Genomic DNA, 111,711 nt, shown 5'->3' with positions numbered 1-111,711 from the left:
AGTATGAAATCTTAGAAAATCATTCCTAGGTATGCACTGAAGGGAAAGAACCCGTCGAATCAGCCCATGTCTATACAACAGAAGTGTCCGCTCTGTGTGGTTAGTGCTGAGAGTGGCTTCTGACTCAGAGAGATCGATGGGCGACAGAAGAAGAAACACTGCCAAGCCTGTGCCATTCTCACAATAGCCAATATGTGTGAGGCTCCTGCTACCTCTCCTTGATTGGCTTCCTCATGTTACAACCCTCACCTGCACCAAGCCCGATGTCTTTCTCCATGGACGGGTCTCTCCGAATAACGTGTCCAGAGTCCACGAGACAAAGTCTCATCCTCTTTGATTCTAAAGAGTATTCTGATCGCACTTCCTTGTTCTTCTGACATTCCGTGGGAGAATCAGTATTGTTCTCTAACCCCATCATCCAAATGTATCTCTGGATCTTCAGTCTTCCTTGTGGATCATCCAGCTTTCACAATCGCATGAGGTGATTGAAGAAAGGAACACCCTGGTCCTCAAGGTGACATCTTTGCTGCTCTTGAAAGCATTAAAGAGGCCTCGTGCGGCAGAATCACTCAATACAAGACGGCATTTGGTTTCTCGACTGTGGCTTCCATGGGCATTGGTTATAAATGACATCCTTGGCCACTTTGGTATTTTCTCCATTTCTCTGATGTTGCTTATGGGTTCCATTGTGAAGATTTCAATGTTCTTTATGTTGAGGCCTAACTCATAATTGCCATCAATAAGTGGTTTGAGTCCTCTTCATTTTAAGCAAGCAAGCAAGCTTGCGTCATCTGCAATGGTCGTAGGTTACTAATCCATTTCCTACGAGCCTGATGCCACATTTTTTTTTTATTCATACAATTCAACTTTTACAATTATTTGTTCAACATACAGAGTGAATAAGGATTGTAAATATGAAATCACTGAAATCTCAAATTTTCTAAAGATGAGATGAGTTAAGGTTTGTTTTCTTAATTCTCAAATGCTCAAAGATATAATTAGAATATGATGGCAAATTAAATATTGGGGTTTAGAACATAATATATATTTAAATATACCAGAACCTGCCTCCCCCCCCCCCCGACACACACACACAATACTCTCACACGTGGGCAGAAACATCCAGTGCCTGAGGAGGGAGGGGAGCTTAATTTCCAAAAAGATCTTAAAAGTGCTCGAGGGATGGAGTAAGGATCAGAGCAGAGCTTCGCCTTTCCAGGAGTTCTCTCTCTCTCTCTCCTTAAACCCACATTTTCCTCTGAGAAATATACCATCTTCTTTCTCTTTTGAGACACTAGAAATGTCTCAGTAGATTCAATAAGTGTCTAAAACCACAAGCTTGTTCCCAGTAATGCTTTTAATGTAGATCATTGTGTTGTGTGGCTGATCCTGACTGGACCCTCCTTCCTTACACATGAGGCACTGGCATTGCTTTGGTACCTTGGAAATGCCCAGTTGGTGCTAACGGAGTCCACTTGCAGAATTGTGTGTGTGCATCCTGGACCACCAGGCCTTGAGGACTATGATCCCGCTCAGAGCAGCCAGTCCACAGAGAAGACTACGTGGTAGGTCCTACTGTGAGACATGACATCCTTCACTGACCCATAGACCTACAGGGGACAACACTGGAGACACAGTGTGGGAATTGTGCCCAATCTGACCCCACCACACCAAGGCAAAACACTTAGGGGGTGCAACAGAACAGCAAGGGAACGGAGCGGCGAGGTCCCCAGGGAATGCTGAAGGTGGACTTTGGGGCTAGAGCATGGTGCCCAACAGACTGGACTGGAAAATACTCCTCAAGGGCAACAAACTGTCCTTGAACTAACTACAAGCCTTTCTTTCTTTTGTGTTTTGTTTTGCTTTTTTGTCATTGGTTTGTTGTTGTTTTGTTGTATATCGTTGCTTGTTTTTTCTCTGTCTTGTTTTGTGCATGTTGTCTCTGTAGGTCTGTCTAAATAAGATAGGCTGGATGAACAATCTGGAGGAGAAAACAACGGGACCGACAGTTCTGGGGGGGCATGGGAGAGGAGGAGGTGGGGGGAAAGGTAGTGGTGTTAACAAACCCAGGGACAAGGGAACAACAAGTGATTCAAATTGGTGGTGAGGAGGGTGTAGGAGGCCTGGTAGGGTGTGATCAAGGGTAATGTAACCAAGACGAATTACTGAAACCCAAAGGAAGACTGAGCATGATAGTGGGACAAGAGGAAAGTCAAAGGAAATAGAGGAAAGAGCTAGGAGGCAAAGGGCATTTATAGAGGTCTAAATAAAGGCATGTACATATCCAAATATATTTACATATGAGGATGGGAAAATAGATCTATGTGCATATAGTTATAGGTTTAGTATTAAGGTAGCAGAAGGATATAGTGTCTGGGTCTTAAAGGCTTGAAGGTAAACAAGCAGCCATCTAGCTCAGAAGCAACAAATCCCGCATGGAAGAAGCACACCAGCCTGTGTGATCACGAGGTGTCGAAGGGATCAGGTACCAAGCATCATCAGAACAAAAAATCATATCATAGTGAATGAGTGGTGGAGTGCGGAATGGAGACCCAAAGCCTATTTGTAGGCCACTGGACATCCCCTTACAGAAGGGCTGGGGGAGGAGCCGAGCCAGTCAGAGTGCGATGTAACAACAATGAAACATACAAGTTTCTTTAGTTCCTAAATGCTTCCTCCTACTCCACTATCATGATCCCAATTCTACCTTACAAATCTGGCTAAACCAGAGGATGCACACTGGTACAGATAGGAACTGGAAACACAGGGAATCTAGGGTGGATGATTCCTTCAGGACCAGTGGTGTGAGTGGTGATACTGGGAGGGTAGAGGGAGAGTGGGTTGGAAAGAGGGAACAGATTACAAGAATCTACATGTGACCTCCCTGGGGGACGGACCACAGAAAAGTGGGTGAAGAGAGATGTTGGGCAGGGCAAGATATGACAAAATAATAATTTATAAATTATCAAGGGTTCGTGTGGGAGGTGGGAGCGGGGAGGGAGAGGAAAAATGAGAAGCTGATGCCAGGGATTTGGGTGGAGAGCAAATGTTTTCAGAATGATGAGGGCAATGAATGTACAAATGTGCTTTACACAATTGATGTATGTATTGATTGTGATAAGAGTTGTATGAGCCCCTAATAAAATGATTTTTTAAAAAGATGAAGATTTAGACTCCGTAAGGCATTAAAGTCTCGGAAGCCCACAGGGCAGTTCTACCCCACCTTTGAGGGCCACTCTGGGTGAGAATGGACTCAGCGGCAGTGGAGTTGCTGGTCTGGATACTGGTACTTGCATAATATGTTTAAGTTAACAAGTGAACTACAGTGCAAATCATTTGTACCAAGGAAAGAATCCAGTTTGGAGGAAAACGTTCATTTTTCTGGAGACTCATGGTTTTAAATCTCAGATTGATTGGCCGGGTTCCTCACCAGACATGACCTCAGCGGCTTTAGCTTGTTCCACAACTGAAATCCACCCTAGAGTGACAATGTTTGGCTTCCCACAACACTTTGCAAAGAATGTGCTGTAGTGTCTAAAGATAACCCCAGGAGAGATATGCTAAAAAAAAAAAATTCTGAGCAATGACAACGGCCTTGGGACACGAGTCCCTGACTTTTGGAGGTGACTTATTGGGAGGGGAAAACCCTCCAGTGGAAGCTTGAGTGGCTTGAGGGCATACACAATATATCAGTGCTGTGGTTGATTCCCAACATGCCTCTGTCATTACTGGAGCATGGGTGAATGTGGTGGAGGTGGTGGTGGTGGTGGAGGTGGTGTTGGTGGTGGTGGAGGTGGTAGAGGTGGTGGTGGTGGAGGTGGAGGTGGTGGTGGTGGTTGAGGTGGTGGTGGTGGTGGTGGTGGTGGTGGAGGTGGTGGTGGTGGTGGTGGTGGAGGTGGTGGAGGTGGTGGAGGTGGTGGAGGTGGTGGTGGTGGTGGTGGAGGTGGTGGTGGAGGTGGTGGTGGAGGTGGTGGAGGTGGTGGAGGTGGTGGAGGTGGTGGAGGTGGTGGAGGTGGTGGAGGTGGTGGAGGTGGTGGAGGTGGTGGAGGTGGTGGAGGTGGTGGTGGAGGTGGTGGTGGAGGTGGTGGAGGTGGTGGAGGTGGTGGAGGTGGTGGAGGTGGTGGTGGTGGTGGAGGTGGTGGTGGAGGTGGTGGAGGTGGTGGAGGTGGTGGAGGTGGTGGAGGTGGTGGAGGTGGTGGAGGTGGTGGAGGTGGTGGTGGAGGTGGTGGTGGAGGTGGTGGAGGTGGTGGAGGTGGTGGAGGTGGTGGAGGTGGTGGTGGTGGTAGAGGTGGTGGAGGTGGTGGAGGTGGTGGTGGTGGTGGTGGAGGTGGTGGTGGAGGTGGTGGTGGAGGTGGTGGAGGTGGTGATGGTATGGTGGTGGTGGTGGTGGTGGAGGTGGTGGAGGTGGTGGTGGAGGTGGTGGAGGTGGTGGAGGTGGTGGAGGTGGTGGTGGTGGTGGTGGAGGTGGTGGTGGAGGTGGTGGAGGTGGTGCAGGTGGAGGTGGTGGTGGAGGTGGTGGAAGTGGTGGAGGTGGTGGAGGTGGTGGAGGTGGTAGAGGTGGTGATGGTGGTGTGGTGGTGGCAGTGGTGGTATTGTGGCGGTGGTGGTCGTGGTGGGGGGGTGGTGGTGGTGGTGGTGTGGCGGTGGTGGTGGTGGGGGTAGTGATGGTAGTGAGGTGGGGGTGGGGGTAGTGGGATGCCGGTGGTGGGGTGCTAGTGCTGGTGATGGTGGGGGGGGAGATGAGAGGTGGGGGTGGGTTGGGGTGGGCGGTGGTATGGTGGGGGTGCTGTGGTGTTGGTGATGGTGGCGATGGCGGTGGTGGTGGTGGTGGTGGTGGTGGTGGTAGGGAGATGCGTTTGTCATTTCTGGATCTGCTTTCCAGGGAAAAGATAGATTGAGGGTGGGAAGGGACAGAAGAAGTTCTCTTTTATCAACTTCTGTGGGCTGTGTATTTTCAAACCACTTTGCTACTGTCAACATGTATGAGAGAGAGGCCTGCGGGGAGAGCCTATTTGCTCCCCTGGCCTGTCCTCTGCAAAATGAATAAGATACTTGGGGGTGCAGAGTTTACAGAGAGAATTCCACCCCTCTTCCAGAGTGATGTGCAACATCGTTAAGTGGCTAACCAGCCCGAGGAAACCCTGTTCCTATCTCGGCAGAGCGCCGTGGACTTGTGAAGAAAGGGGAAAGGTGTTTTACAAGTACAGCTGGACTGGGGAACACCGTTAACGTCACTGGGTCATGCATGCGGCAGAGGTTGCGAGGGCAAACGTGGTGGTATGCAGACATACATTTATTCCCCCTTACATTAAAATGGGGTAGAAGAGGGATGAGTGACCAAAGGAAAGCCAGAGACAACAGTAGGCCACTGTGGGTTCTTCAGAATTGTTCCTGACCATCTCAGTCCCTCTCTGCCCAGCCTTTGGCGGCCAGTAAGAGAAACAGCACCTTGCAAATGACTATTGACAACAAGCTGTAGAGAATCTGTTGTGACTCTCGCGTGGCGGCAGCAGGGCACCAGGCCCATCAGAAGGGGGGACCTTAAGATCCAACGATGTGAGTGAGAGGCAAGTGGGTGTTGGTGGAGGCTGACCGGTTGGTGCAGAGGAAAGGCAAGGCCTCCTGCTATTCTTTGGGTCTGACCTTTTGACAAATCTTCCTTCAGCAAAAATCAGCCCTGCAGGGTCAACAAGAAACCAGTGGCTTTGAGAGGGAAACACAAAACTGGTCAAGCACTTGTTCCTTCCTCTAGTCAGTCAACCGATGGATATCTATGCGGTACCTATGCATTGGATTGCTAACTGCAAGGTTAGCAGTTTGAAGCCACCAAGAGAAAACCTCTATTCTGCCGGAGAAATCCAGGGCTTTCTACTCCCATAAAGAGTTAAAGTCTCAGAAACTCACGGGGGCAGTTCTACCCTCTCCTATAGGGTTGCTCTAGTTGGCATCAACTCGATGGCAGTGAGTTTGGTTTTTGGTTTTGTATAGTCAGGTACTAGGGGAGGTACTGGAAAGAATCAATCTGCTTATTCTAAGTACCAATATTTAAATATTTTCTTTATAGAGAATCCACTCCATAGTCCAGCGTTATATCTAAGTTACACAGCTACATGCCGCATGTATTTTGGGGCGTAATTTCTAAGTCACTGCTCCATTATTCACCTAAAGGAAAGCACTGCTCTCTCTGTACATCACGGATCGTCCCTTCTCATTGGGCCCACTGATGCCACGCACTCACCGTGTGTGCCCACAGAGGGACACACCACCCAGGCGAGGGGTGAGTTCAGACGCTGCAACATACTTTCATAAATTCACAGCAGGCCGCTAGCACCACTCACAATAGCTCGCTTCTGTCCAAACGAGAGCTTCCTGCGGACATCACCAACGGACAAGGAAAAGACTGGGCTCAGAGTCACACGGGCTCATTTTCCAGGTTGGCAATGAAGTATGACTTCTCGCAGGCTCATTCATACAAGCGTATGTAACTCAACGACTTGCTTCCCCGAACACAGGCAGGGCTACAACATTGAACATTCTTCCAGGCCAGCGTGTGTGTGTGTGTGTGTGTGTGTGTGTGAGAGAGAGAGAGACCCGTGTGTGTGTGTGTGAGAGAGAGACGTGTGTGTGAGAGAGAGAGAGAGACCCGTGTGTGTGTGTGAGAGAGAGAGACCCGTGTGTGTGTGTGTGAGAGAGAGACGTGTGTGTGTGAGAGAGAGAGAGACCCGTGTGTGTGTGTGTGAGAGACGTGTGTGTGTGAGAGAGAGACACCCGTGTGTGTGTGTGTGTGTGTGTGTGTGTGAGAGAGAGAGAGAGACGTGTGTGTGTGTGTGTGTGTGTGTGAGAGAGAGAGAGAGAGAGAGATCCCAGACACTCCACGGAGGAACCAAATGGCCATGACCTAGCTCTGTTTCTATATGAAATCTCTGCTCCGCTATCAGAATGCAGCTCCAACTTCCCTGGGATTACTGGCCAATGTCAATTTGTATTATAGGTGTGGCTCCTGCATGGACAGCAGGCTCCGTTAAAAAGAGAGACTTCAGAGTTGGCTTCATCTCACACATCTGTATCTGGGTCACAGACATCTGTGTCTCCCTGAGAAACACACATATATTTGTTCACAGTCCGACAGAGAAATAAGCTCCTTCTTAAGCAAGCGAACTCCCCATCGCTGGAACAAAGCCTTTCCTGGGGCTGTGGGGAAGATGCCCCAGCACTGGGTGGGGAGGTAGAGCCTTCTGGAAAAGTGAGGATGTTAGGATTGAGGGAGCCACAGCGCAGCGACGCCTAGCGAGGGAGCCGTTCTTCCGTTGTGAGCTGTCTGGAGAAGCTAGGCTCGGATGTGTGTGCCTTTGAAAGTAGGATTCAATGGAAGGTTGTGTAGGGTGACCATGGAGACAAGCATCCAGCGCGTGAAGCTGGTGTGAGGGCCCAGGACATATGGTCAAGGTAAGGAGCAGAGGGTCGGTACCCTGACTGCCCAAAGAAGAATCTATAAGCTATGCCCGAACCTTGCACAGGAAGTTGCTGCTGCCCACACTACCTGGCATTGTTTGGATGACTCCTGAGCCAGCCCCTGAAGGTCCTCCCCCGTCCCCCCCATAGCAACTCTGGGCACCCCACACCCGGCCAGCCTCAGGGAAGAGCCAGTGTTAAACTCAACGCTAACTGTGAAGAAAAGGGCAAGGCCAGACTCTTTACATAGGGTTTAAAGCACACCCATTCTGAGGCCTTGCTTGGGAAAGAACTTTTTCAAAAGCAAATTCTCCTCTAAAAAAACTATCCTTTTACCATCCTCCTCGACCACCGCCACCACTTCGAAGCAAGATGGTTCCTCCCTTCTGGTCTGAAAGAGCAAGCTTTGTGCTCAACTAGTGTTGTTGTGGCGTCTGTGGGCGATGATACCGCTGTAACCACAAAGGAATTCTCTGCGGAAAGTGTCTCAGCTGTGGCTTATTACCATTAGAACAAATTACTCAAAGCAAATTGTTAGCAGACATGTTTCCATAATTTTTAACTGGTGGCAATAAATAAGGGCCATTCTCTTTCAAGTACAGTACATTTCTGGGTTATGAACTTCCGACGGAACAGTCTCTGACTTGCCAGTTAATGGTATATAAATTTGTCCTCACTTTGAAACAATTTATTAAACCCCTATTGCCAACAAATTCCCCATCACAGCCGGCTGCACGCACAGTTTTTAAATCACGGAGAAGGAGGCTCTTCTTGCTCTACAGTCCGGTTAATAAAAAATCGCAGAGACTGGTTATAATTTGCTTACAAATCTCACTGAAAGACAGTGTTGGAACAAGGAGCCAGTTGGTGGCCTGGGGACTGCTGCACATGTGAGGTGTGGCAAGGCCAGTGTCCACTGTCTGGGAAGGAATCCCCTTGGACCAGGGCCCCCTTTCAGGGGTTGGGTGTCAGTCTGGAAGCTTCGGATTGCACACTGTCCCTACAATGGGGCCAGGAAGCACAGGTGGTGTGTGGGTACAGCTAGAGCCTCACTGCTGGGCTGGCACAGCCAGGTGGAAATGAGAAACAATACAGGTGGGCAACCGCCACCTCGACAGTCTCGAGGGTTCTTGTGCCACCAGGGAGCCCAGGCATGTGACGAGAAAGTTCTAGAAGTGTGTGCGACGATAAATAACTCATGCCATCTTCTTCACAAAACAGGGTTTTAAAAGAAAACACCACAGTAGGTTCTTTCTGATCCTGCATCTTGTAATCTGATGTTTTAAATTAAAAAAAAAACACTAAAATAAAGTGCAGTCAAGTGCCTTGCCCTCTCTTCCCCACTGGAGAGGAAATGAAGGGCACTTCACCGAACTAACGAGAGAGAGAGAGAGAGAGAGAGAGAGAGAGAGAGAGAGAGAGAGAGAGAGAGAGAATAGCATAATGTCTGAGGCTCTGAGATTTAGGGCTACTGTCACATGTCTAAGGAGAAAGCAGTAGTTCTGGTAGCGTGTGAACTGCAAGGTCCGCAGCTCACTGTTCTGTTGATATCTCCTCTCTCTCTCTCTCTCTCTCTCTCTCTCTCTCTCTCTCTCTCTCTCTCTCTCTCTCTCGGAAGCTGGCTATTTCTTTAGGATGGACACTGAGTCCCTAATCACCTCTGGGTAATTTCAGTTCTCTTCAGAGATGTGACAAACGTCTCTGAAAACAATCTTTTTTAAAAAAAACCCAAACTTCTAAGATGTTATTCTAATTTGAAAAGAAATATTCTACACAAAACTGCAAACATATATGATTGCAGCTTAAAGGCTTGGGGGTGTGAGAAGACCTTCTTGTGTAGTGCTTTCCTGAGATTGGTGACGTCATCCTCCCTCAGTGGCTTCGTCCGCCAGCAAGCTGGCCCCTCTCTGCCCCACGCATTCTGCCATCGTGCTTGCTGCCCCTGAAGAACGTCTTCCTTCCTTGTTCTTTCCTGCTAAGAGTAAAGATCATTGGCAGCTCCACTGAAGGAGAATTATGGGAGCCTTTGTGGTGCTTGGTGTTGGGTTGCTAACCGCAAGGACAGTGGTTCAAAGGCAGCAGCCACGCTGAGGGAAAAAGATAAGGCTGTCTTCTTACATAAAGATCTGGAGTCTCAGGAATGCTGTGTAGAGATGCTCTGAGTTGGAATCTGCCATGGGGCAGGGGGTTTGGGTTAATGGGTGGGAGGCACTGAACAAGGTCCTCATGTAAGCTTCCCGGCTCTCCAGGGGCTTCCTCAGGGAGGCCTACAGAACCACAGGTCTGGTGTCTCCCGTCAGCCTCCTGAGTGGGTGGCCCAGAACTTCAGAACCATCTAGCTCACCAGCTGCCCCTAGAGCACGCTTTGCTGCACCTCGTAGTAGCAGCAGGTCAGGTCCCTGAGTGACCAAGGAAGGAAGAGGCCTTTTACACCACCAGATGGGCTTTCTGACAGCCCCAGCTCCTTCTGAGGCTTTTCCATGACAGCTTCAAGCAGCACACACACACACACACACACACACACACACACACACACACACACACACAGACCCAACCGACACCGATCACCTAAAATCATCACCAAGAGAATGATGCGCTTCTCAGAATATTTAAAATGCCGTAGGCAATCGAACTGTGTCTGGATTATTCTTTCTTTCTTGAGTGTGTAATTGGAAATGTTTGAAACAGGGATGTGTGCATGCACGCGCGCGCACACACCACACAGTCTAATTTGGAATTATGCAAAACGATATCATTATTTGCTGACACCTGAAGTCAAGCTACTGCCGGTGAATAACAAGTGCCACATGTGTTCGAGTGTGAGGCCCCGAGTAACCCTCGTCTGGAGCAGCCTGACACGCGAGGCCGGCCACTTTACGGGGCTGTTTAGAGGAAAGGGCCCGGCATGTTTTACATTCGCTTAGCTATTTAGTGGCCTGATTTGACAAGATTTTTTGGAGAAGGGTGAAAATTAATTATAATTGCAGCATGGCTACCATAATTCGGTCGGCTAATTGCATTTCCGTGCAAAAGCGGGCAAGGAAGACGCGTGTCCTCCCTGGGTTATTCTCTGCGACGGCAGCCCTCGTTTTAACGCGGGTTTCAGAAGTCAAGCCTGAAATATCATGGCTTCAGCGAGATCGCTGCTTAAAGTCCAATGCCAAATGTGGTAGCACCTCCGTGGGAGCAGTTCCGTGGGCATGTGGAGATGGCTTCCTCTGAGACTGGAAATGGGAAGATCTCTCTCTCTCTCTGAGCCCCAGCTTCTTTTCAACATTTCTTGGGGCTCATTTGGGAGCCCCATGTTCCTGCCTTTGTCATGAGCGGGCCCCCAGAAGGCAGCTTTGAACGTGTACTGTTGAAAGTCCTGCGGTGAGGTAGAGGTTGATGGAGATGTCTCCTGGCGGGGCCAACGATTCGCACACTCAGCTGCTAATTGAAAGGTTGGAGGTTCAAGGCCACCCAGAGGTGCCTCAGAGGGCGGCCTTGGCCATTTACCTCTGAAAACTGAGCTTCTGACAGCCCTAGGGAGCCTGGTTCTGCTCTGACAGACCCGTGGAGACCAGGAGTTGGAACCGACTGGAGGGTGAGCTGGGGTAGGTTGATGGAGGAGGTGCCACCATATGGGGGGGGGAGGTAGGCGAGAGAACAGGTTGCCCTGGGATCCTGCGGGCCTCGCTGTGGATGTGGGCAATTCTGAACATTTAAACTGCCGGAGGGAAATCATCTAACAATGATTTGGATTCACTAAACCTTTGGTGAGCCAAGTCTGGTTATCACTTCCAAATCTAGAAGACTGTCCAAAGCTCGATTCAAAGTAACTGCTTGTGTGTAGAAGCCAACAGCAAACTCTTTCTCCCCGGAAGACTCACGCTTCTGGCAGCTGGCAGGTGTGGGGCACTCACAGCTCACTCCCCTCTGCCCCGTGCTGAGCTCAGCCACCATTCGCTCGGGGAAACACGTTGCTGTGCTGTGCTTTCTCAGCTGTCCCTCACCGCACTGTCTTTGCAGCAGGTAGCACGTTGTTTCTTCTGGTCTTCAGCTAAGTGTGAACTGATTCACAGATGGTCAGCAGGCTGTCTATCAGGTCTGCCCTCGAGGTCGTATAGGTGGTATTTTGTGCGAGGACTCCTGGCCAAGGGGTGAGGGCCTGCCCAGTTCTTCTGGATGGACACCTGCTCAGCCACAGTTCAAGGGGATATGTGCTTTTCCTCATTCAGATTTAGGCTAAGGGAGGTCCCAAGTTTTCCTGGACACCCCCTCACCCCGAGCCTCTCAGAGATCCCCAAAGTCCGTATCCATCGCCTCCCTGCCCCCCGTCCCTGCACTGAATATTCTTGAAGGAAGAGAATGGCCCGGTGACACTTCAAAGCTATGTTCCCTGCCCAGTCGGGGAGAGGAAACCAAAAGAGAGGGGAGAAGGCCAGAGAGAACCGAGAAGAGGCTGCCCTTCTGCAAGCCACTGTGGATGCATCTGCTCAAAGGGGGAGGAAATCCATTTATTCCTATGACTCCACAGTGGGGAAAGAAAACCTCTTTGTAAATGGAATTCAACCCAACAGCAGCGTGCCTGTGTCTTTGTGGAAGACTAGCAAGTTTAGCCACAGATACGCCACAGCCCCGCCATGTCAGTAGAAATCAATATCCCCCCTTTCAAGGCGTAGCAGAGACATCTTGCTTTCAAAATAAGCACCCATGATTACATGTCAGTAACCCTCAGAAAGGCCCCAGGGTGCCAGGGGACTCTGGGAAAGAGGATGCTTCCAAATGCTTGCCCCTGCAGAGTGGGCAATACCATTGGGAAATGAGCTAGCACCGTCGGGGAGGCAAGAGGTGATTCTTCCCAGGCCACCACCTGTGCTGACTGCGGTGTCTGTTGGCTGTTCTGTGCAGCCCAGCCTCTGTTCACAAGCCGCGGGGCAGAGCTGACGCTCCATGAGCTGTGTGCCCTCTAGTGGACACACAGTCCTGTAGATGAAGGACCAGGGAGGGCGGGGTGCCGGCGGGTGCTTGCCTGCTCTTTCAGACAGTAAAATAATTCAGGTTTTCCAGATAGTGCAAGGCGAGGCAGTCAGCCTCAGAAGACCCCTTCCAGGGTGGACTCGGGAAGGCTCACCCTGACTAGGTCTCCAGGGGAGCATGAAAGAGGCCCCTTCCTTGACCCGTCCAGGGCTCTCCCTGTCCCTGTCCTTCGGCTCCCATCTTCTCCTTATAAAACTTAGACCCACACTCAGAGCAAATGACATCCCAGGAGCCGTCAGAGGGATAGGTTTTTTGGGGAAAAAATTATTGGGTTTTTTTTTGGCAAATTGTGAACACGCAGAGAGCCTTTCGAGAGGGCTGTATTGAATGTTTAAGAAGGCAACGGTGCATGAGTGTTTTTTTTTTTTTTTAAAGGCCAAGACCTGGTGGCTGCTCCCTTCGAGAGGAGAATCTATCCCGTGGTGGTAAAGTAGAAAATGACTTCTCCAGCGTAGTCTTGGATTTCTGTCTCCATCTTTTAGAACTTCAGAACTTGGTTTGCTTCAGCTTCTCGATGTGGTAGCAGAGTTTCAACGCAGGCCCCAGCTTCAGGCCGAGGTATTTCATGACCATGTCGCTCTTCAACAGCAGGAGTGCGTGGCCGTCGATCTCCTGTGGGGAGAGGGTCGGCGGAAAGAAGACCCAGAAGAGAGTCACAGTCATTCCCTAGAGCAGTGGTTCTCAACCTTCCTAATGCCGCGACCCTTTAGACAGTTCCTCATCGGGCGACTCCTGTGAAAGGGTTGTTTGACCCCCAACGGGGTCGAGACCCACAGGTTGAGAATCGCTGCCCTAGAAGCTTAGGCTAAGGTTATGGGGGTGGGTGTTAAGGGCATGTGGATTCATTTAGATGGCATATCCTCTTGAAGATCGTCTTAAATACCCCCACCCCATAAAACAACAATAATAGCAACCAAGTGGCCACTTGCGTAGTCCTACACCCCCCCCCCACCATGATTGGTAGCGTCATATATAACGCACCCATGTTCCCAGTATCCCATACATACTGTTTACCTTCTCATTCAAATATGACCCGGGTGGGGGGCAGAAAAATTACACAGTAAAAACCGACAGTTGCTAAAATTAGCAGTCATGGCCATCCCTGAGATTATTCCTTATTCCAAAATGTAAGGAACACCTGGACATGCCGAGACATGAAAAGTACTTCTAACCCCGAGAATTGCCTCTGAGATGAAAAACATGAGGTTCACACTAGACGAGACTTCTTAGAAACTATGACTGAAACTAGCCGTTCAGAGGAACTACCTGGAACAAAGACTGCAAAACACGCCAAGGTCATCAAGCCCGAGATACACAAGGACTGAAGGCCCCTGCTCCTGTACGGAGCTAGTCTCAGAACCCCAGAGGAGCCGCTCTACCCTGTCCTGTGGTTCCTTTGGAGCTTTGTTGTATTGTTTAGGGTTTCTACAAGTACACTTGGTTCCTTTAATCCTCCAAGATGTTTCAGGAAGGGGCACATTCATGGCTTGCCTGCATCCAAAATGTGTGTGGAAAGCAGATGTTGGGCAGGAGGAGAGAGGGCACTCTCTAAGAGGCCCAGCAGGAGGGGACAGGATGGACAAACAACCTGAAGGACAAACCCAAGTGGTGGTTGTGCCCTGAGGAGCCTGTGGCTCTGGCTGGCCTCTCATCTCTGGCTCACTGGAACATTCCCTTAGGCCTGGGTCAGTCACAGCCGCAGCTCCCTCCTTCCACAGCCCTCTACCCTCCCACCCCGGTTGGAGGCCAGGTCCATCACTCGCATACGTGCTTTCTGAAGAGCTCCACATGAGGCCCCAGAGCCTGCGGGTCAGCGTCCTTCACGAACCGGACCACATCCTCCACTGTCCAGGTGGCGGGGTTCCTGGCCCTGGGCCGCCGGGGCTCCTGGCCGCCTGCAGAAGGACTTGAGGCTGCGTGGGTGGAGCACAGAGAGGGAGACTGTGAGGCGGAGGCTTGGGGACCCACACCTGCCTGCGTGCCGCCTGCCTCTTTTGACCCGGGAAGGGGCTCCCCCGCCCTCCAGTGGCCTGGCTTCCTATGGGTGAAAGCACCCCTCACACCCCAGGAACTGAAGCATTAGAGAAGGGTTTCCATCAGAAGGCTGAACCCCTCATCTAACAAACGGCCATGCGCTACCGGGAAGGAGCTGCCCTGGGGCTCAGTGATTAAGCACTCCGCTGCTACCTGAAAGTTGAGAGCTGGAGCCCACCTGCCACTCGAACCCCATGAAGCAATCCTACTCTGTTCTACTTGACAGGGCTGGGGAGGACCCCACAATAGGTATTTTTCTCCCTGGAAGGACGAATGTGCATTAGACTACCCCTGGATCGTGGCTAACCTTTGTCAGGTGCCCAAGAGGGAGAGGCTGACTCCCCATCTGCACACCTCCTGTCTGGGTGCACTTGCTATGCCCAAATGCTGCCCCTCCTCCACCTTTCACTTCGCTTGAAGAGCCAGTGGCCGTCCAGGTGCCTACCTCACAGCAACCTCATATGTGCGGGCTGGGCCTGAACCCCACACAATGGTCAACAGCAGAGTTTGGGGGACATAGATTAACAGGGCTTTCTTTTGAGGTACCCTGGGGAGGGCTCGGATGGACAAATGTTTGGTGAGCAGTTGAAAGCTTGAACAGTTGAACGACACGGGGCTCCTTAACAAGCCACCACCACCAAAGCCTAGCTTGTGTGTCATAAAAGAACTGATGTCACGCTCCGTTTGACTTCTCCTTTCCAAGCACGCAGTCCACTGTGTAGGTCTGAGGGGTAAATAGTCGCAGGTTTTTAAGACAATGCCCCCCCGCCCCCCCCCCCCCTCTCTCTCTCTCGCTTGAATGCCATTCATTTTCTTGGTGGCACATCACACACACAATCAGAACATACTCCCTGAGGTTGCACAGCCGTCCCAACAACACAGGGGCAGTCTCCCAGGAACCCCGGTGTAGGTGGTTCTTTTTGCTTGTCTTATTTTCCCTCCCTCCTTAGCTCTCTGACGATCGCCTCTGTCACTCCCTTCCCTGTGCCCAGCCTCACCATCGTCTCCAAAGTCTTTTTCCTTTGGTATGGAGCCGTTTCTCTCTCTTCCTCATTAATAATGGTGTCATAAAGACGAGGCTGGCTGGCTTTGCTGAGCTGAGTGTCGTCTGACTTGTCCAAGTCCTGAGGCGTTTGACAGACTTGTCACTGCTTTTTAGGAATGCGGCATAGTCCATTGCGTGTATGTATGAGGGTTTGTTTATAGTAATCCAAAGTAGTTGTTATTGTTATTATTATTATATGCAGTTCCATAAGTAACCAGGAGATTCATCTTCCTAAATCCCATGTTCATTAACTCACGTCCCTGTTCAAATGACTGGTTCCCAATTTCCCACAGAAGAAAGCTTGGCCAGGGCATGGGCCCCCAGCAACCTTCCTTTCTGTGCCCACGACTTCCTGTCTAGGTGAAGAATCTGGCACGTAAAGTGGCCACCTTTGGCTCACTCCTGCAATCCCCAATTCTTCATTTCCTAGTGTCTTTCCAGCACCTTTCCCTAGCAAAGCACAACCCAACCCACAGGAAGCATGCACATTGAAACTTAAGGTCAGGTTTGCCTTTGTTCCTTGATTCTGAATCCTAATCCTAATTGTTTGCACCTAATTGGGGTTGGAGAGTCTACAGCCTCTCCTGTTAAAGGCAGAAGTCAGAAAGCCGTAGCCTCTGAAATGTCTTCCTAGCCCTTGATTGTGCTGGCCTGAGAGGGAGAGCTGTTATATTTCTGAAGCGTTGCAAATCCCAGGGAAACATGTCCCTGTGAACACCTCCTACCAGAATCTCAGGTCAATGTTCCCCCGAGAGGGAAGGCTGAGAGGTTTGGGTGACTGAGTGGCTTGTGTGGGTTTTAAAACCTTTAGATTAGCTCTGCAGGGGGAAAGCTCCAGCCCAAAGGTTGTGGGGCTCAAATATGAACAAGAGCCTTAGGAAGCTGGGAGTCTGGTCTCTATTAGGGGTCAGGCTAGAGGAACGGAGTGTAAAGCCTGCCAGAGGAGGAGAGAGAGGAAGTGTTTATGGAAGGGAGGTGTGGCCGAGCCTGCGCTAGTGTTACCCAACGTCTTTATTCCACAGCTTTTGTAACGTGCGGGAAGTCCGTCCCAACTCTCGGTCACCCATAGGGCACAGAAGCCCCGGCCCTTGGGCTGCGTTCTTGGCTGTAAACTTTTTTATTATTATTAATCATTTTATTGGGGGGGGCTCTTACAAATCTTCTTAACAATCCATCCTTCGATTGTATGTATGTAGGTATGTTGCTTGGCTGTGATCTTTAAAGAAGCAGAGCGCCAGGTTCTTCGCCTCCAGGGCAGCCGGAGGGTGCCAGCTGCCAACCTTGTCGCTCCATCGGAGCGCTTAACCATCGTGCCCCCAGGCCTTAGGTAAGAAGCCGAAGCACGGCCAGCGCCAGAGTCGAGCGTGCCGAAGTCTCCGAGACCATACGTCTTTACGGAGCACCCAGCCTCGGCTGCCTCGCGGGCTTGAGCTGAACCCCTTGGTTCCACCTGCTCTCCTTTCTTTTGTAACAGTGTCCCGGATTCCCGGGCTCGTGGCTCGCATTTCCCGGCGCTCCTCGCAGCTCGTGCCACGTGACTAAGCTCCAGCCAATGAGGTGTAAGCAGACGTGGCGCCCTCTCCAGCCTATGGCTGCATTGCCCTCCCTGCGGAGAATGTGGCTGACTGGTAGCTAAGGTTCCATCCAGCGCCCTGGTTAAAAGAGATCTTTGGGGTTAACGGACCCACAGAGGATGAATCATGGCGTTTTTCTTCACCAGTTTCACAAAATCTCAACAAGGATCTCCCACTGCCCCACTACCCTGCGGTCCCAGGAGGCAGAGCGCCTCTGGGCATGGCCAGACCTCACAGTTCCGTCCTTCTGCCAATGAGAAGCAAATCTGATTTTCAGAGTGTTAGGCAGGAGGCTCCAATCTTCCTAAATGACATAAGGAGACAACTCGTTCTCAGGAGGTGCTTGAGAGGAATGTGGCAGACCTTGAGGATCTCCGGATCTCTGGCCTCATCCAAGACCCTGAGGCTCTCCTGGGACAACCTGGACCGAGGGGCCATTTCAGAGCTGCGTTCTGCGCCCAAGGCTGGACCTATCCCGATAGCCACAGAGTAATTCCAGGAGAACCAAGGCTGGAGGAGATGGAAATGAGGGGCAGCTGGAATGGGAGTACATCTCAGAGCTCAGGTGGAAGGGGACCCGAGGCACTGTGGCGACGGGAGCAGGAGGCTACTTTGAGACCCTTTGAAGGGTCCGGGTTCCACTAACCCAGTATCTCCAGAGGGACAGAGATGGGCCAGGCCACTATTGAGCAAGTGACAGATACTCTCTGCAGCCAAACATTGTGGCATAGGCTTGAGTGTAGTCTGAACTTTTCACCGCCTGGATGATCTGGGGGACCATGGGGCTCAGTGGTAGAATCCTGGCCTCCCATGGGGGGACTTTGGTTTAATTCCCAGACGAGGAGCCTCAGGCACAGCCATCGGTTGAGGCTTATGAATTGCTGTGATGCTGAGCAGGCTTCTGCGGAGCGTCCCAACAAAGGCAGCCAGGAAAAAGGCCTGGTGACCCCTGCAAACCCCCTCAGTCAGTGAAACCCATAAATGATAAGGCCTCAAGTACATGCGGCCAGCATGAGCCACGGGCCAACTCCATAGCAGGTGATCTTGAATGAGGGGATAAATAACTCCTTTCTGCACAGTGGCAATATTCTCAGGGTGGTGGGATTATTTGCTGTAAAGCCAATGCTGACTCATGGCGACCCCATGTGTGGGGGGGTTGTACTGCTGCCACGGGGTTTTCTCAAGGCCATATTGGGTCACCAGGCTGGTCTCCCCAGGTGGGCACCCACCTCTAACTTTCAGTGTTTAGCTGTCTGAATCACCCCAGGAAGCCATGGTCTCAGAAACATGAGCCAATTTCAATCAGATTGCTGTCTAGGTAGACGAGAACTGGGTTGAGTAAAAGAGGTTGGATGAAAGAGACATTAGAGAGCAGCTTGAGTGGCGAGGCACCAGGATGAGGGTTGTGACAATCCGGTGGCCACACGAAGGCACTGGGCACATGACTGCTTGTTAAAAACCTAGTGCACGTCAGATGTTATGCTAACTCTAAGGATAAACCCGTAAGGTAACTAACTACTGATCCTCAATTGCTCAAAGATGCTGGATGGAACCAGGCCTTCTCTTAGAGATCAGATGGAATAATCTCGCTCCCTTTTTAAAAATGGGCCTTTGCCCATCCAAATCTTCTACGTGGACATGACAATGTCTGCATGATGGTTTTCAGGAGTGGTCTTTGGGCACTTTAGGCAAGAGCCGCCATGGCCAGGGGAATCTGTGGTCTGCCCCTCAGAGGATCCTTCCTCTCAAGTCAGGTGAGAATACGTAGGGCCAGGATCATCAGAGGGGTTTGAGGAATGTATGGAGCTTCACGGATCCTAAAGCAGCTCCTTTGTGAAGCTTATTGGGGCCACTGCTCCGGGGAACTGAACTCTGAGCAGAAACGTGGCTTCCTAAGGACGACACAGCCAGCTAGCTGAGATGCTACATTGGAGTAAGTTGGAGACTCCCTGCCTCCTTGGCCTGGGGTCTCCTTTCTTCAGATGCGAGATGGTGGGCTGTAATCAGTTGGGGACTGTGTTCAAGTGGCCTGAGACCACTCCACCTACTTGTGTGGAACATTTCTTTAGCTCTTTCTATGTAGTGGCCTTGTGCCAAATCCAGTCCATCTGCATTATTCTCAGGTCACTGGCCAGCCTGCCTACTCACTAAAAACACGCAGGCACTTTTGGCAGTCGTGCTCGGAAAGGCTCATGTGCAGAGGATGAACTATTCGAGTCACCTGACAGGCATGTTCCCACTGAGGTTGCATCGGGCAGATTCTCCATTGGCTACGAAAGTGTTCACACATGGCCTGGAGGACATGGCTGTGACTCATGAGAACCAATTATACGTGTGCATGCCCTCAGTCAGTCCTTCCAGCAATCCTGTGCCGCAGATCCTAGGACTTTGCAAATGCTTCTGCTCTTGCAGGTGAAGAAACTGAGGCACGAAGAAGTGCACACTTCCCAAAGATCACACAGTCAGGAAGTGGGGGATCTGGGATTCCAGCCCAGGCAGTCTGGCTCCACAACCCGTACCATCACGCACTGTGCTGGCAGACTGAAGCTTAACACGGATTTTTAAAAGCCATAAGTCTGAACGCACTCCAAACGATCTTTGTAGCGACAGGATTTTGTACATTGCATTCCAACAGGCTTTCTCTGGGGGGATGGCGGGCGGGTGTGGAGTGCATTTTGCTTAACTTGGATCATACAAGGCCCTCTTGGTGGTACAGTGGTAACAGCACTCGGATGCCAACTGCAAGGGTAGCTGGAACCCACCAGCTGCCGTGTGGGGACAGACATGGCAGGCAGTTTGCTTCCATAAAGACCTGCAGCCTGAAGGGGCAATGATGAAACTGGGACACAGTTCATGATGTGGGTGGATTTGTAGGACGTTGGATGGAGTGAAAAGGTCCCTGGGGGTGTCGTGGCTGCACGTTGGGCTGCGATCTGCAAAGTTAGCAGTTTGAAACCCCCGGCTGCTCTGAGGACGGCAGGGGCATTCTACTCCCATGAACAGTTAGTTACCTGGGCAGTTCTCCCTGTCCTGTAGGGTTGCTATGCGTCAGCACTGACTCAATAGCAGTGAGTCGTATTGTTGTTGTTTGGTTGGTTGGTTTTAGGTAGGACCTGGCAGTATTCTGTTGTACGCAGGGTCCCCAAAGGACAGGACAATGCTTCATTCTGTTGTACATCGGGTCGCTATGAGTCGGAAGCGATTCAACTGCACCTAACAGCAGCAGCCACGCGTGTGGATCCTGCATATGGCGTCTACTGTACGAGGGAAAACTCCTTACCCCAATCCAGACACTTCCCCGCCTCCCTTGCAGTCAAGTGCAGGAAAACGAGCAGCCCTTGCCAACCGACCATGAGCAGGGGTGGTGGGCGTTCCTCCTACACACACTCCTCTTTCTGCCCACTGCAGGCAAGGGGCTTGGGGCCAGGGGAGGGGCTGGGCAACACAATGCAAGGAACCGGGCTCCCCGCACCAAGGAGAGACACCCCCCTGCAATCCTTAAACCCTAACGCACACTTCTGTGGTTTTTGAGCCAATGTCCATTGGGATCCATGGATTCCTACAGCTTCAGCCTATGTCTACAGGTCAGAGGCTGCAGGTGAGAGCCTTGGACAACAACAAAGCCCCGTGAAGGAGCCTGTGGGAATGCTCCCCCCCCCCCCCATTCTTCAATCTCCACCCGCTGCAGGCAGGGCCCCGGGCCCAGGCAGAGGAACCCAACGCATGCATTACAGTACCACATCGGCTTCCTTCCAGAGCCGCCCCGTCTCTCTTGGGGCTGGACGCTGGGGGCCTTGGCCCCGATGCCGAGGGGCCTGTAGCGGGCAGGACGCTTGTGCAGACACCACTGCAGGTGGCAGCGGGGCCTCCCCTCAGGCGGCTCTCTCCGGAGTTCTGTCTCTTGCAGGACATCGGGGAGGAGGGGGTCTGCCAGGAGCTCCTGTGGTTAAAGGCAGCGGCAGAGGTGTTGGGGTCCACACTGTAGCGGTTCATGCCGACAGGAGGGTTCAGCAAGCGCTCCTCCCTGGGGGTCGTTCTTGCTAAACAGGAAGGCAGTGCAGAGAGGCAGAGATCAGAGGGCAGTTCAAGTGGCCGCTGGTGGCTTAATCGTCCCAAACTTCCCCCGGTGCCACAGTGGCCCCTTTTGGTGTGGGGTGTGGGGATGCAGAGAAAGGCACCCCACACCATCACTCCCTAAAGCACCCCCCAGGTAAGACGCTTCTCTCAGGGCCTGAAAAGACAGCCGTACCGTCTGCTGGGCTCTGTGAGCCACACCTGTGGCCAAATGGCTTTCTCTTCTTTTTCCGCTCAGGACAGAGTCCAATGTACATTCGGAATCACGGGGAAACCAGGAGGAAGGAAACAGCCTACTCCTATCCACTGATCAGCTTCACCGGTCCCCAAACGAGCTCATGCCCACCTGGTCCCACCAGTCATCATTGGTATACCAGACACCTTCAAAACAGGTCTGACATTTCCAAAGAAAATGTAACCGAGTGACCACAACAACAACAACAAAACCCCAGCCGCTTGTCCAAGGTTGGTGCTAGGGAAATGCATTGGGGGCCGCAAGATTCAGATGTCTGCAAGCGCTAAGACATAAACATGGCCGTCAAACCCCACTGACTGACGGTGAGCCCCGGTATGGGAGAGTCCAGCTGGGCTCCAGGGAGTTTTCAACAGCTGCCTTTTGGGAAGTAGATCGCCAGGCCTTTCTTCCCAGGGGCCTCTGGGTAGAACTCCCCAGAGTTTGGTCAGCAGCCCAGGGTGTTCACTGCTTGCACTTTGCTTTATTTGGGGAGGCAGTAGATGACCTCACCACTGGGGCGCACAAGGTTCTTGCCCTTGCCTGCAAACTGACGTCAGGGCACAAGTTCAGCCCTTTTCAGGGAATTGTGAAGCCACCTCCGAGAGTGATGCGCAGTAAAGTCTGCCAAGCCCGACTTTAGCGCTGGGGCACAGGTGGCACCTACAGGGTGGGGCCCCTCTACATGGCACGGTCCCTGGCCAATGCAGGGCCGCAAGATGCTTCCAAGAACCTCTGCTAGGCCAGTCCTCCCAGCTCTGCCCTCTGTGCTAGAAAGAAGGAAGAGACGAAGAAGGACCTGCTCAGAAGCTCTGGACTAGGCTGCCTGCTGAACCAAACGATGGAGAGGGAAAGGAAGTCCAGCACACTCTTAAGCCAGGGTCAGGCTGTCCTCATACAGCCTTTGTGTTTGATGGGACAGTTCTCACATTTGGAGACAATGGCACTTTGGTACATGTGACTAAGCTACACACAGGGTCTGGCATGGTGGTCAGCATCGAGTTGTACATAAATATTTGCTGAATAAACCCCTGGGCCGGAGCAGCCCGGAGACTGCCCTTGGCCGGAGCATGCATTAAAATTCACAATACAAAGGACCAGCCATCCATTCTCAATCTGGGTTTGTGATCCACAACGACAACATGGAAGGAAACTGTCCTCTCGGTATTACAAGGTGTGGTAGCTCCATGTCAACCATGCCCCTGGAATGCTGGGAGTCTAAGGTGGAGAATGGCCATAGTCTGCCCACCTGTACTATTGGTGAAGAACACATAGATGCTTAAAGGCGCATTCTCTTATGATAACATGTGGAAGCGGGGAACAAGGGACTGTGGGCCTTACTGGTTTAAAGATCACTGACAACCACAGGTGGGACCAAAGGTAAGAAAAGCCAGCCTCCGGGCTCTGATCCAAACGAATTAATCAGGAAATAAAACCGACTTCAGAGACCATCAAGCAATGACTTTCCACCCAGCCAAGGATGAGCCAGTGACTCCGCAGCTGGCCCAGGTGCAAGGCCATCTGGGCCGGTCACCACGACACCCAGAAACGGCTCTGCTGGGGTGCTGGACCCGGGAGGAACACGAGAAACATGGTCAAGTGCGCAGGCGCCGCTGGCTTTCTGACTGACTGTATGGATCTGTTTGGTTCTGATTGAAACAATATTTCCCTCCCCTTTATAAATCACAGCTGGGGGTCAAAGTGAATCATGATGATGTCATCAACATGTAACCACAAGAGGAAACCAAAGGACGTTCACATGCACCTAGCATGGCATTTCCCCAAATGAACCCACCCTGGGGCTCCAGGTGACTTCAGGGTGCACGTGCATGAAGCTTGTCTGTATTAATAGTCCTATATTTGAATGCATATGCAAACACTATCCACAGCACATGGACTCAGGATTCTCCCGATGCTGGATTGTTACTGGAATTGGGTTCTTGTTTTACCAAGAGAAAGATTTACTTTGGAAAGACAGAAGGCATCTGAAGAGAAGTTTGCTTAAAAATTCCTAGGAGGATGAAAACCTTACCAGCCAATACAGCTGGCCCAAGTATTTCTTTCTCCCTCTATGCACATCAAACATTCTGAAAGGTTGCCGTAGGTGGAAATCCTTGGAAATTTCCATCTGAGGTAGCAAGGGGTTCTGGGAAATGTAGTCCCAAGATGCCATGGGCTCCACGCATGCTGTCCAAATCTCCACCTTCCCTCCCTTGCCCAGTCTCAGTGCCATTGCTTAGGATGAGCGTAAAGTTGGAAGAAATGAATCCACTTAAAGAAAACCACGAGGTAAGCAGTTGTATGGGTTTTGTGCAGATATCACAAAAACTGTGAATGTGTATTTGGACAGCACTAGGCTAGCCCCACCTCTTGTCAGGCAGGCTGGTATCGAAAGAGAAAACCTCCGTAGATACTTGAGCCTTTTAATTCAAATCTTTTCAATGGCCCTCACAGGTCACCATATCGCAAACTCCACTACCCATGAGTTCTAGCTCACATCTAACCCCCATTTCTTCTTGTTTTAGGTTTGTTCTGGGAGGAAAAACAAAACATATCCCCAATTTAAATATATTTAGACTCCTTTATTAAGTCTTAAGCAGGACCAAGACAAGACAAAGACCAACCACCATTATGGGCATCAACAAGAGGCCATCCTGAGGACCAAAGGATTCATGGGAGTGTGGCTAATTTTAGCATGAACTCATCAGACTCTTGGTTGGTGGCAGATCAATTCCTGGTCGCAGGAATTCCTTATCGCAGACGGGACTAGGGAAGCAGGAAAGGGGTCATGATGGACCTAGACACGTGTACAGGGTTGGTTCTGGGGCTCTCAGACCACACAGTCCTAGTACCCCACCCAATTTTCACTCAGGGCATGCCCAGGAAGGTCCCCAAAAGGCGAGACTGCCCCTCTGGGCCCAGCCCTGGGAGTCAGAAGCTCTGTGCACCGCCATCAAATGGTCAGGAAGAACTCAAATAGGAGAACTATGTCAAGACTGATAATGGCGCCAAAGCTCTCACTGTAAACTATGACCTTCAACAAACCAAGTGAACAGAACGCAATCTACAGTGTAGTTTTCTAAAATGACTGGATAAATATGCTCTGCTCAACGTCTCTGGGTGGGGCCAGCAGTCAACATGCTCAGCTGTTAACAGAAACAAGGTGGAGATTTACGTTGACCCAGAGGTGACTCAGGAGGAAGGCCTGGTGATTTCTTTCTGAAAAGTCAGCCATTGGGGATCCCGTCGTACACAGGTCAGCTCTGACGTTCAGGAGCTGCCTTGAGTTGTGATTGCCTTAACAGTGATACCTGTACTTTTCAAAACCCAGAAGACCACTAATTTAAAAGACGATGAATGCTCATCTTCAGAACTCCCGGCAGCTTAAGAATTTAGTTGAACCGTGCGGCACATGGATGGCTGTTAACCTCAATCCACTGCTTCAAGTTGGCTTAAGAAAAGGAGCACATCTGTCATTAAAGAGCCACGTTTTCCAGGGACTTGCGACTGCTGCTGAGTGAACACCAGAGGGGGCCAGCAGACCTGAGATGGATGGCTCAGTTTCCGGCTCCGGAAGTACCCAGCGCTGGCAAGTTCACAGTCATTTCCTCCTGGATCCTCTGCTCTGAAATAAGCCACCTCCTCAGTCCTCGCCTCTCATTAAACAAGGAAAGCCAACCCAGCCTCGATGCGAGGCATTTAATTGCCGTGGAGAATGCCAAGGAAGCAATGCAGAAAGAAGCCTTTTGTTCTGCGGCTTCTCTAACCCCCTGCCTCTACCCGAGGGACTAATGAAGCTACTTGTAAATCATTAAATCTTTCCTCCAGAAAAAAGAATCAGCTTTTCGAACACCCATGATAGCATGCTTCAACAGAGGCAAATGTGCAGGCTGCTCGCAGAAGCCTGCCACGGCGTCAGGACTTGGTCTCTTGGGAACTTTGGGGAGGACCTGCTGTTTCTCTTTCTCCAGTGCTACTCTGCTGGTGGACCGCAGTTCCCCTCGACCGACCGCTGCACACAAAGCCTGCCTATTGTCGCTGCCAGTGAACCCCCTACAAGAGTTCCTATCCACCCAGCCTCGAGGGAGGCCTGCTTGCTTGTGAATCGGAACCGTGTCTGTGACCCCATGTTTGGGGCATGAAGCCCAGGGGTCTGTGTGCTCTTTCCCTTGCTCACCCCACCCAGCCCTCCTGGGAACATCCTGTGTTCTTGGCTTTCAGGTCCCCTGTACAGCCTGGGAGCCCTGGGGGTGCCGTGATGATGCACTGGGCTGCTAACTGCAAGGTCAGCAGTTAGAGACCACCACTGCCCTGTGGGAGAAAGACGGGATTTTCTACCCCTGTAAACAGTTAGTCTTGGAAAGCCCCAGGGGCAGTTCTACCCTGCCCTCTAGAGGTGGCATTGAGTCGATAGCAGTGAGCTTGGTTTGGGTTTTGGTACAACCTATTCCTGCTACACAGCTCCTGACAAGCCCGCTTGTGACATTCTTTGGACGTAGTGTCAGGAGAGAACAGTCCCTGGAGGACACCGTGCTCAGTAAAGTAGAAAGACAGTGAAAAAGAGGAAGGCCGTCGGGGAGCTAGATTGACACCGTGGTTGCACCAACTGGCTCATAGGAACAGTGGTGAGGACGGGCCCGGGAACGGACAGTGTTCCATTCTGATGCGCACGGGCCACTTTGGGTGGGAAACAACTCAGTGACACCTAAGAGCAACATCCCTGGGTCAGTCCTGCAGAGGAAGCCTGAACACCTGGCACGCAGAGAAGCTCTGCAGGGGAGGGGAGCAGAAAGCAGACCCGGGCAAGGGGAGGGCAATCAAAAGCCAGACAAAAGGCTGGGCACCGGGAAAGCAGCACAGCAGGCAGAGGGTGCCGGGAGTGGCAAATGACGCCCCAGCTAAGTCTGTCTCAGGACCCAAGGACTCATGCTTGCAGTCCAGCGAGTCCGCACTATTTATTTTTATTAAAACAAGACCACGGACACTTCACTTGGATTTTGGAAGAGAATAAAGTGCTGAAAAGCATGACCATCCCCATCTGCCAAGTTTGCTTCACATCATCCCGTGTGTGTCACCTAAGACCGACAACCCCCACCCAACTCACTGCCATCGACCCCCCAGGACAGGGTAGATCAGCCTGTGTGAGTTTCCAAGACGGTAACCTTTATGGGAGCAGAAACCCCCACCTTTCTCCGGAAGAGTGGCTGGTGGCTTCAAACTGCTGACCTTGCAGTCACTATGCCACCAGAACTTGTGCATTATCCTTAGTCATGTCACAGCAGCCCCGATCTCAGAGCCTCAGCCATTATGTCCTCTCTCTCTTTCACACACTCCACTCTCTCTCTCACACACACGCCCCCTTCTAGTCCCCACCGATGTCCTCTCACTAGTCCTAACTTCCCAGTTAGTGGAGCAGCTGCACCAGGTGAATCTTTTCTACAATCATTGCGCACACACACACACACACACACACACACTTCCTCCAGAGCGATTCTCTGACGCTTAGTAGGTCTGCACTGTCCAGCAGGGCACCCAGCCTTCCCCAAATTGGCAACAAGAACAACCAGCAATCCAGCCAGTGGACCAGTGTCCAGATACCAACCGCTCAGCTCAGCTGCTGGAGGAGATGAAAGCACCACATGTCCCAGACCCCTGCGCCCAGCCCTTGTGTTGCTGTTGGGGCGCCACTGGGTAGATATCAATTCACAGCCATCCCCCGTGACAGAGTAGAACTGCCCTGAGGGAGGGGGGGTTCCAGGCTGTGGTTTGTTTGTTTTTTCTTTCCTGATGCTTAACCAGATGCCATTCCAGCACCTAGCCACCCACCCAAGAGCACAGCCAGGAGCAGGAAGAGGAAGAGGGGCACGCGGGAGAGGCCCCAGGAAATGACAGCAGGAACCCAGCTGAGCTAGACAGTTCTGCCTCTCTGCTCTGAGCCCGGCGACAGCTGCATCATGACATCTTACCTGGGTCGGCTGTGTCTCTGCCAGCAGGCAGCCCTCGTACACGCTCCGCTAAGGTGGGTTCCAGTTCCCAGCGCGTGCTCGGTGCTCTGGGGACTAGAGAGCCTCTTCTGCCTGGGACAGCTAAGTGACACACACCTCTGGGACTCGAAACCAAATTTCCTCCTGGCCCTTCAGCACATCCTCACCCGGAGCCTCTTGTGGTGGCTTGCAGACTTCTCTTTCCCTGGGCGCGGTCCCGCCCCTTGTCCCCTTGTTCTTGCTCAGATAAGCTCATCGTGTTTTCCCTCAGGACCCTCTGTGGCCTCATGTCCCAGCCTTCCTGGTTCAAAGGGCACCAGGCCACACCACCTATGAAGTTCAGCATTTCATTCACCTCAATTAAATTTTCCATTAACTTGCTCTCTGGTCAGTATAGATTTTCTCTTTATGCCTGTCATTATACAGGGCAGGCCACTCAGCCCTTAGAGTCAACCTTGTGACTCCAGGCTGGGCCATTTAAGTCCATTTATATTTTTTCATCCTTTAATGAGATGTGCAGAAATGAACCATAATTTTAATGCCTGACACCCACATTTCCTCAGCCCTCCTGGATGCTGCTGCTCTGCCCAAGACTTGATACTTCATATGACTGTTTTCCTTCCTGGGAAATTTTGACTGAAGATAATTCGGACCAAAATCTGCTGTGTGGAATAACACGTGCCTTTTCGTCTCAGGAGGGAGAGAAGGTTCCATAGCCTGCACCCGCCTGGGCTCAGAGCTCTGCCCGCCTCTGCTCCCCAAGTCCCAAGGGAACCCGCAAGGGGTGGGGGAAGGGGAAGGTAAGGGGCACCTCTGGCAGCCATGGTGCTATTCCGTCAACAACTCTGCACTTCGTGGTCTTCGGGGAAATGAGAAATCATCCTTACTCAAGAGTCTCTGGATCTGTGTCCAGTCCTAAAGGGCTGTCCCAACTCTGAGAAAGGCTCATGGGCTTTCTAGGCATTATGAGCCTGTCCCAGTTTATGTTGCAAACATGTTCCTGAGAATGCATGTGAAAAAAAAATCAGTGGTATCCTCTTAGCCAAATGGGAGTGTCTTCTTTCAAGGGCTCGTGGGACACCCACGCAGCGTCCTTTAAGAAAGCGGATAATCGCTAACCATCATTCCAGTCATTTATTTTAGGAAGCCGTCTTACATTCGGGTCTTCTTGTAGCTCAGAAAAGGAGCTCTGTAATTGAAGCTGGCAGAGGGGCTCACCCCGAAGAGCCTCTCATCAGTGGGAGAATGCAACAACATTCCATAGATCAGCAGTTCTCAACCTGGGGGTCGCAACCCCTTTGGGGAGGTGTCAAACAGCCCTTTCACAGGGGTCGCCCAATTCATAACAGTAGTAAAATTACAGTTCTGAAGTAGCAGCGAAAATCATGTTATGGTTAAGGGTCACCACCATGTGAGGAACTGTATGAAAGGGCTGCGGCATGTTTGCTGGGATAGAAAGCCCAGTCTTTCCCCCACGGAGCTGCTGGTGGTTTGAACTGCTCACCACGTGGATCGCGGCCCAGTGCATAGCCACTACACCACCAGAGCTCCCTTCTATAGAGATGTTAGAGTGGGATACAAAGACATGGAGGCAGGGTGCTACTCTGGACGCCCACACACTGGTTGTCTCACGCAGGCCCCGTGACGGGGGTACTGCAGAGCCCGGTGTCCTATCTGAGGCATGGACTCCATGAACAAAGCAGGCCATCTGGTCCTCAAGCGGAGCATGACAGAGGGTCATTTAGAGGGAGAACAGAAGAACAGTGGGAAGCTCCAGTCTTAAGAATGCTGCCAGAAATTTCTGGCGGAAAATTCAAAGACTACTCCCCTTTAGGAGCCCTGGTGGTGCTGTCAGGTAAGCATGTCAAGGTCAACAGTTTAAGCTCACCAGCCACATCAATTGAAAAAGATGAGATAGCCTGCTCCCATAATGATTTACCACCTCAGCAACCCTTTATAAATAGGGTCACGGTGAGTCAGAATCAACTCATTGGCAGTTGGCTTGCTAGCTTTCATGTTGGATTCCCCTTTGGAAATACATGGCCTCGTGGAAAGCTAGCCATCTTCTGCATAGCCATTCTCTGTAGAACCAACCACTATGGCCAACACGCCTGGTGTTCAACCAGCAAACACTTCGGATTTCTCAATCAGTCAGACACCATGAGGAGACTCTTACTCCAGTAGTTGTCTGGTACCTGTCTCAAAGGCCCCCAGCCAAGGGGGCGGGGAATCCGTCAAGACTCAAGGATAAATGCCTCTCAGCCATGTATCAAAGAAGCTCATCAACAAAGAGTAAACACGTTGTTCCCATCATGCTAAACCTTCAGAGGGCAGGAACCCCGCACTAAATTAGATCATGCAGAATAGTTTCCTTATCACATCTGCGGTTTCCATAAAGATCTCCTAGTCTGGGTGAGCAGACAACAGCCTTTAACGTGGTAAATATTTATTGAGTATATGTTATGTTTCCGGCCCCATTGAGGACTGCTTAGTCCTTTCCCAACTCTGTCTGTCAGGGAACTAGATCTGTGCCCAGATCCCTGAAATCCATGAAATATCAGAGAATGCTCAGAGGGGAAACCAGATGGACTTGGAAGAAGCCTGAAGAGCCTCAAAGACCCTGCCACAGGCGGTTGCCAACCCACCCACTGAAGATGGCTTTCTCGCTTTCACTTCCTCCCCTGGGCCTGCAAACCTCCCTCCTCTCTCTCGCCTGGATTTGCACACCTGCCACCTATCCAGGACCTGTCTCCCCTCTCTGCTCCACTCCGGGGACACCGCCACAGAATGCTGGGCACAGAGACAGCTTACAGGCAGACTCCTTTTCCTGAAACCTGAAATAAACTGCCCTCTACCAGCAGGGCCCTGCCTGCCCACACTCGGTCACTCAAAAGGTGGGTTCCTGAACTGGCAACAGCACCTGGGAACTTGTTCCCCTCTGCCACCCAATAGATTCCAACTCCTAGCGACTCTGTCTAGGGCGTCCAAGGCTCTTTATGGGAGCAGAAGGCCTCGCCTTTATTAGAAACACAATAGCTCAGGCTCCAACTCTGAGCTATTGAAGTCGAATCCACATGTCAGCAAGACCCACCCCTCAGGTGGTTTGCACATTGAAGTCTGAGAAACATCAGGCTAAATAAAGACAATTTATAATTTAGACTTGAGAGAAAGAAACTCTCAAAGGTAAAATCTTTTTTCAGGATCATCTCATGACTCCCAACGGAACCACAAATAGATTTAAAGTCGCTCTTTCTGCCTCCATGCGTCTGCAGTATTCAGGCAGCTGGGTTGGCCCCGAGGCTGGTCTTCCCTGGACGCAGACACCAGCTCATTGGGAGGGAGTGTACGTTTCAGAGGTCTAAGGAAAAGCCTTGGGAGAAGTCCCCTCTAGGCTCCGAGGGAAGAGAACTTGCTTCTAATGGAAGTGGCTTTGTCCTGGGGCATCACCAACACCTCTGGGAGGTTCTTGCTGCGGCCCCGCGGTGTTCTCTGCCACCTCCCACGTGTGACCATCCAGGAAGGACCGGAGAAGACACTTTTTCCTACTTCTACAGTTTCCAGCATTCCCTTTAATGGCTGTACTGAGTAGACACCAAGCGGAAAGATGAGAAGACTTTTCTAAGCTCATAGACAAGTTTGTTCATTAACACACCTTCAAGAAGGTGACTCCCAATGCCATAATACCTCTGAGATACATCCAAACAAAACAAAACAAACTGCCATTTTGATGTGGTGTAAATCGGTGAGCAGAGAACTCTTCTGGGAAGGGCTAGAGAGATGGAAACACTGCCCTCAAAGTGCATAGACCTAGATGGAGGGCACGTTGAGCAAAAATAGCTTCCCATTTTGATATTATTTTTTGCTCAATAAGTGTTATAAAAGATGCTATAGCAATACTTCTTTACTTTCCTTCTTATGGAGAGGGGGGACGAAACCCCACCTACATAGCAGTTGTTCGTACTGATCCTCTTTAATTAGGTCCTTTCCTTCGTAAGGCCAAATGGATTCCTATTTTCTAGGCCTCCGAGATTAGAGTAACACTGAAGGTGAGGACTTTGATAGGATTTGAAATGATCTATCTCCCCAAATTATACTAAGAATCTAAGTTTATCATTTCCTGCTATCCTCCTGGGTTTGAAGTATAACCTGTCTTATTACAAGTATTCTTTGTTGAATGCCATCAGCCTGTCTGAATGCAATGTGTGTGGGTGTGTAGGGGTTTTTATTACTCAAAATGGCCATCCTATTCCTATGAAACCACAACAACAAAGCACCTTTCTTAAGCTCAATTCTTGGTCTTATCCCAAGACAGGGTGTCACGCTGCGCTTGAAAGAGAGGAATATGTGGCAAACATTTGCAGAACGACATGCTGACTGACTTCCAGTCTCCCTGCCTGTGCCGGTCATTCATCAACACTGCTTCCAGAGAGAGAAGACAAAGCAGCATTTCTGCTCATTCCTGGGAATGATGACCACCGCTGAGAGCCATCAACTCTTCACAAATCCCAAATGCAGGGCTTTCAGATGGACAAGAGAACCCCTCCCGCGGGCATCTAGCTGTGACAAGTCTGCCCATGTGGCCTGGTTGCCCTGCCCGCTGCTCACTTTTCCAGCCTGAACGGGTGTTTCTGAAGGAGCTCCCGCTCAGGCACCTTCCATCCTGCGAGAGCAGAGCCCAGAAGCCCTCTCTTATGGCAAGCCTTATTTGGTAAACGGCCCGGTTAGGTTCTTGCAAGACTGGGCCCCTCTAGGCCTTCTCATCTCACAGGCAGGCATAGGAGGCTCCCAGCGAGACACAGATGAATCCATTCTGCAGCTCCCTGTCATGGGGATTTCCTAGGCTCCCCAATTCTTTGTTCCCTTGCTTTTCAACTACCCAACAATGAAGAATACTGCCTTGGGGTCTCAATCCGAAGGGGAGGAGGAACAATCACTTGTCCCATTGAGTTGATCCCCATGATTTGTGGATTCCACATTTGAGTCTGCCTGCTCGCTCCTATTTAGTCACGACCCCCACCTCAGTATTTGCTGTGTTTTTCCCATCATTTGGGACATGTGTATGTGGACAGCGGGGTCGGGGTGGTGGTGCAGCTGATGGCCCCACATTCACGGGGACTTTGTAGAACAAAAGTGTTAGGGATTAGGAGCCTCAGCTGCCTGTGTGATGTGGTCGCATGCCTGCATTCTAACAGCCTAGGCCTCGGAGAAATACATGCAGCTGCTAGCCACGAGGTCACAGCCTTGAGGCCACCGCCAGGTGCCTCAGCAGAGAGACTTGGTGATCTACTGCTGCAAAGCCCGTCATTGGAAGCCCTTTGGCCCACAGTTCAGCCCTGGCCCACCCAGGGTTGCCACGCGTCCAGGTGGACTTGACGGTGACTGACCTGTCTATGTCAGCTGCAGCCTGGGAGGGGGATCATGTAGGGACGCTAGTCCCAGCCGGACCTGAATGCCCCTGGGCACCCATGACTGCCAGCGGGAGAACTCTGAAGGCTTGGGGTTCTTTTCTTCAACACCCGCCTCCCCTGCCCCGGAAGGGGAGAGCACCCAGGACTGTAGGGGCGACCTGCTGGCAGGTGGAAGCAGGACCAGGCCTACCTGACTCTGTCCTCCCGTCCACGGTCTCCGGGGCTTGCGCAGGGGCACTGGAGCCCCTGGGGATGGGCTGGTGGCTGAAGAGGTCATCACACAGGAGACTTCTGCACAGCTTGGCCAGGAAGCGAAGGACATACCCGATGCTGTTGACCACGGGCAGACTCTGCAGGTGCTGCTTCCCATCGAAGGAGGCCGAGACTGCAAAACCACAGACACAGCCCCTGAGAACTGGGCACGGGGGAAACCGGCCATCAGCCAGCCCCGGGGAGGCGGGCTTTGTTCGTGTTGGCTTGTTCTTTAGACAGGCTCGCATTGCAGTCCCTGCGTGGTACAAGCAGTTAACAGGCTCAGTCCCTAATCAAAATGTTGGAGGCTGGAGTCTGTACCACAAAAGGAAGTCCTGGTGATTGTCTTTCCAAAAATCCCCTATCAGCCACTGAAAACCCTATAAACCCTACACCCGGGGACACCCTGAGTCATAATGGCAACTGGGCTTTATTTTTGTTTTATTCTTTTTTTCCCCTCACTAGTGTCTTGCTTCTGTTTTCATGAATATATAAATTAATGTACCTATACACTCGAGTATAAGCTGAGTTTTCCCACATGATTTTAATGTAGTTTTGTGGTAAAATTAGGTTCCTCGGTCGACATTCGGGTCGGCTTATACTCGAGTATATACGGTATGTTATTCCCAGGCTCCAAAGCAGTGGATTGCCTTGCATGAAGTCATAATGCCTCCTTAGTCGACTCTGGACCACTTCTGTGTTTTCCTGTTGACTGTTTTGAAGGGCAGTCAGGTCTTTTTGGAAATGCCTAAAGACCTTTGAGTTGCTCGGATTAAGTTGGGGCTGTGAGTTTGGGGGAAGACGACGACAGAGGTGAATGGTCTTTCTCCTCGCCATATGTCAGAGGTTACATGATAGCTACATGATTTATCACCGTGAAGTTGACCTCGATTGACTGGCCAACGTGGTGCCTGCCAGGTATCTCCACTGTGTGGGTATCTCCACTGAGTCGCTAAGTCCTGCCCACACCCCCGGGTGATAGGGGCATTAAGCCCCACCTCCTGCAGAGGGGAGAGTCTACATGTTACTTGGCATTCTTCTAGAAGGAAGGCTAGTTCCCCCTCCCCCAATGACTTATGTACTCAATGACGTGTTTAGATCAGAATAAAGGTAATTCTATTCTGTGCTGTGGGTAATGCGATGTACTATTTGTTTCGCTGTGTCAACAGCTCCGGCTGTGATCTTTGAGAATCTTTCTCAGGCTGACTCCCAACTCAGGTATGACCTATCACCACGTTTTCTAGAACCGCTTTGCTTTGGCCACTACAATAGTCTTTAGGCTCATCTTGTATATTTCTTGCCCCAGCTCTAGAATCAGCTATTTCTCCAATGAACCTTCCTTCCTATGACTAAAGAATCACATTGAGAAAGAAAGTAACGTCCAACACATGGACCCTGGGGGACCGATTGCTACTGGAGTGGCCTTTACTTCTTAGTCCTTTTGGCGAACAGCGCTAAGGAGCATGTCTCTGTGTGCCACTGCAGCTCGGCACCGCTGACTCGCTTCAGACGCATACTGACTCTATATGATAAAGCAGAGCTGATGGCGTTTCTTGGTTATTGTCTTTTTGGAGGCAGATCAGCAGGTATGTTGAATTCAAACCACCAACCTTTTGGCTAGCAGATGAACACTTAGCCATCTGTGCCACCAAGGTCCTGTTTATCTGTAACCTATCCATTAACAGTTCTCTCTCTGGCATGCATCAATTAAATAAACATGAGTTCATATTGATGGCTACAACTCTAGTCTTGTCACCATAGAGTTCACTTTTAGCGTCTGACGGAGAGTTTTTATAATGGAGACTTCTTCTGGACCTCGGATTACCAGAATTTAGAACCGACACACTGGTTCCTCTGGGCCAGAGCTTGTTCCTTTTTGTGGTTCTCACGGTCCATGAGGTTGCACACTACCTTCATCAGGAGAAGACACACTAAACCCAAACTCAGCACCGTGGAGTCGACACCAACTCATACTGACCCTAGAGGCTGTGGGTAGAACTACCTGTGTGGGTTTCTGAAACTGTAACTCTTTATGGGGATAGAAAGCCTCATCTTTCTCCCAGGAGCAGTTGGTGGTTTTGAACTGTTGACCTTGTAGTTAGTGGCCCAACTCGTGACCATATGCCCACCACCTGGGCTCTGGACACACAGGAGACAAAGAGACACCACAAAGGACATTCTGATTCCTGCTTCGGTCTCTTCCTCTCAGGTGTCAACAACTCTGGTGGCGGTCTCATTTACATTACATCCCCCAAAGGCTGGTAGAGGCTGGGCCAGGGGCGGGGGCAGGGCCAGGGGCAGAAGCAAGGGTCTATAGTTTGTTTTGATTACAGGCTGCTAGGGGAAAGGCCCATTCCAATGAGAAATCCAAACAGTTCTTTTCACTTGTGTGGTCTTTCTAGTTTGACAAGCGCTGCCACACTTGTGGTCTCCTTGAGTGCTCCCCAGTTCTGTGAGGACAGTGGGCCACAGGCTGTCATCCCACGTTACAGTTGAGGAACTACAGTGAGGAACTGGGTGGTTTTCCAGGTCCCATGTCCTCTCATGGTGCTTGCCTGTCATTTTTAACATGCCCTGATTGGGAGAGCTAGCCAAAGAGCGGACAAGAGGCTCCCTGGGGAGGCTGTCCTGCCCATGCACACAGTGGAAGCTTCCTTTTAGAGAGGGCACTGCCATTGGCATCCAATATATGTAGTACCCGGCTGATGCTGCATTTTAGTTATCATCAACCGCACGTGGACGCCCTGGGCTGTTGGTTTGGTTCTGATTGGCCATGTTATCATTGGCTCACCTGGGGGGTCATGCAGTGGCCTGCTCACCACAAGGCCAGCAGTCCGAAGCCACCAGCTGCCAGGAGAAAGAGGCTCGTCAAGATTGGCAGCCTTAGAAACCCCCGGGGACCATTCTACTCTGTCCCGTAAGGTCACTACTCTGTCCTATATGGTCACATTCTACTCTGTCCTATAAGGTCAGTGTCTTATAAAGTCATTCTGTCCTATAAGGTCACTAAGTCCTATAAGGCCATTCTACTCTGTCCTACAAGGTCACTGTCCTATAAGGTCCCTCTGTCCTATAAGGTCACTCTGTCCTATAAGGTCACTCTGTGCTATAAGGCCATTCTATTCTGTCCTATAAGGCCACTATCCTATAAGGTCACTCTATCCTATAAGGCCATTCTACTCTGTCCTATAAGGTCACTATGAGTCAGAATGGACTCGAGGGCAGTGGGTTTGACTTAATTGGGTTTGACGCCTTCCTGAGAGGAAGTTACAGGAAAATGCATGCAGAAGATACTGGGAAAAAGTACCAAGTTACGTGAACACATGACGGGCATTTGATCAGGATAATATGCTGCGAGCGGTGAGAGAGAAATCCCCTGCGGGAACATGCTGGGATTAGAATGGACGGTGCTGATGTGCGTCAGCTCCCAGACCAGCAAGTGGGGAACTGAGAAATCCGGACTTGACGGATTTGAACAGGAAAGAAATCACGAGGAATCTAGAAATGGCAGGATTAGCTGGAGTTTGCTCTAAACTAAGTCAGTAACACCAGGTGCTTGAGAACATAGACCCAGCCGCCAATTGCTTTACTTAAGTTTACAGGCAGATTTGAAAATGTACCGTGAAAAATGGTACCGTGACTATGAGAAGAAAAGCACCAGAGACAATGGCCCCCTCCCCCCTCCCTTAGCAATTCCATCTCTATGCCTACTGATAATCCAGATGATCCCAAACTTCCCACAGGTGAAGTTATTCTGGCAACTGAGAAACATCAACTGCGCCCACTCGTCTTCATTGTCAGAGAACATTTGTGTGATGTGTGCACTTCTATGTATGTAAGCATGTATGTATCAAAATGCACATGTGAGTTTATGTGTAATGCTTCTGACTCCTAGAGGCACCTATTGTATGTGGAAATAAAAATTTAAAAAGGATTGAGTCAACTCAGCAGAGAACTTGACGAAGGAGTGGTAGTAACGGAAGCCTCTCTGACGCGTACCTTAAGGCATGCAAAGATAAGGAACCTCGCAGAACCTGGGGCATCAGGCTGGTTCCCTAAATGACTGCGCATGCTCCAGGTGCCCGGCGATCACAAAGCGGGAAAATGCCATCACTTAAAGGGCCTGGGATTCGTCAGATCCTAAAATGGGCCCACCGGCAGGGTGAGGCAAGGTGGAACATCCCCAATGGTGGGTGGGAAAGGGTTAAAAGTCCCATGATACTCTGATAGGCTTCCTTCCACCCCTGGGCTCTCAGAGATCCATAAAAGTCTTCTCCAGCCAGGACACTTTTCTCCCTTGACACCACGGCGGTGGCACCAAAGTGACTCTTCCCTGGGCTTCGTGGCATGAGAACGTTTGGCAAGCAGGGCCTTGGGGATCAGGGTCTAAGTGGAGAGTGGGTGTCTGGACTATTACTCCCAAAGCCCCTGCCCCCCAAAACCACGCTGTGGGGTAGGTCACTCGAAGCACCTCCCGTCCTGGAGGAGGTACGGAAGCTTGGCACGGCTGTCCTCCCCTCTTGTTTGGTGCCAAAACCTGCAGAAGGCCTGGCGACAGCCAAGGGCCCAAGGCCACAGCAGGGAATGGAGGTTGACCAATAATGAGAGTAGCCATGACAGGAGGAGAGAAAGGGGGAACCCACAGTGATCGACATAGAACCCTCTCTCAGAGGGACACACAACAGAAAAGTGGGTGAAGGGAGACAGTGGTACATGTAAGACATGACATTTTAAAAATAAATTATCAAGGGTTAATGAGGGAGGGAGGGTGGGGAGGGGGAAATGAGCTGATACCAAGGGCTCAAGTAGAAAGCAAATGTTTTGTGAGAATGATGATGGCAACAAATGTACAAATGTGCTTGACATGATGGATGGATAGATTGTGATAAGAGCTGTGAGAGCCCACAATAAAATGATTATTTTAAAAGATTAAAAGGTTGATGAATACATGAAAAGTCAACTAAAAATGAAAAAATGTAGCAACAGCAGGATGCACTGAAGCAGACAGACTCACTGGAAAGGAGGTGCTGTCTCTGAGCTCCAGACCTATGACTTAAGCCATTCCACGTGGCCAGGGAAATGGTCCTTGGTCCCAGGAAGAAACCCGGATCGTGAGCCCGGCTCTCAGAGGGAAACCTGAAATGCCATCAAAAGGCACAGCAGGGAATGGAGGTCCGTGCTTCTGAGTCCACCCTGGGCGATCAGTGTCACGCTCAACATCTACTTCGACTCCTGCCAAATTGGAGAACTGATGGGAGGATGGAGATTTTTTTCCTTCTTCTGATCCTATGAGCTCTTATTTAAAAGCGAACAAACAATAAACACACATCCTTGTAAGGTAACATGAAGGTCAGGAGCTTTCTCCATGTGTGGCAATCAAAACCAAACAGTGAACTCACTGCCCTCAAGTCGATGCCAACTCACAGTGACCCTGTAGGACAGGGTAGAATTTTCCCCGTGAGTTTCTAGACGGTCCCTCTTTACAGGAGTAGAAAACCCCATCTTTCCCCCAGAGAGGGGCTGGTGGTTTCAGACAACCGCCTGGCACTTAGCAGCCCCAGCGCATGACCACGATGTCACCTGGGTTCCTCATACAGGGAGGGTCTCACGCTACGAAAGCGCGGTGGGAGTAGAGTGAGAGAGGAGAGAGGGTGGGGCAGGGGCTGAAGTTTAAACAGGACAGTAGGGAAAGGGCTCTGATGAAGTGGCCTTTGAGGAGAAACCTGAAGGAAGTATGGGAATAAGTCAGGTAGACATACAGGGAAGAGCTTCCAGGGAGACAGAATGACAACGCAAAGAACTCAAGTCAGGAGCATAAGCCGAGGATGCACAAGAACAGCAAGGAGCCGCAGCCGAAGTGAAGGACCGGGAAAGACTGAAGCGGTCACCTGGCTAAGATTTGGGCTTTGCTCCTAAGTGGGAGAAGGCTATGCAAGATCTTGTGTGAGGTGGGGCAGGATGTGAATGAGACTCTGAAGAACCAGGATAGTTGGTATGGGTAGAGAAATGTAGTTGGATTCTGGATCTGTTTGGAAGGCAGAGCAATAGCATTTCCTGATGGGTTGGATGTAGTGGGGATATGGCAGTTACATAATTTCATGTCAACTTGTTAAATAGGTAATAGGGGTGGAGTCTGGTCTGTCAATCAGGTCATAGCCAATCATGCCTTTGTGTGGACATGGCCTTTTCCCGAGGATTCTGGGAACTCTGTCTTCCTTTCTTGAAGTGGAACACACACACACTCTCTCTCTGCTACACGTTCTTGTTGACAAGCCACAAGGAGCTATGCTGATAGAGCCAGAGCCCTGGAGCTAAAGAAGCCAGGTGGAGACCCCTGCCAGTGCTGAGATGCATCCACTGCCACTGGATCCACAAGACTTTCCACCCACTGGCCTGTGATCTTCCTGCATTCGGCATCATTGCATGCGTTGTGTGAGTCTGAAGAAGAATTTATAGACTGGTATTGGACGTATGGACTTGACCTGGACTGGGCCGGGACATTTTCTTCATCTTCCATGGCTCTTTAAATAAAGCTCTTTCTTGTAGACATGTGAGAGTCTCTGGACTTGTTTCTCTGGTCTACCCGGACTGACACGGGGAGGGGAAAAGGAAAAGTCAAGGACGGGACCTCGGGGGCCCAGTATTCCTGTCCGGTGTGAAAGCACCTTTTCCTCCAGCTCTGGAAGAAGCCTCCCGCACCCAAGGTCATTATGGTCCCCAGAGCCCAGCAGATGGAAGACTTGGCCCAAACCACTGTTGCCAAGTACAGCTGCTTTCCTCTTCAAAAGACCCTGAATGGCCCTCTCATGCAGCCTCCAAGAGTCTTACCCGACACCATCTCGCCGCCACCGTAGCCCTGCTTGACCAGGGAGAAGACCAGCTTCTGCTGGTGGGCACAGTCAATGCAGGCCTGCACCGCCTGCTGCAGGACCGCCGACGGTCTCTCCGGCCCCAGGTGTGCTGGGAGCTGCTGCACCTTCCTCCTCTCCAGGTACGGCCCTGCATTGGCTTGCTTGTTGATGTACAGACAGACTGTGGAAACAGAGACCCGGATGTGCATCAGGCCACTGGGATGCCCCCATGTGCTGCAGCCACCGTTACCCCCTCCACCATGGGCCTTGGGGAAAATGGTTTCCAACATAGGAAGTAAGAGCCCAAAGCACCTGACACCCCATCTTTTCTCAAGGGAGCCTCCTGGGAAGCGACAGGGGCCCACGCTGATACACGTACTCAAACCTGAATGACAGGCTGCAGAGGCTCATGTGGTCCACTGGGAAGACATGATTATAATGCTGGGCATGTGCACATACAAAACCTCCCGCCCCTTTAAAGGTGCCATCAAGCACCTAGTGTTTGCTATTTCTCTGGTAATCTGTGGGAAAAAAAACACAATCAAGCTGCTGCTAATCCCGTCAGAGACTCTCTGTTCAGTGCAGTTCGAAAGAGAATGCGGTCTTCGCACGCCCTCCTTCCGAGCCAATGACAGGAACTCTAAGCTCACAGCAGGGGACACTCATTCCGCTGCCCATTTGGAGGAATCTGATCAATGGTCTCCACACTTTAAAAGCAATACATTCCATCAGTAAATACATTTTGTATCACATGCCCCCAAATGTATGATTTTTGTCTTAAAAATAAAAAACAAAAAATTAATTTGCCCATGAGTCAATTCCAATTCATAGCGACCCTATAGACAGGACTGCCCCAGTGGGTGTCTAAGACTTAAGCTCTTTATCAGAGTAGAAAGCCTCGTCTTTCTCCTGAGGAGCGGCTGGTGGTTTTGAAGTGCTGACCTTGTGGTTATCAGTCCAACATGTAACCACCTGTTCTTGGCTTTATCAATACACTGTGTACATTTAAAAGATATGCCCTAGGGGCAGAAATAAGATATACTTTAGAAGTCAAAAAATTTTAAGGATGAAATAAGAATAGGTTTTAACAGCTCATATATTTGATAAAAACCCACGAGACAGAACTACGTGGGATTTCCCTGTTTATTCGTTTCTTATCTTTGATAGGATGCAGTCTTGTAATTTTTCTACCACTTGCCTTAGGGGGAGCCAGTCAAGATTTCCTCCTCTGACTGGTTTTTGCATTAGACAGGTTTCTACTTTCATGGGTTTCACTGTACGGTACGACGATGACTCCGTTTACCTACCATTCCTCCGTCTAACACTGCCCGCACCAGGAGATGAGCATCTCCCCTCAGAGACCACCTGTGCAAAGATTGTGGACCGGGGACCTTCCAATGCAACCAATAGTATTTTGAAAAAAGGTTAAAGAGTAACAGCAAAAGTAAATTTAATAAAAGAGCACCTCTGAGCGCTTTACTTGTTTTGTTCCTGGGTGGTGTAAACAATTAAGGCACTCAGCTACTCACAGAAAGGTGGGTGGTTTCAACCCACTCAGAAGCACCTTGGAAGAAAGGCCTGGCAATCAATCCACTTCCTAAAGGTCAGAGTGATTGACATCATTCCAAGGCACTGTCCAACTTTGGCATGTATAGGGTTGCCATGGGTCCCAATCAACTCAATGGAAAATGGTTCGCATTCTTTATTTGAGTCTCAAGATAAGCTTTTTAGCTGGGCATTATTATTGTGTTATTAATTCAAATATAGAGTCTGACAGGGGACAGCACCGGAGACACAGTGTGGGAATTGCGCCCGACATGATCCCACCACACCGAGGCAAAGCAGTGGGGGAGTGCAGCGGAACAGCAAGGGAATGGAGCGGCAAGGTCCCCAGGGAATGCTGAAAGTGGACTTTGGGGCCAGGGCGTGGTGCCCCAACAGACTGGACTGGAAAGCACTCCTAAAGGCCAACAAATGATCCTTGAACTAACTACAAAAAAAAATAAGAGCCTGACTGAGCCTGGCTAAGTCTATAAATGGTGGTGGAACAGGGATTTGTACCCAGGTCTCTCTGTGACAGGCTGTATGTCCTTTCCTTCATCAGACATGATGAAGGAAATAACAATTAATAAGGGACCTTCCTACCAAGCGCTGGCATAGGTCCTCCAGAGAAAATGATGTTCTAGAGGAATCTGGTCATCCTATCTGCTGCCCAGCTAAAAGAAACACCATATTTTTCATGCGGTGTTTTCTCAGGTGGCAGCTCTATTGTTCTTAAAATAAGTGTTAGAAGGTGGGCTGCTTTGTTACCTGCTGAATCTTATTCTGCGGACTTACCTGTGAGAGGCTGTGGGGCGGCCAAGCTGGGTATGGTGGCTGCATCCTGAGGGGTGTTGCTGACGTCAGGCTCAGGGGTGCTCCATGGAGGGGAGAGGCCTACAGGAGTCATGAGAACCCGAGGCTTCAGCTGTAAGAGACAGTCCAGTGGGTCAGTGAAAATCGGATAGGTTTTCTACATCTTGCCAGAATCTTTTCTTACTATCAGTTAGCCATTGCTGCTTCAGCATCCTTTTATGCCTCTCTATTGTGTGGCTTTGGGAACTGAACTTCAGATTCAAGGTATTTATTTTTGGGGTCACACTCAGAGGTCAGTTCCACCCCCTAACTTTTGTAATGAAGTTACTCAAGAAATGACCATTTCAGCCAGTGGGTGTGGCAGCTTCAGAGGCAGGAAGAGTTGAAACTCATAAGCCCTTGCTGTACAGGACGCAGTGACCCGTTTGACCACCCACGGAGAAGGCTTCCCTGTGTGTACCTACAAATTGACCCTGAAGTTCTCAGCGTCGCTCTGTGTACGCTGTTGACTTTTCTGCTTGCAAAGGCCACTGGAGCATCCTTCCTCCAAGGGGTTGACAGCATTCAGTGTTTATTCCCTGATACTGAAACTGTCAGAGCCAGTAGATGTAGAATGAGTGTATTTTCTGACAGTGAAAAACAGCTACCCCGAAGGATGTTGTTATAGACTGAATTCTGTCACCCCAAACTCTATATTGAATTTCTGGCCCCTGTACCTATGAAAGCCCTGTGGAGTTCTGTTCTACTCAGGAAGATATGCAGTTGCCACGAGTTGAGAGAAACTCAGTGACCATTGAGTTTTGGTTTGAGTACCAGTTTAGCAACAAGGTTTTACTTTTGATTCGATCAGGCCCGAGTACTGTGAGTCCTACGCGGGATCACCTTTGAGTTGTAAACGACCGGCGTAGACTCAGAGATGGTGAAAAGCTATGCCATGTGAAGATCACCTACACGCTAAAGACATCAGGGAAGACCCGGCTCTGCCAACAAGGCAGGACGCGGGCCAAGAGCCTGATCTGCACTTTTAACCTCCTAGACTGTGGAAAAACATAAATTGCTGTTCTTTAAAGCCACCCACTTGTGGTATCTGTGTTATGGAAGGTAACTAAGACAAAAGTCTCACTTGAGACCACAAAGGAGGAACTGAAAGCTGATGTTCTGAAATAAGGTGAGGTCGATGATATCCACATGCCACTCCATTTGCACCAAGACACAGACAAGATTCTAATCTCAGCGATCTAAGCCAGTCATTTTCCCTCTATACCCCGGGCCTTGTCCAGACCCCTCCAGACTCTTAGGTCAGAGTCTCTGGGGGATAGGACTGAGATAGCAGTCTTTTAAAAAATTACCCCGGTAATTCCAACATACAGTCCAGATTGAAACCATTGCTCAAGACCAGAGCTTTTCGACTTTAATTTGCAATCAGTCACATGGGAATATTTTATTAGAATGCAGATCCCATTTCCACAGCTCTGAGGTCGGGCCTGAGTTTGCATTCACCAAGCGCCCAGGTGGTGGTGATCCTGCTGCTCCACAGTCTATGCTTGGGGCAGCAAGGCTGCATGTGCCGCTGCCAACATAGATGTAGTTGTCATTAATATCGTGAGTTGCTTCCTGGATTTTTATGACTGAATAATAAAAGTAATCATGGAAAAATAGTATTCCTATTTCTAGTCATCCAATCATTATATATTCATGCTTTTGTTCATTCAACAAATATGTCATGAGCATCGGATATTCTTCTAGCTGCTGAGATACATGAAGGAACAAAGCAAAACAAGGCTACGGTCACCAGACAAAAGGAACAAAGATTTTTTTTTTCTTTTCTTTTTGGGAACAAAGATTTGAGCAGAATAAGTGAAGGTTAAAACAATAGAAAGACGCAATCAGACTAGAAGTTGGTTCTTTGAGAGGATTAATACAACTGGCAATTTAACAGAGGCAAAAGAAGATCTGAATGAGAAATAGATGATATTGCAGCACACCAACTGAAATCAACAGGATAACAGAACACTATGAAGGACAGCAATAAACATAAAAACTTAGAAAAATGGACAAATTTTAGAAACACACTACCTTCCAAAAAACCCAATCTTCTTCACAAAAGAAGAAATTGGATAAGTCATAGAAAGCATTTCCAATTTTGAAAGTCCTAAGTCAGTGGTGAAGGCAATCTTACTCACACCACCCAAGAGCACATAAAAAGACGGACTAAGCCTGAAGGCACCCTCTGAAGCAGAGTAACTTAATACCAAACCACAGCAAGACACTACAAAAGAAAATCACAAGCCAATATCCTTTATGAGCTCACTGTGAGTTGCGGTTGAGTCGGTTCCAACTCAGAGACCTTATATGGAACAGACCTTAACACTACCTAGCCCTTTATCATCCTCAGAAGCATTGGCATGTTTGAGCCCATTGTTATGGTCATTGTGTCCAGTGATAGACTCAAAAATTCTTGAAAAAAAATCCTACCCAACAGAGTCCAACAACATATAGAAAATTCATATATTATGACCAGTGATATTCAGAGCAGGTGTACAAGATTGGTTCAACATTAGGGAAAAACAAGCAATAGAGCCCACCTCCTAAAACAAAGAAAAAAACCATATGATCATATCAATCTATGTAGAAAAGGCATTTAGTAAAACCTGACAACTACTCTTTTTTTTAAATCATTTTATTGGGGGCTCGTACAACTCTTATCACAATCCATACATACATCGATTGTGTCCCTCACATTTGTATATCCATTGCCCTCATCTGACATCTACTCTTGCTACAATGTTCAGCAAAATAAGAATAGAATTCCTCAAAACAATTAAAGACATGTATGCAAAGCCAATAGCCAACATTATTCTCAAGAGAAACTGCATGGAACCAGACAAGGATGCCTTTCATGTGTGGCTTCTAGTTAATGCTGCATTGGAAGTGTTAGCCAGAACACTAAAGCAAGAGAGGAAAGTAAAAGTGATCTAAATCAACAAAGAATGAAGTGATCTCCATCTGCAACTTATAAGATCCTACATAGAGAAAAATCCTAAAAGCTCAACAAGAAAGCGACCGAAACTCAACAAAAGGCTTCAGGAAGGTGGCAGGGTACAAGCTCAACAGACACAAATTAGCTGGATTCCTCAGCACCAGTGTTTCCCAAAGTGGGGGATTCTTCCCCCTGGGAGCAATGGAACGATCCATGAGGGCTACAAAAGCAGGTGTTCAAAAACTCCAATTTACTGCCATCAAGTCGTTGTTGGCTCTGAGCCAGGACAGAGTGGAACTGCCCCTATGGGTTGCCAGGACTCTAATTCTCTATGGGAGTAGAAAGTATCACCCTTCTTCCGAGGAGTGGCTGTGGTTTTGAACTTGACTTTATCATTAGCTGCTCAACCCGTTACCCATTATGCCAGCAGGGCTCCTTTGTGTGGTAATAGGGAAGATACAAATGTTTTACTTTCACAAATACCTAACAAGATAGTCTTTATACCTATAGAAATGTAGAGCTATGACTTCAGGGCTTAAGTTCCCATGGTCCCTCTAGCCCATTATTTCCTAAAGTGAGTGAGACCACGCCCTTGGAGGCACTCCAACAATCCACGGAAACTGAAAAAAAAAACCCAGATACCTACACTTTATCTGAGATTACGGGCTATAGTAAAATAAACATTTTTTTAATTACCAAGAGGAATGCTGAATATGTTTCCCCTTGTAAAGTGGATGAAAGGACACATAATTTTGGAAACCTATACTCCACATTAACAAGGAAATCTGAAGAGCAATATCATTTATAATAGCGACCCAAAAGATATACTACTTACCATACACTTTGCCATCAAGTCCGACTCGCAGAAACCCTATGAGCCAGAGTAGAACTGCTCCCTACATTTCTGAGATGTAAGTCTTTATAGGAGCACGCAGCTTCATCTATCTCCCAAAGAGCAGTCCAACACACAACCCCTCTGTGCCACCAGGGCGCCTTAGGAATATACTCAACCAGAGACACAAAAGGCCAATACAAAGGAAACGACAAAATACTATTCCAGGAAACCAAAAGAAGCCTACATCAGTAAAGACTATGCCATGCACATGGATAGGAAGATGTCCAGTTGGACTTGACTTGAGGGCGGGCAATAGCCTTTGCGATGGGGAAATGTGAGGCCTCCTACCGTGTTTTTTCTTTAATAATGCTTTATTTATCCAACGTCTTTTTCCTTTTCATGTAAAGTTGGCCACTAGTTTTTCTATTTCTTTAAAGAGTGATGATGAAATCTGCCTTGGCATTACATTGTATTTCTAGATCGCTTTGGGTAATATTGCTATTTCACCATTTTAAGTCTTCTTCTCCATGAGTCCTATCATGCCCCTTGGGATTTCTGAGACTTTAAATCTTTTCAGGAGTGGGAGCCCTTATGGCATATGGACTACCCATCAAGCAGCTAACCACAGATGAGCAGTTTGAACCTCCCAGTGTTCCGTGGGAGAGGTGAGAGGTCTGTAGGTGAATGGTAATACCAGGAAGGACTCCTTACAGCATCCAACCACACAATAGCAAGTGGCAGCATCTTCCCAGGGATAAAGTGCAGAAGGCAGGAACAAACAGGAAAGAAGGATGAGTGAAAACGGTAAAAATAGGGAGAAAGTGGGGATTGCAATCAATTTCACAAATCAATATATATATGAGCATATATGAAATGGGAATGGAAACCAAATTTGCTCTGTAAACTTTGACTAAAATTACAATAAAAATTTTAATATATATATACACACACACACACACACACACCCAAAAAAACAGAAAAAGCTCCATTGATGTGAGGGGGATAGTGCATTTGCAGTTTGTTCTAGGTCAGACTGTTAATCAAGCTTTCTATTTAGTGGTTCTGAAAGGATTGTGGAATAGTGCATGACCAAAAAGGACTGATTTATAGCAGATGCGGGACTGGTTTTGCCACCACGACAATGCTCCTGCTCATGGAACCATCTCAGTATGCCAGTTTTGGGCAAAAAAATGGCATACCTCTCTTGCCTGACACACCTGACCTCACTCTGTGTGATTTCTATTTGTTTCCTCAAAAGCAGAGGGACATAAAAGGACAGAAATTTGCTGACTTGGAAGAGGTGAGGAAAAAAACAAGGGAGGTGCTGTCAGCCATCCAAACAGATGAGTTGAAAAATGTTTCCAAGAATGGAATCACAGATTTAATAAATGTATTACCGTATATACTGAAGTATAAACTGACCTGAATATCAGCTGAGACACCAAATTTTACCACAAAAACTGCATTAAAATGCGCTGAAAAACTCGGCTTATCCATGAGTTTATACAATAAGTGTAACAGAGATTACTTTGAAGGTGATAAGGTTGCTTTGTAAAAATTTAAATACATAGCTTTGGGGGGATACCCCCTCATCTATGCTCCTGAGAAAGTCATTCTTCTGTGAATTTATATTTCCCCATATTGTCAATGTAAGAATTTTGCTAGGTTATTCCTTAAGTTTGCCCACCTTTAACTTATTATGAGTTTTTGACTCTGAATTTAGGCACTTCAAAACAACCTTTATTATAAAAGGCTTCCTCCAGATGTGGAAATCTTTTTAGGACAACCTCTCAGTCCTCTTTTCCCCTTTCATTTATGAAGAGGCCCAGGTAGAAACATGTTTGGCTAAGAGGTAGGGTGTCTGGTGTTGCCAAGGAATTCAGTCTTCAGATAGGACTGTGGGAGCGTCACCTTGGACCAGTGGGGTGGTTTCATAATCTGTTGTCAGTTTGAGAGGATTAAGAGGGAAGGGGTGGTGTTTAGCCTGTCAATCAGGTCACAACTTGAAGACCTCATTGGGAGGCGATAAGGAAATAAATGGCTCACTGGAGGCGGGGCACACACACTCCCTGCGAGACATTTCTGTTGAGACGACACAGGGAGCGATGCTAGAGCCCTGGGGCTGGAGGAGCCACATGGAAACCCTGGCAGCACTGAGATGCTTCACTCCCATGGATCCACAAGATTTTCCACACACTGGCCTGTGATCTTCCTGCATTCAGCATCATTGCTTGTGTTGTGTGAGTTTCAAGAGGAATTCATGGGAAAATATTGGATTTACGGGCTAATATTCAACTCATGGACTTGATTTGGTCTGGGTTGGGATACTTTCTCAATATTCAATTGCTCTTGTATATAAAGATCTTTCTTATAAACATACAAGTGTCTATGAATTTGTTTCTCTAGTCAACCCAGACTATGACAAGGTTTTTTGGAGCCAACCTATGGCCTTCTGAGGAAGGTATTACAAAAACACATTACTGGGGCCAGTCCCAATCTCAACTAGGTGGTCACCTGCCCACCCCCCCCCCACAAGAATTTATTTCAGAGGACAGCACTGAGGCTGCAGCTTGGGGAGAGGGACCTGTCTGATCAGAGCACATGGGAGCAAATGAAGGGGGAGGAAGAGAGAGTGAAGCACATTCTGGCCCACCAAGCCTTGAGGACGATATTCCCACTCAGAGCAGCCAATCCACAGAGAAGATCATATGGCCAGCCTCACTATGAGACACGACATCCCTCACTGACCCATAGCCCTATAGGGGACAACATTGGAGACACTGTGTGGGAACTGCACCCAATCTGATCCCACCACACTGAGGCAAAACACTGAGGGCATGCAACAGAACAGCAAGGGGAACAGAACAAGGAAGTCCCCAGGAATACCAAGACTCTGGGGCCAGGGCTTGGCGCCCCATCAGACTTGACTGGACAGCACTCCTAAAGACCAACAAACAGTCCTTGAATGAACTACACGCTTTTCTTTGTTGTTGTGTTTTGTCTTTGTTATTAGCTTTTTGTTGTTGTTTTCTTTTCTTTTGTTGCTTGGTTTTGCTCTGTCTTGTTTTTGTGCATGTTATTATCTCTACAGGTCTATCTAAATAAGATAGGCTGGATGAACAATCTGGAGGAGAAACCAATGGGACTGACAGTTCCAGAGGGACATGGGAGAGGGGAAGATGGGGGGAAAGGAAGTGTTTTTAACAAACCCAGGGACAAGGAAATAACAAGTGATCCAAATCGGTGGTGAGGAGGGTGTAGGAGGCCTGGTAGGGTGTGATCAAGGGTAATGTAACTGAGAGGAATTACTGACACCCAAATGAAGGCAGAGCATGATAGTGGGACAAGAGGAAAGTCAACAGAAACAGAGGAAAGAGCTAGGAGGCAAAGGGCATTTATAGAGGTCTAAATAAAGGCATTTATGTATGTAAATATATGTATATATAAGGATGGGGAAATAGATTTATGTGCATATATTTATAGGTTTAGAATTAAGGTAGCAGATGGACATTGAACCTCCACTCAAGTACTCCCTCAATGCAAGAATACTTTGTTCTATTAAACTGACATTCCATGATACTCACCTTCGGACACAATTGCTGAAGACAGAATGGATGAATAAGCAAATGTGTTGAAGAAAGCTGATGGTGCCCGGCTATCAAAAGATATAGCATCTGGGATCTTAAAAGCTTGAAGGTAAACAAGTGGCCATCTAGCTCCAAAGCAACAAAGCCCACATGGAAGAAGCACACCAGCCTGTGTGATCGCGAGGTGTCAAAGGGATCAGGTATCAGGCATCAAAGAACAAAAAAATCATAATTGTGAATGAGAGGGAGTGCAGAATGGGGACTCAAAGCCCATTTGAAGGCAACTGGACATCCCCTTACAGAAGGGTCATGGGGAAGAGACAGCCAGTCAGGGTGCAGTGTTGCAATGATAAAACCTACAACTTTCCTCTAGTTCCTAAATGCTTCCTCCTTGCTCTCCTCCCTGCCCCCCACTATCATGATCCCAATTCTACCTTACAAATCTGGCTAGACCATAGGATGTACACTGCTACAGACAGGAACTGGAAATACAAGGACTCCAGGACAGATGATCCCTGCAGGACCAGCGGTGAGAGTGGCTATACCAGGAGGGTAGAGGGAGGGTGGGGTAAAAAGGGGGAACTGATTACAGGGATCTACATATAACCTCCTCCCTGGAGGATGGACAATAAAAATGTGGGTGAAGGGAGACATCAGACAGTGTAAGATATGACAAAATAATAATTTCAAAATTATCAAGGGTTCATGAGGGAGGGGGAGGGGGATAGGAGGGAAAATGAGGAACTGATATCAGGGGCTTATGTGAAGAACAAATGTTCTGAGAGTGAGGAGAGTAACGGATGTACAAATGTGCTTTATACAATTGATGTATGTATGGATTGTGATAAGAGTTGGATGAGCCCCCAATAAAATGATATTATTTATAAATCGATATTATTTATAAAATGATATTATTTACAAATTACAAATAAATAATAAACACATGACTACTTTAGATATAGACATTATCTATTCAAATCTACTACTGTGGCAATCTTCTTATGGGATGGAGCATAGACGACTCCTTATACAACTCGCTGTGTGATTTTGGTGTGTGATGTGGGTGTAAACCAGCCTCCACATCTATAAGGGAGCTGTCCCTCCATGTGATCGGTGTTGGATTTCACCAACTGAAGTCTACAGAGCAGATTTGTAATCAAGTAGTATCATCCTGCACGAAGATAGAGTACCAGTGTTTAGGGCCCTGGCTCCTAGCCTCCTAAAAGATGCTGCCAGTGACGATGAGAACCAGGCTAGTGCTGCTTTTCTGTTCACTCCAGTCTACATCGCTGAAGGAAAACGGGTTATGGCCCAAACCTACCAGAGGTAGGAAGGCCAGGGAAGGAGGAAAGTCACTGGCTAAAGCAGTGTCGCCAAAAGTGGGCAGTACCACTCCTGGGGATGAAGGGGGCTGCCAAAGCAATGCCTACACTTTATCCTGGATCCTGGGCTATAGTAAATATATATATATATATATATACATACACACACACATATATTTTTTTAATTGACAGAGCAGCACATGGTGGCTAGTGGGCTTTGGACTAACTCCTTGGACCACCACCGAATGCTTACGTAACCAAGAGTACCACTAGGACTCCTAGATAAATACGAGTAACTTTTTCTAAAAACATAGAAACAGGACTGTATACATCAAGACATGATTGATTCACACACAGAGAAAATCAGGTGAATTAATGACAATAGATATTTGTAAGGGGCAAGCCAGAGTCCTAACAATAACCAAATAAATAAACAAAAGTCCATAAGCAAATAAAAATATGATCAACTGGCGAATTACTATCATTCAGTTTAACATACGAACCAGGCAGAACATACATAGGAAGTGAAGTAAATGCCCGGGTCATTGTGATGTAAAATGGGTTGTCTATAGCTTTAGGTATACATATGTATAGCATTGGCAATAAGCATTTATTGAATAGCTAAAATAAGAACATATATAAAGTAGCCTTTGGGGCAAAAAATAAATCAGTGGTAGAAATGCCCTTTGACTTGGCATTCTAAAATTTCCATCTTGTTGTTTAAAATAAAGAATCAAAATTAGCCTCGCCTAGAAGTGCCCCAAAGGAGCCCTGGTATCACTGTTGGGGAAGCATTGGACTGCTAGCTTGAAGGTTGGAGTTCAACCCTCTTAGCAACTCGGAGGGAGAAAAACGAGGCTACCTGCTGCCGTAAACTCCATAGGGGTCCCTAAGAGTCGGAATAGACTTGATGGCAGTGAGGTTTTATAAGGTTTAGAAATGCCTGAAAACAGAGGACCATAGAGATGTGCCTACTGGCTCGGAATGTCCCCGCTGGTGTGACTGAGACCCAGATCTGTCATCACCAGCTTCTCCTGTGTGTGGAACAAGGAGCGTTCGCCGCCTGAACCTATCCAAGCGGCTCTCTGTGCAGGGTTTTGGTGTTTGTTGCCTTGGGTTTAGGCTTCGTTTGGTTTTTTAAATGGACAAAACAAGATGCTCATATCTTGAATAAAAGAGCTGAGAATCCTGGGAGAAACGGCTGCTTCTTGGGCCGGGGCAGGGGTGTACTGATGAGCCTGAAGTAACTTGTAGTGCCCGGAAGGAAGGAGCTGGTCGTTTTGTTTCTGTGTCTGTTTTTTCAAAAAGGGAAGACAGAAGCCCACGCACAAAGAGGGGGTATGTGTCCTAGGACACAGGAGCCACCTGCCGAAAGAGTTTCCCAGGGCCAAAGCTGGAATAATAGAAGCAACAAATAAATGGTATTGGATTATAACTCAATGTATAAAATAAGAAGCTATGAGTCTGTAGTGATATAAATAAATATTGAAGAAGGAAATCAAGGTTAGAGAACAGACAAATCTCCTGAGCATAAAAATTCAAAATAATTTATATAGCTACTTCACCCTTATGGGGGGGGGGCTGACTTCCCATTCCTTAAGTGTGGGCACACTCAGTAATGTTCTTCTAAGGAGTACAGTATGGGAAGGGGCTGTGGAGGAGTAACCCTAGTCGACAAAGCTGAGAAGCCCTACCCTAAGCCAGGGGATCAAGGTCAACATCCACAGTGATAAGCCATGTTGATATGTGATAAGAAGGACTCTTTACCTATGTAATCTCACCCCCAAATCCATATACTCGTTAGAAAAATCATTAGATAATCCCAAATTGCAAAACGATCTATGAAATCTTGACTGAATTCTTCAAAGGGTCCAGGTCATCAGAAGCAAGGAATGTCTGAACAACTTTCACAGACCAAAGGGACCTCAGGAGATGTGACCACTAAATGTCACATGGCTCTGGGTGGGATTCTGGAACCGGTGGGGGTGGTTGCAGGCGGAGGTGGGCTTTAGAGAAACATTAATGAAATCTGAGTCAAATGATGTAGCATTTGTTTCCTAGCAATGTATTATTACTGATTCATTAGTAGTGATCAATGCACCATTATAATGTAAGATGTTAACAGTAGTAGGATCAGGGAGTAAGGTATGGATGAAAACTAATCAAAAATAGTTTATTTGACACACACACACACAATGAGTGGAAAAAATGGATCTAGCAGAATAAATCCAATAAGATGGAGATGGGGAGCAAGGAGGGACCCCCTCCTTGGCAGGATAATCTGGCAGAGAAATTGCTGCTCGAGAAGGCCTGCTCTGACCGACAGGAGCTAACGCTGCGACATCAAAGCCAACAGGGTTGAGCCCGGACGGATGCTGTTGGTTGGCACTTTTACCTGAAATCTAAAACCTCCCCGCAAAGGGTATAAACCTCCACATCTAGGGTCTTGCTGCCAACAGCCGCTCGGTACCTGTGCTTCGCCTTGTTAAAGTGCTGACATGGAATGAAGCAGCAGAAGGGTAAAGCATCAGCCCCAGCCAGCGGGAGTCTCTAGGAGAGGGGCTGGGGCTTGGGATCCACCCATCTTTCCCATTTGAAGATGCAGAACATGGCCTGGAGAGTTGTTTGCTCTGCAGTCTTTCAGGGAGGATCTTCTCTAAGACAAGAGAGTTGGGAATCCTTTGCAAACTCAGACATGTGGTTCAAAGGACACGAACGAGGAAAGACGTTTTTTGTAGAACTGAGTGAGTTGGACAGTGACCAAAGTGCTGACGAAAGTGCTAGACGGACGAGGAGGAGTTGTTGTCAGGAAGGTGAACATGGTGAGAAACTCACTGCAGCGAGTGGATGCCAACTCACAGCGACCCCGTAGGACAGGGGAGAACTGTCCCTGTGAGTTTCCAAAGTTAGAAACTATAAATAGTTAAATAGCTGTATATATTTTTGACATATTATGTACTTCCACCGTCCAGTCATACTAAGAAGAGTGGTACAATCAATTTCAAAGCATTTTCTCCCCTCTTGTGGTGGTTATTCGCCCCCCCCCATTTCCCTCTAACCTCCCCCCACTGATGTTGAAACAGTGTAACTCCAGGTCAGGAGCTGGAGTTTGGATTTTATTGTAAGGGTAAGGAAACAATTCGAGAATTTGAAGTACCCAAAAGGCACAACCCAATTCTTGTTCTGTACACGTGGCTGCGGTAGAGAGAATGGACGGGAGAAGCAAGGTGGGAAAAGAAGGTTCTTGCACGGTTTAGGGGAGACACCTGGAGGCAGCAGGGATTGATTGGCTTTGGGTGTATTTCGAGGTGATAGGAGAGGGTAAAAAAATAAACACTAACTCCCAGTCTTATGTATATAAACTTTGCTTTGTTGTATATTTGCATAAGGCTACTTTTAAAATATAGCATTCATCCACTTACCTGTTGCTAATTTAGTTAACTGAATATGGACTTTGTCCCCAAGTTTCAAAAGAGTCCACCTCTAAAACTCGAGCAATAAATGTTCATAGTGGAATAGGAAATGTTACATGTATAAGCCATCCAAATGATCAAAGAATAAGTAAAATGGTCCATATTTTCAGATGGCATGATCCTATACATAGACTGCCCCGTAGCCTCAACAAGAAAACGACTAGAACTAACAGAAGACCTCAGCAAAGAGGCAGGGTACAAGATCGACACACACATCAGTTGGAGTCCGCTACACCAGGGGAATAAGGAAGACAGCAGAAGGATTGATGCCCTTGAATTGCGGTGCTGGAGAAGAATATTCAAAGTACCACGAACTACTAAAGGACAAACAGTCTGTATGTGGAAGAAGTACAGCCAGAGTGCTCCTGAGAGGCAAGGGTGGCAAGGCTTCGTCTCACATACTTTGGACATATTGTCAGGAGAGACCAGTCCCTGGAGAAGGCCATTGGGCTTGGTCCAGTGGAGCGATGGGAAAAGAGGGAGGCGCTGTATGAGATGGTCTGGCACCATGGCTACATCCATGGGCTCAGGCACAGGAACAACGGCAGTGCTTCCTTCTGTTGTGCACAGGGTCAGAGCCGACTCGATGGCACCTAACAACAACAACCTCACATCAGGGGACATGTCTGGTCCTTGGGTCTAAACAGCATTTCACAGCCACACGCTGTTTTAAATTGGCCATCACAGAAAAACGAGGTTCAAGTGAAACTGCTTTATGAAAAAGTTCACTGTGCCCAGAGAGAACCTCCCCAGGTGACACCACTGGATGCACTAGCTGTCAGGAAAAATGTGTGCTCGGAAAGCTCCATCCGGCTGAGTTTTGTAAGATTAGGTGACTACCACAGAGGGGGTACCCCCTCGTATCTTGCGGCAGCTGTTTATCTTCCGAAGATGTTCACTTCGATTTGATAGTTAGATGACTTTGAATTCTGTTTGTAAATCTTTTTTTGGTAGGGCCCTGACTGTGGATCTCTTGCAGTTGGTTGGTCAAGTCGCACAAATTTCTTGGTGTAGACAAGAGGGTACAAGAGGGTACTAGCAGCGTTGTGTTCACTTGTTAAAACGTTTCCGTTGGTATTTTGTTGATTTCTGGAGCTTGATTTTTCTTCAGTGCCTTCTCAGCAGCTTGGACTTCTCCCCTTAATGCGATTGGATCGCGGTTGCGTGCTATTTCCTGAACTGGTTAAGCGTCAACCGGTGCTCTGTGGTGCAAACGCCGTCTCCTGCCAATGCTCCTGCGTCACTCAATAGTTGGTCATCGAATTGCTCAGGATCGCGGCCAAGGGTTGAATAGATTCTTCAACACGTTCAGTTTGAGAACTGCTGAGCAGGTTCTTCCTCTTCGGTTTTCTATCTCCAGGTCTGCTCACATTTCATGAAAATAGTTTTTCTTCTCAAACTGCCCTTGGAAAGTCTCTCTCTTTCAAGCCATCCTTCCTTCCATTCACTCGAGCTTCCAGAGGGTCTTCTGACACATCCATTTGGACATTGCCTTTCCTTCACATCTTAAGACGACGACCTTTTGATTTCTTCATGCAGGATAGTCTTGACATCTTTTCACGCTTCCTTAGGTCGAGACTAGCTGATCAGGATTCAGATTCAAGATTGGGAATGCGCCAGAGAGGGTTTTTTGATCGGGACAGCTTCTTCTGGGTCGTGTCGGCAGGCAGGCCCCTCTCTGGTCCTTGGCCCCTCAGCCTGGCCTCTCTGTCCTGCCCCTGCTTATTTGGGAAAGTGTAGCAAAGCTTCTTTAGCTCTGGCAAGAAGTGCTCAAAGGCCCCCTACTCTGCCAGCAAGCTCCTGCTCAAAGGCACTTAGATTTCTCATTCCATAGGCCAGGAAAAGCCCCATGCCCTATCCCGTCAGCCTCTTGATCCTGCTGTTTCTACTGCTGCCGCACCTCACCATCTCCGGCCATCTCCCACGGTCTCCAGTGCCGCCCTCTCCGTCTCCTGGGTCTCGGTCCAGTGCAGGTGTTCTGGGTCCAAAGAATGTCCTCCCTTCCTGACTCTTCTTTCTTGATGATAGGGAGCTCTCCCCCTTCTTCCTTTCAGATAGCTCCTTTCAAGCTTGGCAAGAGAGCAAAGCCAACCAATCCCCCAGTTAGGCATCCGTATGCCTTATTTGCATGATCTTACCCCCAAAATATGTCATGTGTTTTATTTATATCATTCCCAAGCTTCATCTGTCTCCCTAGAGGGGTGGTTTCGAAAGGCTGATCTTGTGGTTAGCAGTCCACATGCCATCCACTACACTCCCAGGGCCATGCGCACCGTACAGAGGCTCGTCCTACCCAGCCATAAAGACTACAGTGAGTAATTTCACAGCACTGCGGGCCACGCCCTGTCTCTCCTGGCTCTTGCCCCTTTCCTATTCGGATGATTAACTCTCCCCTCCAAGTCATTTACCATGGACCTCCTATAGCCATCTTAAAAATACTGAAGATTTTTTTGAAGTGGGAAAGAAGCAGATGTATCTAAATTCAAATGACTGTTTAAAACAATAATACTTACGTCTTGAGATATTAGAAACAGAAATAAAATGTGTGACAACAACAATATATAAATGGGGGAGGGCATAAATGATGTCCAAGTGTCCTAAGTTTCTCGACTTATTCTGGTAGAAGCAAAAGTACGATTAACTTTCCAAACCAACCCAAACTCACTGGCATCGAGTCGATTCTGACTCACAGTGACCCAATAGAAAAGGATGGAAGTACCCCGTGGTTTCTGAGACTAACTCTCTGGGAATAGAAGGCCTCATCTTGCTCCTAAAGAGTGGCTGATGGTTTCAAACTGCTGACCTTGCTGTTAACAGACCAACACTCAATCACTATGCTATCTGGGCTCTTTAGAAGATGCTAATATGGAAGCATATTCTAGAGAAACGATTAAAACAATTGGAAAATAAATGCATAACTTACAATCAGTTGAAAGTCAAAAGAAACAGATAAAATTATAAAAAGCAATCAAACAGAACATACAATGAGTGGGACAGGTAGAATGTACAAAGTTAAGATATAGATTTAAACCTAACACTATCAGTCGTTTAACTAAATGTCTCGTTAAGAGAGTGTCGGGCTGGATTTTTTAAAACCATGCTCTTTCTCCCTGTCACCTCCCCTTGTGCCAACTTGAGGAGAGAGCTTTGCCTCTTTCCCTGCCCACATCTTTCCTGGGGGCACATCCTCCTTTAGATATGCACCCTTTCTTGGTACAAAACTCCCTCGGGGTCCTGTGGAGATGCCCTAGGGAGAAGAACTAGAGGAAATTGAAGTTTCATTATGTTTAACTTCAGGCTTTAGTGTAAAAAATGGCCAGCTGGAAATGCAAATCAGTCCAATAAAAAGAAGCATGTGGCCAGTGACCTAATTCCATTCCCAGGAGTCAGCTTGGCAATGGGTCTGCCCAAACTTTCTCTCTGCCCTTGGGAGCCAAAAAGGACCCAGAAGACCGAGGGGCCAGCATCTTTAGGTTTAGAGACCTGCTTTGGCACATGTCCCCCACTAAAATCTGGGATCCTAATTAGCTAGTCTTTGCCCTAAACTGTCCCTAGGAAAATAAGAGTATTCAAATAAAGTACACTGTCTGCCTCACAACGAGGGCAGAAGGAGGTGCCGGAACCGGGAAGACACAAGTCAGGTTCCTTTCACAGGTGCAAGATGGCACCACCATCTGTATGGAAATAACAGTATGTCACTGCCTTTCTGTTCCCAAGTTCACATTCAGTCCCATGGGTAGCTTGAAACTTGTCATGTTGGGAATATTTGTACCTTGGAAATGCTACAAATCAGAGCTCTTTTTCTTGTTGGCTTGGTTGCTTAGACACAAGAAAGTGATACAAAATTGTTATAAATGTAGATTAAACTTTAAAATATGAGGGTGTGTAGTGTTGTATTGTGAACAGCACACGAGATTGAAGTCGTTCTTCAGTCTTCACAACTACTGTCCACTTCAGCTGGGAAGCCACTCACATGCGTGAGGAAAAGATGTAGTTCCAACATATATGTGCCCTGTTTACATTCACCTTGCTCTGTAATGTAAGTGGAAACAGCAACCAACATTCATATTCAAGCTACATACATCCTGCGGCTCGAGCACACTGACCGTGCTGCTAGCAGACCCACGTGTCCGAGTCCTGATCCGGCCTGGACTGGGCCAGATGAAGGAGATCACAGGAGAGATCGTCCCTGAACCAGATGCTGTGAGAGTTCAGAGGGTGGGAGGACCCTTCCTGTGACTTTGCAATAATCGACCTCTTCCGCTGGGCCACAGAGGAAAGCCCACATCTCCTATCAGCACAGGGAGGGGTACTGACTAGCCCACTCTTCCCTTCCATGATGCGACTGTTGTCAGGTGCCCCTGAGGCAGTTCTGATCCGTAAGGATTTGATGCACAACAGAATGAGCCACGGCCAGTCCCGCGCCATTCTCACAATTGTTCTGAAGCCCAGCCCACTGTTCTTATGCCTGAGTCGTGGCGTCCATCCATCTCATTGGGGGCATCCTCTTTTTGCTGTCCTGTTGCCTCACCAGAAATGATGTCCTTCTCCGGGGACTGGTCTCTCCTGACAACATGGCCAAAGTATGTGAGATGAAGTCTCGCCATCCTTGCCCCTCAGCAGCACTGACTGGACTTCTTCCAAGACAGATCAGAGTGGCCTTGTAGCAGTTCCTGGTCTTTTCAATATTCTTCTCCAGCATCATGATTCAAATGCGTTGTTTCTTCTTCGGGCTTCTTTGTTCAGTGTCCCACTTTCACACGCACCTTAGGCCTCAAAGTAACAGCCTTGCTTTTCAATGCCCTAAAGAGGTCTTACGCAGAAGATTTACCTAATGCAACGCACGTTTCGAGCTCCTCACTGCTGCTTCCATGAGCATTGAGTGTGGATCCAAACACAAGATCCTTGACAACTTCAAATTTTTTCCCATTTACCACGATGCTACCTATTGGTTCAGTTGTGAGGATTTGGGTCTCTTTTACATTAAGTCATAATCTTGATGGAAGGCTATAATCCTTGATCTTTATCAGCATGTGCTTCAAGTCCTTCTCGCTTTCAGCAAGCAAGGTTGTGGCATCTGCATAGTGCAGGGCGTTAAGAAGCCTTCCTCCAATCCTGATGCCGCATTCTTCTTCACATAAGCCAGCTTCCCTGATGATGCGCTCAGCCTACAGACTGAGTAAGTAGGGTGGGAGGATAATACAACCCTGATGCACACTCTTCCCGATTTTAAGCCATGCAGTATGCCCTTGTTCTGTTTGTCCAACTGCCTCTTGATCCATGCACAAGTTCTGACTGAGCACAATGAAGTGTTCCGGAATTCCCACTCTTCCCAAGTTGATCCATAGTTGGTTATTATCCACACTACTAATGATATTGATGTCCAGCTATATGAATCCAAAACAACACAAGCTCTGGACCACCAAACACACTGAAGCCGACTCAACACACTCTGTTCTAATGATAACAGAGGCTTTGAAGCGGATTCCAAGCAAACCGAAAGAAGAAACGATCTTATTTAAGTTTGGACATTCTCTGAGTTGTGCTCATTTGTGAAATTGAATTATTATGCAACCTTAAAAAGAAAAAATACTTTAAAAAAAGAGTGCCAACCAGAAAGAAGGCACAAAAGAACTCAAAGGGCTTTAGGGTCACAAAATGCTACTTTCTCCATGTCCTTCGGAGTATCAGATGCCCTGCAAAGTGAATTTCCCAGAGGCAGAAGACTTCCTTAGGTTGTTCACGGATGCTGCTGGTTGCCACCAAATATCCATTCTCCTCCCTTTAATAATGAACTCCCAAGTGTTTGCGGGCCACACGGTCATCTGGCACTGTATTCCCAGCCTCCCCTGGAGGTAAGTGTGGATAAAACGAACTCCTGGCCAGCGGGCCGTGAATGGACCCATGCGAGCAACTTGGAGGGGTGGGCTCCTGTCGGGGAAAGACCTGCCCTCCACTCCCCACGTTGCTTCCGATCCACTGGCTGGGATGTCCATGAGGTAGTGGGAGCTGGGGCAGTCATTATAGACCACAAGGTGGAAAGAATGGCAGAATTTTTTAAAAAAATAGAAGGAACCTGGGTGCCGCACTCAGGAAGCTGTAGGACCCACCCTGAAAGACCACCCAGACTAACACAGAAGATCTTTTCTCTTCCTTAAGCCATTGTGATTTGGCCCTTGATACAATAACTGATGGTGTATCCTGACGAATGCAATAATTTACATTTTATTTATTTTACTTCTGTTTTGTTTTTTAATTATTTTTTTAAATTTTACTATTATTCTTTTTAAAATCATTTTATTGGGGGTTCATACTATTTTACTTTAAAGAAGAGAAATTGATTTCCTTTTTAGTTCAGGAGACTGAAAGTCCAAATGTAGGGTGTTTTTGTTTTTAATAGTAAAGGAACGATACTCTTTTGAGGACATGTTTCCTAACCCAATCAACAGAGCAGACAGAATATCATGGACTCTTTCTGGACTCAGGAGGCTCGTTACTGCCCTGAGCAACCGCACACAGCCTGCTCACGGGGAGAGGGCCAGGGCTGCACAGTCAAGGGCCTCAGCGGTGGGGCTGGGAGACCCCATGCCAGTTCCTGCAGTTCCTGTCACTCTCGCCTCACTGGAAAACTATCTAGGACCCAGAAGCCACAGCACGGTACATGAGGGCATCAGCACACCACCTCCAACAAAGGACTCAGTCAACCTCACAGGACTACTGCTGTGTGATAAGGTGGGAGTGCGTAGCTATAGATAGTCAAGCAAGCAGTTTCTTCTTCCTACTGAAGTGGGGTCTCAATCTTCAACTCCCTCTTCAAGCTGGAAGCCCCTCCACTGGGAAGCACACTGAGCAGCTGCTTCAATGGAACTTGCCCTGGGTGTCAGCCCTGTTCCTCATTCCAGCAGGGGTCCCCTCAGCGGACCTTCTAGGATTGCAGAGAAAAGCTGCCTCTTGTCGCAGCGAGTTTCTAAACGAAGGGCTGACTAAGGACTCCGTGCAGATGCTCCAAATGGAGATGTCAATGCCCTGCTGGATCATGAAAAGGCGGTTTTCATGGCTTTCTGATTAGGTCTCTTCATTAAAAAAAAAATGATATGAACAGAGTTTTGGTTTTTGTGACTCAGGTGACGGGGCCCATACGGCCACAAATATGAGGTTCTCACAGGAGAGAACATGGCCTGGTACGGCATCTGTGGACTTGAGACTGTCCAAAATTCACTGCCCTCGAGTCAATGCCAACTTATAGCTACCCTGTGGGGCAGAGCAGAACTGCCCCTGTGAGTTTCCGACACTGTAGCTCTTTATGGGAATAGAAAATCCCATCTTCTCCTGTTCAGTGACTGGTGCTTTTGAACTGCTGACCTAGCAGAATGCAGACCAACAGCCAACACTACACCACAGGGCTCAGTGATGACCTTCTGCCCCCCTTGGAGGGGCATGGTGGTCTATGAATTCCAAGACACTGACTATTTATTTTTTGCCTTTAATTCACCAAGTTATCCTCAAAGCTCAAAACTCATTGCCATCAAGTTGATTCCAACTCCTAGTCATCCTATAAAGCAGCGGTTCTCAACCTTCCTCGTGCCACGACCCTTTCATACAGTTCCTCATGTGGTGGTGACCCCCAACCATAAATCTATTTTCATTGCTGCTTCATCACTGTCATTTTGCTACTGTAAATATCTGATAGGCAGGATGTATTTTCATTGTTACAAATTGAACATAATTAAAGGATAGTGATGAATCACAAAACAATATGCAATTCTATATTGTGAAATATTTATTTCTAATGACAAATAAATGAAATTTTGTCTTGAGGCATGGTGTAGCATGGGTAACAGTCTTCACACCGGGTACTCATCTGTGGGTGGACCCGCCTGGAGATGGATAAAGGAGCCGTGTCTTGGTTCCTAAGACCATCGAAAATATGTGTTTTCCAATGGTCTTAGGCGACCCCTGTGAAAGGGTCATTCCACCCCCAAAGGTTGAGAACTGCTGTTTCTAAGACTGTAAATCTTTACCAAAGCAGATAACCTCCTTTCCCACAGCAATACCATAGGACAGAGAAGACCTGCCCTTTTGAATTTCCAGGCTGTAAACCTTCGTGGGAGCAGAAAGCTTCTGATGGGGTTGAGCTGTTGACCTTGTCAGCAGTCCAAGATGTAAGCCGATGAATCTGAAGCAACTTGGTAGCAGTCAGTTTGGCTTTGAATTCTTTCCCGCAGATGGGTTGATGGCTTTGAACACTGGCCTTGAGGTTTATAGTTCAATGCTTACCCAATGCTGGCCCCTTGCAAGGATCACAGAAATGACTAAATGTGACAATCTCTGTTAACCATACTTGGGTCTTAAAGAAGAGTCCTTTTGGCCAGAGAGCTTCCCCAGTGTGGAGAGGCACAGAGATGATTGACAGAGAATCTGGGGGCAGCACCAGGCAAGAAGTGACAGCTGTCAACCAGCTTAACCCTGTTAAGCAGTCAGCACAACACAGTGCCCTTGACTCTCCGACAAACAGCTGCTTCATTACCCATATAATCATAATAGTATTTATGGATGGAGTCCCAGATTGGTGCAAATTGTTGAGTGCTTGACCACTGGCCCAAAGTGTGGCAGTTCAAACTCACCAACCGGAGTCTCAAACTAGCCCTGGAGATCTGCTACTCAGAGACCGCAGCTCGGCCAGTCCTGGGAGACACAGCTCTATTTTGCCCATGTGAGTTGGAATCCACTCATCAGCAACTAGCTCCGACAAAGTTATATGGGTCAGTCAAAAAAGATTGCTATAAAAGCATAAAAACCTTTAGTAAACAAAAGCACCAAGATTCAAAGCTGCTGTTTCTAACCATCTCTTTCATCTCGGTCGGTGTTTTCATCCCTCTAGCCCGTCCCTGGAGGATTCTGACCTCTTTAATTTATACCACATCAAATCAACAGTTTGGGTGTTCTTGACCTGACTCAAACCATGTTTCCTTTAAATATTGTTAGAGTTTGGGGAAGAAAAAGAAGTCTGAAGAGGCAAGATCACAGGGCTGGAGGGTGGATGGGGTAAGGAAATTTTCAGAAGACAGCTCTTCCTACGAGCAGGTACCTTGTTATGATGGGGCGGGGGTGGGAGTGACAAATAATCCTCAGGGCAACTTTCATGATCTTTCCCTAACCAATGTCTTCATAATAAAGCCCCGTGATTGCCCTGGGTCCTTCAAGAAAATCTATGAAGATTACCACTTGGAAATCCAAAAAAGAAAAGGGGAAAAAATAAATAGGAAGGAGATATTTCAAGATAAAGGACAGTCCTTTAAATGAAATCATTTTTATTTGTGGGCATCATCATCATAATCTGAACTGACCTCTGCTCTGAACAGAGCTGTCCCAGCAGATGCCCCAAGAAGCTACTGTCGCGATTGAACTTTTCTTTTTCTTGGAAGGCGTTCTAACAAGACGAAGACAAGTGCATTAGTGAGAGAATGTGTGTGCGCCCCCACGGATCACAGAGACATGTTTGAACACGTTTTGTCTAGAATAAACTCATGCCTGTGTGACCTGGAAGCCCACTACGACGCTCTGGGACTTCTCCTATATGAATTCCCTTTCGATGCCGGTCACATTATTGTTAGAGCGCCTCATTGCCCTGTGCTACCACACCATGTACTTATCACAACAATTATCCCCTCGGTGTTGCGCTGTGTGAAATCTTCTATTTCCTCCTCCTTTGAAGCAACCTAACCAAACTGCCACGGTTAACCCTGGAGCAAAGACAATAGACTCTGACGAAGACTTGGAAATACGTTCTTAGGAACAGAGAGCAAAACTACGTAAGGCTAGGCCAGCAATACTTCGTTTTGTTTGATTGACATCTTTATTCTCCTACCTCTGGCTCCCCAGCTGTACCCTAGAGAGCGACCCTTGCCAAATCGGGCCATTGGGAAAGTGGGGTGCTGGCTTCTCAACAATGACAACTCTTGCCGTTCACAGGAATGAGGGGTTCAGAATCTAGGACATTTCCATATTACCACTGAGAAGACTTAATAGGTTGCCAACATTTTTAAATGGTCAAATTCTCCAAGCATAAGATAGTTAGGAAAACAAAGAGCCCATTAACACCCGAAGAGTAGGAAGAAGATGTTTCGGGAAAAAGCACAGATTCATTTTAGGCTTGTGAGCACTTTCTAAGGTTTCTTGTCTTTCTCAACTCAGGGTGGATGGGTGCACACATCGTGCAGAGCTGTTTGGGAAGCCTAAGCCCGTGGCCTAGGAGCTAGCTGGCTCCAGGAGGAGTTAGGTGGTTCTCGGAAGCTGGAGATCAGCCAGCACTTAAGAAGAGGGTTCAAGGAAGAGCTGTGGTCTATGGTCCCCAGAAAAGACAGGGGTGCAGCAGATATGAGACCTGCTTCCTTTGTGCCCGTCCTGAAGCAGCGGTCAACCTGTCCTAAAAGTTTTCCTCCTGACCTGAAGTGTCCCTGTGTCCTAAGCGTGCTGAAAAACCGCCCTGATTAGGAAATGGGGAATTGCAAAGCCGGGTTCATTCCAGGGAATGATTTTCATGTTTCCTGGCCCCGTAAATGCTGCGTCTGCTGGTAATTTTCATTCTTGGGTCACCGCTCCCAGGGGAGGAGGAGAAAGGCCAGACCGGGAGAGGAGGTTGCAGTGTGTTTCTTTAGAATCCTGGATTTGCTCCCTGAATCTGTACACGGAAGGGTTACCCTGCTCGGGCCATCCGACTGCAGTTCCCAAACCCCCACCAACCCCGAAGGTAGCCGTGTGGATGAGGCCTGCCCTACGCCAACCTCCGAAAGGGACGTATCACAAAAGCCCAGAGGCCCATGAGAAAAGGAGGTTCTCTTTGTTAGGGGCATAATCGGTGGCTGACAACTTTACCTCATGAGATGGCTAAGTAAAAGCTTCTTTCACGGAAGCCAATGACCCCCAAGTAACTTTGAGCAACTTTCCCCCCCCCCCCCCCACGCCCTTCCCATTTCCCAGCTGAATTCATTACCAACTCTTCCGGAAGCTCTGTCTTTCTGCTGACCTGAAATCATTTCCATACATTTCCCCAAATACAGGGGAGTTAATTGCCAATTTGCATTCTGGTTTGAGGATTCAGGTCTCCAGTGGAAACACAGGCGCTTTATCTCGGGACAAACAAAGGAAGGAACCCTTCGGAAAGCTCGTTTTCTAAGCCCAAAAGGCCTGCGGAGAACAAGCCTAATATCCTTTCCTCCCCAGCGGCCTTTCCTCTCGGAAAACCTCTTGGAGGAGCCTCCCCCATCTGCCGCAGGTTGGTTTCCTCCCAATCATTGTTCATCCTTAAAGGGATCCCAGGGCTTTCATGATCCCCGATGGCAGCCAAACTTGACAGCAGCAACTCTGTTAGTGCGATGTTGGGGGCACTGTGAATGAACATCCCGAGTTTGCACTGGGCATCTCCTGAGTGAGGCTCGGCTGGGGAAAACGCCTGTGTCCTTTGACACCGACCTGCTTGTGTTACCAATCATGAAAGGGCCTGAGGAACATCATCCACTTCCACTCAAAGAAGTGATGGCTGTCTACGGCCATCCTACCCTCCCGTCTCCTCTGATCTCGGAAGCTAAGCAGGGTCGGGCCTGCTTAGGACTCGGATGGGAGAAGTGACTCTGGCTGAGGTTGGAAGGTGGCTTCCCGCTCCATCTCGGTAGGGACAGGACGGGAAAGCTCACCTCCAAATGGTCCCACGCGATCACTTTGATTGTTTATTGGTCACTTTGTACCAAGGCGGCCTTGCCCGGTGCCTCCTATAGAGAAATGTTGTTCATTCTGTCTGCACCCAAATCCCGACGTGCGTCGCCCGCTGTCCCTGCTCCCGCTCCCGTGTCCCCGCCGGGTGACGGTGGAGAAAGGAAGGAGATGAGAGAGGCATACCTTGTACCCGGGCTTCCGCCCTCTTTTCTTTGGGGTCTTCCCTGCTGGCAAGCACCCCGGCGAGGCGGGATAAAGGCTATGAAGTGCCATCTTCAGGGGTTCCGGGTGAAGTGGGGGTCGGCCTCGCTTCCTCCCAGGGGTCCTTTGGGACTGCATTTCTGCTGGTGCCAGTCTTGCGGAATGAGGTGACAAACCACTCAGGGGCAGAAGAGGTGCTAAGAATCCGTCCAGACACAAAGCAAAACAGAAACAACAGGGTTGGTTTGGTTGGCAAGGCAAAAGTGCATCTGGCGGAAGCATCTGAGGATGGCTATCGCTTGTTGATGGAGACAGAGGAGCTTGATGGTTCTGATAGCTTTCTGGGGGAGTCTCCTGACCGACACGCCCACCCACCCTCACCCGGCCCCTTCCCGGTGTCCTAGTGACTCTCTCTGTAGAATAAAATAGCCAACAGCTGGAAAGCTTTGCACCATGTTATATCAGTAATGGGAGACTAAATGAAAAAAAATCATTCAAATTGCATGTAAAACGTTCTCAACTATGCAACATTTTACATGGGTGAAAAGTGGAAGGAACTACACTAAAATTATGATAATGGCCAAAATGGTGCTATGGATCATTGTTCATCATGTTTATTTTCTCCCCGCCACTACAGTGTTTTTAGAACGAAAAGCAACAATAATAAGCTTCTCAGGTAAAATTGCCTAAACTTGTAAGCAGTGTGTAGTGGATCACCGCAAAGCCAGGGGACATCGCTGGATGGTGAGCTCACAACGCAGAGTGCTCATTCTTAGGAGGAACTAGTGATGTGGAACTTTTCACTCAATTTTAGGGCAATGGGAGGTGATGAAATAAACTTCGGAGGATTTGTAAATACCTATGGGGAGGGTGAGGACAGAGCTTTCAGACTTTCCAGAAAGGCCAAACAATCTATTTTGAGCAAATTAGTCCATGAAAACCTATGAATAAGAACTGAGCACTGTCTGACTTACGTGCTTTGGACATACCACCAGGCCATTGCTGGAGATGGACATAATATTCAGTGAAACAGAAGTCTAGCTAGAGGAAGGAGACACTCAGTCACAGGTACTGGCCCAGTAACTGCAGCAATGGGCTCAAAGAGTCAAGACTGGACATTGTAATGATGACGTAGGACCAAGGTCCCTTTTGTTCTGTTGTACACAAGGTCCTCATTAGTCAGAGTTAGAGTTGGCTTGATGGTATCTATCTGTCTGTCTGTCTATCTATCTATCTATCTATCTATCTATCTATCTATCTATCTATCTTTCTGTGGTACCTACATAATCTGGTGTCAATCTGAGAGGATTGTGAGTGAAGGGGAGGAGTCTGGCCTGTCAATCAATATATAACCAATGAGGTCTCTGTGTGGGCATGGCCTTCTCCTAAGAATTCAGGGAACTCTTGTATTTTCCTTCTTGGAGGTGGAAGAGACTTCTCTCTCTCTCTGCTCACTCCCTAAGAGACGCTCTACTGACAAGAGACATGGTGCTACGCCCTGGGAGCTTTCGAAGTCACATGGACCTACCCTGATGCACCAGACCTCTGGAGCTGGAGCCACATAGAGACCCCTGCCAGTGTTGAGATGCTTACAAAGCCACTGCATCCATAAGACTTCCAACCCACTGGCCTGTGATCCTCCTGCATTCGGCATCATTGCATGTATTTCATGAGTCTGAAGAGGACTTTATAGATTGGTATCAGACATATGGGCTAATATTGGACTTACAGACTTGATCTTGACTGGGCTGGGACATTTTGTCAATATTCAATTGCTCTTGTATATAAACCTCTTTCTTATATACATATGAGTGTCTATGAATTTGTTTCTCTAGTCTACCCGGACTAATGCACTATCTATCTACTATCTATCCACCATCTATCTTTCGAGAATGAGCTCTTGCTCAAAGACTGTGGTTGGGAAAGGGCAGAGAAGCAGTCCCAGGCCTTTGCCAGGGCAGCCGTGCACAGACCAGATTGCTGGCTCAGGAAAGAAGTATCAGAGAGTAGGAATTTGGAGCATCTCTTCCAGATTGAAGGTTATTTTGTTAACTCTCGGAACAATATTTTATCAAAAATCTTGGTGGCTCTCTTTTTGGACCCTTTCCTATCTTGGATTTTAAGATTAATATTTTTTTGCTTGTTAACATCTCAGAAATTTCAGACACACCTTATGGCACTGCAGCTCCTCAGAGTTTAGACATTATTGTTTTGCTTTTTAAAAAATGGTACCTAAAATAATCATGTGTAAAATAATTCAAAATTTGCTTTATTAATGGAACACATTACAGTCAATAGATTTGAACTGTGAAACCTGCATTAATCCAGATGTAAACAAAGCACATGCTTCTCTCTCTAGAATTAGGGTCTGTACTCCACCATGCCAACAAATACCCAGAGCATTCATTTTCCGAAGAGGCTAAGACTGGGGCCTTAACAGCCGCTGAGCCGCCGTCTAAGAGGCGGCTCCCGTTCTTTGAGCAAGACAGTAAAGAAAGTCAAAGACACATGGAAACAGCTAATCCCCAGAGACTCATGAACAACACGAACCTCCGCCTCCGCGCCTCTGAGACCAGAACAACCAGATGGTAGCTGGCACCACTCTGAAAGACATCTATTAGAAGGACCTGGATAAAGTGGGAGGAGAATGTGGAACAAAACTCACTGTCACAGTGAAGACCAGGCGTACTGGTCAGAGAGAGACAGGGGGACCTCAGAGACCACTGCCCTTCGTCACCCTGCTCTCACTGTCGCGTGTGCCTCTACAGGGCAAGTCCACAACCCACAGGGCGAACGTCAACGCGTGGGGACTCCTGGTCGGAAACTCCACTGGCTGCCCTCCCTCTCCCACAAGAATGGGAGTCCTGTGAAGAGGAGCTTGGCTGCAGGCCTTCATTCCCTCTCTGGTGGCTTGGCTTGTCCACTCGCGCTTAGTGCGGAACTCACTGCCATAGTCATAGCGACCCTGTAGGACGACGTAGAGCTGCCCCTGTGAGTTTCTGAGCCTTTCTCTCTTTACGAGAGTAGCCTGCGCAGAGGCTAGTGGTTTTGAACTGCTCACCTTGTGGATTGCAGTCCAAGGGATAATCACTAGGCCTGCCACCCAGGCTCCTCGGCTAGCTGACATATTTTCTCACCAAAACTTTATTAAATCACTGGTAACTGTGTGGAAGCCTTTTAAGCATTTTTTCTCTTCCTTTATTTCTAATTAATTCATTCCCCCAAAGCTAGTGATACATGTTCAGAAATACTAGTTACCACACTACTGTAAATAAAACTTTGACCACATCAGCGGCCATCAAAACACCAGTAGCAATGAAAATAACAGAGCATGCTTGCAGCATGCACAGACAAAATCATGCGATTCACACACGTGATTCACTGTCACTGGGTGACAATGACAGCTCCGACAGGAGCACATGAGAGGTTCAAAAGGTAAATCTGCTCTACATTGTTCTACATTGTTAGCCTTGTAGATGTATTGATCCACCGAAACGTGGTGACAAAGATATTCATGCTACTATGACTACCTGTGTGGCTATTTTCATTAAAATAATAACAGTTTGCACAAATACTGCACAAAAATATTCACAGTCGTTTTGCTGTACCCTCTCCGTCTACACTGCATGAAAAAGTAAGGAACCTCTTCAGGTATGTAAAGCTGATAGCTAGTTTCCTGCTTACAAAGCAGCAGATCAATATCTAACTCTTGGGAATATTTGCATTTAGTCATACCTCAAAAACCTTAAAAAAAGGAAGGCCTGACTATCTACTTCCAAACACGAACCAATGAAAAGCCTCCAGATCACAAGTGTCTAATCCCATTGTGCAACGGGTCCTAGTCAGTCAGGTGGCAAGCAAACATATAAATCCCTGGAGACCCATCTGAATTCTGGAAGCTTATATGGTATTTCTCTATTTCTTTTTAATAGCCGATTTCAGTGAATACAGAAACTACCTCGGTGCTGGGTCAGGTCTGGAAGCACTCTTTAAGAAAAGGCGCTTAGGAAACATTACGTATCCTACCCCTAAATCAAATCCTTGCTGTCTAGTGAATTCTGACTCACAGTGACCCGATAGGACAGGGTAGAACTGCCCCACAGGGTTCTCAGGCTGTCATCTTTAGAGAAGTAGACTGCCACATCATTCTCCTGTGAATTCAAAACCTCTGCCCTCAATTAGCACCCAAGTGCTTTAACAGCTGCAACAATGGCATTTCTTGATTCTGCCTTTCAACGTTTCCTTCAAACGGTTGTCAAATTATGACTTAGCAAAAAAGGGATTTGCTGCTGTTTTTCTATTAAGGAATCTACTATGTGTCTACACAACACTTGGTTAGAAATATTACAACTGCAACCAAGAGAAAGTAGCGTATGGTCTATGAATTTAGGAATCATTGTTTTACCCGTGATCCTTGCAAATCTAACACATACAAGCCAAGGTCCTAGCCGTTAGTGCTTCATGAAGGGAATTATCAAATCCAAAGCCTCCAGGGTTCCTGCCGGACCATGGAGTCAGCCAGGAATTATCTGGGGACATGGATGGGTGTCTCTATGTATCCATTCATTCATTTGCATCCATTGAATATATATTAGATACTGTGCATTTTAACCATCAATGAGAATAAATCAGCCATGTCTCCTAAAACGTCGTGGTCTATGGAGTATCAGGCAAATAAAGACATCAGAACAGTGGCAGACAGGTGGGAGAGCAGGGCTTTTGTACAAAATGCTCCGAGAATATGGAGGAGGGAAAAATCAGTTCTCCAGAAGCCCAAACTCACTGCCACCGAGTGGACTCCAACTCATAGTGAACTTATAGGACAGGGTCGAACTGCCCCTGTGGCTTTCCGAGACTGTAACTCTTTATAGGAGTAGAAAGTCTCAGATTTCTCCAGAGAAGCAGCTAGTAGTTTTGAACTTCTGACCTTGTGGTTAACAACCCAACTCATAACCACTATGCCATCAGGGGTTAAAAGGGGTGGGGATAGGAAAAGCACCGGACAATGACATTCGACGTAGGATTTTTCAGGCAGAAGAACAAGATAGACAACGCAAGTCAGTGAAAGCCACAGAGCTGGCTGGGTGTAGAGAAAGCCGGTGGGAGGAAGTCCGCTGGTGCACGGGCCACTCCGACTGGAAGCAGGAGCGTGGCTTTCTGCTCTCACACAGCGAGAGCGTAGCCTTTCAAGAATCTTTGGTCTCATGTGGTTGTCGCTAGTTGTCAAGGGATTGGCTCTACCTCAAGTTGACTCACGGACTACAGAACCAAACGTCTCTCCTTCCCACGCTGTCTGTATGACAGGCCGTGTGCTTGAGCCCGTTGCTGTGCTCCCTGTGTCTTTTGAGTGGCTTCCGAGCCACAGAGGAGCCCTGGTGAAGGAGAGGTTAAGTGATGGGCTGTGACCCGCAGGGTCAGCCCTTGAGATGACCAGCAGCTCAGTGAAAGAAAGACGGAGCGTTCTACTCCCATAAACAGTTACAGACTCAGAAACCCTCAAAGTCAGCTATGAGTCAGCATTGACTCAATGGCCGTGAGTTTGGGTCTTGTTTGTTTGTTTTGGCTTTCCAACCTAGAGGGCTCACCTTCCTGCACGATATTGAATATTTGCAATCCATAGGGCTTTCATGGACTAATTTTTGGAGGTAGATCACCAGTCTACCTTAGTCTGAAACCTGTGTGTCATGGGTGACCTTAATGATATTTGAAATACCACTGGCATGGCCTCCACCATTCTAGCAAGGCACATGCCACTAGCATAAGGGAACGGACAGAGATAGGGGATGGTCTGATCCTTTGTTGTTTTTGCTGTTAGATGCCATCAAGTTAGTCCCAACTTGTAACAATCTTAAGTCTAACAGAAGCAGACATGCCCTGATTCTGCACTATTTCATAGTCATCAATGAGTAGATGACGCACGAGGGATCACCGTGTATCTTCTGTGTCCATGCATCTCACGGAGGGCTTCCCCTCTTCTCCTGTACGCCGAGGGGCTCAATTTCCAGCATGATATCAGATAATGTTCTGATTGATTGGGGAACCAGATCACCAGGGCTTTTGCCTGGTCCATCCCTAGTCCATCTTAGTCTGGAAGCTCTGCGGAGACGTGGACACTCTTGATGACCCTACCCTGGCGGTATGTGAGATAGCAGTAGGATAGCTTCCAGCATCAGCGACACACCTATGTTTTTTTCCACCATGATGCGATCCACCGGCAGACTGGACTCTAATTTCTATTACCTGCACTGGATGGATTCCTGACCTGGCCCCTTTCTCATCGTCATTTCAAAATACAACAAGAATTCTATTCTCTCTCCTTCTGGGACACCCTGTTGAATTTAGTGTCTGTGATGTCATTCTTCTCCCAGCACCTACATAATACTCACTACAACCCACAGGCTACCTCTAGTTGTATTTCAGGGCATTTCCAACCATAAGAAGGCACCCTTATCATTTGATCTTACTCTGGACCTATTTTTAAGTTGTTTCAGTTTTGAAATGCTCTGTTTCCTTTTTGGTTGAGGTTTTTCTGTTTTGTTTTGACCTTGTGGTTGGATTTTTGTTTGTTTGTTTCACATTATTTTCTGTCTATGAAATCCAGGATAGGTGAATCTATAGAGACGGCCACTGGATTAATGATTACCTGGGGGCGGAGCAGGGGAAATTGGGAGCTAGCAACACTGAGTAGGAGCAAGGAGACAGTGTCCTCAAGTTGATTGTGACCAAGACTGCACAACCCTCTGGATATGACTGACCCTGACTTGTTTGACTTGTGGCTTATACACCAACATGAGGATTTTATAAAAACGAAACGGAAAAGAAGCCCCTGTGTCCTCTATCTCAACCCTTCTGCTTCTCAGAAGGAGAAAGGCAGAATGCAAGAGCAAACAGCTGGTCCAGGCGCCCCTGCTTGCAAGACCGTTTCCTTCTTCACACGCCGATCACACACTTCTCTCAACTCCGTTTCCACTTATTGTCGGCCCCACTATTTTCACACTTTGATTAAATGGTGGTGTAGATCGTTTCCTCAGTGTTTTTTCCCCTCAAATTACATTCTGTCCATGCTTGGCGGTCAGGAGTCACGTTTTATCTGTCACCGCTGGTCCATGGACACCTGGTGCAATGCTCAGCCCTCAGGGAGTGCTCAGCAAATGGCTTTGCACCAGGCACCTGTGCAAGGCCATTCAGCTGGGAGCCTCCCCTCCTCTCTCAGTGCAGGGCCCACAGCCACACTCCGAGGGATGCCTGCAGTTCTCAAAAGTGTTTGAGCAGAACTATACCAGTGCAATAAACATGCGGATCATCCACAGAACTCTATACCATAAAGAGAATAGTTAATTCAAGAAAATGAATACCTTTAATAAACCTTCCCCCCTCCCCCACTTTCTGACAACACTCATATACAGTTCTAGTTCTCAGACTTTCTCCTGATAATATTATCCAATATAAATAAAGTAAGGGTCTAGTAAGATAACTGACTTCCTATCTTGGGCACAGAGAAAAGCCAGGATTCTCTGGGAACATCTTATTATTCCCAGGGCAAAGATGTTTTCAAGATTAGCAGGGGTAAGGCTAAGAGAACCAACTTCTGACAATTTGTGAATCAACAATAATAACATAGTGAATCTAAATAAAGGGAACTTAGGAACATCTATGTTTTCATTATCATACTCAAAAGATTCAGATGAAGTATACCAAGCTGAAGTTGTGATTGCTTTAATATATTAGGAGGATTTATTTATTTTTTGTTGGTCTTAAGAAGTATGGGAAAAGTTATACACTCCCGTAGGTATTTTCTTTAATTAAGTATTGATATGCAGCAGAGAAGGGTAAATGCAAGGGAATTGTAAGTAAACCAACTTTTCCTAGAAAACTGGGACCTGACCCAAGAACAGAAAGAACTGCTTAGCCCTAGTTGTCCCACATCTTTACCAGGTAGAAAGAGCTCAACAGAATGTTTCAAAGGTCCGCAGCAGTCTGCCAGTGTCTAGAGAGGAACTGTAATGGACAGGCTGTATGCGTCCCCTCCTAGGGAACGAAATGCCTAGATGGGCCAGCTACGCTGAGGCTTCAAGACCCAGAGGCCTCCTCCCCTCGACAGCTCTGTCGTGGAATAGGGGTGCAGAGAGCCTTCTGGGTCCTCGCAATCAACCCTCTCCCATAAGGGCAGACTCCAAAAGCCTGCCCAAATCTACACTATGGCAAACACTGTGAAAGCTGCCCCCATCGGGAGGGTGCAACAGAGCCCAGAGTTGTGCCTTTAGATGGAATGAGGGACGGTCCATGAAGGACAAGCAGGGAAAATGCACAGCGAAGTGGGAAGAACACACCCATCCCGAATGCAGGATTTGGAAAATGCTCAGGATATTTGCATGCACACGAGATCGGCACATCACAGCGGCATGAATACTTTACTGAATGGGCGGCCACCCATCATCACCCAGACACTGAATCTCCCTCTTCGCTGAGGTCTGTCAGCCCCCTCCGCCAGCACACAAAGAGGAGGGAAGCCAGTACAGCCATCTGGGTCCTGTGGCCCGGAGCTGCTTCTCCGAAAGCCAAACTCCGAAGGCAAGAGGAAGCGGGTGACATGGCCACCTCCCTTTTTATAATCACATGGACAGGCCTTACCCCTTAGGTGACATTCTTATGGAAGATGGCCCTCTGGGCCTGTCCCCTCGCCTCCGTTCCTCACCCTTCGTCTGTGCCTCTCTCGGTATCAAAGCGAGGCTAACCCCATGAAACATTTCCCCAGCGTCCCGCGACTGGCTGCTGGCTGGGTTTGCACAATGGAAGGCTCTGGCCTGAGTTTGGGGGGTGGAGGTTAGAGTAGGGGAAGCAAGGGACTCTATAGCACCCCCCTCTCTGTTTTACTAGCCTCTGCCAAGAGTTGTTGCTTCCCTGCGGTCCACATGGCTCTAGGCTTTTGAATGCTGCGATGCCTCATTCTCCTCCCTCCCCCCTCCCCCTCCTCCTTCCCCTCCAGCCTAGCCATGGTCTCAACTACAGGAGCTGTAGCTAAGTTCCCAGTCTCCTGATTGAGCTCTTCAATTACTGTGGGACTATTTCCCTATGTTAAATATCAACTGCTTTAAATACTAAGATAACTTTTTAGTTAGATGTGACATATACACATGGTTTGGGAGGGGTGGGGTGAGGGTGGGGTGGGGAGTGGAATGGCATCTGTCTGTCCTTTTGACAAATCCATCAATGAGCCAGAAGAATGGGAAACTGTATAAGCAAGGCTCCTTTGGGATTCTTACTCTTCCTGCTAGTTTAAAGAATATTGTTGTTAGCTAATATTGATTTGGCCCCAAGACATGGCCATCCCATGCACAAGGGAATGGCAGGCTGCCTGGTTCTGTGACATCTTGTTTATATGTTGTGGATCGGATACTCCACAAAGTTTTCATTGACTAATTTTCAAAAGTCATCATCTTAGTCCATCTTAGTCTGGAAGCTCTACTGAAGCTCAGTCAGCATCATAGTAACATATGAGTCTCCACTGACAGGTAGTTACACGTGAGTTTCATTGTCTGGAAAGCAAATCCAGATGTCCCACCTGGGAGAACATATTTGTACCACTGAGCCACCAATTTGCTTTATGGAATTAAAGATGAGGAATTAAGGTCCAGAAAGGTTGTACAAGAGCCCTGATTATTAAGAGTAGAGCTCAGATTCTACTCCAGGTGCTTGGTATACGATGTCCTTTCAGCCACCTCCGTGGATCAGCCAATTTTTTTCTGGAAAAATAATTACTCACCATCTCTCTGGCAATTAAAAACCTTTGTACTATAGCCCATAACTCAGGATAAAGTGCAGGCATTTGCTTTTGCAGCCTCCCCGGATCATTCCAGTGTCCCCCAGGGAATGGTGTACCCACATCAGGAAAAACAGAAGGACAGTGGGCATCTGAGTCCAGAAGCCACATACCTATCCTATCAGTATCAAGGCTTAGCACTGGCACCAGCGAAAGCTTCTGGTGGAATGAACTAGCCCAGTGAGCATGGTCCTACCTGGAAGAATAGAAGCTTACAATGCCTAAGACATTGTACAGAAGCGAGGCAGGTATTTTAAGCACTCTGTTATTTAAGGTGGTTGTAGAGAGCCGTAAGACAGAGCTTACTGGAAGATGCTTATCTCTGCTAGGGGGTGGCAGCCCCCAACTTTCTGTTACTCAGTCTCTGACATACATTCAGTAATGTAAGGAAAAACATTTATTGGGTAGCTACAAATATTTCTCTCTCTCTCTCATACAAACCACTATTTCCTGTTTTGATCTCTATACTTTACCTTTAGTTTTGAGAAAGCATTTGTGGTTTGGCTGCTTCTAGTTCATTCTTTATCTACAAAACAAACCATCTTTCATGATGATGTTTTTGTGATGAAAAAACAACTATGGGCCTAGATTCTTTTAAAATATGATGTTAGAATCATATGTTGCTAAGTGTGGGATTCCCTAGCTTTGTCTCCCCCAAAGATATGCCAAACATTAGAGGCTGTTTGCCAGCATATGGTAAAAAGCCAGATGCTCAGAAACATGCTCCCTGGAGGCAGTCAGTTGCCAGACAACTGTCTCCTCGCATCAAGGTAGGGCCTGCTCCCTGCTGTTAAGGACAATTGGCTACTTCTCCCTAAAGGCTTGAGACCATTAGCCTGGTCCCTGTCAGGGGACAGGTCAAACTGGTTCAGTGACATCCAAAGGTAGGTTGCCATCCTGAATCTAGGATCTACCCTTCTTGTCACATGTATAGCCCCAAGCGGGGCTGAGGTGAGCATGCTACCATGAAATGTGTCTGACTCCATTATTTCAATCTCTCTTTTAGCTCTCATGCCCTCTATGACTTTATTGTAATCTTTATATTAACCGTATAATTGTGCCTGCTGAACCCCAATTTGTTGTGGGGGGCTGGCCCCCCCACCCCCGCAGCTAAGAAAGTTTCATAAAGCTTAAACAACAAACCAAGCAAGATTTAAATAAATAAGTAGATCACAACTAAGTCAACTCTGAAGAGTAGAAATCCATTCACCAAGTCTTGAGGGCTTGTGAATTTCTCAAGAAATCTCCCACAGGGCTCTTTCTGTGGCAACCTGCCCACCACAATGCCACACAGATGTTCACATACACAGTTGCTCACAGAGAGGAATTACTCAGTAAGCAAGTTAATGACTTGCTTGGGGCATCAGTAGAGCAGTGACACCTGTTTTGTGTACAAGTGTCCACAGCAAAGACCCGTCGATGTCACCAAACCGAACATGAGAAAAAGTGAGGGCCAAAGGGCAGGGGAACTAACTGGCGGGTCACTAAATAAAAATGGATGTCACTTTATACATCTTTAATGTATGTGATCATTCTGTTTTCCTTTTTAAGCCATTTGGTTATCATCTCACATGGCGTTCTCTCGAATAAGCACACATCTGGGCACCATAATCCCATGGCTCCAGGGGGGTGAAAGAATGGAATCCCGGCCCTGCTTTTTGTGACCACTTTGTGATCATGCGCATCCTTGTTGGGCATCAGCGGATGTCCAGGACTGTGAAGGTGCAGCGTCCAAGGAGGGCAAGCGAATGCAGACATTTGTAAGCACTATTACAAGATGAAGAACATCTCCGGAGACCTGCTAAGGGCCAGCCAACAAACATTGTGTGGCAAGCAAATGAAACTAATTCCAACTTCCTTCTAAGTATGATTTCTTTTGACACCCTCTGACTGAAAAACAAAATTCCGTGTGCCAAATTAAAACTTTTTTACTTACTAATTTTCAAATATAAATGATTGTGTTCACATGCAAATGCTAATATGAGTTTTTATTTTATAAATTTTACTGGTCTTATACATATATATCCAACTATTCGAATCAATTTGAGACAGTTGAACCCAATTTAAACTGTGGCACAATTTTAGATCAGGTAACCTGAATGGCAACAGCTAAGTGAAGCACAAAAGCAAAAGATTGAAGAAGGTTACAAGAAAAGGATTTGTGAATCCTTAAAGAAAACTCCAAAAGTAACTTTCCTTTGTAAAGCATAATGGATCACAGATTTCTTCTGTTGAATGCTCACAGGTAATGGATTAAATTATTGTACTAGTAACACTAGTGCTGAAATCACTAATACAAATATTACAGAATTTATTCCAAATTCTATACCCATTCTTTGGTTTAGTAAAAAAAAGAAAGAAAATTTATAATCATATAGAAAATGAAGCTAGTTTACAATCTAAAAATTGCTTCATCTGTCAATCCCATAATTAACAAAAATACAGGCCCTGCCTTGTGGAGTTTCTCTTCTATTGATGGAAATTATTAGACTGAAAGAGAGTCAAGTGATTGTCAATATCACAGTATAGTATTTGAGAATTTGTGTTGAAAATTCCTTTTTAATGGCAAACAAACACTGTTCTAAAAGCAGAATATATTTCTAGTGTGCAAAGATAACAGTAAAAATTATAAGAGGAATTAATACTGTATTGTTCATCAGTTGAATCTGTATATTGTTGTGGTTGCAAACTATTCAGTCTTGTATCATTAAATTCCCCATTTGATACAGATATATTTAAAGATTAGGTCAACTCAAATATGATTGAGAAACATGAAAACAATTCAATGCACAGAGATTGTATGTCGTCATATTGAAACTAAAGACATGATTTTGGCTTAACTTCAACTAGGAACACAAACCAATGAAGAACATCAGTTTGGAAAACTGTCTGGGGACACGGTTTTGCAGTCATCATAGCCATTGCTGAATGAAATCATCTTTTTGAGAAAGAAGTGTTTGGGTCCTCATAAAATGGAAATTTTCAGGGCATACTTGATTTTAGTGCTCAATTTGATTCACTTCCAGCAGATCACATTTTAAAATGGAAAGGATACAAAAATGGACAACCAATCATGCATGTGTAAAGTAATGTGTGAGTAATTAATAAGTGATAAAGTTCTATCATCTGTTTTCAGTAGACTAAGTGCAGCTCAATATTTCAGTTGGTCTTTGAATTCCAATCCTGATCTTGCTTATACAGATCAGCTAAGTATGTTTTAAGACATTTATCTCCAACAGATAGAAAACCTGGAGAGTGATTTCTCACATTTACTAGCTTAAAAAGTCATACCGATACAGCAAAATACAGCATTAATTTCGCACTTATCTACATTACATTGAACGTAAATGGATTAAATGTGCCGCTGAAAAGTCAGAGAGTCGCAGATGGCTAAGAAAGCAGGGCTCATGCATATGCCATCCTCAGGAAACACAGCTAGACTGACAGCTGGGAGACTCCAGGCACAAGGTCCCTGTGAGTAGGAATCAGCTCAGGGTTGGTGAGATCCTCAATAAAACACTAGCTGATGGAATCCCATGACATGTTAAAAAGAAATCAAGTAGGTAATGTGATGCCCAAATGGGATTCATGCGAGTTATACAGAGATGATTTAACCTTTGAAAAGCAATCGATGTAATCCACCACCTAACTAAAACGCATGAGAAGAACCACACGATCACACTGACGCAGGAGTAAACGACAATTGCCAAATTCTGACACTCGTTTCTGATAAAAACCCTCAAGTAACTAGGGAAAAATTAGAAATCCTTCAACATAGTTAAAAGCATTCATGGCGGGGACTTTTAAACGGTCATGAAAAAATGGAATTAAACAATAGTGGAATTTTTCTGTGAACTGTTTGAAGCCTCCACATATACGAAACCAAGAGCCAACATTAGTCTCAGTGGAGGAAGACAGAGAGCTCGCCCCTTGAAAAAATAAAGCACACAACATTACCTTTGATCACCACTCCTATGCAATGTTGTGTTGGAAACCTTAGTCAGAGCCATAGGCTAGTAAAAGGATAAATGAAGGAAAATGCCAAACTGGCAAAGGAGAAATAAAGTCATTTCTATTTTCAGATTATATGATCCTATATAGAGAAGACCCCAGAGACTCAGCAAGAAAACTACTGGAACTAATTAAAGATTCTGCAAGTGGCCGAGCACACGGTCAACTGCAAAGACCAGTAGATTCCTTTACACTGGCAACGAGAAGTCGGAAAAGAAAATCAAGAAAACGACACGATGCACAATAGCCACCCCAAAAGATGAGCTACTGAGAAATCAGTCCAGCCAGCAAGCAAAGTACAAAACACTACTAAAGCAACCAAGAGAGACCTGTGTACATGTAAGAATAGACCATCCTCAGGAATCGAAACAGCTAACATGAAAATGTCAGTACTACCCAAAGTGAAAATGCAATCTGGTTCTAGATCCCAATATCATCCTTTAATGAAATGCAAAACGAATCCCCAACTTGACGTGGAAAGGAAAGAAACCTCAGATAAGCAAAGTGCTACTAGAGAAGAACTTATACTTCCTGCCCTCAAAACACAGCCACAGCCGCCAAAACAGCCTGGCACTGGTACTGGTACAAAACAGCCTGGTACTGGTACAAGGAACGGAATTGAGAACCTAGAAGTAAATTTATCCACTTATGGACTGCTGATCTTTGTCAAAGGCCAAGAACCATTAAATTTAGTTTGGAACCTCTTTTTATTTTTTTTTGGAACCTCTTTAAACAGTTGGGAATAGAGATGTCATATGATCCAGTAATCCCAATGCTTGGCCAATATCCTAGAGAAATAAGAGTCATGGAATGAATAGATGTGTATGCCCACATCCTCACAGCAATTTTCATGATGACAAAAAGATGGAAACAATCTAATTGCCCATCCGTGGGAAGAGTGGATAAACAAATGATAGTACTTACACAGAGAATACTCAAAATTCAACTCACTACCACCTAGTCAATTATGACTCATACTGACCCCAAAGAACAGGGCAGAACTGCTCTAGTTGGTTTCCAAGACTATAAATATAGAAAACCCCATCCTTCTCGTGGAAAGCTACCAAATTTCTTGGAATCCTATACAATGCTAAAGAAAATCACTACATCTGTGAAGCACCTCAACGTGGATGAACCTAGAGGACATTATGCTGAGAGAAATAAATCAGTTAAAAAAGACAAGTCTGATGTGATACCACAAATACAAATTGTCAAGAAAAGTGTTTTTTGCACTGAAAGAAACATTATTTGATGGGTACTAGGTGTGGGAAGATAGAGGGGAGTAAATCAGTAACTTCAAGTAAATACATATTAACTTGGGTAGAGAAGAAGGCAACTTTCTAATTAATTTTTAAGGAATTTAAATGATACCTGGACCCTAACTCACCACATGGCTCTACTTTCAAGCAAACATTGGTAGACTTACTAGGCGAACAGTAACATCAGAGAGGCGGACCCTCCGTAGCAGAGCCGACCGTGAGAGAGCACAGGGCAGCATCAACGCTCAGAAGGCAGGAAGGGCTAAGACTGGAGGATGGATGAGAGCAAGCAGTAAGCACAGGGAGGAAGCAGGAAGAACACCGTGACACTGGGCATGACAAGCCATGTCTTGAATCAAAATCTGTATGCATTCTTGAAAGGAACATGAATTTTCTCTATAAATTTTCACCCACAGCACAAGAAAACTAACAAAAAACAGAATGAGCCTGAAGGATGCCTCATCAAAAATCAGATATCAAAAATTAAGAGTATTATTTTTAAATGGCTCAGGTCTCCTTATCTACTCAATATACTGCCAGACCCATAGGGAAAAAATTATAATGTTAATTAAAAGAGAGATTCCTTTGAGTATTCATCCCCAAGTTCTCGCTAATCACAAAAGTGCTTTGGCAATGGCTCTATCTTCTTCTTTGACCAGCTGCTGCAAGAACTGAGTGCAATAACAGGTATGATTAAAAAACCAACAACTCACTGTCATCGAGTCAATTCTGACTCACCGCAGGTCACGTCTTTCTCCTGGGGGAGGCTGATGGGCTCCAGTGCTGACTCGGTGGTTACCAGGACAACGGGTCACCCACGGCACCACCAGGGCTCCTAGCCAGACCCAAACCTGTTGCCACTGAGCTGACTCTGAGCCCAAATGTGTCAGAACAGAACCGTGCTTCGTAGAACGTTGAATGGCCGATTCTTCAAGCCCTTCTTCGAAGACACCCCCAGTCTTTCGCGTAGCAGTGGATTGCCGTTAGGCATTTGTACCACCCAAGGACTCTCCCAAACAAAGACAAACAACCCCACTGCCACAGAGTCCAGTTGGACCCCACAGGGCAGGGTAGGATACTCAGACCAAGTAAAACTGTCTAGGAGCAGAATCCTTGTCATTCTCCCACAGAACAGCGAGTGGGTTTGAACCACCAACCTTGCAGTTAGCAGCCCAATATTCTAGCCCACTATGCTCCCAGGGCTACTTCAGGGACTCTCAGCTACAGAACCAATGATGTGGAGAATGTGAACAATTAACAGAAACTGAACAACTATAGGACTATTGGCCTCCCTCTCACTACTTCTAGGCGTGTAGATTTCTCCGTGTGAATCAGACCGCATTCCATTCCTCCTGTCCCTTCGTTATAGAATGAGAGTCACACTTTTCTTCTCTGTGGGGGAAAAGCTCACATTCTGAGAAGCCCACTTGAGAATCATTAAAGTACAGGATGAAAAAAAAAGTTTTATCCCTACCATCAATCTCTTCTACTATGGTCGTGTTGTCAGCCTTTCCTTCTGTTTCATAATAGATTTTCCAAAAGTATCTTCACTAGGAGACCCAAGGAGGCAGAGGTAGTCAATTCCGCTGAAACCCAAAGACGGGACCACAGATGAATGACAGACACAGACGAGGTGCTCAAATACATGTTTATTGAATTGTCTTCCACTGGTTTGGATTGAACTGATTGGATTTAAACTGACATGTTCAGAATGAGGCATTTAATAAACCTTCATCTAATTGAACTGGAGTGACAAAATAAATCATGGTAAATCTATATCCTGCAACACAGCATCTTCTGGAATAAGAACTATCTCATCCCAGAGCAGCCCAGAGGGGCACATCCGGGCTGCACTCAGTCTAACAGAATCCATTGTTCCATTAGACAATAGCCAACGTATCTGTACTGTTATCTCATTTGGATGTTATCCAAATTAAAGAAAGTATATAAACTGAGCTTTATAAGAAAATATACATGTGAGGGTTTGTGTAAAGCCACACACATTTTGTTTTTTTTATTGCTGAGAATCTATTTGCGTACAAAAGGCAGAGGCGGTTGGAGACTTACAAGTTTTCTTTGCGGTCTGGTTGAGTATATGCATCAACTTCGTACTGAGGGAAATGTTGTCTTTCGTCTGAGCAGCTCCTGTGCTGTGTTAACTTCAATATGAACTTCCGTAGAAGCCTTTTGCTATCACGTCAAGGCATTTTCCTTGCTCCTTTCTATGGAAGATGAAGAAAAGCCGAGGACTCCTGTTGTAATGTAGCTGGAATGTGCTTACCTCCCCATGAAGTTGTACACCTGGGTACCTTTTCCATTTGGTCATATTTCTTGAGAACGTTTCATTGAATTCCTTCTTGGCTGTAACTGACTGTTGCTGTTGAGTTGGTCTGACTCACAGTGACCCTCGGTCCAACAGAGGGGAACTGACCAGCCCCACCCACCCTCTCACTGCTCGAGCCCATCGCTGCGGCCGCCGTGCCGGCCCACCTTGCTGAGGACCTTCCTCTTTCCCACTGCCCTCTGCTTTACCAGCGTGAGGTCCTTTTCCAGAACATGTCCCAAGACCCGAGCCTCTAATGAACATTCTGGCTGTATTTCTTCCAAGGGGCACTTGTTGGTTCTTTTGTCAGCCCATGGTGCTGGCACGATTTCTTGCCAGCAGCAGAATTCAAACGCCATTGATCCTTTTGTGATGGAGGAGCATGCCGTCCACCATCAATGCTTCTGTGAAGAAGGAATCAGCTGTCCGCTGCCGAGGAGCTAGCCCCTGAAAACCTTAGGAGCAGCCAGCAAGAGGTGTGACTTACATACAGTGACCTACACAAATCTTAAAGACAAACTTTAATGAATATACCAATCAAACTGTAGAGCGCTTTCCTTTCTTTGAAAGTCCCCTCGTGAGACTTTTCAGTCATCTCACTCCGCAAAAAGCAACTAACTCATGTGACTGCTGTCAGTAGGGGTTCATTTTGTCTGGCCTTGAGCTTCACGTAAATGAATCACGCAAAGGCACGTTAGGCCAGGTTGACTAGAGAACCAAATCCAGGGACACTCATATATGTATAAGAAAGCACTTTGTATCAAGAAGTAATTCTATATCAAGCAAACATCCCAACCCAGTTCAACTAATGTCTGATCCTAGTCCATCAGTCCCTCTTCAGACTCACACAGGCACATGCAATGATGCCAAATGCAGGAAGATCACAGGCCGTGGGCGTAGAGTTGGTGGAAGCATGGCAGGACTCCAGCAGCTCTCAGGGAGGCCAACAAGCAGGAAGTGAAGGAAGAGAGAGAGGACATGCCCAGTGTCTCACACTCTTAGGCCATCAAGGAGTCATCAGATTGCGACTTGGTCGACAGGTTTCACTCCACCCCTAGCTGGGAACGTCTAGTTAACATAAATTTACCTAAGTACCACAAAAGGGGATTCAAAACATTCATAGCAAAATTCCCATCCTCTCATATTAGATCTGTACATGAACTTTGGGAAGGGAGTGTCAGCGAGGCCCGGGGCAGGGATGTGTGATCCTCATCAAGGATCAAAAGACAGAAGCCACAGGCGTCCTTGACTCCCAGCTTCCTCAGGTCAGAATCCACCTTGACACTGATTAGCAGCCTACCAAGGCCGGCTTCTTCCTGCAACCCCTATCTGGATTCTATAAGGGCCTCTCTTTCCACCTTCAGAATCTGCTGCTCCATTCAAAATCAAAATTGACCATACTATTTCATCACTGTGCCAAACCAGTGGTGAAAATATGTATATTCAAGGCTTCACAAATACATGGATTTCTTCAGATGTTTTTCTAGAGAGTAGGTGCCAGGCTAAGTAGGAGCTAGGTTCAAGGAGCCAGTTGGAGGATACCTTTCCTTGGATGAAAGACAACAGAGAACCATAGTGCCTACCTTTGGGGTTAGAACGCACGGTTTCAAACACACAAGTATCTGCTCTGGTCACAGAAAAGCTTTGATTTCTAACATTGGTTGAACCCTGCCTGCCTAAGCAGTTGCGACCTTAATTAGATTGCCTCCCTCCTCGTCTCCCTATGTGGCTGTATCTATCTCTCCAGTCTCTGCTTCGGTCTCCATATGGCCTCATCCGTCTCCTTCTGTATCTTCTCCTCTCTTCTGGATATTCATGCACCTAATTATCGCAACGTGTGGATTAGAGCCTGAATCCTTCTAGCCACGACTTGGTTCCGAGATAGGCATAGTGCACCAATCTGACCAACCCACACCAAAGAGCATTTGTCATTGGATTTAGGACCCACTCAGATAATCCAGAATAATCTCATTTTGAGGTTGTTAACTTAATAGCATCTGCTTAGATGTACAGGTCGTCTCTAATTTACAACCATCCGTAGAGCCATCTGGTTGTTTTGATTGAGGTGGGTTTCGTTGTTTTGTTTACCTCTTACTGTCAATAATGTCCTGGGTAAAATGTCGCAGTGCATGATTGCTGGTGTTATTATTCCCATTATTCTCCAAATATAAAGTCTAAATTTAGAAGGATACCGATAATAAAATATAATAAAAATTAAAACAAGGAAGAAACCATTAAGGTACTTGGTTTATTTCAGAACTAACTTATGAAAGGAATCAGAAAGGAATCAATCATAAATCGGGAACTGTCTGTAACTGACTGAATATTCTTGGACCTAAACAATGCTTTCCACCCTGTTCTGTAGAGTTATTATGAGTTGGAATCAACTGGATGGCATTGAGTTTGGTGTGGGTTGGTCAGATTGGTGCATTATGCCTATCTCGGAACAAAGTCATGGGGCTAGAAGGATTCAGACTCTAATCCACATGTTATGATAAGTAAGTGTATGAATATGCAGAAGAGACAAATCCAAGGGCATTGTAAAGGGATATAATATAGTTACAATGAGAACTTTTCATATATTACTTGTGTTTTAATAAAGCACAAATGAGTATATAAATAGGGCGAATTTAATTCACAAACCATGTATTACTCTTAAATGGGTATTCAGAGATAATCCCCCTCCCTCTTGAATCTCTGAACCCTAAATTCAAATGGACTATGTCTTCCTTTGTGTGACTTTCAATGCTTGTTAAAATATTTGGGGGGCAATGAATATCATGATGACTGTTCCACATGACAGATATAATTGCGGTTCATAAATTGTACATATGAGAAATGCTGAATTGGCAAATGTGGTATGTATTTTTTATTTTATAACAACAAAAGTTCATATTATGTTATAAATAAATAAACAATGCTTTCAGACTTTCTGTAGACCACCAGGTCTAGGAGATTGAGTAGTGACCCCTTTCCTACGAAAAAGATATGTTGGTGCCCTAACCCTCAGAACCCATCCTTCAAATGTGGCTTCTTGGCCCGGGTGCTCTCTGAGCTGGGAGTCTTCTTGCTCACCAATTAACATGTGCTTCTCCTACCAGCCGTCAAGGACCACTGCCCCTTGAAGACTTTCTTGATTCCATCCTTCTAGTGTCTGTGGCTTTTTCTTTTACATCTACTAGTCTAACTACACACTAACTCGCTGAACTAGACAGGAATTAAGCTGCCTACCTGTGATGCAGGGAATTGCTTGATCAGGCTGTTGTAGCCATCGTCTTGGTAACATCCACCAAGTGACTTTTTTCCTGATGGTTCTTGGTAAGGGAAGGTGGGGGAAGATGTTACTAGATGATATGTTAACAAGACTAATTATAATTGTAATAACTAGGAACGTTAACTCAGAGGTTGGTCAGTTTGCCATCCTGCTGGATTTTTAATTCGTCATCTTAGAAGCAGGAAGGGAAAAATCTCTTACCAACAAGAAAGAAGAGTGCAGAGGAGAGTGCTTCTTTTAGGCCCTGAGATCCCTGCACATTAAACCTCCTTGATCAGGGACAGAAAGCTGCCAGTCCAGAGAAGTGGCAAAGAAGCATCAGCAGCAGAACTGAGAGCCAGAGCATGAGACAGAGTGCTGAGAGCTTCTCACCCACAAAGCAGGTAAAGCTCTGGGCAGGAAGCTTGCTTATGACCGGTACCTCCATACACTTAATTGAGGAATTAGGTGCTGACCCACAGAGCTAGAATTGAACACCTTCAGTCTGAGGCTTCTAGTGGGATGGTGTGCACTTTGGGCATTGATTGGCAACTCTAAAAGAGCTTTGTAACATTGCCCAAATAAGAGAGAGACCAAGGGATCAGATGGGCGAGAGGTCAAGGGCAAGAGATGCCTGCCTACAGGCAAGGCTAGAAAGAAACTATCTTGAGCATTGAAGATCCTGAATTGTAGCCGGTTAACTTCCCCAATAAAGCCCATAATCTGCAGTATGGCCTGGGAGTTCTGTGTAGTCGTTACAATGAACTATTGGACCCAAAAAGAAAGAAAGTGCCGATGAGGGATGGTGGGAATCAGAATTGACGAAGGAGGCTGAAGGCATGTGTGAGCTATGCCTGTTTTATGCGACCCTACGACAGCTCCTTCTGCACAAAATGATCCACTACCCCCAAGCCCGACCCAAGTCATGGTATCTTAATCACCGTGTATGCATGAGAAAACCGGGCAATAAATAAGGAAGACTGAAAAAGAATGGATACATTTGAATTGTGTGTGGGCAAAGAATATGGATGTGGGCTGACAGAAGAAAGACCGAGGCTGTGATGGAAGGAGGACAGCTGGAAGGCTCCTTAGAGGTCGGGATGGCTAGGCTTTGTCTCAAGTACTTTGGACATGTTAACAGGAGGGACAGTTCCTGGAGAAGAGCATCAGGCTTGGTCACATCGAGGGTTAATGAGACCCTCCACAAGATGGATTGGCACAGAGACCGAAACAATGGTCTCAACCATAGCAACAATTGTGAAGATGGTGCAGGACTGGGTAGTCTTTCATTCTGTTGCTGTATATTTCATTTGACATAAGACTGTTGTGACTTGCAACTGGCTCTGTGGCACCGATCAACCCCCAAGCTTTCTCTTGAGAGGCTCTCACCACCCTGCTACCAGGTCCTGAATCAAACATGGGCACCCAGTTGTAGAGCGTCAACCCACAGCTGACCCATGGCCTGTGGTGTGTGGCGGGCATGCTAAACCCAGCCAAACACACTCTATGGCTGGTCAGTGAGCTTATCAGATTTCCTTTCCTAGGAACTTGAATGGAAGCCTCAGTGTCCTCCAGTGAGCCAAGGAGCTCAATTTGAGGTAAAGGAAGGAAGGGGACATTGTGATAGCTGAAGAAAGATGAGGCCAAGGCAAGGGTGGACACTCTCACGTCGATCAAAAGCAGTCTGGGAAGAAACCAGGAAGCAAAGTGGAAGTAGAAAGCAAACCAGACATTCACAAACAAAGCCAGCTCTGAAAGTGTTAGTAGAGTCGGGTGAAGGACAGACCACAGGAATGAGGACACACCAACCCCTGCTGCTCAAGCCGTCAGGGTGCCATGATTCTAAATAACCCACTGAGCCCTGCCTCCACGAGCCTGACTCCACCCAAGTGCCTCTTCTTTCCTAAGGCAGGTGGTCAGCTTTTCCTGGTAGTCCTGAGTGCTGATCCCATGGCTGAGATGGCGTTTGCCTTTTGATGTGATGATCTTATGGTATCCCTCTCACAGATACATAGACCCATTCAAATGTGAGCCCCTGAGGCCATAGTTTCCTTATGGGAAAATGCCTCTCGGACATAGTTCATTAGAGCGAGGATGGGTACTGGGCCCAGAAGGAGTCAATCTATTGGCTAGGCTGAGTCCGTTGCATTGCTTTCAGCCCCTCTCGGGAGCCAGCTATACTTCCCACCACTGGAGAATGTGATATCCCCGATTCCTTACAGTAAACCTCCCTGTCACGTGCACCTGAGCAATCTCACAGGATACTGTCCCCATGTGCCTCTAAGTGTTAACGTTTCCACCTTTATTTGCATCAGTATAAATGATAACATCATGAAATCTCTCTTCCATAGCCAAAACTACTCACTAAACTGAAATCCGTGGATCGTGAATGGTGGCATGTATATATCCCAGTGATTATGTATGCATTGGACTGTGATCCAAAAGGTCAGCTGTTCAAAACCACCAGCCACTCTGTGAGAGAAAAACAGGGCTTTCTCCTTCCACACAGAGTTGCCATCATGAAAACTCACAGGAGCAGTTCCGCCCCGTCCTGTTGAGTCACGAGGAGTCAGCACCCACTCCATGGCAGTAAGTCTGGTTTTATTTCCTAGATTAGGGCCAGCCAACAGAATGCTCAAATTATAGTATCATTAGGATCATATGTAATTAAAATGGGAATAGAAAGCCTCATCTTTCTCCCCGGAGTGGCTGGTGGTTTCTAACTGTTAATCTCATGGTTGGCAGCCCCAAACATAACCCACTACACCACCAAGGATCCTATAATTATGATAACTGACATTTATTGAGTAATCCCTATAGGCCCAGGAGTATGCAAAATGTTGGACACATCTTAACCCATTTGCTTACACATAACTACCTGTGATCCAGGTATTGTCGTCTACATTTAAACAGTGAGAAGGCCGAGACTCAGAGAGGGACAGGAGTGGAATTCAACCTTGAGGTGCCCAGATGACAACATGTGTGTCGTGATGGGAGGCAGGACCAGCCTTCAGCCACTTTAAGCGGGGAGAAAATTTTCACGTATACAAACAGTTCGACTTCAACCTAGGGCATAGGAGGCTGAGGTGGACACCTGAGTGACCCTCCAACTGTAGGCACATGGAGTGCAGAGGCCAAGAAGGCTCATTCTTAAAGAGCAGGAGACTCACTTCAGACCTTTGCAGCCACTCTCCTGACTTGGTCTATCAACATCGTCAGAGAAAATTATTACAGTCGGCTCACCCATCAGAAGTGGCCAACAAGCATGTGTCCAATTCGTTCATTAGCTAAGAAATATAAGTCATGCCTCTCGTGGGTTTCTACTGCTTCACTGGCATATGAAAGCCAATAACCACCACGCAGAGAATAATTAGGTCGATAGCTCCTTAATTCTAGCTTCTGGGGGACCCCACCATTCTTTACCTTCCATTTCAGAAATACACACCAGACCTCCAAAATCGACACTCCCTTTCCTGAACCGTGACCGAAGTGGCTGGCATTAATTATGAAGTCTCCACCCTGGCCGGCAGTGGGGTTCTTACTTCCAGTTCGTCCCACCCTCTCCTGAAGTGCTCCACCAACCTGCCCCAGTGTGGGGGAAGCCTTCCCCCCACAACTAATCATGGGTTCGGTAGGCGCAAATTGTATGATTAAGATGCATAAAGATTGTAGTAAAGTCTTAGAGAAAAGGGAGAGATGGAAGAAAGAGTAAATTAAAGTCAGATACATTTCATGGTAGCATGCTCACCTCAGCTCCTCTTGGTGGTCTGTCCACGTGGAGGTGGGGGACGAGAGGGCAGGAGAGCGCTCTCCTGAGGTTTTATTTCTAACCAAAGCTTATATATCTTTGGGGGCAGGCAAGGCCCCTTATAATAGATAACAACCTACATATAGGAAGGGGTTGTAACATAAACAATACAAGCTATAGGAGGGATGTAGGGGTGTATGCGCATTAGTAAGGGGAGGGAATAGGGGTACATGTGTGGCAAGATGGGCGGACCCTGGACTCAATATAGTAGCCAAATCTTAGTCATCCTTGTGTGGTCCCAAGCTTTCCTTCAAGGGAACAGTATCAGAAGGGAGTGGGCCCTACTTGGGGAGAGTCGGACTATACAGTCTGGTTGTTCTAGAAGGCTGATTCCCTTAAGGAGAATAACCTCTGACCTACTTTTGGTGACCTCCTCGTGTACAGTCATTTACCAGGTGTAGCAAGCAGTGTCTTGGGTTTGGCACATATTTGGGGGGAGACAACTGGGGAGAAATCTTTCTATATCCCACACCCCAAGACTCAAGGTAAAAGAGACAGGCCCAGTCACCTGGAAGATCTTAACACCCACCTGAGGGCAGCAGTCAACCGCTTGTTGGCTCATGACACTCCACCCAGGTGGTGCCTATAGTGGGATCAGGTGTCGGGCCCACCCCCTGAGACTCAACCAGCCTGCCTGAGGGCAGCGAGCCTTCAACCCTGCGGCACAGGTGCCCTGATGCCATAAATCAGGAGCAAGCAGGAATGAATCTCGGCAGTGGGGGAGGGGCGGGCTTTACATAAGTCTTAAGAGATTGGAAAATTATTTGGTGAACTGTTCCTGAGCTTTCTCTGCTTAATACCCATACATTTCAGGGGCCATGTGTGCTAAGAGCTTTTGATTTATGACCTCTTTATTCTTGTGGGTATTTAAGTCAAATTTTTTTCTATGTTTAAGGTAGCAAGAGTATAAAGAGCCTTTTGAACATGCTTTGGGATCCATCTTGGGGGCGAGTCCTTTCTGTGGATCTGTGCCAGGGTGCTGTTAAAACGCGGGCGCTAGCCGCTGATTGACAGTGGACGGCCCGGCAGGCCCCTCCTCCTCTTTGCAACTTTTGGCTTCACTTCCCCAGACCCCTTCCCGCTGGCAAGACCTTTAAATGGTCACTGAGGGCCAGGAAGAAAATGGACCTTGGGTAAATCGGGCGGGAGTTAGTCTCAGTCCACTGCCCCAGCCCAGAAAGACTCCCAGGGCTGCTAATTAAAATGCCAACAGTGGAACCAAATACTCCTGTGTCTTTGCTGCAGGGCTGCAAAGCATCCTGCTAACGCTGAGCACGAACGAACAAACGAAACACTGCGTCAGTCTTTCTGGTCCCTTTACAAAAGTATTGTTATAGTTATTAGCACAAGTCCCTGAAGGACACTGGCTGGACTATCTAGAAGGTGAGACACACACTCTCCTTGGCTACATGGGGGTCCAGAGGAAGCTTCGCCACTTCCCTGTGGCAGCCGGAAATTTTGGCCGCAATTTGTGCTCCCAGCAACTCCCAGTCAAAGAGGAGTCGTCAAAGTTCTTGCACGTTGGGGACATTGTCTCAAAGGGCAATTATCGTCCACCACTAAGTGTTGCCGCTGCTTTTATTGCAAAGAACAATTCTATTACCCAGTTCACTAAAATTCAGCAACCTACAGCACTTTCATGAATTAATTAGTCTGAAAGGAGGATCAACACCAGCACCCACGTGCATGTTGTTCTGAATCGCACTTGCCTAATTGCTTGCGATTTCGGATTCCGTTTACTTCAGCACATCTCCATCCACTCCTCCCCTCCCTCTGTAAGCCGGCTTCCACGTTGTTCTGCAGGAGACCAATGTGATCAAGCAGAATGGCGCAACACAGACAAAAGCCCACGGAACTCTAGCATGTTTGACAAGGAAGGGAAAGTTTGTTACAATCTCTTCTTGACGCCCCGGAACGATGCTTTCAAATGACAAGGGCAGATTTCCGCTTGGTGCTGTTAGGTGCCTCAGGTGAGTTCTAGCTCCAAAGGTCCCTGTACACAACAGAACAAGACACTGTGCGGTCCTGAGTTATTATGTTTGAGCCCATGATTGGAGCCATTGGGTCAATTCCTCTTCTTCAGGGTCTTCCTCTTGTTTGATGCCTCTCTACCAAGCATCATGCCCTTCTCCAAAAACCGATTCCTTAAGATAGCATGTCCAAAGTTCACGAGACAAAACCTTGACATCCTCTGCACTTCTTAGATAAAGTTGTTTGCTCTTCCAGCTGCCCATGGTATAGTGAACGCTCTTCACCAACAGCAACAATGTATCCATTGTTCTCTCATCTTCCTTATCCAGCTTCCACATGCAGATGAAATGAACAAACAAAAGCTGCCATAAAGTCGATTCTGATCCACAGTGAGTAAAGAACAGGATAAAACTGCCTCAGTGTGTTTCCAAGACTATAACTCTTGACAGGAGTAGAAAGCCTTGTCTTCATCCAACAGAGCAGCTGCTGGTTTCGAATTGCTGATCTTGCAGTTTGCAGCCCAATGTGTAATCACTAAGCCACCTGGGCTCGACGAGAGTCAAACGCACCTTCGTCTTCAAGGGGACGTCTTTGCTCTGTAGCACTTTAAAGAGGTCCTTGTGCAGCACATTGTGCCTGATGCACTGTTGTCGCTTGGTTTCTTAATCGCTGGCTTCCAGCATCCACAATGGACGTTGACTGTGGAGTCAAGCAGAATGAGATCCTTAACAACTTCAGTGTTTTCTCCGCTTACATTGAGCAGGGTGTTGATGATTGGTCCAGTTGTGAGGATTTTTTAAATCATTATTGTGGAGAAGTAATCTGTACGGATGGCCATTGTCTTTGATTCTCATTGTTGTCTTGTTAGGTGCCATCAATTCCAACCTACAGTGGCGCATGGAATAGAGTAGCACTATCCCATAGGTGTCTTTTGGTTATAATCTTTCGTTGCTGTTGTTGCTTTAACTTTTTATTGTGAATTAGGTGAGGGCTTCTAGTTCAGATCATTTTTATATTCAACAACTTATCGAACTTCCCAATAGCTTGCCTGCCCGCCTCCCACTCCTTTTTACTCCTCTGTCTCCCTTGTAGGATAATAGCTTCTGCTTCCCTGGCTACCTTCTATTTACTAGAATCTGCACGGGAGCCGATCGTCAAAGCTTCTCCCACAAAGCAGCCGAGCGCTTTAATCGAAAACCTTTCCAGTTATCCATGGGGCAGCCAACCAGGGAGATGCCGGGACTCCTTTACTAGAAGGTTAGAGGCGTGGGATGCTGCCTGTGCGTAAGGACGGCACAGAGGAAGCCAGAGGGAAAGGCTGGGCTGTGAAGGGTACCACTGTCTTGATGCAGTGAACTGAGGTAAGAGAAATCTTAGACACAGAAGAGAATGTGGAAGAAACAAGCAAACACAAAGGCTTTGAGGATGCTGAGACAGGCAGCATGCTCTTGGAGCTGTGTCTTCGTTATCCCTGCTTTGGAGTGTTTTCTACAGCAGGCAATGCATTCGCAAGGTCCGTGGGTGATGCAAACGGTTCGCACGTGACTTCCCGCCTACATGGTGGAAGCTCAGACCCACCCACTCGCACTGTGGAAGCGGGGAGAGAGAAGGCCCAACAGTCTGCTTTTACAAAGGGTGCAGCCTATGAGCCGTTCTATTTTGCAATGCATCGGGGTGCCATGAGTTAGAATCCACTCAATGTCTTAACGCATGAATATCATAGTATGCATATAATGTGTAACTACAAAGCAGCTCCAGAAAGCTCGTGGGTAAATTGAATGAAAAGACTGGGATTTTTCCATGAACTTTGGAAGCTACTTTATATGCATGTGGCATGTGGCTGGGCGGGTCACAGCAATCTGTGGGTTTGAAGACTGGATATTCCAGAACATTTCATTGTGCTCATGCAGAACCTTTACATAGACCAAGAGGAACAGATTCAAGGAATACAGTCTGGTTTTAAGTCAGGAAAGGTGTTTCTCAGGGATGTGTCCTTTTACTGTACTGATTCAGGCGGTATGCAGAACAAATCATCTGAGACACGGGACTACATGAAGAAAAATACAGCATCAGAAACGGAGACGTTTCATTGATAGCCTGCAATACAAATGGCACACCTTTGCTTGGTGACCGTGAAGAGGACTTGAAGGACTTACTGATGAAGATCAAAAAGACCCCAAGTCATCACAACTGGGCTGAAAGACAGCATCAGATTCATGGAGAAAAGATTGGTGTTACCAAGGATTTCAAGTTACTTGGATCCATAATCCACATGCCTGGGAATAAGAGTTGAGAACTGTATTGCATTGGGCAAGTCTACTGAACAAGGCCTCTTTAAATTTCTAACCATCGAAGACTAAGGAGCACTTGATCCCAGCCATGGGAATTTCTAGGCATAGTAATTTCAATCGCCTCATGTGCATGTGACACTTGGACAATAAATAAATAAATAAGACTAGAGAATGATTGATGCTATTGGATTATGGTGCTGGTGAGGAATATTGGCATTAGCATGGACCGCCAGAAGGAAAACCAAGTATGCTTTTGAAGAAGTATCGCGAGAAGGTGGCTTAGAAGCAAGAATCATGAGACTTTGTTTCAGGTGCCTTGGATATCTTATCAGGAGAGACCAGTTTCTGGGAAAGGGCACCATGCTTGGTGAAGCAGAGGTCAGTGAAAAAGAGGCAGACCCTCAAGGAGGTGGATGGGCACAGTCGCCGCCACAGTGGCTCAAAGAGAGCAATTGGGAGGATGGCACAGGCACAGGCACAGGCCCAGGCAGTGCATTGCTTGGGCATGGATTGTGACACACCACCAACTCGGGTGCCTAACAACAAAAACCCACGCATGTGTATTGAAGATGTTTGCTCAAGAGTGGTTTATAAACAGTGAGCTCGAGAAGAAAATGTTCTGAACTCGCTTGTGGTGATGGTTTCGCAACTCTTGATATGACTGCGTGGTTAAATTGTATAATGTATGCCGTCTATGCCAACAGAACTATTTGGAACTAAATTGTTTATAGTAGAGAACACAGTCAAAACCACTGGGAACCATTATGATAAGCAATGGAACCCATCAGAGACTTTTAAACAGATGATTAGATCAGATCTCTGTCTCCCAAGGATACCCGGCTGCAATGCCTGCAGGGTGCTGGGAAGTAGGGGCCGTAGGCAGAGAGCTTGTCCAGAAGGTCCGTCACGAGGGTCCAAATGAAGGCTGCTCAGGAGAGCAGGAACTAAGGCAACAGAGGAGGGATAAAGGAGGAGTGAACATAGGAAATTCTTTTGAAAGACACATCAACTGAGACAGGTTTACACTCCCAAGGCATGGCGTGAGGAGAGTACCGTGAGAGGCCAGGAGCTAATGAAAGCAGAATGGGCGAGAAGGAGTTGAGAAGAGGGAGCACGGTAAGTTCAGTTTGGAAATTCTGAGTTCCGGTGAAATAAGTAGGTGGAGATGTCCAATAGCAGGTTTGAGATGACAAACTGGGACCCAGGAGGCTGGCCAAGAAAGTCTCTACGTCCCTACCATCCTCCTGTCACCCTCCATCTTCCTCTCTGTCCACAGATGGATGGGACCATCCATAAAGCATGCAGAGGGCCTCGATGCCATGCACCGTGCTCACGTGACGTGTGGTAATGGACGGTGAGCCGGCAGAGGGCATTCCCGCCTGATCGGCAGAGCCCTGGCACCAGCCACAGACTGCAAGGTTTGGCCTCTGTTCCCTAAGGCTCATGGGGCAACCCATTATTGTTAAGCACCCTCGAATTAGTTGTGACTCGCAGAGACCCTCGGTACACCCACACGAAGAGCCGCACAGTCCTGGGCCGTGCACAGAATTGCTATCTTTGAGCCCATTGTTGTAGCCGCAATGAGTCAGAGTCCTCTCCTTCACTGGTGCACAAAGCATCTCCGCAAGCCTAGGCTCTAGGGTTCAAGACCACCCCCATCAGAACAGTGCTCGTGCTCGGTTGCATCAGTGCTGTGGTCTTTGCAGCTTGCAGGTTTCCTCTGCTCTGCAGGGGAGGGGAGACTTGTGTGAAGTCTAGTGCTGGAAAGAGTGCAGCCGAACTGTGATTAGACTAAGACTGAAAGACATGTAGGGGTTGCTAAGCCATAAGAGACTTGTAAGGCACATTGGCCATTGATCGCTGTTATGAATTAAATTCTGTTACACGTTCGCATCCTAACTCCTCCATCTGTGGCTATAATTCTGTTTAGAAAGAGATCTTCCTTTGTTCTTTTAATCGAGTCATACTCAAGTGGGATGGGCTCTGAATCTAATCACTTCTGAGTGACTGAGAGCACACATGGGCATGGCATGGGGGACGGATGTCACGGGAGGGTCACCTACCAAACAACACCAGGGACTACCTACCAATCGACACCCTGATTTGGATTGGGACTTTTAGCCTCTAGAACTTGGAGAAAATGAATTTCAGTTCTTTAATCCACATTCTTGCGGTGTTTCTGTGGAATGCTGGGAAACTCCATCTCCAGGAGAACAGCCAGAATCCTGAAAGGCTAGAGCCCCCAACAGAAACACCCTCTAAAATCTGCTCTGAAGGTCAAAGTCTAACCTTCCCAGGAGACATCTGGGGTGAACTGAAGAACACCATTCTGCCCTAGACGCCAGCCCCAAACCGTCAGGAGCAGAAACAGGGGCAGTCTCAGGTTCAGAGCACTGCTGACTGGACCTCAGCCCTGTGGTCTAAGCTTTGGGCTGCTAATCTCAAGGTTGGCGGTTCAAACCCACTAGCTTCTGCACAAGAGATGTGCCCCCAAGACGACTCACCTGAAGGAGTCACCCACATCGAGGCCTGGGATCTACCCGCTCCTCTGCATGATACATCTTCCCAGGAGGGGACATGACTGTGCCCCCCTCATTCCGCTTCATATTTCAGTTATGACATCATATTGATTTTGTTCTAAAGTGACCGGGGTGTCGCTGGGGTTCTAGTATCTGGGAAGCTCACTTCAGCTTTGTAAACAGGGTGTTGGAAACATGTGGGTAATAGAAACAGAGGCTGAGCCTGACACAAACGAGAGCCCGCTGCTTTCAAAGGGGCTTGCTGTGGATCGAAAATGCCTTTCCAAGTGGAAACACCAGGGAATCATTTCCTTTCTGGAACCTGCTAGACCTGGGAAGGGCCCAGCCAGGCGGAGCAGCAGCAGCTGGCTCGGAGGCATGAAAGGACTCTTTCTCTTCAGCCCTCGCAGGTGAAAAGGCACAACCATCCCAAGATGCTTTACAGGACTGGAGACAAAAAGACGTCCCCAGGCCATGTGGCCTTGGACAAGTTGTTTAACATTCGCCTCAATTTACCCGTCTGGAAATGAAGACAGAAATAGCTCCTCGCAGGTTGACATCGGAGGTGGATTCAGTAATATGATTCAATAAAGCCACCTGGGGGCTTCCCTCCGGATTGGGGTCATGGTGCTCCTAATTACTCCCACGCACACATCCCTTTACAAGTCTCCAGATGAACAAGGGCCTGGATTATGAAGGAAATCACTCTCCCAGTGTGTCTTTCAGTCAAACCTGCCCCTGGGTCGGACAAGGTGCACGCGGTCAGAGATTCAAAAGCTGCGCATGCGAAGGTGCTCTCTTTGAGAAGCGTGTGGCGGGGCGGGGTGGGTGCCACGGTTGCAAACCCAAACGCCCCGCCATCGAGTTGGCCCTGAACACATAGCAAGGTCGAACTTGCCCTGTGGATTTCTGAGACGACAAGAAATCTCACCCAAGGGCCAAAGGGCAGCTTGGGCTTGCAGGAGGCAGGTAGCCCAGTGTGCAGCGTGAGACAGCCCTGGGAAGCAAGGAGACCTCTGACCCTATGCAATATTTTCCCCCGGAGGCATGGGATGTCAAATATCATTACAGAACGACCACCTAACCTGTGCCCACAAATGTACTCTTGAGAACAGAGGGGATCGCCCTTCCAGTGGATCTATCCAGCCCTGGTCTCCTGCTCATACAAAGACGTCTGCCTCCCAGCACTTGACCCCAGCAGGGCTTGGACTAGGTCCAGGGACACTGGTCTCGACGGCTTCTGCGAAGCCACTCTCTCTCCACTTGGCTTGTCAGAGCATTTTAGTTGCTTTTGTCTGGGTTTGTGCCAAATGGCTCTAAAATGGAAGGGAGGGCAATCGGAGGAAAACTAATGCCCTACACCAGCGCATCCTATCACCACACCCACACATCCGGGAAGCCGACTCTTGGTGACCCTGTGCGTGGCAGAGTAGAATGGTGCTGCAAAGGGTTATCAGAAGCCGATCATCAGGTGACTCGAGGTGGCCTCCAGCCCTTCCATTAGATGTCCTTCCCGCACACATTACACCCCAAACTGAGCTCCTAGCTCCGTTCATATGATACTCATCTAGTCTTATGAGGCAGTGGTGGCACTTCTCAGCGTAGGACCAAGCAGCCCCCTCCCTGCCCGCGGCAAACCCACTCCTACCACAGCCTCCTCTCAAAGCTTACGTTCAAGATACAACCACTAGGCCACCAGCCAGACACTAAAGACAGAGGCGCAATGTTCATCCTGTGGTGGGTGGTGATTCCAAGCGTGAAGAACGTTTTGTTTTGTTTTCCATGTTTCTGTGCTTGGTTCATAATTTGTGCATCAAAATTTCAAGCTATCTCTGTCATTCCACTTGAAGGGATTTTAAAAATGAGATCTTAACCGATCACAAGGATCCGCATATAACCTCCTCCCTGGGGGACGGACAACAGGAAAGTGGGCGAAAGGAGGCATTGGACCGTGTAGGATATGACAAAATAATAATTTATAAATGATCAAGTTGCATGAGGTGGGGGGTGAGGAGGGAGGGGGGAAATGAGCTGACACCAAGGGCTCAAGGAGAAAACAAATGTTTTGAGAACGATGATGGCAACAAATGGACAAATGTGCTTGACACAATGGATGGTGATGAGTTGTACGAGCCCCCAATAAAATAATTTTTTAATGAGATCTTTAAAAGGGATACAATCAAATGTGATTGAGCCTCTTTCAAGAGAGAATCCCCTTTTCCAGGGCAACTATGCCGATGGTGGTGACATTGATGCCCGAGTCTCCAGGCAAACTCCCCAGCACAGGCCACAATGGCTGTATCATGAGCCACACCTGGCCTGAATCTAACCAAGGACCACAAGTTCCTCAAGTCAGAAAGGTGACAGAAACCTCTTCCCACAGTGACGCTCCTTCTGGCTGGTGTCGTCACGGGGTCAGTGCTGACATGGAGACCCGCGGGTGGGGGCCGAGTGCCGCAGAAGCTGTTCAAGGCTGTGACCTTACAGAAGCAGGTCTTCGGCCCTATTTTCTGAGGAGACCCTGATTGGGTTCCAGCCAACAACCTTTTGCCTAATAGGCAAGGACACAACTGTTTTGAATCATTCTCTTTGCCAGGAGCAGCATGTCTTTTGGTAGCTAATTGTTTGATGAGGCCAGGAACCCTGGTGGTGGTGTGGTTACAGGTTGGGCTGCCAACCACCAGGTCAGCACTTTGAAACCAACAGAAGAGAAAGACAGGGCTTTCTATTCCTGTAAAGAGTTACAGTCTTTCGGAAACCCACCGGACAGCTCTGCCTATAGAGAGTGCCCTAAAGGTCACTGTGGGACCCCGGGAGTTTGGTTTCGTTGGACAGCACCATGATCTCCCGACAGGGGCATCCTGGAGGACTGTGAGGAAGGCGTTCGGCCACAGAGAAGGAGAATGGCTCCCATCGGCTTGTTCTCGGTCCCAAGGAGTTAGACTCCAGTGAATGGTGAAAGTTATGAGGACTCTAAATCCTCTCTCCCGCGTGAATGCCTTGGGCTTGGCTTCTGCCTCTGTTTTGCTCTTCAGCTCTTGTCATTTGCCAAGGTTGCAGCTGCCTGTTCAAACAGGGCAAGATCTCAAGGCCAGCACCAGGCAGGCGCTAAGGCTGGGCTGCAGGCAGGCCCTTAGGCACGGCCCCTGGGAGCGCTAACATTCTTTCATGAGAGGATTTGGGTCTGGCTCTGGGCACCAGAGAGGAAAACAGTCCTCAGTGTTCAACCCTGTTTTTCCTAGCAGAGCGGGGCTGTACCCAGATGACTTGTGGGCAAACGGAAAGAAGAGAAAATGCATCCTTTAACCCCAAAGAAAAGGACTCACAGGTCTCTAAGCCAGGAACCATAGGATGCTGTTAACTCTTACTGAGTCCTTTCCAACCTGCACCAGTCCGGAGAAGGGAAAGGCAGAGGCTCTTTCCTTGAGGTTTTATCCCAGAACCTCTTTGTCCAAGGAGCCCTGGAGGTGCAATGGTTAAGTGCTCTCTTGTCAGCTAAAAGGTTGGCTATTCAAACTCACTAATGGCTCCCTGGCAATCGGCTCCTGTAAAGATTCAAGACAAAAATACTCACTGCCATCAAATCGATTCCAGACCACAGGGACCCTCTAGGAGAGGGTACAACTGCCCCAGTGGGTCTCCGAGACTAACTCTTTACAGGCGTAGAAGGCTTGTCTTTCTCCCAAGCAGCAGCTAGTGGTTTAGAACTGCTGACCTCGTAGTTGGCAGCCAACGTGTAACCACACCGCTACACCACCATGTCGGAATGCTGCCCTGCTTGATGAGGGCGCTGGGAGTCCGAATGGGCTCAATGGCAGTGAGTTTGTTTTCCTAAAAGGATTGCAGGCAGGAAACACCCAAGGGGTTGTTCTCCTTCAACATATGGCATTGCTCTAGCTGCGGCCCACCAGAGGCGCCTGCCAGAGGTTTCTCTTTGGAAAGAACCGGGCCTTTTGCTCTCTCATGATGAGCCCCCAGGCAGACAAGGGCAGTGGCTTTTGTTGCCAAACATTCCACTCACCAGCGTGGTCCCCTCTGAAAGTTACCACGTCACCATGTCTGAAAGTCGGATTGACCTCCTTTTTTCTTGGGGACCTTGGTTTTCTCAGAGCAGCCCGCTCCACTCTGCTCCTGCTTCCGCACAGTGTGTGGGAAGAAGGTGGGCTCATGAGCCCTCGGCCCAGCCCCGGCCTCAATGGGCCGACCCAGCCTCCCTGCGGGAGAACGCAGTCCTTCCAGGGAATCAGCAGAGGCGTCAATCTCCTCCTCAATGGGACCGTGGGCAACAGGTACTGATGGTCGTTCCGCAACGCGAGCCAAGTCACTGTCACCAAACTGCACGTGCGAGCACGCTAAGTTGGCCAAAGTTTGTCAGACGAACAGAAATAAGCGCAGTCCACACACACGCACACACAAACGGTGCACATTTGCACCATTCACCAGCCAAAAAAAGCAGACTGTGCCTGCATGAGGGAGGACACAGAGAGGATGTGTCCGGGCTCGCATCGCTGCTTCTCTGCAAAACACAGCTGTCCCTATGGGCGCAGCCGGGCACTCCACACAGAATCCCGTGGCTTCCGAATGCCAAATGGGCTCAGTGGAATAAACGTTTCGGATTAACACACAGGGAGAACTGCTACTGGGTAACCAGTTCCTTCCTGTCCTAAAATAGGACCAAGAAGCAATCGTGTCAAGCAGCAAAGAGGTGCTAGCAAAGCGGCAGGCCTGATTGCGCCACGCTGATTTACTCTAGAACGCACAGCGTCTGCTTGGTGCCTCCCTCCTTCCGCCAGGCAGGGCTGCTTCCCTCCCAGTCCCCACTGCCAGGTTGGCCCAGCAGGAAGCCTTGTCATGACTACTGAGTGGAGTCCTGACCCTGGCAGGAGCAGGACCCCCCAGCAAGGCTAACGTTGAGACTCCAGGGGGGAGAAAGGGAGATGCCCCCAATGCGGCATTGAGCCTCCAGCAGAGGTTTCCAACAGACCAGCAAGCTCAGCACTCTTTAAAGGACAGGTGTGTGTGGGGGGTGGGGGGTGGGGGCGTGGGTGTGGGTGTGTGTTAGGCAGGGGGAGGGGAGACTGAGGATAGAAAAGGGAAAGAGAGATAAAGCAATCCATTCAAAGGCACTACAAAGAGGCCCAGCCACTCCCCAGAGCCTAGAAAGGGATCCTGATCCTGATCTGGGTGATGGTCTTCCACCCAGGTAGGAGGATGTCGCATGAGACGCTGGATTTAAATCCCGTACGTTTGCCAGACGATCAGGGCTTAATAACTGGCACCATTCAACAGAGCTTCCTGGGCCACATGCTGCCCAGGGGCTGAGAGAATGCCTAATTCTAGAGAAAGTTCATTATCACCTTTGTTGATAAAAGGGTAATTTTAAAGCTTGTAGTGTGGCTTTGGTGACTCACTAATTAAAATGGGGAGCAATTTACTAGACACCCAGGTGGCTTCTCTTACACTGAATATGTGCCAACCATTTGATTTGGCTCCCAGGGGGAGCATGGAGTGCCCCTTGTCTCGTCTCACCTGTCTGCCTTTGAAGACAATAAAAACATTTAAAACACATATGAGTCTCCAACCTGCCTTCTGGGAGATGGCAGGATTGAGACGTGACATGTCCAAAGAGGCGCTTAAACGAGCCTCTTTCTAGAAATGCCACTCACCTTCACTTACTGGGAGAAAGAGGCTGTGTGCTGGCCCCGCCGCGGGGGAGCTGCTTGCACGAACTCCATCCCCAAATGTGAGAACGAATGGTACATGCTCCCTAATCCTGAGACCCTTTCCCTGTCCTCCCCACCCTTTCCCCAAATAAAAACTAAAAGGGCCCCAGAACTGCAAGCAGGACCAAATGAAGCTGGCGGCGCTAGGAATTGGAAAGCCTAGGCTAGGGACACAGGACCCTGCTGCCATCTATCTCTCTCTCACTGCCATTAAGTCCATGCTGACTCAGAGCAAACCGCCTGGGGGGTCTCTGAGACTGACTGTTGACAGGAGTCAAAAGCCCAGTATCCCCACCCCCCACTGAGCTGCTGGTGGTTTCAAGCTGTCTACCTAGTAACCACTGGGCAACCATGGTTCCTCGTGGCATCTTTCAGAGCATGCGGATTATGGTGAATCCCGCCCCAGCTACCAGAGTCCATGTGACACTCAGAAGAGGGGAGGGAAAATGTCCTGCTGGGAGCAAGCCCCTGGGAGCAAAGTCAGAGCATCAGCTCCCTCCCCTGTACGTAATGGTCTGTGGAAGCCACAAGCCTTAGGGTGCTTGTGTACATGTACGCATGCAGGGTGTGCGTTTATGTGCAGCGAGCTCCGGCCGTGCAGAATCGCAAACATCTCTACAAAGATCCTGAGGTGAAACTCCCCAATGTACGCCAAGGTGACTTCTCTGTGAATGTTTCTTGTCTCAACCTTCAAGTTGAGTTATCTGAGATCCAAATTCGAGATTTACAACAAAAAAAAACAAACCCAAGTACAAACCAACACAGGTAGGAGAGATTTAACTCAATCTGTCGATACTTTTTTCTCATCATTTAAACTTCTTTTAAAAACTTGGTTTGGGTTTGGTTTTAGTTAAAAATTATATCCTTGTGACTTGAATTTTTATCATAGCAAATGTGATTTACAGAAACAAACAAAACCATGACTGTTCGGAATGCTGGATACAAAACCATTCTCCGTGTCCTTGGATTCGGTGTTTCCTTCCCGCTGGTCTGTCCGCCTCACCGGAGACCGGGGACCGAAGGGGAGAGCCGGCTGCCCAGCCCAGGATCCAAGCCGCAGAAAGTGAAACTAGTTCTGTTGGGTTTCTGAGCCTCTGAAGCACACCAGAGAGAGAGAGAGAGAGAGAGAGAGAGAGAGAGAGAGAGAGAGAGAGAGAGAGAGAGAGAGAGAGAGAGAGAGAGAGAGAGAGAAGCAACTCGTGCCTATTTTTGCTATTATTGTCTTTTCTTTCTTGCAAATGCTCATGTGCGCTTCCCCCACCTGTCACACACCGGAGGAATGTAAACATCATAAGCATCAAGGAATTGACCTTTTGGTTAGGACTTGCGCTTTTATTGGAACCCCACAAACGAAACTGGTAAATGTATCAAATAATACAGAGAAATGTATACCCAGACTTTAAAAACAACCTGCCACAAATGTGGCGAAAGCCACCAAGCAACTTCCCTAAAGCTGACGGTCCGACCTTGAGATGTGACCGGTGTGCAGTCAGTCACTACTGCTGTCCTAGGTCAGCAATACCCAGGTGCTAGTGCTCGGTCCCACCCCCTGCCACCCCTTCGTTTTTCAGGCACGTCCCAGGACAAAAATGGTTTCGCGCAAATAACAGATCCTCCCCGCACCCAATTGTTTACAACACTCTGAAGTTATTGGTAGACAGTTTTATGTTTTCACTCCAAGTATGCTCTTACTAAAACAATCTTGAGGGGAAAGCGACCCATTCCACTCTTCCAAAATGGTCCCTCGACTTGAAAGGAGCAAAACCACGGAGCCCACAACAGGCTTCTCTGCCCCGTACGGTAGTGTTGATTCTCCGAAGAGTCATTCCCCCAGGAAGCTCCTGTTCGTCCAGCCCTCTTAAGCACCCTCACAAACTCTAGAGATCACACAACAAGCAATGCCTTCCTTGTCACAACAAGTCGGGGAAAGAACTTTGACTTAAGCACATCAGCAATCAGTACAAGAACTTACAAGGTAATCTTCCCCCTTGACCATGGTCCTGTCCCACCCAGAAAAGACTGCACTGTCTCGCTGAAAAGAGAGCTTGGCAGCTGGTTCTAGTCTAGTCCCACAATGCCTCACCTACAAAGGCAACGGCTCTGTACTTGAGCTTGAGAAAACTCTTCCTGACATCCCATAGTGACCTGCCTTTATCCTGGGCTACAAGCCAGTTCTTCCCCAGTCAGTCATGGCTAACCCAAAAGGGTTAGAAATGCGCAGGCACCAGAATGACATCTGAGTTGAGAATTTTTAGGTGAATGCCCTTCTACAAACTTAATCTCCCTGTTAGAAAACCACTTGCGTGCACCCTTTGCAAGCAGTCAAATCTCTTGAATGGTAAAGTCAGAAACAGCGGTGCCCAGCTCAAAGAGGGCTGCCAACTGCGCCATATTTTATAAGTGCCCCTCGCTCGCCATAGTCTAGCAGAGTCCAATCTTATGCATCCGGCTCCTGAAAGGTCTTAGTCTCCCATTCCAGGGTTTTGACCGGTAACTTTTTTCCTGTTCTGGTTCGGGATTATTCCAATACAACCACATTTTATAAATTCGGGTCTATTCCCATTTTGCTGCATCAGTCATGACTGAACCAATTCGAACCAGTTTGAAATCTTGATTTCCTTACCCACCCACCCCCAAATGACCCCAACAGCCACTCGTTGTAATAAGCAGTATTTTCATCAGTGCCTGATGAACTAGGAGCCATGGGCTTGTCGGGGAGGGGAGCACAAAAAACAAGTAGAATATTCCATATCAATTCCAAATGCTATAAACTAATTTTTGCATGTTTATAACCCATTGATTATAATAAAGAAATCCTAGGTAAACATTTGTATTCCAAAACACCACATTTTAAAAATAAAAAATGCAGTGCAAAAAATACCCTCAAAAGATGAACCAATTCTTTGAGTTCACACACATTTGGGGGGAAAATAAAAAACTAACTTTCTACATATTTAAATGCAGAGTTAAAAAGTAGCGAGTTTACCTATACCTGGCCTTTATTGGTGATATACTTCTATGTTGCATTTTCTCTTCTGAAAGCTGATAAGCAATTCAATGTATTTTGAAGTAGCAGGGACTAAAGTTTACCTGCTGGGCTTGTAGTTCAAGTGCAAGACACCTGTGTAAGGCAGGAAAAACTGAACGAAGTAAGCCGTCCCCAGAACAGTTAAGAGAGAAAGATTCCGCGTCAGGCACACCCTCCCAGTGGGCATCTCCCTTACCTACGGCTTGTCCACCACAGCCCTGAGCAGGTTCTTTACCAGGCTGGGAATGTTGGCTCAGAAGACAGATGACGTTCCACACATGCAAACCTGCCTTCCACCCGCGTCCCAGTCGCTCACAGCTAGTCTCCCGCAGCCCTGCTCTCCAGCTGCAAACATCTCATTAGACTAATGCATTCAGCACAGGCAGAAAACTCGATTTACCATAGTTACAGCAATGAGTTTCCATTACGATGACAGCTTCAACCACATCATGTCCGGAAAACCAGCCAACCACTGGATTTTAAAGAACACACACGCTTTACATGCAGCAAACGAGGGTGTGTGTGTGTGTGTGTGTGTGTGTGTGTGTGTGTGTGTGTGTGTGTGTGTGTGTGTGCGCTTCGTGTTTCCTTCCTCTGAGCAGCCCATCTGGAGAGATGTGCAGTGCAGTTTTTTGCCCAGACGAGCTGCAAGGCAATGGCACTTCTGCTTCTTTGGTAGTTCCATCCTAGTGATAACCTGAATTATGTCACCATTGTCAGAATGGGGGTTTCCAACATTTCGGTTTTCATTACCCACTCCTCTGTTGCCATAGAAACCAGGCTGTAACACCATCTCTTTGTCCAGTCCTGCAGCAGTGTTGGGCTAGCACGGGGGCTTGCAAGACACCGGCGATCTGAAGGAGTGAAGGTTTGATTCTGGACAAAAAGAAATATTCTAACGAGACAGTTGTTGAGGGGGGACAGAGGCGTGTCTGTGCGCCAGTGATATATTGCTGCCGTGCATAGTAGCTGTGCGGGTGCCCATGGCTTATGTGTACAATCCATTTAAACTGGACCCTGGATGGGGGCTCCGGAGATGTCCATGCGCACGCACGCACGCGGGGACGTGCAAATGGAAAAGAGCCACCATTCATCGTCCACGCCCCATTGCAGCCTGTGTGGCTAATCCATTTGAGTGATGAGGGGCTCTTGTTTTACTTCTTTCTTTTTGTACAGAGGAGCAAGCTCCCCACTGCGCCCCTCATTTGGGATGGGATCTTGTTCTCAGGATGTCCTACAATAGGAAACATCCCTTCTACAAGTGAGTACGCGGCCACCCACCAGCTTATTTCTGGGGAGGGGGGACAGCAAGCACATTCAGCCAGGACCACTGGGCTGTTCACTACAAGGTCAGCAGTTCAAACCCACCAACCACTCCACAGGAGAACAACTTGGCTCTCTATTCCCTAAAGAGTTAAAGTCTCAGGATCCCCGGGGCAGTCCTACCCTGTACTCCAGGGTCACTATGAGTCAGAATTGACATAAAGGCAGTGAGGTTGATTGTTTTCCTTTTTTCAAGAAGCCTCAAGCAGGATTAAGTAAGACTCAGGCCACAATTTAAGCAGTTACAGAGAGTTAAAAAAAAAATGAAAAGAAATTACGACGTGGAATATCTGCATGTATGTGCAGAATCCCAGTTAAAAGAAGAATTCTCTCTTCTGGTTACGAAGCAGGAAGATAAATTAATCCTTTAGAAGTCAGAGCATTCCGTTACTGAGCATTAAATACTTCACTGCCGACGTTCCCTGAAGTCGCCAATGTTGTTGGTTTGGTTTAGAAAAGGCAGACTTGGTAGTTTTTCATGTGGATCATTTGATATAACTTGATTTCAAAGAGAAATGAGGAGGGGGGGAAGAAGGAGGAGGAGGGGGAGCAGGAAAACGGGTGGGGGGAAAGGAGGAGAAAGATGAAGACAGGGAGAGACGCATGGAAGATAACAAAGGAGAAGGGGAGGAGGAGGACAAACCGAGGAAAGGGAAGAGGCGAGGGGGGGGGGGAGTGGTAGAAGGATAGGAGGGCCAGCTGGAGGATTTGAATCGGCCCCATCTCTGTCCCAGGCACGATGGCTGCAATCTCTGTCCCGACACACTGGCTGTAATCTCTGTCCCAGGCACACTAGCTGTAAACTCTGTCCCAGGCACAGTGGCTGTAATCTCTGTCCCGGACACACTGGCTGTAATCTCTGTCCCAGACACACTGGCTGTAATCTCTGTCCCAGGCACACTGGCTGTAATCTCTGTCCCAGGCACACTAGCTGTAAACTCTGTCCCAGGCACAGTGGCTGTAATCTCTGTCCTGGGCACAGTGGCTGTAATATCTGTCCCGGACACACTGGCTGTAATCTCTGTCCCAGACACACTGGCTGTAATCTCTGTCCCAGACACACTGGCTGTAATATCTGTCCTGGGCACACTGGCTGTAATCTCTGTCCCAGGCACAGTGGCTGTAATCTCTGTCCTGGGCACAGTGGCTGTAATCTCTGTCCTGGGCACAGTGGCTATAATCTCTGTCTCGGACACACTGGCTGTAATATCTGTCCCAGGCACAGTGGCTGTAATATCTGTCCTGGGCACAGTGGCTGTAATCTCTGTCCTGGGCACAGTGGCTGTAATCTCTGTCCCTGGCACAGTGACTGTAATCTCTGTCCCGGACACACTGCCTGTAATATCTGTCCCGGACACACTGGCTGTAATCTCTGTCCCATGAGCACCGGCTGCATTTAGCTTATGGCCTCACGCACAGTTCCCACTACAAAGCTCTGTTAGATGTTAAAGCAGACTTTAAAATGTTTCTTTCCATAAATACAAGAAATGTTGCTTAATGATTCTAAAAAACAACCCCCACCCCCACCCCAAACCTTGTAAAAGAAGAAAAGTGCTCCGCCGAAGTTGCCTAGAAGAGAGGTGTTTTGGGTTTTCCTCCTACATTGGGGCTGGATTCTAGACCTCGCGTCCTCCCCACTGTATTGTGGCTGTGGCTTGTCTTTAAGACAGGTGTGTCTGAGATGCAGGCACTGTCATCTAGTATGGCCAGGGCGGACGGCTGAAAGTAAATTAGCTAAGTCTGGCTTGCATTTAAAAAATTACGGATAACTTACTAGCAGTTTTTTTCTTTCTGCAACTGGGACTATCCAAAACTCACTGCCATAAAATCGATCCGGACTCACAGTGGCCCTATAGGGTAGAACTGCCCCCATGGGTTTCCAAGACTGTAACCCTTTGTGGAAAGACCATAACTCTTTCCAGGAATAGAAAGTCCTGTCTTTGACCAGAGGAATAGCTGGTGATTTTGAACTGCTGACATTAGACCTTAAGAAATGAAATCAGTGTTTTTTTTAAAAGGGGCTTTCAGAAACCTCCAATGTCCTCAACTCCAAGTAAAGTTTAAGTTATGCAAATAAGCTTGGTGGGCTGTCTGGATACAAGCTGAGGGGTCTGCTGGCAAGAAGAGCAGGGTTCTTCTCTGAGCTGGATCAGCTCAGAGGCTGCACAGCCCTGCTCTGGGAGCAGGGTACCCCGGTGGCGCCACGTTGTTCATTTTCTTTGGTACATACATTTCTTTGGTGCTTGCCTTTCTGTCTCTGACCACAGGCAGCGTGCTCCACTCTTTCCACACAAAGCCTACTGGGTTGGCGGTTAGCAAGAGGCAGCCTGAGAAGCAGGTTAATTTGGGTGTCCCAAATGCAAACGTATTTGCAGGCTCCATGTGAAGAGTGAGCCTTCCTTGGCTGCCGGTCGGTCAAGCCGCCATCCAGTCTTAGTGCTAGAGAGTGAGGCTTTCCAACAAATGCACCAGGTTAAGAGGCCTGTGTCCGGCGTGGAGCGTGAGGGTGACTGCAAAAGCCCCCTTTGTTTGCACAGTAACAGCTAACATGTACTGAGAGATCACTGTTTAGGAAGCTCTTTGTTTCATGCTTCTCATGTATAACACCTCTAGGAATATAACTCTTATTTACCACTGAGGAAAAGGAGACTTGGGGAGATGAAATAACTTGCTCAATGCCAAACAGCTCAGAAGTGGTGATGTAGGATTGAATCCCAGGCAGTCTGTCCCCAGAGACACTGTAATTAGTCATTCAGCCACCTGGCCGGCCTCCTGTGCTGCAGCTTGCTCCAGTACCGCCTGTGACCCAGGGGCATGGGTTCAATCACTGTCCTTCTGTAATATGAGAGATGGCCGGCAGTGAGAGCAAAAGATCCATTTGCAGAGTCCCCATTTGAATTAGGTCTCCGGAGAAGCCCCTCTGACCATTGACCAGGGATGTGAATCCCCTTGCTATCAGACAGGGTGCATTGGAAAGTGGGTGCATGCAGATGGAGTTCGATTAAAATTTAACACCTTATCATTGATTTGTTCTCCCTGTGGACCCGTTTTTAACTTGTCCTAGTTTTTAGGGTTTTCTGCGTTCTTTCTCATGGGCGTTTTCCCCAGTTTTGTTTTAATGTCATTATTGGGGTTTTTGTTCTGGTTTGGGGTATGTTTTTCTGGAATCCCAGTTAAGGAAATCTATAGAAACAATAGCTGGATGGAGAGTGTCGTAGGGGGATGGCAGTGGAGCTTGGGGGAAATGGGGGGCTACGAATGAGTGAAAGAATAAAGAAAGTGCTCGAAAACTGATGATGGTGTTGGCATAACTCTTCTTAACGTGTTTAAACCATTGAGTTGTGTGACGTTTGAATTAGATGTCAAAGAGACTGTTGACATGGTTTAAAAAAAAGGAAGGAAGGAAGACAAAATACAAGAGCTGGGGAAGGAGACGTGATCAGCTTTGTGGGCCCACATGGTTCTGACTTTCTACAAGCCTACAGCTTGCTTTATCTGCCGCACGAGAACACGCAATCCGTCCAGGTGAGAGTTCAACGGTGGCCGTGGCCATGGCAATGGCTAGTAAGGAGCAAACTGCGCCCTCTTTCTCAACCCAGGAAGACCCAGTAAATGAGCAACTCGGACCAATTAGTTAACCTGGGGTAGAGGAGGGAGGCGAGAACATGGAGAAAAAACAAGACTCTCTTAAAGGTCAAGATTACATTCCCCAAGTAGGAAGGGTCCTGCTCCCCCACCCGCCAGCATCCCCACAACTTGATCCATGCCATTCAGCACAGGCTTCTCCTGACATGTCCTCGAGATTTCACATTAGAACAGCATCTGCTGGGATGTGGAAAGTATAAGGCGATGGTCATCATTTTTCCAAAAGGGAAATTGAAGCGGGACATAAATGGTAAGCCTGTTTAATCAAACAAGAGAGGTAGGTAGAACAAAGAGTGGACACCAGACTTCTTGACTCTGCTCAGCCTGCCACTTCTTCACCTCAA

General features: G+C 47.7%; 1 protein-coding gene across 2 annotated transcripts; it reads right to left on the bottom strand.

Annotated features, from left to right (window-relative positions):
* Nucleotides 1-12,960: 12,960 nt before the first annotated feature.
* On the bottom strand, nt 12,961-66,582 carry SCML4 (Scm polycomb group protein like 4). 2 transcript variants are annotated; one of them, XM_075554001.1, is made up of 7 exons: nt 66,376-66,582; nt 42,266-42,395; nt 39,906-40,109; nt 33,021-33,210; nt 20,865-21,163; nt 14,242-14,387; nt 12,961-13,086 (listed from the first exon to the last, which is right to left on the bottom strand). In XM_075554001.1, exons 1-7 carry the CDS (start codon nt 66,529-66,531, stop codon nt 12,961-12,963), a joined length of 1,251 nt encoding a protein of 416 aa, XP_075410116.1. In that variant the 5' UTR covers nt 66,532-66,582. The 2 variants fall into 2 exon arrangements, with proteins under 2 accessions (XP_075410116.1, XP_075410115.1); XM_075554000.1 differs by having other exon boundaries at nt 20,865-21,167; nt 33,016-33,210; nt 66,376-66,531.
* Between the last annotated feature and the right edge of the window lie 45,129 nt (nt 66,583-111,711).

This window comes from Tenrec ecaudatus, chromosome 7 (assembly GCF_050624435.1).
Source record: "Tenrec ecaudatus isolate mTenEca1 chromosome 7, mTenEca1.hap1, whole genome shotgun sequence".
Lineage (NCBI taxonomy): Eukaryota > Metazoa > Chordata > Mammalia > Afrosoricida > Tenrecidae > Tenrec > Tenrec ecaudatus.
The sequence above is the reverse complement of the archived record's forward strand: the minus strand, read 5'-3'. Positions and strand labels throughout refer to the sequence as shown.

Coding starts and splice junctions, on each gene's coding strand:
- SCML4 (XM_075554000.1), bottom strand. CDS start 66,531: ATGCAGTCCCAAAGGACCCCTGGGAGGAAGCGAGGCCGACCCCCACTT. Junction 40,110..42,265: donor CGCCCCACAGCCTCTCACAG/GTAAGTCCGCAG, acceptor CTGTTTCCACAG/TCTGTCTGTACATCAACAAG. Junction 13,087..14,241: donor TGGAGCTCTTCAGAAAGCAC/GTATGCGAGTGA, acceptor CTCTCCCCACAG/GAGATCGACGGCCACGCACT.